The following is a 121,896-nucleotide window of genomic DNA, read 5'->3' on the forward strand; positions in this document are numbered from 1 at the left end:
CGGTAACAATTTTGGCAAAACTAGTCTAGGAATCTGTGCCCATGGCAGGTCAACAGGTCAACCCCTTTGCTGAGTCCCCCAGCAGCTGCCAGAGCTCATTTTGCTCTGGGGATCTCGGAGGCGCTGGCCCCAGAGGCACCGGCAGCCCCACAGCATGAGGCTTCGTGGAGCTGCGGTCCACATTCGGTCTACATTCAGAGTCGCTTAGGGGTAAGGAGCTCTAGCTTCAGCAGATGGAGAATTCTCTCCACTCCATTTGGGCTCATCCCCTTGTGGGAAGTGAGCCACTCTGGGTCTGTTCTCCTTCGAGAGCTGGGCCACTCTATTTGGAGTTCTCCATCTGGGAGTGGAAGTGGAGTTTTTAGACTACACCTCCTCGGATTTTCTGTCTGTGCAATCATAGCTTATTTGTTGTTTGTATGTGTGTTTGTATCAGTACTTGCATCGGCCAGTTGAGATGTCTTTGGCAAATAATGGGGCTCGCGTGTGACCACACCAGGGTATCCTTCCCTGTTGCATTGGGGTTTGCCTGTGAAGGAGCATTGGTTGGGATTTTCCCTTTTGGACTAGCCTTGGTCATTTATTCAGCTTCATCTCTGATGGGGCATTGGTTGGGGTTCTCCCCTTTTGGACTGACAGGACATTGGTTTGGAATCTCCCTTCTGGAGCCAGGGAACTGTGACTCTGAGAGACTGATGTAAGTTGTTGTTTGCTTGATATTTGATAACACTGGTCATGAATAATTAAGTGTGGATAATCGGAGTTCTATTCCATCCTATAGTCCCCCTAGGGTGTATTTTGCAAAACTGGGAGATCTTCATCTCTGCTTCCATAAATGAAAGAAAATGATATTTTTACTGTAACACTGTGTGACCTCAGTACTCCCTGAGATCTGGAAAACAATAGCCCCCAATGCTCTGTTATTATATCAAAGTGGGCCTTTTGCACTTGCTTTCGATTTTATCTTGGAGGGCTGTGCGCGTGTCTCAGTACCTGAGTCCAAATCCTATTCTCTCTTCCTGGTTTTGCTGAAAGTGAGGCATGTGAATGTGAACGAATTACACATATATATATATATGTGTGTGTGTATATATATATATATATATATACACACACACACACACACACACACACACATATATGTAATTGTCTATTGCTGTTATTTCTTTAGACTGAAGTGGATATTTGGGAACTGAAAAAAATAAGGAAGTTTCTTTAAAAAAAACTCAGGTGGAGAAACTGTGGGAACTCTGGTTCTGTCTGTCTTTACGTGGGAATTGACTTGTACTCCTAGGTATAGGGGAAGTTGGACAGAGCAGATTTCAGGTTCACATGACGTGGGAAATATTCAATACTGAATCATCTGCTGCTAAAGCTAGCTTAAGCTTGTTGGTTTGATTAATATAGACATTTGTCAGCAAAGAAAATAACTTAATATGATGAAACTTTAAGTAAATGCAAATGAGATAAGAGCTTTTAGGTAAATTCTATAGGAATAATTATGTTTTGAAAATGTCAATCTAAAATAGTCTCTCCAGATTTTGGTAACTTGAAACTGAACTAGGTTGAATGGTGAGAATTCATTGACCATCTGGGTCATTTCAAATAGGATAAAATATTGGAACATTAGTTGCTGGGGAGATGTAAGTTTACCTACCTTTGCCTTCTTAGGAGAGTAAAACTAAAGCATAAGTTTACAATCAGGAAATGCTGGTATGACAAACAGTTCACAATTACTTGCCTCTTGGTTTTCACTAGAAATTAAGGTCTTTGAGAGGTGAGGATTCTAATTTAAATATGTAATTAAAGCTACTAAAATAATAAAGGAAACATTTCAGGATACAGCAGGAGAGTAGGATATATGTTTTGAGTAAAAAAAGAAGTTTTGTGTAAGGTCAGTCTGAGATTAGATTAAACTTAATTAGGTAAATGGATTTTGTTATTAAAAGTAGGCTGCTGCAGGACTAGATTTGGTTCTTCTCTGCTAAGAGAACAAGTTTACTTGAAATGCTGCTTTTGATAACAGATTGTGTGAACTTCCTTGCCTTTAAGTGATCTGTATTTGTTTTTAAATATTCACAGTGACCTATGATTCTATCTGACCAGATGTCTTTAAAGCTTTTGGATATTTTTGACAAACTTTCTATCAAATTCTAATTAAAGTTCTTTTGACTTCAGCTCAATTTGGGTTGCTTCAGAGGGTCCCTGAGGCATCTCAGAGAAATATTAAACTAACTAGAATTTTTTGGTATGTTGAATGACACAGGAAGCATTGTCAAATGAGTGATAAGCCTCCTCAGAATATACTACATGGATAAATGTTATTATAATAGACAGTCTAGAAAGTTTCCAAAATTTGCATATGTCTTAGTGTCATGTCATAATTCCAGCTGTTACCTTAAAATACTGTATGTCACAGCAACTCGATTGAGCTTCTTTGTCAAAACACTGTAATCGGATCCTTAACCTTGCCTTTTTAAGTCTTGTATAGACAGCTAAACTGATGCTTTGCAAAACTGCTGCATCTTCAAGAAGACTCATAAAAAGGACTTTTTTTTTGATAAGTACAATTTTCATTTAAATCGTAATGCTGAACTGGGTAAGATGTTTAAAAAGTCTAATGGCAACTCTGATTTCATGAAATTGTTGATAAAAAGGATTAATTACATAGGATTCACTAAACTGATGAGTATGGTTATAACTTTTTGGTTTCATCTGAAATATTGTTGGCTTTTCATCTATGTATTCTGAGTTAACTGTTTACCAAATGTTTGTCTATCAGTATTGAAAGTTATTGTTTTACTTCTAACCACACTGTTGCCCTTAATGTTTAGGATAGGGAGAAAATTCTCTAATGCGGTTGCCACAGAGCATAACTACTCATGATGTATAACACCACCTGCTTTAAGTCTGTTGCTAAAAGCACATGGACATCTGCTTTGGCCATTGAGGAGGGAAATACATTTGAAAATCAAAATGGAGTAGCTGTGGTTCAGACATCCAAGGTGAGACTAGGTGGCCATCGTGGACCTGATTTCAGACAAGTTTCTGTATCGCCGAGAACTTTAGTTTTCTGAGCTGCGTCATACTCAGGATGCCACCAGCCACTCTCAAAGCAGTGTCTGCTGGCAGCTGGTAGCTATAACGTTATGACTTCACAGTCTCCTCTTGTAAATATTAAATTTTTAGACAATAAAATTGCTTTAGATCAGATGTTAGCAGAAAAAAAAAAAGGAGACATGTAGTGGCCGACAGCTCCTGTTATGTATATGTTAATACCACATCAGAAGTTAAAACCTACTTTTGTAGACAACTGGCTACAAGTCTCCCCAAAATGCCAGGTCCAGACTGTTTTTCAGGTTTATTCTCCTGAATACCTCAGGGAATGAGGTCTTAATCTTACAAGACTTGAATCCAGGACTTGGAACTTGGGAATACTTCCAACTCAGTGTCCATTCTGCAAATCAAGGTAGGGCTATGCCCCATTTCAGCAAGAAGTAGCCAGAGCAGTTGTTGCCCAATTCCCTAAATGATTTGGGGAAGGATGAGATGGGATTGGAGATTGAAATTGAGTTCCCCCAAAACTGAATTCCTCTGTCAAGTTTATGATTAACCTCTCTATACCAAACAGTATTCCCCTTCTTGTCCAACAGCTGTTCTCCTTGAAATTGAGTAGTATCAAAGAAAAGGGGGGAAATGTATTAGGCAAGAACAAATCTGACTCCATATTAGATTTGTTCCTTTATACTTTAACCTTTGGTGCTCTGCTGCTGGCTCTGCACCTTTTGTAAAAGAATGTTGCCTCTAGCCTGAAATATACAGGATAGCCTCATCTCAGGGCTCCAACCTTTAAGGGTCCACTCATATAGAGATAAAAAGGTACAGAACAGAGAGTAACATTTGTCTTATTGGAGGTTTACAGGAACATTGTGACCTGACCTACGTGGACAGCTGTAAGCACAAAGGATTCAGACACCAAGAAGTTTTCTTTTTTTTTTTTCTTAATGCATGTTCAACTTAAATTTTTTACTGTGAAATAAAGCATACTCACAAAATAATGCAAGAAAACATTTACATGCACCTTAGAAGCAATAATAAAACAAGCACTTGGAGCCACCAGCCTGGTGGACGCAGCACTGACCCAGGGCCCCTGTGGTCCCCCCTTAGCAAGGAGAGTATCACGTGATAACTTTTCTCCTTCTTTTTTCTTCTATCTAAACACACTGGGTAATCCTTCAATAAACAGATAAACTACAGGGTTTAGTGGTAGGAGAGAGACACTCCAGTAGCTCCAAGCACACCAAGCACTCAGTCCGTGGTTCCTAAACACCATTCTCCACTAAAAGGAACCGGGGGGAAATGGCCGATTCCAAGGCTGGGGCAGAGAAAGTACAAGGTGAGTCTGAGTCTAGTTAATGGCAGATAGAGAATGCTAAAACAACAAAAATGACGGGACTCTGTCAAAGAGCCAGCCAGATTTGGGACAAGGAGTAAGTAATGACCATAAGGGATAACACCTTGAATTTTAAAGAAAAAAAAAAGGGGGGGGGGCTTCCCTGGTGGCGCAGTGGTTGAGAGTCTGCCTGCCGATGCAGGGGACACGGGTTCGTGCCCCGGTCCGGGAGGATCCCACATGCCGCGGAGCGGCTGGGCCCGTGAGCCATGGCCGCTGAGCCTGCACGTCCAGAGCCTGTGCTCCGCAACGGGAGAGGCCACAGCAGTGAGAGACCGCATACCGCAAAAAAAAAAAAAAAAAAAAAAAAAAAAAAAAAAAGAATCCATGAAACCACTGACTCTAAAAATAAGTCTTCCAAATGTAAATAAGGAGAGGGAAGAGGGGAGAAAAGAGGGCTCTTCCCAAGAAGAGCGCCAGCAGATAAACGTGGAAGGGATGCATGCACTACGGAGACCACCGTTTCAGACCCCACGTAGTAAATCCTCAGTGCGCAGACACCAAGAAGTTTGCAACAACTAACCATGCCCCTCCCTCACCTTGCCTATAAAAGTGCTTTGCTGAAACCCTTCGAGGAGGCGCGAGCCCACATCTCCTTGCATGGTCCTGCAATAAACCTTTCTCTGCTCCAAACTCCGACGTCTTGGTATTATTTGGCCTCACTGTGCGTTGGGTACATGAACTCGCGTTCAGTAACTGTTTTTGCACACAGGACATAAATCATCTCTTTTCTGATCTCTTAGCACCTCATTCCAAAGATCTACCTGTTGTCCATTCACTGATTTACACCTTTCATTTTTTTTGTTATATTGTATTTGCCACCTGATTCAGAATGAAGATCTGGCTATTTCAGTTGCATGATGCAATGATTAAAATGTTTAGTTTCATTTTCCTTGTACACAAGAGTCCTTCTGTGTCTTTCTGAGACTTCTGAATTACTTAGGTTTGTCCTTCTGGTAAGTTCTGAACTCCAGGCTGCTGCTTCCTCCTCCATGCTCCTCTCCAGGCTTGTATTTCTTCTTCAGTGGAAAGCAGGACTTTAAACTTTACCTTCTCTTCATTGCCTCTACTTCATTGGGGATATTTATATATACATATATATATATTTTTTTAATTATTTTATTTTTTTATTTTTGGCTGTGTTGGGTCTTTGTTGCTCCATGCGGGCTTTCTCTAGCTGCAGTGAGCAGGGGCTACTCTTCCTTTCGGTGCGCGGGCTTCTCATTGTCGTGGCTTCTCTTGTTGGGGAGCATGGGCTCTAGGTGTGCAGGCTTCAGTAGTTGTGGCACGTGGGCTCAGCAGTTGTGGCTCATGGGCTCTAGAGCTCAGGCTCAGTAGTTGTGGCGCACGGGCTTAGTTGCTCCACAGCATGTGGGATCTTCCCGGGTCAGGGCTCGAACCTGTTTCCCTTGCATTGGCAGGCAGATTCTTAACCACTGTCCCACCAGGGAAGCCCTATTTTTTGAAAAAATTTTTTTGAAATTATTTTTTGAAAAAATTTTTGAAAAAAATTTTAGAGTTCCTTTTAGAGTTTGGGTTGAGTTCCATGGAAGTTTGTCACTTACCTGTGTTCCTGAACTATGAAACTATGAACTAGTAATATCTGGGCTAAGGAATAGTTTCTCTTGATAAATAAATTTTATAAATACTTATAACATCTGTATAGATTTCTATCTTTTCAATATTTTATCCCACTTCCTTACATAATATTCTTTTGTTTTCTCTGTCCTCTTCAAGCCCAAGGATTATACCTTTAATGCCAATCCCTCCATTAGAGATATTTGTATTTTTGTATATTAGTTTCTCCAAATATTTGTTTACTCTTAACAGTTCATCTTTTTAAAATTTGTCTCCAGAATTTTAATCAAACCCCTAGATCTTGCCTTTCAAATATTCTGGAGTTTCAAATTTTTTTCACTACATCCAGTACGTTTGTCTTTAAAGAACTGAAGTTCTTGTCCAGGTTATTTCCCACATTGTTGGCTAGAATTTCTCCCTGGACAAAATGTAACCTTGGTCCTATGGTGTGTAGCATGACTTGATCAGAAGGAATGTTGAGAATCAGTGTATTTCTTGACCTGACTTACAGTCAATTTGTCAACATGAGATGTCTTTATTATAAGCAATGGTTTCATGGGACTACTTTTTCTTTACCCCTGTAGAGGCAGAATAATCAGGTTACTAATTATTCTGAGTTGACTGATTTTCTCTATCTATGAATTTCTTCACGTCCTCATGACATGCATAGTAGAATTCTATGTTAGGCTCATCAGTAAGGCTGAATATTTTTTGTTTTCCATGGAGTCCTCATTTTTTACTGCATAGAAACTCTTATTTAAGTAATGAATATCTCTCTGTCTCTGTCTTTCTCTTCCAGACAGAAGAAAAAGTGAAGGGAATCCCAGGCAGAAGAAAGAATGTAACCAAAGACACAGGCATGAGGGAACTGCACTTATCTGTGGAAGAACTCATATGGGTAAAATGGGAGAGGTGGCAGGAGCTGGGGCTGGAAAAGCGGGGCGGAGCCAGTGTATGGAGGGTCCAATATGGTCCCCCAGGAGTCTGACTTATCATGCTGAATGGGGAAGCATCTAAGTTTGTTTGTTTCAACACAGGAGCAGGGGCTTCCCTGGTGGTCCAGTGGTAAAGAATCCGCCTTCTGATGCAGGGGACGTGGGTTTTATCCCTTGTCAGGGAACTAAGATCCCACATGCCATTGGCAACTAAGCCCACGCGCCACAACTAGTGAGCCTGCGTGTCGCAAACTACAGAGCCCATGTGCCCTGGAGCCCACGCGCCACACCTAGAGAAGAGAAAACCCGCACGCCACAACTAGAGAGAAGCCTGTGCACCACAACGAAGATCCCACGTACCGCATCGAAAGATCCTGCATGCCTCAACGAAGATCCTGCGTGCTGCAACTGAGACCCGATGCAGCCAAAAATAAATAAAATCAATCAATCCATCTTCAAACAAACAAACAAATAAACGAAACCCTCCACAGGAGCAGCACGCGGTTTCCATGTTGAGAAAGATAATTCTGAACTAGTGGTTTTGGAAGGTGGATTGATAGCTGGGATAGGTACTGGCAGCAGGGAGACCAGTCAGGAGATGGCTACAATAATCTAGGGAGAGCTGGGGAAGGTGAGTTGTGTCTCAGCTCACGGCATCCTTGAAACACTGAAGGGAAAGCTCCAGTGATCCGCAGGAGTGACCCAACCTGGCATGCCAGTGAGGACGGCTGGCACGGGAAAGAACTGGATACGGATGGAACTCTTGGTAGCCTGACGACTAGTTCTTCAAGACACGATCCTGACTGGATTCAATCTTTCTGGCCTTCCTGCCTGAGCCAGAGTGCATTTTGATTTCGTGACTACCCTGCACTGTTTCTTAAATCAGTATTACATTCATGTTCCCCTTGTGGATTAAGTGGGGCTGACTATGAATGCCTTCCCAGTTTCTGCCTGTGCAGTCCCGACACTGCACCCAGTACAAGTGGTGATGGGGACACTCAGGAAGCTGCCCTGAGGACCTTTCATGACTATTCATGACTGGGAGGGCCTACTTGACAACTAAACAGATGTGGAGAGAAATAAGAAATAAGAAAAAGAAGCCGGGGAGACTCTGATGTGTCCATCTCAGACAACTGCATGATTAGCAGAGCCTTGAAATGCAAGAGTAGGCTGGGGTGAAAGCTGATTTAAACTTTTGGAGTTCAAAGTGCCGGCAGGACATGAAGGTAGCTCCCCGGCAGACAGCTGGAAGCACTGATAGTGTCTTCTCCATTTGGAATTCTGCACCTTCAGCCAAATGCCCACAGGTCATGTCAGACACTATGTAAAAGCCTAGCCAGGAGCTCCCTCCCACTGGTGCAGGTCCCTTCCCTAGCCTTTTGTCTCTGTTTATTATTTTTTCTTTTGCCTACCCAGAATTCAGCAGTTGATGGAGATGATAACAGCAGAAAAAGGTGAGCAGTGACTTCATATGGTGTGAAAGCCTCACAGCCGTGTGGATGAAAAGCTTTTGGTGCTCCAGCCAGGAGGCAGGGCTCTGCCTCTGAGGTAGGAGAGCCAACTTCAGGACACTGATCAACAAGAGACCTCCCAGCTCCACATAATATCAAACGGCGAAAATCTCCCAGAGACCTCCATCTTAACACCAGCACCCAGCGTCACTCAACGACCAGCAAGCCACAGTGCTGGAAAACCTATGCCAAACAACTAGCAAAACAGGAACACAACCTCACCCATTAGCAGAGAGGCTGCCTAAAATCATAATAAGGCCACAGACACCCCCAAACACACCACCAGACGTGAACCTGCCCACTAGAGAGACAGCCTCATCCACCACAACACAGGCACTAGTCCCCTCCACCAGGAAGCCTACACAACCCACTGAACCAACCTTAGCCACTGGAGACAGACATCAAAAACAGGAGGAACTACGAACCTGCAGCCTGCAAAAAGGAGACCCCAAACACAGTAAGATAAGCAAAATGAGAAGACAGAAAAACTCACAGCAGATAAAGGAGCAAGATAAAAACCCACCAGACCTAACAAATGAAGAGGAAATAGGCAGCTTACCTGAAAAAGAATTCAGAATAATGATAGTAAGGATGATCCAAAATCTTGGAGATAGAATGGACAATAGAATGGACAAAATGCAAGAATCAGTTAACAAGGACCTAGAAGAACTAAAGATGAAACAAGCAACGATGAACAACACAATAAATGAAATTAAAAGTACTCTAGATGGGATCAATAGCAGAATAACTGAGGCAGAAGAACGGATAAGTGACCTGGAAGATAAAATAGTGGAAATAACTACTGCAGAGCAGAATAAAGAAAAAAGAATGAAAAGAACTGAGGACAGTCTCAGAGACCTCTGGGACAACATTAAACGCACCAACATTCGAATTATAGGGGTTCCAGAAGAAGAAGAGAAAAAGAAAGGGACTGAGAAAATATTTGAAGAGATTATAGTTGAAAACTTCCCTAACATGGGAAAGGAAATAGTTAATCAAGTCCAGGAAGCACAGAGAGTCCCATACAAGATAAATACAAGGAGAAATACGCCAAGACACATATTAATCAAACTGTCAAAAATTAAATACAAAGAAAGCATATTAAAAGCAGCAAGGGAAAAACAACAAATAACACACAAGGGAATCCCCATAAGGTTAACAGCTGATCTTTCAGCAGAAACCCTACAAGCCAGAAGGGAGTGGCAGGACATACTGAAAGTGATGAAGGAGAAAAACATGCAGCCAAGACTACTCTACCCAGCAAGGATCTCATTCAGATTTGATGGAGAAATTAAATCCTTTACAGACAAGCAAAAGCTGAGAGAGTTCAGCACCACCAAACCAGCTTTACAACAAATGCTAAAGGATCTTTTTTAGGCAAGAAACACAAGAGAAGGAAAAGACCTACAATAACGAACCCAAAACAATTTAGAAAATGGGAATAGGAACATACATATCGATAATTACCTTAAATGTAAATGGACTAAATGCTCCCACCAAAAGACACAGATTAGCTGAATGGACACAAAAACAAGACCCTTATATATGCTGTCTACAAGAGACCCACTTCAGACCTAGAGACACATACAGACTGAAAGTAAGGGGATGGAAAAAGATATTCCATGCAAATGGAAACAAAAAGAAAGCTGGAGTAGCAATTCTCATATCAGACAAAATAGACTTTAAAGTAAGGACTATTAAAAGAGACAAAGAAGGACACTACATAATGATCAAGGGATCGATCCAAGAAGAAGATATAACAATTGTAAATATTTATGCACCCAACATAGGAGCACCTCAATACATAAGGCAAATACTAACAGCCATAAAAGGGGAAATCGACAGTAACACATTCATAGTAGGGGACTTAAACACCCCACTTTCACCCATGGACAGATCATCCAAAATGAAAATAAATAAGGAAACACAAGCTTTAAATGAGACATTAAACAAGATGGACTTAATTGATATTTATAGGACACTCCATCCAAAAACAACAGAATACACATTTTTCTCAAGTGCTCATGGAACATTCTCCAGGATAGATCATATCTTAGGTCACAAATCAAGCCTTGGTAAATTTAAGAAAATTGAAATCATATCAAGTATCTTTTCTGACCACAACGCCATGAGACTAGATATCAATTACAGGAAAAGATCTGTAAAAAATACAAACACATGGAGGCTAAACAATACACTACTTAATAATGAAGATATCACTGAAGAAATCAAAGAGGAAATCAAAAAATACCTAGAAACAAATGACAATGGAGACACAACGACCCAAAACCTGTGGGATGCAGCAAAAGCAGTTCTAAGGGGGAAGTTTATAGCAATACAAGCCCACCTTAAGAAGCAGGAAACATCTCGAATAAACAACCTAACCTTGCACCTCAAGCAATTAGAGAAAGAAGAACAAAAAAACCCCAAAGCTAGCAGAAGGAAAGAAATCATAAAAATCAGATCAGAAATAAATGAAAAAGAAATGAAGGAAACAATAGCAAAGATCAATAAAACTAAAAGCTGGTTCTTTGAGAAGATAAACAAAATAGATAAACCACTAGCCAGACTCATCAAGAAAAAAAGGGAGAAGACTCAAATCAATAGAATTAGAAATGAAAAAGGAGAGGTAACAACTGACACTGCAGAGATAAAAGAGATCATGAGAGATTACTACAAGCAACTCTATGCCAATAAAATGGACAATCTGGAAGAAATGGACAAATTCTTAGAAATGCACAACCTGCCAAGACTGAATCAGGAAGAAATAGAAAATATGAACAGACCAATCACAAGCACTGAAATTGAAACTGTAATTAAAAATCTTCCAACAAAGAAAAGCCCAGGACCAGATGGCTTCACAGGCGAATTCTATCAAACATTTAGAGAAGAGCTAACACCTATCTTTCTCAAACTCTTCCAAAATATAGCAGAGGGAGGAACACTCCCAAACTCCTTCTACGAGGCCACCATCACCTTGATACCAAAACCAGACAAGGATGTCACAAAGAAAGAAAACTACAGGCCAATATCACTGATGAACATAGATGCAAAAATCCTCAACAAAATACTAGCAAACAGAATCCAACAGCACATTAAAAGGATCATACACCATGATCAAGTGGGGTTTATTCCAGGAATGCAAGGATTCTTCAATATACGCAAATCTATCAATGTGATAAACCATATTAACAAACTGAAGGAGAAAAACCATATGATCATCTCAATAGATGCAGAGAAAGCTTTTGACAAAATTCAACACCCATTTATGATAAAAACCCTGCAGAAAGTAGGCATAGAGGGAACTTTCCTCAACATAATAAAGGCCATATATGACAAGCCCACAGCAAACATCATCCTCAATGGTGAAAAACTGAAAGCATTTCCACTAAGATCAGGAACAAGACAAGGTTGCCCACACTCACCACTATTATTCAACATTGTTTTGGAAGTTTTAGCCACAGCAATCAGAGAAGAAAAGGAAATAAAAGGAATCCAAATCGGAAAAGAAGAAGTAAAGCTGTCACTGTTTGCAGATGACATGATCCTATACATAGAGAACCCTAAAGATGCTACCAGAAAACTACTAGAGCTAATCAATGAATTTGGTAAAGTGGCAGGATACAAAATTAATGCACAGAAATCTCTGGCATTCCTATATACTAATGATGAAAAATCTGAAAGTGAAATCAAGAAAACACTCCCATTTACCATTGCAACAAAAAGAATAAAATATCTAGGAATAAACCTACCTAAGGAGACAAAAGACCTGTATGCAGAGAATTATAAGACACTGATGAAAGAAATTAAAGATGATACAAATAGATGGAGAGATATACCATGTTCTTGGATTGGAAGAATCAACATTGTGAAAATGACTCTACTACCCAAAGCAATCTATAGATTCAATGCAATCCCTATCAAACTACCACTGGCATTTTTCACAGAACTAGAAAAAAAAATTTCACAATTTGTATGGAAACACAAAAGACCCCGAATAGCCAAAGCAATCTTGAGAAAGAAAGAAGGAACTGGAGGAATCAGGCTCCCTGACTTCAGACTATACTACAAAGCTACAGTTATCAAGACGGTATGGTACTGGCACAAAAACAGAAAGATAGATCAATGGAACAGGATAGAAAGCCCAGAGATAAACCCATGCACATATGGACACCTTATCTTTGATAAAGGTGGCAGTAATGTACAATGGAGAAAGGACAGCCTCTTCAATAAGTGGTGCTGGGAAAACTGGACAGGTACATGTAAAAGTATGAGATTAGATCACTCCCTAACACCATACACAAAAATAAGCTCAAAATGGATTAAAGACCTAAATGTAAGGCCAGAAACTATCAAACTCTTAGAGGAAAACATAGGCAGAACACTCTATGACATAAATCACAGCAAGATCCTTTCTGACCCACCTCCTAGAGTAATGGAAATAAAAACAAAAATAAACAAATGGGACTTAATGAAACTTCAAAGCTTTTGCACAGCAAAGGAAACCATAAACAGGACCAAAAGACAACCCTCAGAATGGGAGAAAATATTTGCAAATGAAGCAACCGACAAAGGATTAATCTCCAAAATTTACAAGCAGCTCATGCAGCTCAATAACAAGAAAACAAACAACCCAATCCAAAAATGGGCAGAAGACCTAAATAGACATTTCTCCAAGGAAGATATACAGACTGCCAACAAACACATGAAAGAATGCTCAACATCATTAATCATTAGAGAAATGCAAATCAAAACTACAATGAGATATCATCTCACACCAGTCAGAATGGCCATCATCAAAAAATCTAGAAACAATAAATGCTGGAGAGGGTGTGGAGAAAAGGGAACACTCTTGCACTGCTGGTGGGAATGTGAATTGGTTCAGCCACTATGGAGAACAGTATGGAGGTTCCTTAAAAAACTACAAATAGAACTACCATATGACCCAGCAATCCCACTACTGGGCATATACCCTGAGAAAACCAAAATTCAAAAAGAGTCATGTACCAAAATGTTCATTGCAGCTCTATTTACAATAGCCCGGAGATGGAAACAACCTAAGTGCCCGTCATCGGATGAATGGATAAAGAAGATGTGGCACATATATACAATGGAATATTACTCAGCCATAAAAAGAAACGAAATTGAGCTATTTGTAATGAGGTGGATAGACCTAGAGTCTGTCATACAGAGTGAAGTAAGTCAGAAAGAAAAAGACAAATACCGTATGCTAACACATATATATGGAATTTAAGAAAAAAAAATGTCATGAAGAACCTAGGGGTAAAGCAGGAATAAAGACGCAGACCTCCTAGAGAACGGACTTGAGGTTATGGGGAGGGGGAAGGGTGAGCTGTGACAGGGCGAGAGAGAGTCATGGGCATATACACACTAACAAACGTAGTAAGGTAGATAGCTAGTGGGAAGCGGCCGCATGGCACAGGGATATTGGCTTGGTGCTTTGTGACAGCCTGGAGGGGTGGGATAGGGAGGGTGGGAGGGAGGGAGACGCAACAGGGAAGACATATGGGAACATATGTTTATGTATGACTGATTCACTTTGTTGTAAGGCAGAAACTAACACACCATTGTAAGGCAATTGTACCCCAATAAAGATGTTAAAAAAAAAAAAAAACACAACACAAATGAACATATCTACGAAACAGAAACAGACTCACAGACATAGAGAACAGACTTGTGGTTGCCAAGAGGGAGGAGGATGGGAAAGGGATGGAGTGGAAATTTGGGGTTAGCAGATGCAAACTATTATCTATAGAATGGATAAACAACAAGGTCCTACTGTAGAGCACAGGGAACTATATTCAATATCCTGGGATAAACCATAATGGAAAGGAATATTTTTTTAAAAGAATGTATATATATATATACATATATATATATGAATCATTTTGCTGTGCAGCAGAAATTAACACAACATTGTAAATCAACTATATTTCAATTTTAAATTTTTTTTTAAATGCAACCCAGGTGTTTCTTATGTGTAGGTAGAACGCAAAAAAAAAAAAAAAAAAGACCTAAATGTAAGGCCAGAAACTATCAAACTCTTAGAGGAAAACATAGGCAGAACACTCTATGACATAAATCACAGCAAGATCCTTTCTGACCCACCTCCTAGAGTAATGGAAATAAAAACAAAAATAAACAAATGGGACTTAATGAAACTTCAAAGCTTTTGCACAGCAAAGGAAACCATAAACAGGACCAAAAGACAACCCTCAGAATGGGAGAAAATATTTGCAAATGAAGCAACCGACAAAGGATTAATCTCCAAAATTTACAAGCAGCTCATGCAGCTCAATAACAAGAAAACAAACAACCCAATCCAAAAATGGGCAGAAGACCTAAATAGACATTTCTCCAAAGAAGATATACAGACTGCCAACAAACACATGAAAGAATGCTCAACATCATTAATCATTAGAGAAATGCAAATCAAAACTACAATGAGATATCATCTCACACCAGTCAGAATGGCCATCATCAAAAAATCTAGAAACAATAAATGCTGGAGAGGGTGTGGAGAAAAGGGAACACTCTTGCACTGCTGGTGGGAATGTGAATTGGTTCAGCCACTATGGAGAACAGTATGGAGGTTCCTTAAAAAACTACAAATAGAACTACCATATGACCCAGCAATCCCACTACTGGGCATATACCCTGAGAAAACCAAAATTCAAAAAGAGTCATGTACCAAAATGTTCATTGCAGCTCTATTTACAATAGCCCGGAGATGGAAACAACCTAAGTGCCCGTCATCGGATGAATGGATAAAGAAGATGTGGCACATATATACAATGGAATATTACTCAGCCATAAAAAGAAACGAAATTGAGCTATTTGTAATGAGGTGGATAGACCTAGAGTCTGTCATTCAGAGTGAAGTAAGTCAGAAAGAAAAAGACAAATACCGTATGCTAACACATATATATGGAATTTAAGAAAAAAAATGTCATGAAGAACCTAGGGGTAAAGCAGGAATAAAGATGCAGACCTCCTAGAGAACGGACTTGAGGTTATGGGGAGGGGGAAGGGTGAGCTGTGACAGGGCGAGAGAGAGTCATGGGCATATACACACTAACAAACGTAGTAAGGTAGATAGCTAGTGGGAAGCAGCCGCATGGCACAGGGATATTGGCTCGGTACTTTGTGACAGCCTGGAGGGGTGGGATAGGGAGGGTGGGAGGGAGGGAGACGCAACAGGGAAGACATATGGGAACATATGTTTATGTATGACTGATTCACTTTGTTATAAAGCAGAAACTAACACACCATTGTAAAGCAATTATACCCCAATAAAGATGTTAAAAAAAAAAAAAAAAAAGCCTAGCCAGAAGCTTCCTGTCTAAAAATACTTAAAAAGAGTGTGTTGCACCCTGTTTTTCTGTTATGGTCTTTCCAGCACTTCAACCCTTAATTTATACTCCAACTTTCCCTGGTATCTCCTTGGTTTTCTTGCTTGGCATTATCAGATTCTAACGTGCCAGAATTATATTTACCTTTTTCATTCTTCCTCACTGTGTGCTACATACAAGTGAGGATTATTTTTCTGTTTTATTCACTGTTGTACCCCTAGTGACTAGAACAGCATCTCACATATGCTAGGCACACAAGAAATACCTGTTGAATAAATGAAAGAAAAAGTAAATAACTTTTTAAAAAACATTTCACGTATATTCAAACCTTATATCCATTAGCAGTAGGCCTACATGAGGGGAATTATAAAAAAGTATTATATTTGTAAATATGTTTCTCAAAATGACTATCCACTCTACTGATTCCAGATCTAATTACACTGGAATAATTAATTGCTTTATGTCCTACTTAGAGATTTCTCAAAATTATAGCATTAGGATGTTAATATTATCTCCTAAACTATAAAATGATGTTTAATTTGCTTCTTCATGTAAGTTAAACATAATTAGAATGCTTAGTGGACCAGAAGGCAATTTTATTTGATGAAGCTGGTCTTCCTCTTTTAGTATTAGGTTCACTTAATATAAGATGACATTATCTTTATAGATCATTTAAATTTTATATGGATTACCTTTACAAAATATTTCTAAAATACAGTCATTTCATTGTTACAGTGTTACTCATGGATTAGTTAAGATCCCCTTGAGGAAGTCTATTATTTCTACTTCCCTCTGAAATAGTTAAAGTGTTCATAAAACTTAACTCATCAGAGAGCATGGGAGATGTCATACAGATCTTGATGGCATAAACGTTCCTGAAGAGTTCTGAAGTATTTTGATCATTTTGAAAATAAATTTAAAATTCAATTAATAAAGAAGTGATTTTCTAAAATGTATTCAACATAAGTAGCAAAGGAAATTCTTTAGAAATTTCATTTTAAACACTTTGTTCAAGAAGTAAGTCTTCTCTGCAGCAATAATTTCTCACCATCTTCACTTGTTTATTATATTCAGGTGATTGGTATTAATTTGTCTCTTGTTTCTGTTTGCATCTTCATTTTGAAGTCCGATTGGAATTCGTTCCGTACAGAAAACAATTTAATTTTCATTGAGGCCTTTTCAGACTATGTACATCTGCAAAAAATATCAAAGGAATGATCCAGAGCAGCAGCTACTACAAGGGAAGGATCTTTGTTGGAAACGTGAGTAAGAAAGTAACCAAAGTTATTAATCATTTTCTCAATCCTTTCCACATCCCTGCCAGTGATTCCTAGGATACAATACTAATAATATTTCCTCTGACATAGGCATCACTATAACGAAAGCTCCCTTTACATAGTAACATTGACTCAATCGGGAGTCAAATGCTGAGAAATATTTTTAGAGGCCATTGTTTGCAAAAGATGCCTTCTTACATTTTTTTGGAATTGCCATGCATAAGCAAAATTTGATCAACAGAAAAGAAACTGTGATGGACGTTCTGCAAGGTCCCAATGGTTCTGACAGCAAAAGAAAAGAAAGGGTCTAGTGAAAAAGCAATTTGCAGATGGATACATAAGAGTATAATGTCATTTCTGTGAAAAAAATTCCAATACACAAAACTATACCCTTCTATTACGTACACAGAATGGTGACTGTAGAAAGTATGTGGGTAGCAGTTTCCAGAAGGGTGCTGGATTTAACTTGGTATTCTTTAAATGTATGGCCCTGAGATTATATATAATTACTCATGGAATAAAACGATGTGGAGAAAGACTTCACATGAATATAGAAGAAAAGACAAAATGGGTCAAAAACTCAACTCAAAACAAATTTTTGAAGGTGGCTCTAAGGAATTAGTTTGGAAAGGTAGTGGAGTGTAAACGTGCTCTACAGAGCTCTTTCAATTAGCTGTGTAAATTGTGTCTTTTAACTTTTACAACAAGATTGAGGCAGGTAGTATTATTTGCTCTTTACAGATGGGCAAACTGAGACTCAGGAAGGTGTCTCACCTTCAAATCTCACATACATATTAAGGGAGTCTGAATCTGAATTAGGTTCTTTCTCCAAAATCCATCCTTCTGCCAGTACACCAGACTGCTTCCAGTGTGCTTCAATTTCATTCTGTGTACAGTACACCAGACTGCTTCCAGTAACTTTGTCAATTTCATTCTGTGACCACCTACTAACATCGTTTGTTTTTAAGTCCTTTCATCCTTTTATTATTTGAACACTGTTATTCTATTACAAACAAATGAGTATATTATTGATTGGTTCTTTTAGATCAAAACAAATGTATTTAACAAATGTTTTACACAGTTATTGTAGAATCACTGCAGAATAAGAAAAGATTAAAGAAGGAAAAAAACTCTACATGTCATACCATTTAAAGGTAGTCACTGTTAACATTTTGGTAAACATCCCATTGCAGTACTGTTTTACAGTCAGCTTTTACGAATTACTCATTCGGGGGACTTCCCTGGTGGTACAGTGGTTAAGCATCCGCTTGACAATGCAGGGGACATGGGTTCAAGCCTTGGTCCGGGAAGATTCCACATGCCACGGAGCAACTAAGCCCGTGTGCCACAGTTACTCAGTCTGTGCTCTAGAGCCCGCAAGCCACAACTACTGAGCCCACGTGCTACAACTACTGAAGCCCACACGCCTAGAGCCCATGCTCCGCAGCAAGAGAAGCCACCACAATGAGAAGCCCGTGCACCGCAAGGAAGAGTAAGCCCTGCTTGCCGCAACTAGAGAAAGCCTGAGTGCAGTAACGAAGACCCGACGCAGGCAAAAATAAATAATTTTTTTTAAAAAAAGAATTACTCATTCAGGACTTCCCTGGTGGCACAGTGGTTAAGAGTTGCCTGCCAATGCAGGGGAGATGGGTTTGAGCCCTGGTCTGGGAAGATCTCACATGCTGTGGAGCAACTACGCCTGTGCACCACAACTACTGAGCCTGTGCTCTAGAGCCTGCGAGCCACAACTACTGAGCCTGCGAGCCACAACTACTGAAGCCCGTGCGCCTAGAGCTCGTGCTCCGCAACGAGAGAAGCCACCACAATGAGAAGCCCACGCACTGCAACGAAGAGTAGTCCCTGCTCGCCGCAACTAGAAAAAGCCCGCACGCAGCAACCAAACCCAATGAAGCCAAAAATAAATAAATTTATTTAAAAAAAAAAGAATTACTCATTCAACAAGTATTAATTGAATGTTGAAATATGTCATTATATAACAATGTGTTGTAAACATTTTCCCATCATTAAATATCTTCCATGGTCACACTTGTTGCACTGTAAAATTTTTAAGATCAATCTCTACCCTTTTGCTTATTTAATGGAGGATACAAGCTAATATTTTTGTATTTAATGAGAAACTCCAGAGAAATTAAATTATTATTTTAGTAATAGAGGCTCTAAGTTCTCTACAGAACCTAGTGTCATAACATTTGTAATTTGTTTTACCTGCTTTGAAGCCATTTCGTTTGGGTTGCTATATGCTGGAGGTTGGCAAATTATGGCCTGAGGGTCAAACCTGACCCACTGTCGGTTTTTGTGATACAGTTTATAGGAACACAACCACATTCATTTAGTTACTTGTCTTTTGCTGTTTTGTGCTACAACAGCAGAGTTGGTGGCCCACAGAAAGAGTATGGCCCCCCAAAGCCTAAAATATTTAATATGTGGGCCTTTACAGAAAAGGTTTGCTGACCCCTGATACATACTACAATGTTGATTCCTGCTCAAAGCTTCTCTGGCCCATATGCTCACAAATCACCATATTCTGGTACTAGAGACGCGATTCCAAATAGAGCATCCAGGTCTAGAACATAATGTCAGATGCCCAGATCAGAATCTGTCTACACAGCTTCCCCCAAATTCATGAAATCAACAAAATGCAAATAAAACCAAACATTACCCAGCCTGCAGCATTAGTAGGAGACAGGGAACAACTCAAACATCAAATTACCTGTAAGAAGAGAAATAAACACCAAATTCCAGTAGAATTCCTGCTCCTACAAGCCTATGGAGGCTAAGAGTAGGGGGACAGTGGCTTAAGCAACTCCATTTAAAAGAAAAGAGGGGAGCAAAGGACTTAAAGCATTGACCAAAATCACCCCAGGAAGAAAACGTTCCACATTGAGTGTTAGCACTCAGGGCTGGGAGGTGATCATTCACAGTCCTGGATACATGGAAGACGCTTGAAGGTGATGGGGCTGGAAGCAGCTGCCTCCAATCGGGACTTGTCCTGCAGGGTGTCAGTCAACAGAGAGGGGGTGGGGCACCCCGGAGACACCACAGCAAGGGGAAGAGAGAAAGTTAAATCAAGGCTCCTAAACAATAGGACACACCAACACTTTCACTCTCCAACACTACCATAAACTCATTTATTTAAAAGAAACTGTATGTCCGTATCCTGGCTGAATTGGGCATTCATATTATGTGTTAAATGCCCAGGAATAGCAAAAAATTAAACCAACTCCATACAAAGCAACTATAAGAACACAAAAACAAAACAAACAAACCAAGAATCATACTTTTAGCTGATGAAAACTCTCTCCCCCAAACCAGCCACCAAGTAGTATACTGTGACACAAAATTCTATGAATCATATATTCTCAAATAAGCATGTAAAGATAATTTTGTGAAACACCACTTAGAATCATAAATTCAAACACTAAGAAGAAATATGGACCTCCCACCACAAAAAAACAAAACAAAGCAAAAAACAGTAAGAAATGCAACAAGAATTGATCAAAGTCAGTAAAGTAATTGAAGAAAAAAGCATAAGGTCTAAAAAATGAAGGACTACAAAGTGCCCAAGGAAGAAGGAATTCAAATAAAGACCTAATGATAAACAATAAAGAAAGTGAGTAAAACAACAAGGGGATGAAACTGAGATAAAGATATTTTAAAAGGGATTAGAGAGAATATGATGGGAATGGAAAACAGACACACACAAAATCAACATACATATAACTGGAATCTCTGAAGAAAAGAAATGAAACAAGGGAATAAAACTAGTGTTGTTTTAAAAAAAAAACTTTCCCAAAGTGAGAAAACATTAATATAGATATTGAAAGGGCTCACCACATACATGGGAAAAATGACCTGTTATGATGAACTCTGAGGTATAACTTAGAAAAATCAACAATGAAATATTCCCAGTGTTTAAAATGCAATTAAAAATTACTGTACACTAGAAACTAACACAACACTGTAAACAAACTATACTTCAATAAATTGTTTTTTAAATTACTAAACCTGCAAAGAAGCAGAGAAATGTAATCCATAAACAAAGAAAAATTAATCTAGTTGCAACAGACCCAGAAACAGTGTGGAATAAGCAGAGAAATCCTTTATTTATTTATTTATTTTATTGAAGTATAGTTGATTTACAATGTTGTGTTAGTTCCAGACGTACAGCAGAATATATATATTCTTTTTCAGAGTCTTTTCCCTTATAGGTTATTACAAAATATTGAGTAGGTCAATATTTATTTATACAGTAGGTCCTTGTTGGTTAACTATTTAATATATAGTAGTGTGTATATGTAATCCCAAACTCCTTATTTATCCCCCCTCCCCTTTCCCCTTTGGTAACCATAAGTTTGTTTTCTATGAGCAGACAAATCCTTTAAAACACCTTTTATGAAAACACTCAAGGATGTAAAGAAAAATACAGATGTACTGAGGGGAGAAATAGAAGATATAGAAAGAAAAGGCCAAATGGAAATTCCAGACCTGAAAAAGATGATGTAACCAAAATGAAAAAAATCACTGGATGGGATTATCAGAAGACTAGACACTGAAAAAAAAAAAAAAGATCATGTGCCTGAAGATACAGCAAAAGAAATGCTTTCAAGTGAAAGCACAGAGGGGACAAAAAGACTGAGGGGAAAAAACAAAAGAACTTCACTTCAGTGATCTATGGAACAATATTAAGTTGTCTAATATATGTATTATTTGAATCTCAGGAGAGTGGGAGCAGAAAACTATTTGAAGAAACAATAGCTAGAATGTTTTCTGACTTGATGAAAACTATAAACATACATATCCAGGAAGCTCAACGAAGTTAATCAGAATTACAACAAAGAAGACAACACCAAGTCATGTTACTGTCCAATCACTGAAAACTAGTGACAAAGAGAAACGTTTAAAAGCATTCAGAAAATAAAACACGTTAGCAGTGGACCAAAGGTAATAAATACCAAAGACAATTTTCAGAAACAATAGAGCCAGAACACAATGGAAGGACAACTATGTTTGGCTAGAAGAAAACCCCTCAACTTACAGTTCTATATCCAGCAAACATATTTTTCTTTTTTTTTTAATATTTATTTTTTTATTTGGCTGCATCAGGTCTTAGTTGCGGTATGTGGGATCTAGTTCCCTGACCAGGGATCGAACCCGGGTCCCCTGCATTGGGAGCATGGAGTCTTAACCACTGGACCACCAGGAAAGTCCAAAAATATTTCTCAAAATAAAGGCAAAATAAAGAGTTTTCAGGCAAACAAATGGTGGGAGAATTATTTTTTTTTTTTTTGGCCAGCCAGACTTGTACTAAAGAAGTATATGGAAGTTCATTGTGCTTAAGGAAAATTATGGCAGAAAAACACCACTCTACCAAAGTAGAACAGGAGAGAGAAAGTGAAGGGGCAGAAGAGGGTAAGGAAGAGAAGGAGAAAGAAGGTAGAGGAGGAGGGGAAGCAGAAGCAAGAGCAGGAAACCAAGAAGAGAAACAGAACAAGCAGAAGCAGAAGAAGCCTCCTGTAAATAAGAGGGCCATGTGCATATGTTTATGTATTTTCTATACCTGCTTTCACATTACAATAGCAGATGTGAGTAGCTGTGACAGAGACCAGTTTACTATCTGGTTGTTTACGGAAAATGTTTGCTGACCCGTAGTCTATATATTTCAGTTAAATGGTAGAGACTATCAGATTGAATATAAAAGCAAGAGCCAACTATATACTATCTCCAAGAAATGTGCTTAAAACATAGAGGCATAAGTAAAAGAATGAAAATAATATACCATACAAACACTAATTGTAAGATAAAGTGCTTATTAATATCAAAGTAAGCTTTGGGAAAGGTATAAGTAGCAGGAATAAAGGGGGACATTTCCTAATGATAAAAAGATCAGTTCAGTAAGAAGGCATACAATTTCAATGGAGTATTTAACAGAGCATTAAAACATAAAAAAGCAAAACCTCACAGAACAGAGCAAACAAGAAAAAACCATAACTATAGTAGATTTCAACATCCTTTCTCAACAACTGATAGTACACAGAAAATAAGTAAGAATACAGAAGATTTGAACATTATCAACCAACTTGACCTAACTGACATCTGTAGAACACTTGACTCAGCAACAGCAGAAAATACATTCTTTTTAAGCATACAAAGACCATTCACCAGAATAAGCCATAGACTGGGTCATAAAATAAGCCTCCAAAATTGACAGAGGATTGAAATCATAGAGAATATGTTCTCTGATCAAAATGGACTAAATTAGAATTCAATGGAAGAAAGACATCTGGAAATCCCATATATCTGAAAATTAAATAACACATTTCTAAATAAGCCATAGGTCAAAGAAGAAATAACAAGAGATATTACTGCAAAACATATTTTACTGAATGAAAATAAAAACACAACATATTAACACATATGGATTGCAGCTAATGTAATGTTTAGAGAGGAATTTATACCTTTAAGTGTATAAAGTGTAGTATATCTAAGGCTATCTAGCAATTGCATATATTTTCTTGGTTGACATGTTACTAGAGACTGCTTTACCTGGAAACAACTAAAACCAGTATTTTCTCAATAACTCCATGTCAGTATTACATATGCAGCTCATTTTGAATAATTTGTAAATCCTGTTCCTGTTTTTTAAAAGTCAGATGTCCAAAGTGCTTAGAAAAGAAGAAAGGTCTAACATCATTGACTCAAGTTTCTACCTTAACAAACAGAAAAAGACAGCAAATTAAATCCAGAGTGAATTAAAAAAGGAAATTATTCACATAGTAGCCAAAATCAATAGAACAGACAACAATAAAGAAAATCAATGAAAACAAAATTGCTTTTCTAAGAGAAACAAAACTGACAAGTCCTGAAACTTATATACTATTGTATATCAATTATACCTCAAAAAAAAACAACCACAAAACTGACAAATTTTTAGCTAGATGGATTAGAGGGGAAAAAGAGAGAAAATACAAATGATCAATATTAGGAAATTAGCTAAATGTTCAAACATAGGAGTCTGGTTAAATAAACTATGATATATTCACATGATGGAGACCCATGAAGTTGTAATAAAAATGAGGAAGAACTCTAGGACAAGATATGTGGTGGTTTCCAGGATATATTAAGTAAAATAAGTAAAATGCAGAACAGTACATGCAATATGCTATTTTGTGTATAAGAGAAGAGGAAATAAGAAAACATACACAAATCTGCTTATAAAAAGAAATACAGGAGACATTACAACTGATACTACAGAAATACAAATAATTATGAAAGACTACTATGAATAAACATATGCCAACAATCTCGATAACTTAGAAGAAATGGATGAATTTCTAGAACCAGAAAACCTACCAAGACCAAATCTAAAGAAATAGAAAACCTGAACAGACAACTAAGGGGCATGGAGATTGAATCAATAATCAAAAACCTCCCAAGAAAGAAAAGCTCAGGACCAGATGGTTTCACAGGTGAATTCCACCAAACAGTTAAAGAAGAATTAACACCAGTCTTTCTCAAACTTTTCCAAAAAATTGAAGAGGAGGGAACACTTCCAAATTTATCTTATGTGGCCAGCAATACCCTGACACCAAAGCCAGACAAAAAACACTACAAGAAAAGAAAATTACAAACCTGTATTCCTGATGAAGATAGATGTAAAAATGCCCAACAAAATACTAGCAAATCAAACTTAATAGCACATTAAAAGGATCACTCACCATGAGCAAGTGGGATTTATCCCTGAGATGCAAGGATGGTTCAACATATGAAAACCAATAAATGTGATACACCACATTAATAGTATGAATGAAATGAAATATTAAAATCATATAATCATCCCAATAGATGAGAAAGCATTTGACAAAATACAACATCCTTTCATAATAAAAACACTCAGCATAATAAAGGCCAATATGGCAAGACCACAGCTAACATCATACGCAATGGTGAGAATTTTAAATCCTTTCTTCTAAGGTCAGGAACAAGACAGGAATGCCCACTCTCACCTTTTCTATTTGACACAGTACTGGAAGTCCTAGCCAGAGCAATTAGGCAAGGAAAAAAAACAATAAAGGGCATCCATAGCAGAAAGGAAAAATTAAATTATCTGTGTTCACAGATGATGTGATCTAATACATAGAAAATCCTAAAGATCCAACAAAAAATAGTTGGAACTGATAAATTAATTCAGTAAAGTTGCAGGATGCAAAATCAACACACATAAATCAGTTGCATTTCTATACACTAACAACAGACTATCTGAAAGAGAAGTTAAGAAAGCAATCCCATTTACAATAGCATTGAAAACAATAAAATACTTAGGAATAAATTTAACCAAGGAGGTGTAAGACCTTTACACTGAAAACTATAAGACATTGAAGAAAGAGGTTGAAGGAGATACAAACAAATAGAAAGATATTCCATGTTCCTGGAAGAATTAATGTGGTGAAAATGTCCATATTACCAAAAATGACCCACAGATTCAGTGTAATCCCAATCAAAACTCCAATGGCATATTTTCACAAAAATAGAAAAAACAATTCTAATATTTGCATGGAACCACAAAAGACTCCGAATAGCTGAAGCAACCTAGAGAAAGACAAACAACACTGGAGCCATCACAATACCTGATTTCAAGCTATATTACAAAGCTAAAGTAATCAAAACCATATGGTCCTGGCATAAAAACAGACACACAGAACAGTGGAACAGAATATAGTTTAGAAATAAACCTGTAAATATATGGTCAACTAATTTTTGAGAAGGGTGTCAAGAACACACGATGGGACAAGGGCAGTCTCTTTAATAAATGATGGTGGGAACACTGGATACTGTCATGCAGAAGAATGAAACTGGACACCTATATTTCACCACTCACAAAAATCAACCTGAAATCAAATGTAAGACCTGAAACCGTAAAACTTTTAGAAGAAAACATAGGGGAAAAGATCCTTGACATGGGTCTAGGCAATGATTTCTTGGATAAGTCACCAAAAGCACAAGCAACACAAACTAAAATAAACAAGTGGGACTACACTAAACTAAAGAGCTTCTGCACGGCAAACAGTCAGTAAATTGAAAAGGCAATCTACAGATTGGGAGAAAATATTCAAAAACCACATATATGATACAAAACTAATAGCCAAAATATGTAAAGAATTCACATAACTCAATAGCAAAAAAAGTGAACAATCCAATTATATATTGAGCAAAGGACCTGAATAGGTTTTTCAAAGTAGACATACAAATGGCCAATAGGTATATGAAAAGTTGCTCAATATCATTAATCATCAGGGAAATGAAAATCAAAACCACAGTGAGATATTACCTCACACCTGTTAGGATGGCATTTATCAAAAAGACATGAGATAACAAATGTTGGCGAGGATGTGCAGAAAGGGGAACCCTTACACACTATTGGTGGAAATGTAAATTGGTACAGCCATTATGGAAAACAGTATGGCAGTTCCTCAAAAAATTTAAATTGAACTACCATAGGATCCAACAATCCCACTTCTGAGTATATATTTGAAGGAATTGAAATCAGTATCTCAAAGATATCTGCATACCCATGTTCATTGCAGCATTATTCCCAGCAGCCAAGATATGAGAACAACCTGTTTGTCAACCGATGAATAGATAAAGAAGTTGTGGGTTATATATATATATAGAAAATTCAGACATGAGAAAGGAAAAAATCCTGTCATTTGCAACAACATGGATGGACCTTAAGGGCATTATGCTAAGTGAGATAAGTCAGACAGAGAAAGACAAATACTGTATGATCTCACTTATATGTGGAATCTAAAAAAGCTGAACTCGTAAAAACAGTGAGTAGAATGGTGGTTTCCAGGGGCTGGGGCTGGGGAAATTGGAGAAATGTTTATGGGTACAAACTTTCAACTAGCAAATAAATAAGTTCTGTAGCTCTAATGCACAACAGATTGATTATAGTCAACAATACTGTATTATAAACTTCAAAGTTAAGACTGCATCTTAGTTGTCCTCAACATAAACAAGAAAGTTCTGTGACATGATAAAGGTACCAGGGGGGCTTCCCTGGTGGCGAAAGTGGTTGAAGGTCTGCCTGCCGATGCAGGGGACACGGGTTCGTGCCCCGGTCTGGGAAGATCCCACATGCCGCAGAGCGGCTGGGCCCGAGAGCCATGGCCGCTGAGCCTGCGCGTCCGGAGCCTGTGCTCCGCAACGGGAGAGGCCACAACAGTGAGAGGCCCGCATACCACAAAAAAAAAAAAAAAAAAAGGTACCAGGAACACTAATCATATTGTAATATATAAATGTATCAAATTAACAAGCTGCATGCCTCAAACTTACATGATATGTCAATTATATTTCAATAAAGAAAGATACAGGATGGATAAACCAGAAAATAAGAAGAAGACTGGTTACTCACAGAGGCAAGGAGGTGAAGTGGATGGATGGAAGGAATAGGGATAGATACTTCTCTGAATGTAACTTTTTTAATAGTTTCCCTTTGAAATCATGTTAATGTTTTACATATGTAAAAAATTAAATCAATGAGGAAGGGTGAATGCCCTAACACTGAATGCAAACACAACTAAACAACACTAGCTGGACTGCAAATTCATAACACTACAGCACTGAAGGGAATAAAAATGAAAACTAAATCAATTACTTTTGAACACAGTACTTTGACTACATATTCTCAATCTAGGAGAAAAAAAGAACTTCAGACCAATCTTGAACTCAATAGTTGTTTTTGTTTTGTAGCAGTGGTAGCAGTATGTGTGTGGTAATTATGAAACTACTTTACTTGTAGCAAATTGTGTTAATGTCTGTAGCCATAGTTCACACTACAGATGAAGGGAGATACAAATAAAGAACAGGGGAAGGCAATGAAGAACCTTGTGGTATTGGATTGGAATTGGAGGTATCAGTATGAACTCAAGATTACTTAGCTCTGTAGGCTGAAAGGGTCTAGAAGCAATGATATCCTAGTTGCAATAAGCACACTTATAATCTAGATCTTGGTTTCCAGATACCATTACTCACTAAAAGGATGCAGTGGTCACTGAATAAATGACTGATCCCAGGGTTGAGGCAGGGAAGGTATAATTTGAGCCTGGAGCATCTTGTTGAACCAGAAGTGCTCAAACAAACAAACAAACAAAATATATGTAACATGGAAAAAAGGCACAGAAGTCTTGAAGGAACTCCTACTATCCATGTCTGGGACACTTCAAGCACAAAAATAAATAAGGATGCAACGGATTATAATCCACTGAATTAAACAGGATCCGTGAGTCTATATTGATGATTAAATAAAGAAAGGAAGGCTCTTCCTTTCAGTAAAATGCTCACTAGTGTGAAGGGAGTAGTGGAGTTGGATAAACACTATGTTGGTTCAGGCAAGAATTGCTAAGGAATGTTATATCTAGTTTGATGAGGTCTTAAAAAGTGTCTCCCCACAGATTACTTATTAATTCCACAGAGAAGAACAGTAACTATATAGCGGAGACACAAGACAATACCTTGACCAGATGATCAAAATTAATATAACCAGTTAAGGACAGATGGGCACCATGTACCTCCAAATGTGATACCCAGAAAAGGACACGACATTACTTCCTTAGTATTTCAGCCAGAGAGTGTATAATCTGAATCTAGCTCTAATCACGAGGAAGACAAATCCAAACTGAAGAACATTCTGTAAAACAACTGACATATATTCTTCAAAAATGTCAATGTCATAAAAGAAAAAAAAAAACGTTGAGAATGGAATAAAAATGGCTTTTAAATTTAACAACTAGAACATCACTGCCAATTTGGTAGTGATGGAGATAGAAATCAGACCACAGTGGGCTCAAAAAGTGAATGGGAACTAAAAACACAGCATCCAGGTAACTCCTGTGAGGAAAGGAGACAGGGTGAACAAGGTATGCCAATTCATAAATGGTTAATAATATACTTTTGTGGGGGACATATTAGGTTGAGCGACATGAATATGCTATCTTTATGGGGCAAATGGTGTTAGAAAAACTGTATATTTACATTCAAAAGAATGAAATTGGATGGACCCTTATCTATACCATACACAAAAATCAACTCGAAATGTATTAAAAATTTAAACGTAAGACCTGAAACTGTAAAGCTCCTAGAAGGAAACATAGTGGGAAAGTCATAATATTCGTTTAGGCAATGATTTCTTGGACATGACACATAAAGGATAAGCATCAAAGGCAAAAATAGACAGGTGGCACTACATCTCACTAAAAAGCTTCTGCACAGCAGAGGAAACGTAAACAGTGAAAAGGCAGCCTATGGAATGGAAGAAAATATTTGCAGACTCTATATCTAAGGTGCTAATATCCTTACATAAAGGACCTACTGCAACTACAATTCAACAGCAAAATAAACAAATAACCCAAAAAATGGACAAAGGACGTGAAAGGACATTTCTCCAATGAAGACATACAAATGACCAAAAGGTACATGAAAAGGTGCTCACATCACTAATCATCAGGGATATGCAAATCAAAACCACAATGAGATATCAACTCAAACCTGTTAGGATGGATATTATAAAAAAACAAAACAAAGCAAAAACAAAAAATAACAAGTGTTGTCAAGGATGTGAAGAAATTACAACCCTTGTACAGTGTTGGTGGGAATCAAAAATGGTGCTACCACTATGGAAAACATTATGGAGGTCCGTCAAAAAAATTAAAATAGATCCAGCAATCCCACTTCTGGGTATATATCCAAAAGAATTGAAATCAGAATCTTGAAGAGATATCGGGACTCCCATGTCCATTGCAGCTTTAGTCACGATAGCTGAGATATGAAAATAAATATGCATGGATGGATGAATGGATAAAGAAAATGTGACATAAGCATACAATGAATATTATTCAGCCTTAAGGAAAGAAGGAAATCCTGCCTTTTGCAACAACATGGATGAACCTGGAGGACATTATGCCAGCTGAAATAAGCCAGACACAGAAGGACAAATACTACATGATATCCCTTATATGAAGTATCTAAAATAGTTAAACTCATAGAAGCAGAGAGTAGAATGGTGGTTGCCAGGGGTTAAGGGGAGGGGGAAACAGGGAGGTATTAGTCAAAGGGTACAAAGTTTCAGTTATACAAAATGAATAAGACCTAGAGATCTACTGTATAGCATAGTGACTGTAGTCAACAATGCTGTATTGTATAATTAAAAATTTGCTAAGAGGGTAGATCTTCAGTGCTATTATCACAAAATATAACAGTAATAAATAATTAGGGCAGGAGGAAACTTCTGGAGATGGATTTTTTATGGCATAGACTGTGGTGATGTATTCATGGATGTATACTTATATTCAAAGATACCTTTTGTAAACATTAAACACGTACAGCTTTTTATGAATTAATAATAGTCAATAAAATGGCTTCTTAAAAACCAAATTATAGAATAAACATCTATGTTATTTTTGAAATAAAAAAAGGAAGCTTGAGGGCTTCCCTGGTGGCGCAGTGGTTAAGAATCCGCCTGCCAATGCAGTAGTTCGAGCCCTGGTCCGGGAAGATCCCACATGCCGCGGAGCAACTAAGCCCGTGCGCCACAACTACTGAGCCTGTGCCCTAGAGCCTTCGAGCCGCAGCTACTGAAGCCCGCGCGCCTACAGCCCGTGCTCCGCAACAACAGAAGCCACCGCAATGAGAACCCGCGCACAGCAACGAAGACCCAACGCAGCCATAAATAAATAAATTAATTAAAAAAAAGTAAGCTTGAAACAAAATGTTTGAACATGTTGAAAAAAAAGAAAGAGTGCGATGCAGAGATCAAGACGGCAGAGTAGAAGGACGCTGGGCTCCCCTCCCCTCATGAAAACATCAAAACTACAATTACACATAGACTGACCCTCACAGAAATTGACCCGGGGCCTACCGGAACAGCTCTTCTACAACCAACGCTGTAAAGAGAGAGCCACCCGTGTGGTAGGAATGGAGAAGTGATCTGGTTGGGACCCACACCCCTAGAAGAGGAGGACATCACAGGCTCAGGGATCCCTGCCCTGGGGAGCAAGGCGTTTGAGCCACACCCCAGCCCTGAGGTCTGACACCAGGAAGACAAGCCCGCTAAGCGGAAGACAGTGGCGCTTACCGGAGTGCTGTAAGAAACCAGGCCTCCTGAACACACCCACAGCACCGAGTCAGCAGATTGGAAACTGCCTGGGGCTCTGGCCTGCCTGCCAGGACCCCCCCAGTGCACGCCGCACAGCTCACACCAGGCTCCTGCCCCAGCCCCTCTCGCTCTGACATTGCTCCCCACGAAGGCGGAAGTCGCTGTTTCCAATGAGAATGGGTATTATTGGAGGGAGCAGAGGCAGCTCAGACCCCGCCCATGCCTCTGGCCAGGGCTGAGGCAGCCATTGCTAGCATGCGTTTTGGTGCACACACTTGGGAGTGAAACTAGCTCCCAGGCAGAGACCACGTTCTCCAAAGCTCCCTTCCCTGTGCACACTTGGGAGAGGATGGGGCCAGCCCAGTGGTGAGGCAGCAACTCCTCAGGCCCCAACCCAGCCTCCAACCAAGGCTTGCACACCAGGGAAAAAGGGAAACCAGCACAGAAGTGCAGCCCTAAGCCCTCAGGCCTCAGCCGCATCCCAAATCAAGGTGGAGACCACCATTGACCCCCCAGGAAAAACCTAACTCCCTCAGGGCACCTGCTCCTGGCCTCACATCTGAGAGGGCTGTGATGACCACTGAGCACAGCAGAAGCCCTGGCTTGCACGTAGTTCTGGCTTTAGCCCCCCCAACCCCAGCCTTACCTCCTACGTGGCAAACACTGCCAGCACACCACCGCGACATATGCAGCCCTGCTCACTTCAAATCCAGCTCTTCCACCAAAGCCACTGGACACGTGCAAACCGCACAGGGACACTCACACACAGGGCACACCTTCAAGACCAGATAGGTAACTGTTTCACCTAATTTCATACAGACAAAGTTAAACAGAATGAGAAGACAAAGAAAAGAAAAAGAAATAAAAACCCCCTGAAAAAACCTTAATGAAGCAGAGATAAATAATTTATCTGATAAAGAGTTCAAAGCAAAAGTAATGAGAATGCTATTGAACTGGGGAAAAGTAAAAAAGACACATAGATCAAGGGAACAGAATAGACAGCCTAGAAATAAATCCACACATATATGGTCAATTAATTTATGACAAAGGAGCCAAGAATATAATGGGAAGAGGATAGTCTCTTCAATACATGGTGTTGGGAAAACTAGACAGTCACATACAAAAGAATGAAACTGGACCACTATGTTACACCACACCAAAACTCAGCTCAAAATGGATTGAAAACTTGAACGTAAGACCTGAAACCATAAAACTCTTGGAAGAAAACATAGGGGTGAAGCTCTTTGACATCTGTCTTGGCAATGATTTTTTGGATTTGACACCAAAAGCAAAGGCAACAGAAGCAAAATAACACGTGGGACGACATCAAACTAAAACGATCTGTACAGCAAAAGAAGCCATCAGCAAAATAAAAAGCATTCTAGAGAAAGGGAGAAAATATTTGCAAATCATATATCTGGTATACTATATGTATTACAGAAAAAGAACAAACAATTCAATGAAAAAGTGGGCAGAGGATCTGAATAGACGTTTTCCCAAAGAAGACATACAGATGGTCAACAGGTACATGAATAGGTGCTCAACATCACTAACCATCAGGGAAATGTAAATCAAAACCACCATATCACCTCACACCTGTTAGAATGGCTATTATCAAAAAGACAAGAAATAAGTGTTGGTGAGGATATGGTCAAAAGAGAACCCTTTGTGCAATGTTGATGGGAGTATAAATTGGTGCAGCCACTGTGAAAAACGGTATGGAGGTTCCTCAAAAAATTAAAAATAGGGCTTCCCTGGTGGCGCAGTGGTTGAGAGTCCGCCTGCTAATGCAGGGGACAAGGGTTCGTGCCCCGGCCCGGGAGGATCCCACATGCCGCGGAGTGGCTGGGCCCGTGAGCCACGGCCGCTGAGCCTGCATGTCCGGAGGCTATGCTCCACAATGGGAGAGGCCACAACAGCGAGAGGCCCGCGTACCGCAAAAAAAAAAAAAAAAAAAAAAAAAAAAAATTAAAAATAGAACTACCATATGATCCAGCAATTCCACTTCTGGGCATTTACCTGAAGAAAATGAGAACACTAAGTGGAAAAGATATCTGCACCACCACGTTCATTGCAACATTACTTAAAATTACCAAGTTATGGAAGCAGCCTAAATGACCATTGATAGATAAATGGATAAAGAAAATGTGGTGTATACATATATATGTATAGATATGTGAATATTATTCATCCACAAAAATGAAGTACATCTTGCCTTTTGCGACAACATGGATGAACCTCAAGGGCATTATGCTGAGTGAAATAAGTCAGACAGAGAAAGACAAATGCTGTATGATCACACCTACACGTGGTTTCTAAAGGACGAAAATAAAAAAACTGACTCATAGATACCAAGAATAGATTAGTGGTTGCCAGAGGCAGTGGGTAGAGGGGGTGGTGAAACGGTCCAAAGGTGCGAACTTTCAGTTATACGTAAGTCTGGGAGACCTAATGTACAGAAGAGTGACTATAGTTAACAATACTGTATTGCAGGTTTAAAAGTTGCTAAGAGAGGGGCTTCCCTGGTGGAGCAGTGGTTAAGAATCCGCCTGTCAGTGCAAGGGACACGGGTTCAATCCCTGGTCCGGGAAGATCCCACATGCCGCGGAGCAACTAAGCCCATGCGCCACAGCTACCGAACCTGCGCTCTAGAGCCCACGAGCCACAACTACTGAGCACACATGCCACAACTACTGAAGCCTGCGCGCCTAGAAGCCACCGCAATGAAAAGCCTGCCTGCCGCAACGAAGAACAGACCCCGCTCACCACAACTAGAGAAAGCCCACGCGCAGCAACGAAGACCCAACGGAGCCAAAAATAAATAAATAAATAAATTAATTAATTTTAAAAAAAGTTGCTAAGAGAGAAGATCTTAAAAGTTCTCATCACAAGGAAAAAAGACTGTGTGAGGTGATGAATGTTAACTAAACTTCCTATGGTAATTGTTTCATAAAATATACATATATCAAATCATTATGTTGTACACCTAAAATGAATAAAATGTTATATGTCAATTATAACTCAATAAAAAATAAATTTAAAAAAAGGCAAAAAAAAAAAAAAAGGCAAAACGGAGGGAATTCCCTGGCGGTCCAGTGGTTAGGACTCCGCACTTTCACTGCCATGGGCCCGGGTTCAATCCCCTGGTCGGGAAACCAAGATCCTGCAGCAAAAAAAAAAAAAAAAGGAAAATAAAAAGAAAAGGCAAAATGGGGGGGCACAAGAACATAAAAATGTTGATAATTGTTGAAGTTGATAATTATTGACCTAATCAGGGCTGAGGTTGATTATACTACCATCTCTATCTTTGTGTATGCTTACCTTTCCCCACAAAAAAGAGTTACAGAAAAAATTGAGCTGTCTTTAACCTGGGTTGGTATAAGTTACTAATTGGGACTACATTAAAAGTGGGTTCAACATTAAGGTAATGTTTGTTAACAATGACAACAAAAAACAACTCATAGTGTAATTATATTAACCCATTATATTTATATACATTATGTAAATAAATAATCATTATAATGAGGAATGATTCTAAAGTTTCATGTTATATTTCTTGAGATGATCAATTTTTAACTGGATTAGTGGGTAACTTTTAAATCATAAGCTGATAAAGTGGGTGATAGATAAATTTTCCTGAATATATACAAAGTCTATTTAAATATTTTATTTTCATAAGGAAACCACCTTGGTAGACAGTAAACCTGGTTCGACGTATGTGGGGAAGCACAGCGCATGTGTGCATCTGGCAGAACACCCAGTACAGAAGAGAGCAGGTGCTGTTTTCCAAGACACCTACTTGTGCGTGTCCCGATACTATAGTTAGAAAATGGCTCAAATTTTTAGTTGCTTTTCCCAGAACTTGAAGATTGTCTTCCTGTTTATCTTGGTGGGATGCCTATGTTGTACTTGTGATTTTTCTGTTCTCTGTAATGTATTAAAACAAGATTGTCACAGATGGGGAAACAAGAGGTCATTAGTTAACAATCAGATGTGTGATTTCATGAGCAGAAAAGACACTCTCTTGTGCATTTTAAACATTTTTAAAGGAGAAATAGGGTTAGTCTCTTGAAGGCAAAGCCTGTTCACTGGGCTTTCCTCAAGACTCGACACATTCATTTCTAAATTCATTTCCTCATTTAATTCTGTCCTTTGCATTTAATCTCAATTTTGCCTCATTTTTTTGTAAGTCTCTCATCAGTTCATAGTGGTTACTGCTTTATAGTTTAAGTAAACATTGCCAGAAGAACAAAGGAAAGTGAAAGAGGTGGACAATTAGCTTTCCTCCAAGTTGGTGTGATATGGAGATGACAGCACCTTTCCTTGAATTCATCCTTCAGGTTTTAGAACAGTTGATCTTCATTAGGTTCGGGGCAGAGAAAAAGTTGTACTAATTACTGGCTTTGGGAGACACAAGCCTTTGTTCTCCCCAAAGTATTAGGTAACACTCCTACTGCTACTCATCTCATTGCTTTACTCTTGTTTCATTTTCTATAAATGGACATAATAATGGTACCCACCTCATGGTGATTGTAAAGATTAAATGAGATAATATTTGTAAAATGCTTAGAACAGAGATTGGTACATAATAGTAAGTACCCTGTGTTTATAAGATAAATTCCTGCATGACAGTGTGGATCTTCTCTATAACATTTGAATAAATGACAACAGTTACATGCCGGTGGAGTTCTAGAATCTCCCTGGTGAACTTGTCATTCACTGGCTATTGCATGGTCAGCAGATGGTTTGGTGAAACCTCACTAATTTGGAATGAGTTCACAGGTTATTAAACCTGAATAAGTGAAAATTCTGAAATCATAGATCTTTGGAAGTATTTGAAACAACATTTTATATTTGTTCTATTCATGAAAAATTTGAAAGTGTCACATTTGACTAAGTATTTTCAAGATACACATGTTAAGTTTGTGATTTTGTATACTTAATTGGAACAAAATGAAAGCTAATAAAGGTTTTGATACGGACATCTAATCTTTTAGGTAGATATCAATGAAAATACATGAAAAAAGCATAGAGAGATGTAAATACACTTCTTTGCATGCCGCAGACCTAAATAGTAATTCTTAAAGATATTGCTGGACTACTTTTAATATCTACAAATGACTAAATTTAGAAGAATCAAGTGTTTGTAGAATGAGTGTTCCCTAGCAAACTTGAGAATACTTAAGAATCAGTTATCATTACTACAGCAAAAGGAGGCCAAGGAAGTCAGATTTCACTTGTATTGAAATTATATTTTACTTTTATAATTTACATATGTCAAAACGTTTTAAAAGCTAACTTTTTAAGCCATTTTTAAGACTTTCTAAATTAATCGATTTGAAATCTTGATTAGTGCAATGCGCAGGGCTAGCAATTCCTTTTTCTTTTTTCCCATCCCATCCTATCCACCCTCTCTTAGGGCATTTACTCTGAGCTCTAGGTTGTCATTATTTGTTTACACGTCCGCCCCCTGCACGGAACTTATCTGTCTTCCAAAGGCCAAGCTAATTGGAATTACTGTCCTCTTTCACCAGATTGGATCCCCAGGGTACTGTTTATTTATATGGCAGAATTTAATGACAGTTTTAAGTGCTGTGTAGTTGATGAAGAGTTTTTGGATTCAGGCTAGTTTTTTAAAAAATATTTTACAAAGTGGTTTATAAGTACCTATATTATTCTGCTTTTAACCTTACACATTTCAGCTCTTGTGCTGTTAGTCTGGAAGGCTAACATCTCAAGGACTGCTGAAGTTACCTGCAGTCTATTCAGATGGTACACAAGCCCAGCACAGCATTTCCCACATTAGCAGGTGCTCAATAAAGATGGTGAACATCGCAGTCACAGCCCTTTTTATTCCAAAAATAAATAGCAGGGCGGAAAGAAACACCCTTGGCCTATTTCTGGTAAGGTTTTTATGTACTATAAAAGAAAGAATTGTACTCATCAGCATAGCACAAATTCTAATAATAAGAGATACTTCTGTTTAAACTTAAAAGTCGTTAATGCAGTAATGCCCATTTGCCCTCCCTTCGCCCCGCGCCCCGGCCAGATCCACTTCTCAGGAGCAGTTCCAGCAGTTTGAGCTCAAGTGCCTGAATGTGGACCCTGAAATGAGCCTTGATTAACTTAGTCGACTAGGTAGCCAAACATTTTTTCACGAGGGTTTAAACTCCGCAAGATTTCACAGGATTTAAAAATGGTAAAAAAAAAAAAAAAAAATGCATCGAATTTCAGTACCTTTAAATTTGGCTCAAACGGGGCACAGGGGCTTGGACTGACCGCAGGAATACTTAGTTTTGTTTTTAACCATTTCGGGCCTTCCTGAAATACAGGCTGAATTGGCGTAATGGAAAAAGGAGCCTTGGAATCCTAGAGTCTGGTTTCTGGGTTCCGTCCCAGTTCTGCGTGACCTTGGGCAAGTTACTTTACTTCTCTGAATTTCCGTTTCCTCCGATGCAACACGACGGTGGCAGCAGCCACCTTGCAACGTAGTCTGGAGCGCGCCTGGAACACACCCAGTCGGCCGCGCACAAACAGCAGCCATATTAAGGCCGCCCAGCTCCGCGGCGACCTCGCGGCCGCGCTCTGCCCAGCAGGTGTCGGTACCGCCCGGGGCGCGGGCCCGGCGGCGACGGCGCGGCCCCCTCCCTTCCGCCGCTCTCGGGTCTGCCCCTCGGCGTCCCCGGGCGGACCGCGGCAGCGTCCCGGGCCTGCCCCGGACGCAGTTGGCGTGGGCGCCGAGGGCGCCAGACCGAGCTCCGAGGCCCAGCCGGCCGAGTGCGGGAGAGCGGAGGCGGCCCGGGCGCCGCCCGCGCCCGAGCGCGAGCGCGCGGCCACCGCCCCCCTCGGCCCACCCCTCGTCCTGCCCCGCCCCCCGCCCTCGCGCGCCGCCCGCCCGGGTCGCCGCGGGGCCGTGGTGTACGTGCAGAGCGCGCAGAGCGAGTGGCGCCCGCACGCCCTGCGCTGCTCCGCGGGCCGAGCCGGCCCGCCTGGGACGCTGAGGCGGCGGCGGCCGAGGCGGCGGGTCTCGCGCGCCGGGCCTGCGTGCCCGAGCGGAGGTCGCCGTCCGCCGCGCAGGCCGCGCTCCCTCAGCCCTCCGCGGCGATGAGGCGTTGAGGCGGCGGCCGGCGCCGCGCGGCGGGACCGGAGGACGAGGAAGCGGCCCGGCCGAGGGCGCGGGGCGCTGGCCTCCCGAGGCGAGGGGCGGCGGGTGCATGGCGCAGTGACGGCCCTTGCCGCTCCTCCCGCTCCCCGGCCCCAGGCGAGGCCGTCCGGCCGCCACCCCTCCTGCTCGGCCGCCGCCTCCACCGCCGCCGCTGCCGCCGCCGCCGCCATGGCCAATGACAGCGGCGGGCCCGGCGGGCCGAGCCCGAGCGAGCGAGACCGGCAGTACTGCGAGCTGTGCGGGAAGATGGAGAACCTGCTGCGCTGCAGCCGCTGCCGCAGCTCCTTCTACTGCAGCAAGGAGCACCAGCGCCAGGACTGGAAGAAGCACAAGCTCGTGTGCCAGGGCGGCGAGGGCGCCCTCGCCCCCGGAGCGGGCCAGCCCCAGCATCCCGGCCCCGCGCCGCCGCCCAGGGCCGCCGGGGCCGGGGCCAGGGAGGCCAGGAAGGCGGCGCCGCGCCGGGACAGAGCCGCCGCCGCCGCCGTCGCCGAGGCCGCGGGCCCGCGGGCCGCCGGAGACGCGGCGATGGCGAAGGCGAAGGCCAAGCCGGCGGCCGACCCCGTGGTGGCCGCGTCCCCGCCTCGCGCGGCGCCCGGCGGCCAGGGCTCGGCGGCGGCGGCGGCGGCGGCCGCCGCCGCCGAGGCGGAGCCCGCGAAGGAGGAGCCGCTGGCCCGCTCGTCGCTGTACCAGGAGAAGGCGAACCTGTACCCGCCGAGCAGCGCGCCGGGCGAGGCGCTGAGCCACGGCGGGGGCCTGCGGCCCAACGGGCAGACGAAGCCGCTGCCGGCGCTGAAGCTGGCGCTGGAGTACATCGTGCCCTGCATGAACAAGCACGGCATCTGCGTGGTGGACGACTTCCTGGGCAAGGAGACCGGGCAGCAGATCGGCGACGAGGTGCGCGCCCTGCACGACACCGGCAAGTTCACGGACGGGCAGCTGGTCAGCCAGAAGAGCGACTCGTCCAAGGACATCCGAGGCGATAAGATCACCTGGATCGAGGGCAAGGAGCCCGGCTGCGAAACCATCGGGCTGCTCATGAGCAGCATGGACGACCTGATCCGCCACTGTAACGGGAAGCTGGGCAACTACAAGATCAATGGCCGGACGAAAGTAAGTGTGTGCCGGGAGTGGGCGCGGGGCGAGGGAACGCGGTGTCTGTGTGTAAAAGGGATTTCCTTCTTGTGCAGCACCCGGTGGAGCAAACGGATAGCATCCACCTCCTGCCGGCTCACACACTTCTGCGTCTGATTGCAAGGTCTTCTGGCTAAACTTAGGCTCTTCCTTGAACTTTGCAGTTTTCTTTTTTCCCTTGCACAGTGAGTCGGGTCAAACCTCGCTGGAGCTCTAGGCGCCCGACGGGGATTATTAGAGTGCTACCCGAAGCAAGTGCTGGTTCTGCATCAGCCTTGTGTTTGCAGCGGCTCTTAAATTCCCCGAGGGCTTTGAACCTCTCATCAGCTTCCGACTTCCACAGTCGAATGTTGTGTTCAGTGAGGAACCTGCCAGCTGACCACAGAAAGGTACATGTAAAATAAGCATTTAGGCCGAAGGCTCCTTTCCTTACGTTCAGGAAGAGCCTGCCTGTTCCCCTCCCCCTCTTACAGCTCTCATCCCTCTCCCTTGTCCCTGCTGTTTTGAAACCCACTGCTAAACGGGGGAAGAAGTATTTCCGTTTTCAGACCGCTCAGTGTAGGTAGGTTACATTTTTAGCATAGGTTTCCTTTATTTGCTTTTGTTAGTATAATCCCGCTGTTGAAAAAGAACTGTTTTGTAGCTTCCTGGAAAAAAAACAAAAACCCCATGGAATTGGCTCACTCTTAAGTCTCGGTTTGGTGAAATCTTTGTTTTCTCTTGACTATTGTAGTCGTTCCCCAACAGATTCTTCCGTTCCTACCTAGTCTGATCGCTCTTCCCTCCTCAGTATGGTAGATGATAGACTCTCCTTCTCTGTACTCTCTTGTGGTTCTTTTCCATTTCACTCCCCAGATCTTAATCTTTTCTTTGTATCCAGCTCCACTCCAGGCCACCCTACTCCACCCTCCTCCATCATCAATCTCTGTCTGATTTTGTGAGTTTGAGGAGATTGTTGAGGAGATTATCACACGTGGGTGTTTGTACACAGACACTGACTCTTCCCAGTAGTTCTTTTGTGTGTGTCAGACCATCTGTTTTGACAGTCATTATGTGTGACTCTCAGACTGCCCAAAAGGCTAGGCGTACGCAATGAGGAAAGTTCTAAACGGGAAATTTGGTGGGAGAAGACAATGTAAAGTCTAATTTATGCATTGCTGCTTCGTTGCTGGATGAAGGCGCGTGTCTTAATATCATATGGTCGCCAAAAAAGGTGAACACTTGCTTAACACTAAGCTGGAAGAAAAAAAGAGCCTGATTAAACGCCAGCTTCGGTCTTTAATGCAATTCTCATTTATATACATATATATTTTTAAAATTTGTTATAGGTCAAATCTGAATATAGCCATAAACCGTAGAGGAAGGAAGGCTTGAAAAAGCTTGAAGGCACATTAATGTAACTGTACAAGACTGACCGAAGTATGTATATAGTTGGGGCACAAGCTTCAGGTGAAGAAGATAATGTCCTGAATCTTCCTTGCTCTGCTTTCCTTAATTTAGCTTTCCAAGTTAAGCTAAATCCTCTTCTCTCCTATCTTCCCGTTTTTAACTGCCCTTCTCGGGGAAGGGACAGCAGTCAGCCTAGCTCTTACCAAAGGGCCTCCTAATGGGGAGGCTGTTAGAGAATAGCCACCTCTTTCCTCAGGAGTGCCAGTGGTTGAAGGGCCGTTGAGGTTCTAGATCACCTGACTACACAGATCATGTGAAGGAAGGATGGATTTTAAACTCTTTAGCGTTTGATCTTATGCTTACGTTAATTTTAGGGACACAATTTCAGGATCTGTGAATGGTTTTAGGGAATCCCTTTCATTGTACTTCTTGGTTGAGAGAGGTTTTGGTAATCTTGTTTGATTGTGTAGTTTAAGCATTCCTAAAAGAAACTAAAGATGATTGCTTTGGGGGAATGGAAAGGCAGTCAGATTACCAGCCACCATATACTGAGCAACCTCAGTGTGCTAGGCACCAGGTTAGGCTCAATACAGACATGGTCACAGTAATTTTAATCCTATGAAATCGGTAGCATTATTCTTACTGTACATGTGGGGATATTTTAGCTCCGACTTGGCTAAGGCCTACCACTTACGATACCCTAGCTGGGATTCAAACTTAGGGTCATTCAGCTATCAAGCCCTGTGCTTTTTCTACTACACTGGATGTGGGTAGGATATTAAGTGAGAAGATGTAGATTACTTAGCACGCTACTGGGACTAAGATTTGATACACATACTTTGTTGACAGTGAGAGCATTAGCCTTGTATGTGAATAATTGTAGTTTATCTTTGGACTGTAGAAACTTCTTTTATTACAATGTTTGTTTCAGATAGTGACTGAAAAGCCAGTTAAATTTATCTGCCTGGATCATGCTTATACTCCTAAGAGAGGCAGAATATGGGTACTATATGTGATGGCAGAGAGGGTCTTCAGTTGAGGGTTTTATTATCCTTTACGACATTGTAGTGATTTTAAAAGGTACTTGCCTCAAACGTGTGGTATTTTTCTCACATAGATTTTCACAGCAACTCTGTAAAATATTTAGGTTGTTGGTGTATTATCCCTGTTTACAGATGAGGAAAGTGAGCCTCAGGAAAGGTCGCTTGTTGGAAATCCTGCAGCGTGCCAGGACTTAAATTCAGGCTTTCAGACCGAGATTTGATGTTCTTCATTTACACTGTCTATTCTGTTTGGTCTTTGTGCATGTCAGGGCCTGATAATCAGATGATATATAATTTATAATTGGCTGTGGCTCGTTCAGTATATTCTTGGATTTCTCCCAAATTTCTGCTGCCAGCACGCTTATCTGGCCACTGTTTGTCCAGCTACTTTAAAAGAGGAACTACAAGGGAAAGATGAAGAAATACAGGAAAAAAACAGGAACATGATCGTGGCCACTGAGCTCCAGTTTCCACTTTCTCTGGTCCTTTTTTGGGATTTTCCCCCTTTTTGCCCTTAAACTGCTCTTTGATCCTTTATCCTTTCTCACACCCTTTCTTCCATCAAGAAGACTTGCAGCGATGTCCAAGAGGAAGGAGTCACGGCCTGCTGATTTGTGAGGAGTAGCTTTGTGTGGGCTGTAAGAAATCATAGGTGCCTTTACTTGGGGTAGAGGAAGAAGAATGCAGAGGAGTGCAGATCCTGGGAAAATGTGCAGCTGTTCAGTTGGAGTTTCTTTTTTTTTAATTTATTTGTTTTATTTATTTATTTTTGGCTGTGTTGGTTCTTCGTTGCTGCGTGCAGGGGAGCGGGGGCTACTCTTGTTGCAGAGCACAGGCTCTAGGCGCACGGGCTTCAGTAGTTGTGGCACGTGGGCTCAGTAGTTGTGACTCGCGGGCTCTAGAGCGTAGGCTCAGTAGTTGTGGTGCACGGGCTTGGTTGCTCTGGCATGTGGGATCTTCCCGGACCGGGGCTCAAACGCGTGTCCCCTGCGTTGGCAGGCGGATTCTTAACCACCGCGCCACCAGGGAAGCCCTCAGTTGGAGTTTCTTAACCACTCTGAAGGAAAACGTTTGCCTGTTACAATAAAACTAGTAGAATCATATACATGTTTTTGGAATTTTGTCTAAAACTTACTCTGTTCAGTTAAAATGTACATAAAGAGAAGGAGCGATAAAATAAGACCAATAAGCAGCAGATTCTATTCCTGAGATTTTTCACCAGTCCCGCAGTTAATTGGGCAGCTCTAGCTGATTATGGCTTTTAGAGCAAAGGGTAGGATAAGGAAAGAACTGATCCTTTATTATCACTACCATAGAGATGTGGTGTCAGTCCTCTTAGATGTTACAAACAAAACCAAACGAAACTGCCTTCTCAATCTACTTCTGCCACTTTCTCTATACTCTTGGCTCCCAGGATGTCCTAATTGAAGCAGCTTGTTTAATGTTTTAATAGCTACGTCAGAGTTCGAGATCAAAGTCAATTATTCTGTATTCAGAAAGGCTGAAAATATTACAACTTCCATAGTAGCAGTTTTGTATAGCGCTTTACTGTTTTAAAAGAGAAGCAAGTGGACTGAAAGAGTAGTCTTAATAGGTTGTGACAACCAAGTTCAACTTTGTAGGAAAACATTTTGTACGGTGAATTAGTGTACGTGTAGTTTACATATGTGGTAACTTCTTTAATTCTAAAGGAATTTTAGTTTAAATTAACAGGTTGTTGGTTTTTCAGAAATGTTTATAGCTCTTCCCTTATCTACCGCCTAATAAGCCACAAAAATTTCCTGCAAAACCTTAGTCACGCAGGAGGAGAGCATCTGAACGTAGAAAGATAGTGGACTTTGTCCTGCTGTGAAACCTGGCTTGGATTCTGGATCTGCCACTGTTTCCGTGTCCTTGAGCCAGTTGCTTAAGCTTTCTGAGCCTCAGTTATTCCATTTGGAAAATGGTGTTAAATGATGCCTGCCTTTTCTGTCTCTCAGGCTTGCTGTGACGAATGTATATAACCTTGCATGTAAAGGCACTTTTTAAATTGTAAAGCACTATGCAAAAGTGTCCTTAACTTACTCTTCTCATTTAGAAAATTTTCTACTTTTCTGATTTCTTTCTTTAAAAGAGTCCTGTGCTTTTCCTCTTTAATAAGCTAGAGGAAAAAAGACTTTAGAATGATCACCCATTTTTGACTACACACACACACACACACACACACACACTCTCACACACACACTCTCACACACACACACACACACTCACACACTTTTTTTTTTTAACAGAGGAAATAAGTCCCAGAGAGGTTAAGTGCCTTGTTCAAGGTCAGAGAGCTGGTTAGTGATTTACTTCATTCTTATATCTGCACCTTAATGCTGCAGCGCGTGTAAAAATCACGTGTTCCCACTTAACTAATTTTGGTGTCTTTTATGCCATTTTTGAGGCTACACTTGAACATTTATGAATTCCTTTTCTTCTCCCTTTTACTCCTGTCACTCTACAGTTTGGCTTATCTGACATTCTAGTTTAAATTTTCCTCCTTTCGATAATTCCTCCCTAATTTCCCTAGATGTTCTTTATTTACCTCCTTTTTTCCTCTGTTGTTGAAGCCATTTTCCCTGAAGCAGGCCCACTCTCTCTTATTTCCTTAGTTGGAACTGTCTTTCTGCTCTGTGTTTCTGATTTAAATGTTTATTCTCTGTTTTCCTTTCCCCCCTTTCCCCCATCAGGCATGAAGTCTGTCTTTGTTCATCTTCTAGCATGTTCTCTGAAGCCTGTGCCTTCCCATTATGCTTTTGGATTGATGTTATCAGCTTAGTTGTTTTTATTTAATTTTTCTCTTTAGGCTTTTAAAGCAACACCAAATGTTTCAGTCTCCCTTTCATTTGCACACATTCTTGATCAGTGTTTCATAGATGCATTTTAGTGCTGCATTTGCATTCTACCTCCTTTTCCACTATGCGCTTGTTTCTGCACCTGAAACATTGTTTGTGACCACAGGATGGCATTCAGATGATTATTTGAACCATATTCATGGCTTGTCTTTGACTGTTTCTGTTCCAGCTCAAAACTTTCTATTCTAAAGAACAAAACAGAGAAACAACCAAAAAAACTGACAGATGATTAACCAAAGTCTTCCCTTAAAATGGTTTATTTCACACCTGTATTTCTTAGCCCAGACTCTGAATTGTTCTGCCATCTTTATTGGAATGTTTTGTGCTTCATTATCACATTTTTCCAGAACCAAGCCACAGTTTTATTTCTGAAGAGCTTGGATAGTATCTGTACCCTCTGTTTGCTCGCTGAAATCACCGGAAAGTTTTCTTGGGTTTGGATTTCTCGTTTTCTTTATTCAGTGCCCCAAACCCCGTTTCTTCATCAAAGCAAAATGCATGCACTCTTGGCTTCTCCTTACCGTGTTCTCTGAGTCTTGTTTTGTTAGTCTTTTCATTCGTTCGTTGATTCAACAAATGACATGAAGTGAGTACTTTGCATGCACAGGTACTGTCCTAGGAGCTAGGAATACCTGAACAACGAGAACAAAAATGCCCCCATTCTCAGGGAGCTTAAATTCCACTTGAGGCAGGTGAGGGGCGGGGAGAGACAGTTAATAAAGAGATGTATGAGTAAGTGCATGACACATTAGGTGGTAAATATTAAGACAAAAAAATAAACAAGGTAAGAACAGAGTGACCGGGGGGTTTTCTTTTACACAGGCTTGGTAAAGTAGTACGATTTTCATGTAGAGGCTTGAATGAAGTGAGGGCCTGGGTTATAGAGGTACGTGGGGGAAGAACAGTCCAAGTAGAGGTATTAAATAGCACACACAGCGGCCCTGACGTGGGATGTGCTTGGTGTGTTCAGAACACAGCAAGGAGGAGGCCACTGCGTCTCTAGCGGAGCAGAGGGGAGGGACCGAGCGAGAGTGGTAGGCGATGGGGTCAGTAAAGCAGGGGTGGGGATGTGAGGTCAGTTCATGTCGGATTTCGCCTGTGAGCCGCGGCAGGAGCCCTGGGTTGTATCCTAGGTGACACAGGAGGCCCCTGGAGAGCTTGTTCTAGGAGATCTCTGTGGCTGCTGTGCGGGAGTAGGGTGGAAGCAGGGGCACCAGGTAGGAAATTCTTCCAGCAGCCTTGGCCCTGGGAGGTGGTGGCTCACATTAGAGCAGTAGCTGCAGACCTGTGGAGAACTAGTTGGATTCTGGATATATTTTGAAAGTAGAGTCAGTGAGATTTGCTGATGGATTAGTCGGAGGAATGCGAGAAAGGAAGGAGTTGAGAATGTCTCTTGGTTTTTGGCTTGAGCAACTGGAAGGAGATAATTCTTATTTCATCTTGCTCCAACCCTCCTGCTTTTCTCCTCTGGCCCCGCTCTTTCAGTTTCCATTTAGAGCAGATTGTTGACACTTACTTCGCAGCTCAGTCCAGAGGAGAAAAGTTCCATGCTCTGCTTGTCCACATTCCTTCAAATTGGCCGTGTTTGCTGCTCCTGCTGTTGACCTCGCAGCGCCATCCTTTCTTCTCCAGAGGCTTTATGGCTTCTTTGCACAGTATGCTCTCATCAGCTCTGCCCCTGGGGCTGCCTGCGGGAAGTACTGCAGGACATCTTGCTGAACTTCTGGTGCTGTCAACAAGTAGGTCTGTGCTCTCTTACATGAACTGCTCACTTAAGATGGCTTGTAGATACAAATCCATGTAAAAAGAATTACACAGATTCTGAAATTTAGGGAAACACTGGAGAAAATTGAATGGCTCAACATGAGAGACAAGCATAGATTTAGATTAAATTTCAAAATAAAATTAGAAATAGAACATCTTTGTTTAAACATGCTGTTGGAAGTTAAAGCTATTGTAGAAAATTGAGAAGAGGTAGAATGACCATAAAATATCAAAAATAATTCCTGACATATAGATGCAAACAACTCTGTGATAGCTTAGTAGGAAAAGAAGGGGGAAGTGTATGATACTTTAGGGATCCGAAAAGATAGCAGAGAAATACAACTCTCATCCACTTGATGCGGAGCCTGACCCTGGAATTAGAAATAAAAGTACCACCTATCAGATGGGAAGTGATAGGGTTAGAATTATAATATAGTGCCCAGGCCTTTTAAGCATAGGAAACCTTGCTTTTGACTTTAGGGTAAGGGAGGGTCACAGAAGTATGGGTAAACATTAAAATACTCTATATGAAATGATTAAAAAAAATTAAAACCTGAAAGGTCAGACTTGAGCTATAGAATTGAGGAACCTTATAATCTCAACTTAATGCAAACAACATCAGTTTCAGCCTGATTTTTGTATACATGGGAAATGTCAGATCTGGCCAGTTAATTGAAAGAGTCTAATCAGGAGTTTGGGGTATGAAAAGATTGACCGCATCTGAATTTTTTCTCATTAATATTGGTACTCTCACCTGTAGATGGTAACTAGAGGTTCTGAGTCCATAGTTTTGTCAGTAATTATCCTTTATTCTATCTCTAGGCATTTTTTACCTTCTATTATGTCTTCCACTGACTTCTGTTAGCATTACTTCTCTGAAATACAGCCTTGAAAGTTACTTTTTAATTAGAAAATTGTGTGATTTCCCCCCGTAGGCCAGGTCTTCGTGCTGCTTCAGTAGCACTATTGACCACCCCACCTCTAGAATCTTTGATCACTCATTTACTAGCCTGGATCTGAGCCTTTCAAGTGTTGTTTGCTCAGTATATTTGTCAGAATTTTCCTTATTTTCTCAGCTTCTAACTGTGGTTTTTTCTTGAAGCTCAGTTCTTAGCTTTCTGCTCAGCACTGTGAGAAGACACATGTGGGGGAACTTGAAGCATCTATATTTCTAGACTTTTCTTCTCAGCTTATATTAGTTATCTGTTGCTATGTAGCAATGTAACAAGTTGTACCAAAACGTAGTGACTTAAAATAACACCCATTTATTATTTCAGTTTCTGTAGATCGGGAACCTGGACACAGCCTAGCGGCATCTTCTGCTTCGCTGCCTCTCACAAGGCTGCAGTCAAGGCGTCAGCCAGGGGCGGTGGTCTCCTCCAGAGGCTCAAATGGGGAAGGATCTGCTTCTAGGCTCACTCAGTGGCTATCAGCAGCATTCAGTTTCTCGTGGGCTGTTGGACTGAGGACCTCAGTTCCTTGCCACGTGGGCCTCTCCAGCACAGCAGCTTGCTTCATCAAAGTATGCGAATCAGAAAGGCAGTAAAGAATCCTCTGTCGAGACTGAAGTCCCAGACTTTTGTAACTTAACCACAGATGTGACATCCCATCACCTGTGCTGTATTTTTTTGGTTAGATAAAGTCACTAGGTTCATTTCACACTCAAGGGGAAGTAATTACACAGGGGTGTGAATACCATTTCTTAAATTGCTTCTTCCTTTATAGTGTTTGCCCCTGAAGTGATACTGGTGTTTTTTTTAATTTATTTTTATTTTATTTATTTTTGGCTGCATTGTGTCTTCGTTGCTGCACGCCAGCTTTCTCTAGTTGTGGCGAGCGGGGGCAGCTCTTCGTTGTGGTGCGCTGGCTTCTCGTTGCAGCAGCTTCTCTTGTTGCGGAGCACGGGCTCTAGGCGCGGAGGCTTCAGGAGTTGTGGCGCGCGGGCTCTAGGCGCGCAGGCTCAGTAGCTGTGGCTCGCGGGCCCTAGTTGCTCCGCGGCATGTGGGATCTTCCTGGACCGGGGCTCGAACCCGTGTGCCCTGCATTGGCAGGCGGATTCTCAACCACTGCGCCACCAGGGAAGCCCTGAAGTGATAGTTTTAATGATCTGTGGTTTGTTTTCTCCTTTTGCTCTGGTCTATATCTTTTTCTCCCTGGGTGATCTTATGTGCTGGAGGAAGCACAAGTTCTTGAGCTAGGTTGCCGGTGTTCAAGCTCTTGTTCTGCTACTTAATTGCTCTCTGATTTTAGGCAAATTTCCTAACAATTAAAGTATCGCTTTCTCATCAGTATATTAGGAGTTAATAATGGCACCTAATTCAATAAGGTTTGTTCAGAGATAGGTGAGATACATCAGAAATGCCCAGCAGATTATCAGTGTTCATTTAGTTTTAGCTGTAACTGTAATAGCAGGAGGAGGAGAAGGGGAGCAGCCGTGGCTTCAGCTGTTGGGCTTTGTTCAAGACGCCTTGACCGTCTCTGACCCCGGCATCTGCAAAGGACTGATGGACGGCTCCGCTTGGATGTTCTACAAGTACTGCAAACCCAGCGTGGTTAAGACTGAAGTCTCCTCTTGGAGGGGATCAGGGTTGGTGGGGCTCTCTGATGGGAGAACAGGTTTAAAACTGAACCTGTTTGCAAAACCCATTTATTTTTTCAACAACTATTTGTGGTGTCTAATATATGCCCGGATCAATGCTAGGCATTGAGAGTACCACGATGCCCAGGTCAAGGTAATTCTCTCTGCCCTTCCCAAGTTTTATTGTCTGAGGGGAAGATAACACTGAACCTGCAGTTCCATGTGTGATGGATGTTCATGAGATGTACTGGAGACCATGGGAGCATGTTAGAGGAGACCTAGGTTGGTCTGCAAGCCAGGAAAGGTGTCCTTTTTTTTTTTTTTTTTGCGGTACACGGGCCTGTCACTGTTGTGGCCTCTCCCGTTGCGGAGCACAGGCTCCGGACGCGCAGGCTCAGTGGCCATGGCTCACGGGCCCAGCCGCTCCACGGCATGTGGGATCTTCCCGGACCGGAGCACGAACCTGCGTCCCCTGCATCGGCAGGCGGACTCTCAACCACTGCACCACCAGGGAAGCCCGGAAAGGTGTCCTTGAAGAAGCAGTTATTTAGACAGACTTCCGATGGGTGAGTTCATTTCAGTGGAATAAGTCCAGTGAAAGTCTTCAAGTCTGAAAAAGCATGATGTTTTAGAGTAACATTCTTTCCTTTATCCGTATGTAAATTTTACTCACTTAAAAATTATTTCCTGTGTCTTGTTCCTCATTGCCATTTACACTTTCCTAAGAAACTCATCTTTCTCTCTGTCCTAGATCATTAGAAAAGCCTACTTTTTTTCTTTTTGTATCTTTCCTTTCCAATCCAGTCTATCCATTGCCTCTCGTGTTATCTTTCTAAAACACAGATCATATCATTCTGCTGCTTGAAAAATATGTTTCCCCTTCAAGTCTTGGTATGCCATACAGATTTTTTTTTAAGGAATGTTTCATTTCCCATCGTGTACTTTCTGCTGCAGCCACTGGAGCCTACTTGCAGGTTCCTTGAACTGCATTCATCTTCTCTCTCTCTGCATTTCTACCTCTGCATTTCTGTGTAGAAAGGTAGTAGGGAGGTTTCCCCAGCCTACTTCTTGCCCCAGTTCTTCTAGGCAGAATTATACCTCTGTCCTGTCAGTTGCTGTGGCCCTTCTTATCACTGATGGAACACTTTCGACAGTGGTGGGTTTCCTTCACTAATTGTGAGCCACATTAGGATAAGACCCCTGTCTTACTCATGCTGATATACTCAGCTTCTTGCATTGGGCACTCAGTATTATATTTGGATTTTCACGGTACCACCCTAATTGAGATTTTTTTTTTGCGGTACGCGGGCCTCTCACTTGTTGTGGCCCCTCCCGTTGCGGAGCACAGGCTCCGGACGCGCAGGCTCAGTGGCCATGGCTCACGGGCCCAGCTGCTCCGCGGCATGTGGGATCCTCCCGGACCGGGGCACGAACCCGTGTCCCCTGCATCGGCAGGTGGACTCTCGACCACTGCGCCACCAGGGAAGCCCCCTAATTGAGATTTTTAATCACTTTATACCTGGACTGTTATACAATATTATTATTTAATTCATTCTCCATGTACCACCTACATCTATCTAATATAAATTTACTAACACTTATAAAAATCTTACTCAAAAGTCTTCTGAGGTTTATTTAAAGGATACAATTTGATTCCTAGGCACTTAATGCTCCCCAGCTACTTAGGCCCACCCCACCTATCCACCCTTATTTGCTACCCCTCTTTGAAATACAGCCACTATTTCAGCCAGACTATTTTCTGCCTTTTTGCTTCGCTTCTCACTCCTCCCAACACGTCTGTGAGTTCTTTGACTGGTTTATGCTCCCAGGATTCAGATGTTATGCGTCCCTTAGCATCTAGCTTTTAAGTCCCATCCCCCGTATCTCCCTGAACTCTGAACCTCCATTGATCTCTCTTTTCTCAAAAATTTTGTATATCTTTTATTCCTGAAGTATCTTCTCCAGAAAGTTATAAGAGCAGGGGGAGCTGTATTATATACTCTTTGGTCTTACACAAAGCACCTTTTGTTGTTCTGGTTATTTATTATTCATATGCTAACACTTAGTGAATTGCCCTCAACCAACCTGCCGTGTACCTCACCTCTGCTTCCCCTCTTTCTATCCATTTTCTAAAACTACAGTAAGACTTTTTGAAAGTCTGTGAGCATTTTCATCCTATTGTGGTCAACTCTCCTTTCTATGCTTACTATGCTATTTCCAGTCCCTATTTTCCAGATAAAAATAACCCAGGCCAACATGGCCTAAACTATTTTTAACTCCCAAGTACTGGGAGAAAGGTCTGAAAGTGAAATGAAGTTTTAGCCATGGCCTTGGCCCACGGTCGGTTGGTAGGTTATGCATTGTGGTAGAAGCCTGCACATCCATGAATCTCGCGGGCAGAGTGCATGTATGTCTTACCTCCCTCATCCCCACCAGTGAGAATCCCCAGGGAACATGTGTCACTTCAAAACAAAGGTGCATAATAGACACGATGTTGAAAGTGACCTCTTACATACTCTTCTCTGTGACCCAGGAGAGAAGCTTGTGCCTAGCAAGCTGACACAAAGCTCAGCGTTTTCTATACCATGGGATTGACGTGCAAAGTTAAAATTTTTCAAGAGCAAAATTATCATAGTTTTGATTTGGTTTTAGTATTTGGTAATTTAGTCAAAATTTTAGATCACATTGAAGGAGTTGTATTTACATTTATATTTTTATGTTTAAAAAGAATTTCACGTTCCAGCTTTGCTTGATTTTGGTATTTAAAATGTGTTTTCATTCTCTGAGAACAGTTTTTTAGTTGGAGGAAAGTAGCTTGAGATTTAATATTTACCACAGATAATTTATGTGCAAAGAATGGGCGCAGTTTTGGGTTGTTACAGTCCAGAGTATTTGGAATCAAATTTCTTCAACGAAGAAAATTTTGGCTAAAAATCACATATGATAATAAAATAGCACCCCTCTCCCATAGCTTACACTTTTTGTTTCAAGGTAGTTATATACACTTGTGGTTCATAACTTTGTTTTGCATCTGGACCCCTTTAGGAATCTAATTGTAGCCATGCACCTTCTCGCCCTAAAAATGAACATACATGCATGTTTTGCTTATACTAAAGCCCATCCATAGACCGTACAGTAAGAACCCCTGTTATGAGAAGAGTTCTAAGGAACAGAACAAAACTAAAACATTTTAAGCTTTTCGTGTCTCCCCCTTTCCTTTTCGTGTCTGGTTATGGTTGAGTGAGGTTTCTACATTTATTCAGTTGCTGTTCTTGCCCCATGTCCACAGAACTCTGCTTTGAATTTTTTCCCCCCATGACAGTAGTCAATTTAAGTTATGGAGACCCAGATAAAGGATATATATTATAACTTAAATCTAGTGGTGTAGGTGTGCAGACTTTTGAAAGATGTCTGCCTTGTACAAGCTGGCTATGTAACAAAACAAAGTTAACTGTTGTGTACCAGGATGGAAACCATGACCTTAGGGAGAATGCCTTCCCAGAGGGCACACCTCTGCAAGTACGTCTGCTAGGTTATCCTTGCTTTAGAATTCTAGATGTGCAGTTTTGCCATAAAAGACGGAGATCCTTTATCACCAATAGATAACGCTGGACGCTGATTCTTTCTCTTCTCCCCTTTCCCATTGCACCGTCTTGTTTCCTGCTGCCACTGTACACGCTCATGCGTGCGTGTGTATTTTGCTTTTTTTTTGTTTTTAACTTGTAACTGACATTTCAGTAAGATTCATCTGAATTTTTTTAAAAATGAAAACCTTGGTAATAAGAGAGCATCAGGGCTGGGGGGGAGCGGGGGGAGTGCCTTTAAAACAAAAATGAAACTAGAATTCATATTGGTTGGTTTTGTTTTTATTAAAAATAGTTGCTGTAACTGTTAGACATGAAGGATCTCTTGGTAGTTTTGGTAGAAAACATTTTTAATACGTGTAAGAATAATTTGTCCATCTTGCGCATCTCAGGATCTGTGCTTTGGTGTCGCGTATAACTGTGACGTTGTTCTTTGATGTAAAGATTCTTGCAGGTGTTTCTTTATCTCAGGAGTGTCTGGAGTCAGGGGCCATTGTTGACAGAGCCAGGGGTGGGAGTAGGACCTGCTGGCAGTACTTCGGATGCGTGCCGTCGGCCTCTCCGAGCTCTGAGCACAACGCTCAGCGCCCCTCCCACTCTCCTCGGCTCTGAGATGGGGGTGACGTTGGCCTGGTTAACAGACGATATGTTGAATAATTGATTATTGTAAGAAGCTTTTCAAAAAGGTGATTCTGGCTCTCCTCAGTGCCCTTTCAAATCACTAGGCCTCGGCCCTGGCAGTCCTTAACTCCCCACCTTTGCCCCCGTTTGTTGTGTTGGTTAAGTTCAGTTTTAGATGAAGAATTCTTAACTTGCTTTTAACGCAATACCAGAACCTTGTTTTTAATTAAGAGGAATCTGTTGTTGCTTAGGCGGTTGGTACATAGCCTTGGCACTGTGAAAAAAGAAACTGGTCAGTTGATAAGGGCACCTTGAACTGAATTTCAGAAGTTGTGTTACATCATGGGTAGTGAAATAACTCAGTCCGAGGGACACCCTGATCAAAGGCTCTTTCTCCCTCCATGTTCTCCCCTTTAGCGGAATCAAGTCAAATGGCAATAAATATTTTATTTATAATCATGAATTGAATTATTTAAGGTGCATTTAAAAAATTGAAACCTTTGGACGTTAATTACTTTTAAGAGCTAGTTGTGTATACAGATGAGCTAGTACCTATAAAATGATCAGATCAAATCTCACACAAATGAGTTTATACTTATTTTATAGTTTTTATTGATATAAACATAGATTAGATTGTTTGGTGATTTGTTGATATTAGTATTTACCTTATTTGCCATGTAGGCTATAAGTTAATAGGCTTTTAAAACAAAATCTGAGAGGTTAATTCTTCCTTCCCTAAAATAATGGGGGGATGTTTGGGGTTAGCTACTGTTCAGTCATGCTTTATGTCTTTTTTACTCTTAGTAGTATCATCTTGTGGCTGTTACCATTTCATAGCATTCCTTTGGTGTCTGCACTGTTGAATTCAATTCATAATAATAATAGTTGTGATTCTAGTGAAAAATGCATTTTAAGAAGCTCACGTTGTCCTTGATATAAGAAATTGCTTGTAGCTTCCACATTTTTCCTAAAATTGGTCATTTTTAACAATTGGAACCAGTAAGATGTGAACTACTCTACTTACATATTATAGGAAGTAGCTTTTTTATGTTGACACGGGACAAAATTATTTTAGTTGTTTACAAAGAAAATAAAGCTTATTTGAAAATAAAGAATTGAGAGGAAAGCGAAGTTAAACTACATGTATCCATATCTGTATTTTTCTTACAGAAATATATGCTATCGAGATATGGAAGAGTAATTTCTTTGAATTATACAATACTTTTAATAATATAGATTATATACGTGGTAATTTTCGTGCTTGCTATCTTTTCAGCTTGGGAATTGCATGTATATGTTAACTGTAAAGATCTTACATATGGGAAGAGAGATTGCTCCTTTGTTTGTGACTTTATATGTTTTCTGATAATAAAAATAATCCAATGCTTCAAAATCCATGAAGCCAAAACTGACAGAATAGGAAGGGGCAATAGACAAATTAAAAATTACAGGTAGAGATTTCAGTACTTCGTTCCAGTAATTGTTAGAACGAAGCAGGCAGAAAATCAACAAGGGTGTATGAAAGATTTGAACACTGTCAACCAACTTGACCTAATTGACATCTGTTGAACGCTCCTCGAAATAACAGAATAAAATACACTTTTTGGAAGCACACATGGGGAATAGACCCTATGCTGAGCCATAAAACAGGTCTCAATGGACTTAAAGGACTGAAATCATTTAGAGGCCGTTCTCAGACCACAGTGGAATTAAATTAGAAGTAAATAATAGGAAGAAATCTTGCAAATCCCATATATGCAGAAATTGAAAAACACATTCCTAAATAATGTCAAGGAAGTAATAGAGGGCTTCCCTGATGGCGCAGTGGTTGAAGAGTTCGCCTGCTGATGCAGGGGACACGGGTTCGTGCCCCGGTCCGGGAGGATCCCACATGCCGCGGAGCGGCTGGGCCCGTGAGCCATGGCCGCTGAGCCTGCGCATCCGGAGCCTGTGCTCCGCAACGGGAGAGGCCGCAACAGTGAGAGGCCTGTGTACTGCAAAAAAAAAAAAAAAAAAAAAGATATAGACGTAGAGGTCAATGGGCAGGAATAAGAATCCAGAAATAGACCCACGTTCAAAACATCAATTGAGTTTTTATTTTTGTTTGTTTGTTTACAGAGACTAAGCTAATTCATTGCAGGATAGTTTTTTATTTTATTTTTAAATAAATGGTTTTGGAATAGGTGGATATCTATATGGAAAAAGTAAACATGACCCTTACCTCACTTCATACAGAAGAAATTAATTCAGAGTGGATCACTGACCTAAATATAAGGCCTAAAACCATAAACATTTTTTAAAAAAAAGAAGAGATTTTTATGATCTTAAGATAGGCAAAGATTTCTTAGGACCAAAGAAAAAAGGATGAACGATGAAGGAAAAAAAAAAAAGACAAATTGGACTTTAAACATTAAAGCATTTTGCTTACTGAAAAACACCATTAAAAAAAAGACCCTTTTAGGAGAAAATATTTGCAAAACATATCTGACAAAAGACTTTTATCTGGAATATAGAAAGCTTTCTTCTAACTCAATAATAAGAAGGGAAACAACCCAACAGAAAAAAGGGCAAAAGATTTGAACAGATATTTCACAAAAGAAGATATGTGAATGACCATGTACGTGAAAAGATTCTCAACATCATTGGTTATTAGGGAAATGAAAATTAAAAGCACAATGAAAAACCACCGTATATACGCTAAAATGGCTAAAATTTAGCATACTGACAATACCACCTTTTGGGCAAGGATGTGGAACAACTGGAATCCTTACACGCTGATACATTCCTTCATCACTTGTGGGGATGCAGAGTCGTACGGTTACTTTGGGAAACAGGTCAGCCACTGCCCAGAAAGTTAAATACATATAGACTCATCATATGCCCCTAAGTATCTTAAGTATTCTACTCCTAAGTATCTACTAAGAGAAATAAAAACATGTCCCGATAAAGACTTGAGTATTACTCATTTCCTCAAAAATAGGAAACAACCCAAATGTCCATCATCCGGTGACTAGATAAATAAAATATGGTACATCATACAGTGGGATACTCTTCAGCAATAAAATGAACTACTCTTTTATTCAACAATGTGAATGAATCTCAGAAGCACTGTGCTCAGTGAAAGAGCGTACCATAAATTATTCAGCTCCTTGTGTTGGAAGTTTGGGTTATTTCTACTTTTTTGCTCTGACAAATAATTCTGCATCGGATATTCTTGAAGGTGAATCTTGTGCATTTTAGTAAGGTTTTTTTTTTTTAAAAAAAATTATTTATTTATTTATTTTTGGCTGCGTTGGGTCTTCGCTGCTGCATGCAGGCCCTCTCTAGTTGCAGCGAGTGGGGACCACTCTTTGCTGCAGTGCGTAGGCTTCTCATTGCGGTGGCTTCTCTTGTTGCGGAGCACAGGCTCTAGGCACTTGGGCTTCAGCTGTGGCTCACGGGCTCTAGAGCGCAGGCTCGGCAGTTGTGGCGCACAGGCTTAGCCGCTCCGCGGCATGTGGGATCCTCCCGGACCAGGGCTCGAACCCGTGTCCTCTGCACTGGCAGGCGGACTGCCAACCACTGCGCCACCAGGGAAGCCCTTTAGTAAGGTTTTTATGAGAAAAATTTCTTGAAGTAGAATTGCTGGGTTGAAGAATTTTATATACTTATATTGCTAACATTTACTCAATGCTTATTATGTACCAACCACTATTATAAGTATTCCTTCTACCCAGATTATCTTGTTTAGTTCTCACAACAACCATATGAGGGGTAGATACTATTATCTTCCTCATTTTACAGTTGAGGAAACTGAGGCACAGATTTTTTTAAAAAAAACTTGTTCCAGATCACACAATTAGGGACTTACGGAGCCGGGGCACAACCAGGATAGGCTGACTCCAGAGCTTGACCTCCTAGGTAAGACATGTGAAGTATGTTTCTATTTATGCATGTTTTAGGGGAGTTTATTTACTTTTATGTTTCCTACTTGATCTTGTTCAATGCATTATAGAAATTTCTTAATTTTAAAACATTGGGGATAAGCCAAATATTTATAAAGAGAGTCTTTCTCTTTCCTTACTGAAATAATTTCAGAAATGCACTATTGGAATGTTGTTTAACGTCAACATAGACAAAGTCATACTCAAGAAAAATACAAACTGTTCACTTAAAGGAACAATCTTTTGATAGCATACAAATATAGTGTACAATTCTTTGAACAGGTTAGTTTTTTCACATAGATCATAAAAGGTATTGGTCAAGTAGTAAAGTTCATATTAACCTGTAACGATTTTCAAATAGGCTGTATATGCACAGCGTGTTGTAGTTCCTTTAAGTGTGTAAGCTTTGCATTAGAGTCACGTTAATGTCAGGGGCCCACTGTAGATCTTCTGAATCAGATTTTGAATCCCAGGAGAAGGCCAGACAACTTCTTAAAACTTAATAGAGATCCTAGTTCATATTTGGGTCTGAGAAAACTGGTATAAGGTGTATTCTTAATCGATAGGGATATAAAAAATGTGACATCTGATATCTCAGATACCCAAAGGACATTTATTAACTATTGTAAATACCTCTTAACAACCAATAAGTTGGCAAGGAAGAAATCGTTTATTAATGAAAACAGCTGGTTACATTTTCTTGATTATATGGATCCCATAAATTAATGCTCTCTCATCTTTCTTCCCCAAGGCTTCTATACAAGTAGGCGATACCATCTGCCTTCACTTGGTCATCACTTATTTATTCCTTAACCTACTTACAACATGATGTGTGCGTTCAAGTGCTGTTTTGAAGCTAATCTTTTGAAAGGTATTATTCCCCTGTTATAAGAGGACCTGTCCTTTTCTTTCTGCTGCCTTTTTTCTCCTGTCACTCTGTAGCACTTGATTGGAGGTAGTATGTTATATTGGTGAAGAGTGTAGGATTCAGAGTCAGAATGCCTGGATCCTAAGCCTGGCTCTGCCATTGGCTAGTTGTGTGGTGCTAGCAAGTTACCTGCCTTGTGTTCACATTTATTTCACGGGATAAAAAGAGTACTTATGTCATGATTGTGGAGAGGACTAAAGTGGCTAATGTATGACAAGCATTGTAGCTGGCATGTAGTAAGCTAGCAGAATTCCCACTTGTTGTTATTCACCCCTCCCTTTTCCTTTCTCCTTCCTCAGCTAACGTGATACTGCACTGCCCTGGCTTTCTGTAATCTCTCAAACCATTCCTTCTCTGTTGGCTTCCTTTCTTCTAAGTGTAGGTATTTCCCTCCCTTTGGCATCAGCATTCTTCTCTTTACCCGTAATATGGAGATGGGCCACTGACTTTGAGATCAAGCAGACCTGGTTTCAGTTCTAGCCCTGCTGCATGTTAGCTGAATGACCTCAGATTTTAACCTGAATCCTTTCCAAGCTCAGGTGTCTGATCTGTAAAATAGAGGCAGTTCCTTTTTTCCGGATTATTGGGAGGGTTAGAGAGAACAGAATGCCCAGTATAGGGTCTGGCACACTAGTTGCTGAGTGAATGGGATCCTCTGCTCCTGCTGTCATTTCTAGCTTGTGTCATCCACTTGATATCATCCAGTTCTGTATCTTCAGATACCATCACTGAACTGTTGATTCTTTTTTTTTAATGTGTATTTTATTTATTTATGTATTTATTTATGTATTTATTTTAGGCTGCGTTGGGTCTTTGTTGCTGCGCGCGCGCTTTCTTTAGTTGCAGCGAGCAAGGGCTACTCTTCGTTGCAGTGCACGGGCTTCTCATTGCAGTGTCTTCTCTTGTTGCAGAGCACGGGCTCTAGGCGCACGGACTTCAGTAATTGTGGCACGCGAGCTCACTAGTTGTGGCTTGCGGGCTCTAGCGTGCAGGCTCAGTAGTTGTGGCGCACGGGCTTAGTTGCTCTGCGGCATGTGGGATCTTCCCAGACCAGGGATTGAACCCGTGTACCCTGCATCGGCAGGTGGATTCTTATCCACTGGGCCACCAGGGAAGTCCCGAACTGTTGATTCTTAGTTCTGTTTCCCAAGTTGCATTTTCTTCTCTCCCTGTTAAGGTGCGCTTTCTCTATTTCTTACTGGTATTTTAGAGTTTTCATATCTGATATCAAATTAATCCTCTATCATCTTCCCTCTGAAACTTGCTCTTTACTGTGTGTTCCATTTTTTAATCCATCCTCCCAGCCATGGTACCTTAGCATTGGGTTGATTCATGCTGTCTTTCAGTCTGTCTCTGCTTCCTCTCTCAGCAAGGGTTCCATTCTCACCAACACTGAGGCTCAAACACCCATCTTTGGCTTTCAGTTCCCACTATCTTTTTTTGTGTGCTTTCTCCTGATAGCCATGAATGTCATCTCCCTGCTTCCAGTATTCCTTGTTCTCCCTAGTCTATCCTTTACATTCAACTTTACATTCATCTTCCTAAAGTCGGGGGGGTGGTTAGTAGATTTTTCCCAAAGGGCTAAATGTTTTAGGCTTTGGAGATCCAACATTCTTTGTTGTAGTTACTGAACTCTGCTGTTGTAATGGGAAAGCAGCCATAGCAATATGTAAATGAATGAGCATGGCTGTGTTCCAATAAAACTTTATTTACAAAAACAGGAGGTGAGCTAGCTTTGGCCCACAGGTCAGGGTTTGCTGACTGCTGTCCTAAATGGCAGCTCAGATTATTGTCAATGCTTGCTTATGTGACTTCAGGCATTCTGTAGCTTGAAAAATGAGTCTGAATTCCTTAGCATAGTATTTGAGGTCTGCCTCGAGTTAGCTTTATTTCCCTTGTCATACGTTGTTTATTCTAGCAAATGAAACTACCTCCTGTTCTTCGGACACGCCATACTTTACTAGGGCATCTCATGGTTCTTTTGTTGGTTAAGGTTTTAGAGTAAGCACTCTGTGTATTCTTTTTAATTTTCCTCCCTCCCTCTCTTCCTTGTAAATTACCGCTTCTCATAGTATTTCTTGAACTAATTCCCTTTTTAAAATACTGACTGCCAGGTGGAACAGTTTTCCTAGCACCCCGCTTTCCTATTCTTATCTAAAGTATTTTGGTTTTAAGTGTTCTACTTCTCACCATTTGGAGGAGCAAAATATGATGCAATTCCAAGGTTCCAGAAATATTAACTCTCATACCAGTTGCTCTGAATGGTAGTTCCTAACACTTTCTTAGCCATTCTGGACGCATGTGTGAGTGATGCCGTGGTACATGGAAGTTCTTTGGGAAAATAGCTTTAGGTCTGATGGGCTTAGTGGCAGTTTCTTCAGAACCTGTTTTGACCTCTGTATAGTAGTATTCTATTTCTCCTATCTCATCTCAGCCTTTCCGATCTCACTGAGTGATGAAGGAACATCTCTTTTATTTTTTTCTTAAAAATTTTTTTTTAAATTTACAACTTCCAGAGAAGTTGCAGTATTATTACAAAGAATTCCTGAATGCTCTGCATCCAGATTTCCCAAATGTTAACATTTTAGTGCATTTGCTTCATTTTTTTCCTGTCTCTCAATATGTATTCTGAAATATTTGAAAATAAATTACAAGCATGACACCCGTTACCACTAGCTGCCTTAGTACATTGTTTTATATAATCACACAACAATAATCAAAATCAGAAAATTAACACTGATAATTCTGTTATCTAATACACAGATCTTATCCTGATATGGCAAGTTATTCCAATAATGTCTTTTATAACAAATGAAAATCTTGGATCATACATTGCATTCAGTTATCATGTCTCTGAAGTTTCCATTAATCTGAACCAGTTCCTCAGATCGCCTGTGTTTTATGACACCTACATTTTTGAAGCGTACAGGCCAATTATTTTGTAGAATGTCCTTGAGTTTGGGTTTGTCTGACATTGTTTAACCATTAGATTAGGGTTATTTGACTTTGTCAGGAATATCGCTCAAGTGTTGCTGTGTCCTTCTCAGTGCCTCTTACCAGGAAGCACATGATGTTGATTTGTCCCTTTACTAAAGAAAATCTCTGTTGGATGCTGTGTATCTTCCTTAGGGCTTGGGGGCATTCTGTATCAACCTGGTGGACACGTGAGCCCCTTGGAGCTCCCTTATGAGCCCTTGGAGCTCTTCCTAGCAGCATTCTAATTCCTTAAGTTAATATTTTTTAGTACTTTCTCTAGGCATGTGCTGGGGACGTAAAGACAAGTAGAACACAATCCTAGCCTTAACACTACTCATGGTGTAATGCAGGAGTCAGCAGACTTTTTCCCAAAGGGCCAGATAGTGGTTATTTTAGGCTTTGTGGGCTACATGATCTCTGTTGCAACTACTCGAATCTGCCATAACATCAGTGGCTAACCATGGAATAGAATGTAAAATTGAAATGACTATTTAAGATAAAACTGAGCATTGCAAGAAATGTCATGTTTATAGTGAGCTTCTTAGATGTGTATCTGCAGACCCTTCTACTGTTTGCTGGAAAACTTTGAAAAGCACTGCTAGGCGTTTGGAGCCATTGAAGGATTAGAGGAAGGCAGGGACATCAGATTTTGATTTTAGAAAGTTAACTTGCATGGAGTACAGAGAATGGTTTGGAGCAGGGCATGGCAGTCCTGGAGGCGGGGAGAGGGGTCAGGAGACTGTTACTAGGAATCCAAGGAAAAGATAAGGACCTCTTTTAAGATAGAAGTACTAGCGCTGTAGAGATCCAGGCATACATAGCAAGGGATATTTGATCTGATTGATTGTATAGGGCAAGGGAAGTGGAGAAGGGTAAGTCGAGGATGATTTCTAAGCTTCTCTAGGGAAATTGACCAAGGTTGCCACTTGGTAAAGGAAAGAATATATGAAGAACAGCAACTTGAAGACCAGGGATGACAGGCAAATAAGTTGTCGTGGAATCGTTGAGTTTAATATGCCTGTGTATGTACAAGTGGAAATAGGTTTTATAGGTCTAAGGCTGCAGAGAGCCATCTGGACTATGGTGGTCAGCCTGTAGGTCATAGTTGAAGCCACAGGATTGAGTGCCGTCGCCTGGAGAAGGAATTTTGCATAGCAACGGTAGTGCTAATTACAGAAGCCCTGTGGGAAGGAAAACTTCATTGGTGGAGAAAGGGCATGGGAGGAAAGCATATTGAAAGAAAAAGAAGGAAACCAAAGGACAGTGGTGTTTTAACCAAGGAGAATAGAGGTGCAAGAAGATCAATAGTATCAGCCACAGCAGAGAGGGTTGATTAGGATTAGAACTTGAGACATATATTGCTTTTATTAAAAAGGTGGGGCGGGGCTTCCCTGGTGGCGCAGTGGTTGAGAGTCCGCCTGCCGATGCAGGGGACGCCTGCCGATGCAGGGGACGCGGGTTCGTGCCCCAGTCCGGGAGGATCCCACATGCCGCGGTGCAGCTGGGCCCGTGAGCCATGGCCGCTGAGCCTGCGCGTCCGGAGCCTGTGCTCCGCAGTGGGGGAGGCCACAGCAGTGAGAGGCCTGCGTACCGCAAAAAAAAAAAAAAAAAAAAAAGTGGGGCGGGCATAGTTTGGGACTTTGCCCAAACTTTAATGGTATCTAGGAGTCATTTGAAGATCTTGTTAAAGTAGAGATTCTGAATCAGTAAGCCTAGGGTGAATTCCAAGATTCTGCATTTCCAACAACCTTCCGAGCAGCGAACGCTGCTATTCTGAGAACTACGGAGACCACCCACGGTTATCAAATTGTGCGTTAAGGCAGCCCAGGGCACTGTAGCAAACTCACAGGGGTGCCATGAATATTTTTAAAATTTCAAGGGAAATACAGCAACATCTCTTGGACACCACACCATTAGGTCACTGTATTCCTTTTGGTGATGTCATACCTTTGTGAAGCTGGGTTTTCAGTGCTTACTCTGATTTTTTTAGAAAAGCAAGTACTGGGCTTCCCTGGTGGTGCAGTTGTTGAGAGTCCGCCTGCCGATGCAGGGGACACGGGTTCGTGCCCCGGTCTGGGAAGATCCCACATGCCGCGGAGCGGCTGAGCCCGTGAGCCATGGCCGCTGAGCCTGCGCATCCAGAGCCTGTGCTCCGCAACGGGAGAGGCCACAACAGTGAGAGGCCCGCGTACCGCCAAAAAAAAAAAAAAAAAAAAAAGCAAGTACTTCCTAAAAATCAGTGTGAAACAGAAATGAGGCTGATTCCAAGGTTTGAAAAGTTATGCAGTGCCCAACAGACGCTAAATTATTAGGATTTAAATACTTGCCAAGTGGTTTGGCCCATACGACTTAATAAAGTGAACAATCAGGTATTTCTTTTGGCCTAGGAGTGCCATGAAAAAATTACTGTGACACTAATTACTGTGTGAACCAAGAAAGTCTGGGAACCATTGGCATAACTGTCCTTCATAGAAACTTACCTGTGGAGCAAAGCGGCCGAGAAGATTGGATGGTAACTGAGAAAGGGCTTATTTTAAAGTAGAAAAGACAGGTATGTTACATGCTGGGGGAGGGAACAGCTGAGAGAGAAACAGATGTGAAGATATGGCAGATAAAGGTGTTGACTTAGAGTGAAAGGTCTCTGAGGAGATGAGACAGGATGGAATCTAGACCCTGCTTTTCCAAACCTTGCTGCAAACCCGCAGCATTGGTTTGCTGGAAGGAAGTGCAGAATCTCACATCCCACTGCAGACCTCCTGAATCAGAATATGGATTTTCAGTAAGATTCCCAGGTGATTATAAATGTGTGTTAAAATTTCAGAAGCACTGTATAGGCAGGATTATCCTTCCATAGGAGAAAGAATGCCCCTTTTGTTTATTCCATCACTGTGTTGTGTAATCTTGTACACGCCAGCCGTTCCGATTGAGGGAAATGAGGTGATGAGGCCTATAGGTTAGATACATTAAGAGTTCTGAGAGTAAGAAGTTGAAGAAGTTTCTACCTGATTGCCTTAATTACCTCAGAGAAGTAGGAAACATCTCCATCTATTGAATTAAAGAGTTGGAGCTGAAATAATGGCTGGAAGAGGTGAGTGATGGAGGTTTGGAATAATCGTTTTGAGGAGTACAAATAAATTGACTAGGATGAAATTGCCAAGCAAATCTGAAGTTCCGGCTGAGGTCAGAGACCACTTTCAGTTGTTTAGGTGTTAGTCTGCATGGTAATAACTTTTTCCAGCAGTGCTGAGTAGCTTGGGTGTAAATTTGTTAGTTTGCAGGGTGAGGTTAAGGGAAAAATGAGAGGGCTAACAAAAACTCTATCCTGGATAAAGAAAGAAATGAAGCCACAAGGAGGAATATGAGAAGGAGGGGTAGAAGGATTGGAGGTCTTCTTGAAAGCCTATGAGGTCACACATCCTGGATTTGGAGGAGTTCTGCCCTTGTTCTTATCTACCAGGAAGAGGAAAATTCTTTTTTGTCAGGCTGTAGAAATTTATCAGGACTTAGTGATTGACTGGCTAACAGGGAAGAAGGCTCAGTCTAGAATGACTCCTAGAATTCTGGTTTTAGAGACTGCTTAGAGTACATTATTAATCAGTGAGGAACTGATCTCCTGTGGGGGTTTTGTTTTGTTGTAGATGGGAAGTGTGGAGGCAGGATAAGATCTGATTTGGAAATGTCAAATTTGAGGCTGGATAGGGGACTAGCTAGGTGGAGATGGCTAGCCCACTGGTAATATAGACATGCTACTCAAGAGAGGTCAAGTCTGAAGGTCAATTTGGGAGTCAGTGGTATAATAATAGCTTCTACTATTTGAGTGTTTGCTCACTGTTAGGCAGAAGACTGAGCAGTTTATATGCATTATCACATTCACCCTCTCATCAAGTAGGCTTACACAAATGTCCATGGTCACACAGCTAGTAAGTGGTAGAACCAAATCCACGCCCTTCTACTACATTCTGGGAGGTGATTGATACCAGGTGTATTAGGTCTTCTCAGGTGTAAATGACAAAAGAAAATGAAAACTTCCTCAAATGGGCTTAAGCAAGCCAAAAGAGAAATGAATTGCTTCCCAGAACTATAGGTCTAGTAATTGACCTTCTGGCACACAGTTGGAACCAAGGGCGCAAGCAGTATCATCAAAACTTGATCTCTCAGCCCTTGTTTTCTATATTAGTTATTCTCTTGTAAGCTCTCTTCATCCTCTTCTCTCGCCAGTAGTTTCAGCCTTACATCCTGGAGATACACAGTTGACCCTTGAACAGCAGGGGTTTGAACCACAGGGGGGTCCACTTATAGGATTTTTTTCAAAGTAAATACAGCATGATCTGCCTTTGGTTGAATCCCCAGATGCTGAACCACAGACATGAAGGAACTGTGGATACAAAGACAGACTATAATTTATACTTGGATTTTTGATTGCTCGGAGGGGTGTTGTCCCTAACCCCGGCATTGTTCAAGGCTCAGCTGTACATAGAAAGAGAGCTTCTGTTTACCAGGGGCTCCGACAGAAATTGGCTTGGGCTGTGTGCTTATTTGTGAACCAGTCTCTGGCCAGGCTTGAACCATGTGCTGAACCTGGAGGGTAAAGAGTGAGCCTCACCCAGACATAGGCACTGAGGATGACAGATCAGCATTGCCCTAGGAAATGAGGCTGCTGGAACGAGAAGAGGGGGAATGGATGCTGCGCAAACCAAAGCAGATGTCCACACACGGGCAGGGATGCAGTGCCCCTGTGACTGTGTGAGGAGTGTACCAGGAATGATGATAATAGCTAACATTAATTGGATGCTTACTGGGTACCACGTGCAATGCTAGCCCTTTATATGCATTCTCTTTTTAATCCTCACAGTAGCCCTTTGAGATACATACAGTCCACCCTCTTTATCCGTGGATTCCGCATACATGGATTCAACCAACTGTGGATCAGAAATATGGGAAAAATATTCAGGAAGTTCCAAAAAGCAAAACTTAAATTTGCTGCAATGCTGGCAGCTACAGTTGACCCCCAAACAACACAAGTTGAACAACACAGGTCCACTTATATGCACATTTTTTTCATTAGCAAATACTGCAGTACTGTACTATCGGCAGTTGCTTGAATCTGTGGATGCGGAACTACAGATCTGAAGGAACCTCAGATACAGAGGGCCAACTATAAGTTATACTCAGGTGTTTGGCTGCGTGGCAGGTCAGTACCCCAACCCCTGTTCAAGGGTCAGCTATATTCACATAGCATTTACATTGTATTAGGTATTATAAGTAATCTAGAGATGATTTTAAGTATATGGAGAATGTGTGCAGGTTATTAGCACATACTGTGCTATTTTATATAAGGAACTTGAGCATCCATGGATTTTGGTATCCAAGGAACAAATCCCCGTGGATACTGAGGGACAGCTGTACTGTAGTATCCCCACACGTAGCTAGTAAGTAGCAGAGCTGAAATTATAATCCAGGCTGGCCAGCTGCAAATCTTTATATACTTACTTAACCATTGTACTATAAGTTGCTTTATCTCCTCTGTACCACCATAACATTTCTATACCACCATAACATTTTTTAAGGGCCTTTTATTTATTTATTTTTATTTTATTTATCTTATTTTTGGCTGCTTTGGGTCTTCGTTGCTGTGCACAGGCTTTCTCTAGTTGTGGCGAGCGGGGGCTACTCTTCGCTGCGGTGCGCGGGCTTCTCATTGCGGCAGCCTCTCCCATTGCGGAGCGTGGGCTCCAGGCGCGCGGGCTCAGCAGTGTGGCTTGCAGGTTCCAGAGCACAGGCTCAGCGGCCATGGCTCACGGGCCCAGCTGCTCCGCGGCATGTGGGGTCTTCCCAGACCAGGGACCGAACCCGTGTCCCCTGCATTGGCAGGCAGATTCTTAACCACTGCACCAGCAGGGAAGTACCCGCCATAACATTTTATTTGTGTTTTTTTCATTGTATTTTTCACAGTTTGTCTATTATAGTTGGGGAGTTACAGCGGTTTAGAGCATAGTGAATCAGACCTAGGTTACCATTTGTTCTATATAATATGCTTTTAATAAACATTTGTTAATGTGACTTAAATAACATTTACCTTAAATGTTATAGTGGAAATTCTTTGTTATTTTAAAAATTAAATTCTCATTTTTCTCCTTTTAAATGTTTTGTGCCATTTATTTATTTGGGCTATGCTGCGCAGCTTGTGGAATCTTAGTTCCCCAACCAAGGATTGAACCCAGGCCCTCGGCAGTGAAAGCGCAGAGTCCTAACCACTGGACCGCCAGGGAATTCCCTGTGCTTTATATTTTAATCTCACAAGTGGCTTTTTATATTTAGCCACAGAACACTTTCTTTTTTTCTAAGACTTTTTATATACTTGATATATACTTTATATATCAAGTTTATATACTTTATATACTTTATATACTTTTTATATACTTTTTATATACTTTATATACTTTTTTTATACTTGAATATGTAAAATTCTAGTTGAATTATTGCATTTTACTGTGTCTCTAGAGATTATGAAAATTTTTTTGTTAATCTTGGTTGAGCCTTTATAACAGTAGTTTCAGAATCTTACCCAGTATTTCTGTAAATTTTTTTTTCAAGAAAACAAAACAAAATAAAGCTAATAGTGCTTCTGCAAGGCTTTTGTCATCAGAGTAATTTATTGAGGTCACCCCGTTTATTTATTAGAATTGGATATTCACAAAACTGAGCCAATATCTTAATGTGTCCTCATTTGAGATGTTTATTTTAAGCAGTGAGTGTTCTGGGCTGACTAATAAAGTTTGAGTTTTTAGACCAATAAAAGTTACCAAGTACTGTTTAATTTTGGCGTCCGTTATTACATGCGTTGTGACGCCAGTTATATTTCTGCTAATCCTGTCGGTTTGAAATGTCTGCTCTGTGTCATTATAAAGGAAGCAGTGTAGGATTAGAAATTGGGAGACCCAGATTTTTGTCCTTTGGATCTCTAGTTGGAGGGGTCTCTTAACTGAAGAGTTTGGGCCAGACCTTTATGGTCTCTTCCAGTTTTAAAATTCTAGAGTTTCTACTTTCAATTTCTGCTATATCTGAAGTACTGCCAGATGGAACGTATAGTCTTCGAGCTAGATTGGAAGGTTATGTAGTCCAGGTTCCTCGTTTCAGAGCCAGAGAAAGCTGGCTAGACAACGTGGTCCATGAGCTCCGCCACTCAGCGGCAGATGCAGCAGGGAAGGGGGGTTTCTGCCTCTGCTGCTCTGCACTCCTCTTTCCTCAGAACAGTTGTGCCAAGGGGAGCACAGCTAGCATGCGTTTATTTGATTAAAGAAACATTTTATTAGGCATGTTGCTAGCTGCCAAGATGCATAAACGAGGGAATGTGCATGAAAAGCCACATAGTGTGGAGTCTCAAAACTGGGCTGTGGAGTCCAGCAAACCTGGGTTCACAGTCTAGCTGGCTGCTTAGTTCTGTGGCCTCAGGTAAGCTAGCCATTCCAGATCTCAGTGGCCTTGTCTGTAAAATGAGGACATTAGCATTCTATACAACTGTTGTAAGGATTAAATGAGATAATAAAGATTATATCAATACTTCTCAGGGTGCCTGGTGCATAGTAGGCTCTTGTAGAGATTATAATGAAGGCGTTCATGAAGGAAGAAAGGAATTAAGATGTACAGAACTCTTTCCTTTGTTGTCTTGTTTAGCTCACATCCTCGTGTGAAATAGTGCTAATTCTAATTTCTCAAATGAGGAGACAGCTCTGAAGGTTTGGGACTTCTCCCACGCCCCGTAGCTGTCGGCAGTAGCTAACACGGCTAACACTCTCTGTTTCCCAGGCTGTGTTTTAAGCACTTTTTGTGTCCTATCTTATTTGCCATGCAGGTCAGGTATACCGTTGTTATTTTCACTTTACAGACAAGAGAAATCAGGCACAGCAAAGTTAAATAACCTCCCCAGTGACCCAGCACATACAGTGCAGGCAGTGTCTGTGTCCTTCCTTTATTTCATGTGGCCTTTTGGGGATGTAAAAGCCATGTTGCAAACTGGAAAGCACTACGTAAGATGGGGTGCTATTTTATCTGACTTGGGCCCTGCACTCTGGAGATGACAGTCCACTGGGGATGTGTCTTCTCCATGCTAAACCTGCTCACTTCTACCATTGTTGTTCACTGGACGTTGTTTGGCCATTTTTTTTTTTTTCTTAATAAATACTCCAGCTTGTCAGTATTCTTCCTGTAATGTGTCCCCAGAAATGGATACAGGCTTCAGGTATGGCCTGAGTAGTACAGAATCTAGGAACTGTTTAATGTTGCTTAATGTCGCGGTAGCTTTTTAGTAACACAGTGGCTCGTTTAAGTTTATGGTCAACCCAAACTCCTAGATTTGGGGAGTTTTTTGTTTTTTAAGATATCTGTTCTCTAAACTGTCTTATCCCCGTTTTATAGTTTACTCTGCCCCCCAGGAGTTGTGAGAATTAAATGAAAGAATGAGTATAAAGTTCTTGCCACAGTGACTGGCACGTAGTAATACCTCAATAAATGGTGGTTGTTTTCCTGTTATATTTATTTATCTAAACTCTTCCCCTTCAGAAAAGTTACACTGATAGATTCTTCTATTTTTGTGATTCAAGGTCATTGGTAGTGATCAAAATTTGTGGTCAGGATGCTGAGTGGCTACATTTGGGTAGAAATAAATGTAATTGAAGTTAAGTTTAGGGAAGGGTTGTAGAGTGGGAAGTAACATTTGAGAATCATATAAACTATTCTCACGCTTCTGCTGTTTGTTTTAAATTCTGTTAGGTAATTTTAACCGTTGTGGTTTGGTTTGCATGTTAAGTGTTTGGGAGAAGAAAAGTTTGTATTGTTGCAATACTATGCTCTGCAAAGCCTTTTAAGATATGAGATGTTTACACCAAAAAAAAAAAAATTGATGAAAAGGTAGATTAGGTAGAGGCTAAAGACAGAATAGAATCTCCAGGCAGACAGGGGCCAGATGTGGGATTTATAGAGAAGCAACCTGTTAGTTTGTCCAGCTCATGTTTCACCATCTTATCAATCAAATATATGAGAATGTTTTCAAGGTGTATCTGGTTGGTTCTTCATAATTAATTTACTTAAAATTCTCTCAAATTGTATACAAAAGTGGAGCCTCACCTTAAGACTTCTTGCAACATTCTCTGCACATGAATCACATCCTTATAGCAGTGGCCCACCTCATAGCCCATCAGTCACTTTGGTTAGAGTCACTGGGCCCCATCACCCTCCAGAACCAAAACAAAACTTCCTCTTTCATCAGCAGCGTATGTAGAGATAATATTGAATAACAGTTGGTAAAATTCTGCCTACAGTAGATTTACACATAATGATGTTGATCAGATGAGCTGGATGGATCTGTTATTAACAGGATTCAGTAAACATTGTGACATAAAGATTAACCTGGGCCGGCAGAAAACTGTAGCTCAAAGAAATAGGTGGCTCTGAGGAATAGGGGAGAAGCAGCAGAGTGGCACAGATGCTTGTTCTGGAGGGCAGTGGGAACAAGGGTTGGAAATTCTGGATGTCAGTACTTAGTTACTGGCAATATGCCTGGAAGTCACTAGGCGTAAGGGTTTAGAGAACTTGAGTTCTTAATAGTTGTTATGGAAATCTTGTATTCCTTTTAGACCGTTTTTCTAAACCACTCGCTAGGTACACTTGAACATTCTTAAAAATAAGCTACGCCTAGGGCCAAAATAAAGTCACATGGTACTGAATGAAAACCAGTCTGTAGGCTTAATTTAGTAACCCTGCCTCTGTGTGTGTGTGTGTGTGTGTGTGTGTGTGTGTGTGTGTGTGTGTGTGGTGTGTGTATGTTATTTTTGTCATCCCTTGCAAGTAGAAAGCTGTTGAACTTCAAATTTATTTCTTATGACCTAATAATACTTCTGTCAACCTTTAGTAAAACTCAGCTTCTATTTTAAATGTATTAAAGTTGTTTACATTATTCCCAGCCTCCCCCCTTAGTCATTAATTGATTCATTCAGCACATAGTTGAGCACTTGTGTTTGGCACAGATTAGTAAAGCCTGGTTTGTGCCCTGTAGGAGTCCAAAATCTGATCGGAAAACCCATAAAATAAGTATTATAAAGGTGTCTAGATACGGCAATTTATAAATAGTTAAGCAAGTGCCTTAAGGATGATGTGAAAAGCAAAGAACGTTAAAAGCGCATTAAACTCACTCAAAGTGATAAAAGTAGAGGAGAGGTTAACTTTATTTGAACCGGGCCATAATTATTTTCTAAGACCAGATCTGGCTCTTATAAGATTGATTACATTCCCGTGCAGTGGTATGGAGAGGCATATTAAACCCTTCAGCACTTAAAACAAGGCCCAGATAGGTTTATTTGTAAAATGTAGATAGCCGCTTTCCTGCATGACTCATGGAGCCGTTGCAGGACTGAAATGAGATGCACTGTATGCAAGTCCTGTAAACTGGAGTTCTCTCCCAGTAAACTCGTCCTCTCACAAATGCTGCGACTTGAATCTCTGTCAGTCACGCCACAAAAGCTTTTCAGAAGTGCTTGGTTCTCTGCCTACAAAGAGAGTTGTGCTATTATTATTGGGAAAAAAAAGAATCAGCTCATTATTGGAATTATTGATTTCTTAAGAGTCTTGAGTTATATGACCATGAGTTATATGTTCTTATGAACTAAGAAAGAGTGCTGACTTTGTCTATTAAATCTTAATGAAAAAAGCATTTTAGTGACTACTGAATTTCTCTCCAAGCATTGAGGCTAGGCCTAAGTTTAAACTTTTAAGTAATGCATTTGAACCCATTCATTTTGGGAATATTTTTAAAAATATGACTTTTGTTGTTACTGTTGCATTGATTCTACATCAAGAAAATTAAAAATAAAAAACAAGCATTTTGATAAACCATTATGGAAAAGAATATAAAAAAAGAATGTCTATACGTGTATAACTGAGTCACTTTGCTGTACAGCAGAGAGTGGCACAACATTGTAAATCAACTACACTTCAATTAAAAAAAAACACAGGATTTGGAATCGCAAAACAAAACAGAAAAAACAACCCAGGGACTCCCCTGGTGGCGCGGTGGTTAAGAATCCGCCTGCCAATGCAGGGGACACAGGTTCAAGCCCTGGTCCGGGAAGATCCCACATGCCGTGGAGCAACTAAGCCCGTGCACCACAACTACTGAGCCTGCGCTCTAGAGCCCACAAGCCACAACTACTGAGCCCGCGAGCCACAACTACTGAAGCCCGCGCGCCTAGAGCCCGTGCTCCACAATGAGAAAAGCCACCGCAATGAGAAGCCCGCGCACCACAATGAAGAGTAGCCCCTGCTCGCCGCAACTAGAGAAAGCCCGCGCGCAGCAACGAAGACCCAACGCAGCCAAAGGAAAAAAAAAAAACACCCAACATTTTTTCCTCTATAAAGTGACCCAAAAGAGGAAACAGCTAGCTGTTTGCCAGCTCCAGTAAGAAAAGCAGACTCATTACTTTGCAGCTATGCTTTGGTGCTACTCTATCACCTACTCAAGTGAATGAAAACTCAGAGCTGATTGTATCACTTCCTAGCTCAGAGCTCTTCGGTGGCTCCCTATTACCCACCAGATAAAATCAAGTTCATTATCAAGGAGCACTCACCTTCCAGGAAGGGGCTTTGCACGTGTCCAGCCTCGTGCTCACACTTTGGCTCCCCCGCTTGCAGTTTACACACAGCACACGCCTGAGCCTGTAACACCGTGCTGTTCCTTGTCTTTGTTTGTGACTTTTTCTTTTCCTGGAACGTTCTCCCTCTCCTCTTTGCCTAGCTAATTTGTATTCTTCTTTCAAGACACATTTATCAAGAAGCTTTCCCTGATCCCAGCTTCCCCCCAGTGGGATAATGCTTAGTGCCTAGTCTGGTCATTTTAATTGTTGGTTGTGTTGAAATGATTAGTTTTCCTTTCGATTACTCTGGACTGCAAGTTCTTCAGGAGCAGGGACTGTCTTCCTACCAGCGTCTCGTGAACCCTAAGTCTCAGCGTGTCCAAAATTGGCCTCCTCATCTCCCGCAGCCCCTGCCCTAAGCCCGTGCCACCTGTTGTCTCCGTTCATTTAGGGTAGTTACAGTTTTCCAGCTTCTCAAGCCAGAACCTTAGAGTCATGTTCTACCCCGTACCAGTCCCTCTGGGGATTCTGCTTGTGCTGCCTTCAGAACAGAAGGAGAGTCCAGCCACTTCTTAGCGCCGTGATCCAGGCCGTCAGCGCACTTCACCTGTTACTGCAGTAGCCTTCGAACTCACCTCCTGCCCTCCACTCTTGCCAGCCTTCAGTCTATTTTCCACATCAGGGGTTGCAGACTTTCTGCAAAGGGCCAGATGGTAAACGTTTTAGGCTTTGTGGACCAAACAGTCTTTGTCGCAGCGACTCAGTCCTGTCGTGGCATGAAAACAGCCATGCCACAGATGGTAATACGTAAACAAATGAGTGTTCCAATAAAACTTGAGTAACAGAAACGGGCAGTGGGCGGTAGTTTTCCAGCCATTGCTCCACATGGCAGCCAGATTGCTCAAAGCCCTCCAGCGACCTCTCTCTTAGTTAGTCCTTTCAGTGATGTCTACAGCCCCCAGCTCTTCACCTCTGACCTCATCTCCCACTGTCGCCTGCTTTGCTCTTTCCTCTCCAGGCACACTGACGCTCCTTTCCCTCCGACAGGCCAGGCACACTGTGCCTGGAACATTCAGTTCTTCATCTCTTTCAGATTTGCTCAGACGTCAGCTTCTCAGAGAGGTCTGCCTGACCACCCCATTAATAATTATAAGCCCAGCGTTGTATTCCCCATTCCTGTTTTTTTTTTCCCACGGTGCTTATCTTCTCACGTACTATTTATTGTGCTCTGTGTTGACTTAATTATTTTGTTTGTCCTTTCTCCTCCTAACAGAATATGTTCCCTGAAGGCAGTCACTTTTTTAATCTGTCTGTCCATTATTGTACCCCCAAGATCTAGAACAGTGTCTGACATACAGTAAATGCTCAGAAAATAGTTGTTGAATGAATGAACAAACAGTGGATATTTTTAAGGTGGTTGTTGTTGTTTTAACGCGTTCTTCCTTCTCTGTCACTGCACCAAATCCTGTCTGTTTCACAGTCTTAATTTTGCCTTAGTTTTCCTGTCCTCTCCAGTCCTGTGGCCCTTCATCCGGGCTCGCATGTCTCACGTGCATGTCAGTAACCTCTAATCCCAGGTCCTCCACTCCATCCCCTATGAGTAGCCTGAGTGATGCTTGGAAAGTTGAAATATGATTCTTCTGCTACTATGCTTTGACATCTGGCCCTTGATAATCAGAATCCTGTTGAGCGCTTGTTTAGAATTCTGAGGTCGTAGGCCTCATCCCACGTTACTAAATCAAGATTTCAGGTATGGGGTTTGGAACCATATTTTAAGAAGTAGACCAAATGATTCTTACTGAACACATTTGGCTTCACTGGCCTGTAAAACAAACTCCTGAGCAAGTCGTTGAGAGCCTTTCTGCCGGCCCCTGCCCCGTCTATCCTGCCTCATCTCCCCCCGCCCCGCCCCGCCCCTTCATGTTCCCGCGGTGCTTGCCTGTTTGTGGCCCTCTCAGGGTGCCGCCTTTTCCAAATATTGTGTTTCCTCTACTCAGAATCTCCCCCTGCTCTGGAAAAGTTCTGTTTTTATCCTTCAAAATTCTGCTCATTTGTCACTTTCTCCATACAGTATTTTCTGCCGCCCCATTCCCATGAGCGCGTTGATCATCTTTGCTGTCTGGATGCCTTGTATAAGGCTCTGTTTTGTTCAGTACGCCGTCCCGGATGCCTTTGTGTGACTGTCTCCCTGTTATGACCCACCTGAGCCAATTCAGTTGTTTAGGTATTAGGCTCTTTCTGAGAGACACTGCTTACGTTTGCAGCTACAGATAAGTGAGTACTGTTGATCTGCTCCCCCCAAACTGAGCTTCCAGATGGCATGTTACTATGAAAACAAAACTCAGCCTGATCTCTGCCACACACACACAAATAGTCTTAGAGACTGTTTTCTAAACTGGGTGGAATCTCTAACTCTCCATTCATTTAGAAACTCTGACAAGCACCTTTTATGAAAGGTTTATTCCAGGCAGAAGTGCTAATATGGTTTTAGTATTCATTTTAACCTAGATGAGCTCAGACAACAGAATTCCCTTAGAGGGGACTAATCGCAGAACCAGCGGGAACCTTAAGGCCTAGGGTACCATCCCAAAGAGTATAGACCACTGGGTTCACTAGACTTCTATGTACGTGCTCATGTAAGAGCAGTGGTCCCTGTTTGACATCTAGCCAAACCACATAGCTTACTCACCACTCTTTTCTAATACTGTAGTCATTTCTAATATCTATTATGCTAATCACCAAACTCTGGATTTGAAGAGAGAGAAAGATCCTGGGCTTACCTGAGGTTTCTGATTAGAAGCTTTCAGCATTAACCAATGACTGTCTCTATCTGGGAGTGGCTTTGCAAATGTTAACTGACAATCCAGGATGAATATCAGGACCCTCTGATCCAAGCCCTCCAGTCCGTTAAAACAAATAAGCACTTTCTATGCTGAAATAATTTAAATAGTTTAAATCACACCTCTCTTCCAGACTCTGGAATTTCAGGAAGCAGGTGTTGAACTTCCGTCTCTGTATCCCCAGGCCTAGCGAGGTGCCGAAGTGCATGTTTGTAATGTTAAGCAGCTGGGGGTTTTGTTTGTTTGTTTGAATGCTAAATTGCAAACTCTGCCAGAGAGTTATATCAATAATAAAACAGGTTTGCCATAGCTGTCAGAGACTGTGTCTTACCTGTGCACCTCCTTGCATGGGCTGGAATGCAGTGCAGTCGTGTCGCTCCTGGAGATCCAGCTGAGGCCTGCCCAGGATCCCCACCTCCTTGTGCAGAGAGGCTGCTCTGTCCTCCTCAGGTTTCATCTTGGGGTGCTGCAGGTGACTGCCATAAACAGAGCCCAGCTTAGGAACCTGAGGAAGGGTTGTGCAGAGCTGGTGAGATTGCAGCCGAGGCTAACAAATTATAGGTCTCCTCTGACAGCAGAGCCAGGCAGCTCAAATATAAACTGCCTCCCCAGACCGATTCGTGATTTGTACAGTAGGACTTTATCAATTCCTTGCTGAAAGGGAAAAGGAGTGCAGTAAGGCATCATTATGTGTCTCTAGATTACACTGCCTGTTGGGACATTGCTCTTAAGCAGGTTGATTTTTAAATGTATATTGAAGTTTTTTTTCTTTGGGGCTAGAATTAGGGCCCAATAAGGAAAGTAGTGTGTCTGGTGTTGGATTAAACAGTCCATCATTGTTGGGCCATTTGAGGAGTAATTTGGAACAATACTATTTATTATGTTTCCTTTTTTTTTTCCCTGCATTTTTCATTCCTGTGAGTATGGAGAGAAGAGTCTCTTGGACTTTTTAAAACTTTAACTTATATTAGTAATTATTATGGTTATACTCTGCCTTACTACACAAATTATAACTAGCTGGTATTAAAATATTCTATAGGAGCATAGTAAAAATGTTGAAATTGTTCTTGTATTATATGATAGAAGATTAATAAACAACTCTCAAAAATCAGTAGAGAAATGATGAATAACCCAATAGGAAAGTGAATAAAGGATGTGAGTAAGCAGTCAACAAAAGAATTAAATAGCAAGTAAAAATGTGAAAAATGTTTACTCATAAATTGAGATGTGATTACAACATTAATAATATAAGTTTTTACCTATTTTAAAAGAATGAAACTTAACAGCTGGGGTTGGCAAATGGGTGGGAATATATATGTACTCATACAAAGTATAGGATTCTGAAGGATATTTTGGCAATAAAAGTTTTTAAAGATTTATATTTTCACTTCCAGGAATTTGATTTTAGGGAGTTATTGAGGATGTTTACAGTGATTAGAGCTCCAAAACTGCTCTCAATCACAGTATTGTTTATAATAACAAAAAGTTTTTAAAAACGTTTTAAGGAAACAACGTAAATGCCCTTATATGTCCTGTTTTATAATATATCTTTAATCATTTACAATTAGTCAAAAAAGAATAAGTGAAATAATTAGTCAAAATTCATTTACAATTGGTCAACCTTTGGCTAGTTATTTAACCATTTTCCTGTGATGAGGACAGCGACAAAGCTTAATGAGTTCTTACTCTAAATGAGTTTATTCCATAAGAACGTGTCCTCTGTTTCTTCTCTTCTCCTCACACGCTCTTCCTTCCGTGGCACTCAGTGGCAGCCGCGTCGCTTCCCCTGTCCCCTGTGAAGATGGCGCCTAACCCGCATCTCCAGCCATGACCTCTTTTTGGCGTTCCAGACTCGCATTCCCAACTGCCTTTTGAACATCTCCACCGAGATGGCCTAGCAGCATGGCAAACTCAGTATGTCCACAAAAAGGAACTCATCTTTCCCAAACCCATATTTCCTACTTCCAGTAGTGGTCTGTTCATCTCAACCAGACACAAACCCTCTTAAACCGTCTTTGATTCCAGCCTGTCCCTTGCTCTATCGGTGAGAGCACATACTAAGGCCTCTCACTTTCCTCAGTCTCTACCCCTCCCCGTGCTGTTGATCCTTTGTCCTGCTCCCTCTTTCCCCACCCTTCACCAGCTCCCTCCTCTCTGTCAGGCTCTCTCCTTGCTTTTCTTTGTCTGTTGCAGTTGTGATATGACTGGTCTCCTCAGTGTCGTTTTTCTTCCTGCCCCCTTTCCCAAATCCACCCTGTATTCTACTTGTCATGTTTCTGAAGCACAGTCCTCTCATCATGTTGCTCCCTTGCCCCAAAATGATGGCTTCCCTCTACCTGTAGTATAAAGGTCCCTTATTCCTGAGTCTGGCCCATCTTACCTTTTCCGTTTTCTTCCCTCTTCTCATGAACCCTGGACTTCAGCACATCTGAGTAATGTTCTTTATTTTCTCATTTAAACTTTCCCTTAGTTAATTCACTCTGTGAATTGAAGTGCCCTCCTCTTCCCTAAAGTCTGCCATGATCTGTCCTAATACTGTCTTGGTACCTCCTTTCACAATCTTCTTTTTCTACCTGGAATTAGTTGAGTAAGTTTTATCCAGTACTGATCTTCTGAATGGTCTTTATTGCCCTGTGTGGACTAGAGGCTTGTACCAAGAGAGACTGCCCTGGTTCTTATTGCTATTATCCTTTTTCTCTGTGCTAGTTTTATTTTTTCCATGATATAGATTTGAAAAATTCATCTCCCCAAACACAAAGTCTAAGTTTATTTATGGTGAGATATGTTATTTATAACATTAAAGTTTAGCAAATAAGTCAAGAGCCTTAAAATTTTAAATGCCTGTGGATTGCCCTTCCTCATTACCCCTATTTTTAACATGCTAATTAATGCAGTGAACCAAATTCATAACTTTATGAAGTTTTTAATTGTCTCTTTTAGGAAATGAGATTAACTAAGCAGGTGTAATTGAAATCTGCAGTTTTAAAAACTAGATTATTCTTATAGTAAACACCAACTTGCTGTTAGTCTAGTTCTCTTGATGACCTGTTTTCCCCGTATTTGAGCTAGATTTTGTGGACCCCAGAGGTAGTGAATAGTGGTGGGTGCGTGTGCTTTGGGAATGAAGGAGGAAGAGACTTAAAAGCTGTAACTGCAGGGCTGGAGGAAACCTTCTGCAGCACATCTGGACGTGGGAAGACCGAGCCTTACGCACGTGCGTATCGCTGTGTCAGGTAGGCGGTCAGGCCAAACAGGACCCCACTGGAGCCAGGAACTGGGGAGGCTGCAGAGCCGCCGGTTTTCCCTCTGGGCCCCTCAAGGTCTCTGGGGCCTTTGGCAGGCTTTCTGTTCTCGTTATAGTTCAGTTTTCTGATCTCCAAAATGGATACATTAATTGTACCTAACCTCATAAACTTGTGAAGACACGGTGAGACGGTAATCCTTGCCTGGCTCAAGGTAAGTGCTTACTGAATGTTAACTGTCAACATCTACAAAGGGCAGAGGGCTGGCGACCCTGGGGCAATATAGTTTAATAGAATACATTTTCAGATAGTAAAGCTTCTCCCCCCATTCAGGGTAAATATAGTACTTTGATAGCCTGTAAAATTTTACTTTTCTTGCCTTTGAATCAATGTTTTAAAACAATTTAGTTCAAAAAGGAAAAAGGAAAAAAGTTTCCTGGTTCAACTTCATATTGAATACAAGCCTTCCAGTGCCAGAAATAAATGTCTTCAGATTCCAAAGAGGTATCGCAAACCTCTTCCTTCCTTTTATTCTTAGAGTAAAAAACAAATTTATGGTGTTTCTTATCTTAAGAACGTCCTCAATCATGTATAGTTTCATATCAAAAAGGAAAAAAATAGTATTTAATTGTTTTGCTTATGTTTAAATAGACTTTTCCTAATGGGAAACTGAAATATTTCAACTTGGTGTCTCAAAGAGATGTCAGATTAGGAGTGTACCTCAGAATGATATAGTAGGCAATTGCATTGTTTCTTTTTCAGGCTAATGTCTAGACTCTTCCACTGTCTTCCAGCCCAACCCTTATAGGAGTGTGAGGTCGTGTCTGCTGCTCCTCAGAAAGGACAGAAGGATGACCAGGGAGTACTGCTCCAATCCCCAACAACTCTCTAGGGATAGAGATACTTCAGTTTTTCTTCGTCGACTTTAATGCCTTTCCTTATCCTTAGGACCAGTACATACAGTGTAAATCTCTTGGAACAGTTTTACCCTTCATAGGTGTGTCTTACTCCCTGTGGGCTGCTATAACAAAATACCACAGACTGGGTAGCTTATTAACACAGAAATGTATTGCTCACAGCCCTAGGGGCTGGAAAGTCCGAAATCAAGGCGACCATGCGGGTCACTGTCTGGTGAGGGCCCTTTACTGGTTCGTAGCCAGCGACTTCTGGTTGTGTCCTCACATGGTGGAAGGGGCAGGGTTACCTCCAGAGCCCCTTTGTAAGAGCACTGTTGCATTCATGAGGGCTTCCCCTTTGTGACCTCAGTGCCTCCCAAAGGTCCCACCTCCTAAGTCTTTGGGGGTTAGAATTTCAACATGTGAATTTAGGAAGGGACACAAACATTCAGACCGTAGCAGTGTGCATTATCTTACAATAATCTTTCATATAAATCCCAGAATACGGAAGCTGCCTTCTTAAAAGCTTTTGCTGTGGCCATCCCCACCCAAGGACCACAGTGGCTCACTGCTGCTGACCTTTCCTGTCCTTCTTCCTTTGCTGAATTTTCAAAATTTCATCCTATTTTTACCAAATTAACTTTACTACTTAAGTAATTAAGTGACAGAGCAGACCGTTATAAAAATACCCCACTGTCCCCTCAGCTGTTTCCTATATTTGTCATGCTTATACTGTTTGCTTTTTATCCCTTCACCTTTCCAAATCACATCTGTCCTTTAAAGATAAGCTGGGGTCATGTGTAGCTCAGAGCCTTGTCCCTTTATTTTATCCCACATGAATAATTCCTTTTTTTCAGAATTATTTTCCTGTTTATTATTTGTACTACTCAGTTTTATCAGTTGATTTGTAAGTGCCCGGTGTTTTCTTTCTTTCCAGTTGCCTGGTGTTTTCTTTCTTTCCAGTTAAGTCCTTTCAGACAGATATCACACTGACCCTTTTTGTAGTGTGATATGGTAGGTATTCCATAAATATTTTTTAATAGTGCTAATGACTTCTAGACTAATAACATGCTCAAGCAGGTGAAATCAGGTGTCGAATGAGTTGTTATTAGTTGCTTTATCAAGAGATTAAGAGAAAATAAATTGAATTTATTAAAAGTATTGTGAATAAGAATCTGCATATTAAAAACAAACAAAACAAGAACAGCACTATCAAGAGTCTTGTTTACACAAATACATGTAAAATATACCAGGAAGGGGCTTCCCTGGTGGCGCAGTGGTTAAGAATCTGCCTGCCAGTGCAGGGGACACAGGTTCGATCCCTGGTCCGGGAAGATCCCACATGCTGTGGAGCAACTAACCCCGAGTGCCACAACTGCTGAGCCTGCACTCTAGAGCCCACGAGCCACAGCTACTGAAGCCCGCGCGCCTAGAGCCTGTGCTCCGCAACAAGAGAAGCCACCACAGTGAGAAGCCCAGGCATCACAGCGAAGACCCAACGCAGCCAAAAATGAATAAATAAATTTTTAAAAAAATTAAAAAATATATATATATACCAGGAAAACAAAATTACCAGTTAAGACGTAAAGTGTAAATATTATTTCAAACCTGGAAGCACTATGTTACATTTAAGGAACTTTAAATTTTGATAATCCAAACCATAGCTAAGGATAACTATTTAAATATGAATACTTATTTTAAATATAACAGCTTCCAGATTTCATGAGACGTTATAGAAATACCTTTTTATGTTTTCTAGAATCCACGTGGGGAGGAGTCTCAGGACACACATGAATTGCTAAGTGCAGTTTCACTGTGTCATTTTTAGGCCACACAGATACTTGAATGAATTTATGACCCTTCCAAATCTTTGCATGTTTCCTACAAAATTTATCTTTCCCCAGAACCTCTAGGAGTGTGGCTCTTTCGGGTCTCAGGTTTTCCGTGACGATCTGCTCTTTCTGGGTATGCTTGGCTCTCCCTTTTCCTCTTAGAGTCTCTAGTTATAGGCACGGAAGGGCTCGTCTGCTCTGGGGTCAGGGTCGCCTTGCTTCCTTCTCCTTTACACATCACTCTTGTTTTACAGCCACCCGCAGTTAGCTGTAATTATTGATAGGCCGTCTAGTTCGCTGGGTTACGCTGGTGTTTTGCATTTTATCCTTTTACAGTTGTCCTAATGTACTGCTGCCTTTCCTGCCGCTGGTATTGACAGGTCAAGCTGGCAGATAAAATGCAGGCCCTGTGTATCACTGATCCCCTTCTCCTTCCTTCCTTTCTCTACATTTGGTAGCGTCCCTGCCACCAGAGCAGAGCTAAAGGGATCTAGGGGACAGCAGGCCAGGCTAAAGTGGTAATGGCACCTCAGATAATACACTTAGGTGGGCGTGAGTGAGCTATATCAGGGATTACAGAATTTAATTAATACAATTGTTTAAAGCTTTTATTGCATCTTTTATTTTTTCCAAAAGTCTCACTTGGAATTCAAAGGGCACAGATAAATGCTGCCCCTAGTTGAAGGCTGGGGCAAGACCAAACAAATGTTTGGCCTCTTCTCATTTCACTGGACCCCCCGCCACAGGTGGCCACCCTCAGGTACCTCCAGTAACCCTAAGGAAAGCAGAGTAGAAGTGACTGACACAAACAGGTCCCATCTTGAGGCATAATCCTGGTGTCTTCAATCCTGTTCTACTCTGGGATGTCTGGCTCATCGTGACTGTTGCTGAGAAACTCCTTTCCTACCCTGTGCATGTTACTAAAACCACTCTTTCACCTAGTGTTTCCATCTTGGTAAATAGTTAGCTCCATTCATTCAGTTACACAGGCTGAAACGAAACCTGCAGTCATCCTTGTCTCTTCCCTACTCTCCGCTTCCAGTCCCTGAGCACACCATGTTGCTTTTCTGCCTTCAGAATACATCCCACCTTGCCACCCTGGTCAGCCTCTTTTCTGTTTTTCTCCTAGAAACAAACTGCAGTAGCCAATTAGCAGTCTTCTTTTTTCACTCTCCACCCCCAGTCCCCCAACACACACACCACAGTCTAGTACAGTGGTCAGTTACACGGGTTCTTAAACCAGACTGCCTGCATTCATACCTGGGTCAGCTGTCGTATGTCATTAAGAACATGAATTAACCTTTCTGGGCCTCAGTTTCCTTAACAGGTAAATGACGAGGAGGAGGAAGGTACTAGTTACCTCATACAGTTGTGTCAGATAAGTTATTATATGGAAATTACTTAGAGTAGCGCTTGGCAAATAGTAAACGTCCAGTGAATGTTAGGTAGTGGGTGACACTGAGGGCATTGCAGTTGTTATTTTTTATTCATACAGAGTCTAAACTGACCACCTTCAGACATTAATCAGATGTGTCCTCCATCGGCCTCCTGTCACTTTTAGAGCAGTATCCAGAGTCCTCACCATGGCCTGCAGGACCCCCTCCGACCATCCTCTGCCCTCGCTCCTTTTCCTGCAGCTGTCCTGCTGCTGCCCTCCGCCTGCCACGCGACTGCTGCCTCCGTGCCCGTGGGTCCTCTGCCGGACGTGCTCACCCCGCACACGGACACGCGACTTGCCACTCCCTTCCTTTCATCTCTGCTCAGTGTTAGATCCTCAGAGCGGTCAGAGTATCGTTCTGTCATTTTCTGTATCCTTCAACTTAACACATTATTGACCGGAGGTGTATTAACGCCACAGACGTTAGTTTCTGCAAAAATCCCCCAGTCAATAATGTGTTATCTTTTCATAAGATATGAAGAAAATCATCGCTACCTAACATCACGTTATATATCTGTTTGTTGATTATTTACCCCACTATGCTGAGTTCCATAATAAATGAAAGCAAGAGACTTTGTTCATCATTTAGCCCCAGGCCCTTTCATGTACATAGTAGGTGGTCAAGAGGTGTTTGTTAAATGGAGGGATGGGGTGGGGTGGGGTGGGGTGGACGATCGAAGAAAGATTTTCCCATTTGTTCTTACACGAGAAATGCTGAGGTTACAAACCAGATAGTTGGAGGGAGGCCTGAGTAAACTTTCTCGAGATGAGAACTCCTTAGGGAAGAGTTCAGGTTGATTTTTCTTTTCTTTTCTTTTCTTTTTCCTTTTTTGTTGATAAGAATGTATCAAGTAATTTACCATAATTGTCTCAATTAATCACGTATGGATTAGTTGCATTATTAAATTAGTACCTTTTTATAGTTAATGTTCAAGGTCTGCTACATATGCCTTTCCTTTGCAGCTAATGACAAGGAAATTGGGTTTATCTTTTATTGAGCATTATTAAATGCAAGAAACATGTCATTCTCCCTCTTATTACAACCTCAGGTCACAAGAAGAGGGATTTAAAGTCTGTCTAGAATTACGAAAAATAGAAACATAAGTAATCTTCACCAAAAATTCTTCTTCCGATAAAGAGCAGTAGGTCCAGGTGTCTATGAAAATGTGATTTTTTTTTTTAAGCATTCATGTGTAAAATGCTTTCTAGTCCCTCAGAGATAGAACAGAGTTATTTGTTCACTTAGGAATTTTAAAAATTAGCACTTGCCATTTATCTTAAATAATGATGTAATTTAATTACTGTTTGATGACTGTACTAATTCATTGACATTAATACTTATCCATTAACTTCAACACGTGGAGAAATTAGAGAAATAAAGAATTTCAAGAATAACTGGTAATCTTGAGCATCTTTGTTTTCTTCGTAATTCCTGAGATTTAAAGAAAGTACCCTTACTAATTTCACTTCACTATAATGTACCACATTTCTAGGACATGCAGGCTATTCGGTGCTTTTTACTTTGGGCCTCTCCTACGCCTGCATACTTAAACCCAACAGGCTTCTGAACTACATCTTGTTATAATCTGAGTGAAAAAATGACTTTCTGATTTGAAGAGGGGTTCATCACATGCTAATTTGTCATTTAGCCTGTTTTAAAAAATCACTGACATTAAATGAGTTAGTGTTTGGAGTTGATCTTCTAAATTGTGTCTATCCAAATTGGTACCACTCAGAGATGGTATCAGAGGATGTGTGTGACTGTCGGACGGTAACGCAGGTGCTCTGTGGCGAGCTTGGGGAGGGTGGCCATCTCCCATGGAGCAGGACAAAGCCCACCTGATCTTTACTATCGGCATGAGTGACGATCACGAAAGAGGTCCTGCAGGCTTTCCGATCCTTCCACAGCAGCTTTTCCCATCGCTGTGAGGCAGAATTCACCACACTTTGCATTGTTCACCAGCCTACCCTGTGTTTTTTCTTAATGTCAACATAGAAGATTTTTACCTCTTCTATTTACAAACGTGATTTTTATTAGAGAAAGAATTTAACCGTAAGTCAGAGTAGCCAAAAATCAGAGGTCTTTGCTGTAAGCTGTTTTCTCTTTTTATTCATACGTGGACTTAAAATTTTATTATTATTATTATTACAGGCCATGGTTGCTTGTTATCCAGGCAACGGAACGGGTTATGTACGTCATGTCGATAATCCAAATGGAGATGGAAGATGTGTGACATGTATATATTATCTTAATAAAGACTGGGATGCCAAGGTATGCCACCTCATTGAGCATTTTTTTTTCTTACAGGTATTTTTTCCTCACAAGTAGTGTTAAGATTCATACTCCTCATAGGTGAGACTGTCTTTAAAACGTGGCACAGTTAAACATTCTTCCTTAGGTATGTTTCACTCAGGTATCGGGAGTGGGTCTTTGTTAACATGAAACAGATCCTAATAGAGCTCAAAAAGTAGATTCCCTTATTTCGGATGTTGAACCATTCATATCCAAAATTTAACATTAACAAAAGTATCTTTTATTAAAATAATATCCCTTCTAATAGTTTTTATAAAAACACTTCTGAGAGTGTTTGTTTTGTCATGACTTTTATGGGAGATTATGTATTATGATTATGAAGTTATTTGCTCTTTAGCGCCTGCATTTCGTGCTTTGCATTGTTGCAGAGGTGTTGTCTGGCACTGGGCTATGGGATATAGGAGGCAGGATTTCTTTGTCCCCGGATTATGAAAAGCTAGTTTATCGGTACTGAAAAATCCTGTAAAACCAGTTAGAATGTGCAGCGTATCCAATTTCTTGTGTTGCAAATATTTATTCCCTTAACATCAGCCTGAGTTTCACTTAAGTTTAAATGATTTAAACTTTAGAAGTGTGTCATGTATTATTGCACTGGAGGTTGTATAAACTAATTTTTGGTTGATTTTTGTAAAAAATCTCTTTTTACTTACATGTAATGAAGCAAAATATTTAAATAGAAAAGTGAACATAATGTATAGCCCAGTGGATTTTCAGAGAGTGAACACACTTGTGTAGCCAAGGTAATTTTTAAAAAATCAAATAACCTTTAAAACACCTTCTTCCACCACATGCATACACACATAAATGGAAATCACGAGGTCTTAAATGTACAAAAACTTAGTCCTGTTCTAAAAGCAAATCCTAAAGCTTAGAGTATGCTCACGGTGATCCAGTCATCTTTCCATATCATATACTGATTTAAAGAATTTCCTCTGTCCTTGATACTCTATGTAGAAAACCCTAAAGATTCCACACAGAAACTGTTAGAACTGATAAATGAATTCAGCAAGGTAGCAGGATACAAGATTAATATACAGAAATCTGTTGCATTTCTTTACACTAACAATGAAATACCAGAAAGAGAAAGTAAAAAAAATTCTGTTTAAAATCATATCATAAAAAGAATATATCTAGGAATAAATCTAACCAAGGAGGTGAAGGACTTATATGCTGAGAACTATAAGACACTGATAAAGGAAATCAAAGGTGATGCAAGGAAAAGGGAAGATATTCCATGCTTTTGGATTGGAAGAATTAATATAGTTAAAATATGGCCATATAACCCAAAGCAGTCTACAGATTTAATGAAATCCCCATCAGATTAGCCATGACATTTTTCACATAACTAGAACAGATCATCCTAAAATTCATATAGAATCACAAAAAAAACAGAATTGCCAAAGTGATCCTGAGGAAAAAGAACAAAGCTGGAGGCACAGCCCTCCCGGACTTCAGACTATACTCCAAAGCTACAGTACTCAAAAGAGTGTGGTGTTGGCACAGAAACAGACATATGGATTGGTGAGACAGAATAGAGAGCCCAGAAACAAACCCACACACCTACGGTCAGTTAATCTTTGACAGAGCAGGCAAGAATATACAGTGGAGAAAAGACAGTCTCTTCAGCACGTGGTGCTGGGAAAGTTGGACAGCCGCATGTAAATCAGTGAAGTTAGAACACACCTTCACACCGTGCACAAAAATAGACTCAAAATGGCTTAAAGACTTAAATATAAGACATGACAGCATAAAACTCCAAGAAGAGAACACAGGCAAAACATCCTCCGACATAAATCGTACCAATGTTTTTCTTAGGTCAGTCTCCCAAGGCAATAGAAACAAAAGCAAAAATAAACAAATGGAACCTAATCAAACTTATAAGCTTTTGCACAGCAAGGGAAACCATAAACAAAAAGAAAAGACAGCCTATGCGCTGGGAGAAAATATTTGCAAACAGTGCGACCGACAGAGGCTTAATTTCCAGAATATACAAACAGCTCATACAATTCAATAACAAAACAAACAAACAACCCAATCAGAAAATGGCAGAAGAACTAAGTAGACATTTCTCCAAAGAAGACATGCAGATGGCCAACAGACACAGGAAAAGATGCTCAACATTACTAATTATCAGAGAAATGCAAATCAAAAGTACAATGAGGTAACACCTCACAGAACGGTCAGAATGGCCATCATCAAAAAGTCTACAAATAATAAATGCTGGAGAGGGTGTGGAGAAAAGGGAACCCTCTTGCACTGTTGGTGGGAATGTAAATTGGTGCAGCCACTATGGAGAACAGTATGGAGGTCCTTAAAAAATTAAAAAGAGTTACCATATGATCCAGCAATCCCACTCCTGGGCATGTATCTGGAAAAGACGAAAGCTCTAATTCAAAAAGATACATGCACCCCAGTGTTCATAGCGGCACTACTTACAATAGCCAAGGCATGGAAGCAACCTAAGGGTCTATCAACAGAGGAATGGATAAAGAAGATGCAGTACATATATACAATGGAATACTACTCAGGTACAAAAAAGAACAAAATAATGCCATTTGCAGCAACATGGATGGACTTAGAGTTTATCATGCTAAGTGAAGTAAGTCAGACAGAGAAAGACAAATATTATATGATATCACTTATATGTAGAATCTGAAAAATATTACAAATGAACTTATTTACAAAATAGAAACAGACTCAGACATAGAAAACAAACTTATGGTTACCAGAGGGGAAAGTGGGGAGGGATAAATTGGGAGTATGGGATTAACAGATGCACACTGCTATATCTAGAATAGGGAAACAAGGATTTACTATATAGCACAGGGAACCGTATCTGATATCTTGTAATAAACTATAATCGACAAGAATTTTTAAGAAAGAGTAATATAGATATGCACACATATGTGTGTAACCGAATCACTCTGCTGTACATCTAAAGCTAACACAATATTGTAAATCAACTATACCTCAGTAAAATGAATAAAGTTTAGAATTAAAAAAAAAGAGCAAGTAACAAAAAAAATGCAAGAATAGAAAGTATTATAGAAGTGTGACAAGTAGTTAAAAGTAAAAAATGTTACTTTTCTGGGAAAAAAAAAGAATTTCCTCTGTCCTACTCCAAGTTCAAAGTAGAGGTAAGTTTTACTGCTAGGTATATTTTGAGGCATTATGTCAACAAACATGGTTTTTTGTTATAGCTTTTAAAGTTTGAAATAGAGACATAAAATTGGTAATTCACCTTGAGCCCAACACACAAAACAAATTGCTATAAATTTGGTTAGAATTAAAACTTTTTTTCCGATTTTGTGAATATCTAGAAAACTATGAATATGTTTGATCAACTCTTAAATTTTACATTTTGTTAGAATCTAGGTTCTTTCTAGGCTGATCTTTTAATTTTTATATGACCTGTCCGAGGTCATTAATACGTTGTTTTTAAATTAGCATATAAGCAGAAAAAAATCTTCAGTATTTTTATATGTAAAACTGAAAACTTTCACTGCAAGATTGCACTGAATATGTACACTGTGGCAGAAGTTGTTCTGGGTGCTGGAAACAGCAGAAATAGAACTATCCCTCCTAGAGCTTGGGCTGGAGTGGAGGGTACAGATCAGTAGACGGACGATTACACTTGGCACTGCCAAGTGCAGGACAGATTGCTGTGGGAACACGTGGGAGCCCGCCTAATTCAGGGGTCAGGGAACGTTTCCCAGAGGAAGAATGGTAGCTTCAACTACGTGTTTCTGAACATTTTCAGCAGATGGCCTGTGCTATTCCCGGCGACTCCAGTGAAAGGGCGGAGGGCAGGGGGAGAGAAAAGAGGCATGTTCTCGGTCACAGTCTAGAGCTCCTTTAAAAGATGTCTGCACGAGTGCTTTGGCAGTCGCTCGGAACAACGCTGGAACCTGAGGAAGGAAGGCAAGGGAACCGGGTAGCTTGAATCTGCCTTACTTGACAGTGAGCCTGTAAACAGCTTCTCTGGCTGTAGTGGAACCGAGGAACAGGCTCAGCCTCCATGGTGTCTTGATCAAGTATCAATGTGCCTTTCAGTTGAAGAGTCTACCTGTTAGGAGTTGAGTTTTCCAAGGGTGAAGAGCTACTCACTTGGGTCGGGTTTACCTCGCTTTACTCCCCCCCACCCAGATTATAATTACCACAAGGACCACATCTGTCTGAATTATTTCCTACTCTGCACCCAGGGCCCAGAACAGGGCCCAGAACAATAGACATCCAGTCAGTATTGGAATGAATAGGTAAGTCCATCTGGTCCAAACAGAGAAGGATATTTGCTGGGGTAAATAGTAATGATCCTTTGTGAGGGGAGTCCAGTTGTATAGGCAGGGAGTCATCCCTTTGTCAGGCCCAGTCTGGGGAGGGAGAGCTACAGTTTCTAATAATGGCTGCAGCGCTGATGATAAATGACACTTTCTACTGATGTAGTGAGTTCCTTAAATAAGAGGCATTAGATTTGGCAAGGGCAAAGAGCTAGTTCTTTGACATACTTAAACCATTTGTAGTAATTTAGTCAACATGACTAGATATGGCTACATTTTTAAGAGTAGGTTAAGCAGATCATCACCATACATAAATAAATGCTTACTACTTTTTCAGGCTTTCACGTGTCATTTTAAGACTTTTGAGTTCAGATCATATACATCTGTCTCATCAAGCATTTACAAAATTCTCTAGAAGAAGGAACGAATGTTTCCTTGTATTGATTGGTGCATGTACTTGAAATCTCAGCTCACCTTCCCACCTCGTTAGCCGAGATATGTTTGTGAATAATTGATTTAAGACTTCGGATATCCTGAATTGGTCTTTTCCCCCCTAAATTTAATTTTGTAGCATTCTTGGTCACTCACGCTTACATATTTGGCCCTTTTCCTAGGTAAGTGGAGGTATACTTCGAATTTTCCCGGAAGGCAAGGCCCAGTTTGCCGACATTGAACCCAGGTTTGATAGACTGCTGTTTTTCTGGTCCGACCGTCGCAACCCTCATGAAGTGCAGCCAGCATACGCTACAAGGTAGTACTCCTCCCCTTCAGGAAGAAGTGGTCAAGAGCATGGAGGGTAGGAGGGGGTGGCTGGGGTGAACATGGACATTTTCTAATGCGTACTTTCCTGCTCTTCACCTGCCTTTATCAGAGGGCCTCGGTCGTAACTGTTTAATTTGAATAATTCTATGAGATTGATTCACAGTTGGTACCAGATGCTTGTGAGTCTCTTTGCACAGCCACTCCGTGTCTGGGGTCAGTCGGGAGCACGGGGCTCCCGTCTTCCCTGAACTATGATCCATTCTCGGATCTGGTGAGAGTATTCACTTGGGGAATAAAGATTAGATAGAGAAGGGAAAGGGCAACCTGGTTAAAGGTGGTCCGGCAGGGGTGGGGGGCAGAGGGATGACGTAGAAAAATGATACCGAAGAGAAAAACACATAACCAGAGAGTAGAAATACAGAGGAAGAAGAGTAGAGCAAAGACAAGTGGAGAAGAGGTATTTGGGAGTTAATGTTAGAAAAATCACCCTTCAGCTTTAAAGTGAGCGTCTGTCGGGCTTGCCACGCGCTCCTCTGCATTATTTTCTACGGTGCACTCTACTCCTACAAAGTTTAGTTTTCTAAACCCATTATGTTTAATGTATTCTTAAAAACATTTCTTTTACCATTTACCATGACCCAATTAAAATGTTTAGGCTATTAAAATGGAAGATGTTACAGACATTGTTATCAAAATGAATATTTGGGGAAAAAAGTGCTACTTTTTAAATACCTATTTTTCATTGTAGAAGGGACTTTGAACCTTACAGTAGTGAATCACTGGCATGCATTTGCCTAGGTCCCTTAGACACACTGGGAGAAGAGCTGCCTCTTGATAATGATGTTAGGGACGGGCCAGCTTTTGATGAGTTTCAAGCTCTGAAGACTTTGTCACCTGTCCCTCCTTCTGGCTTCTCTCCGAGCCATGTTGCCTCAGCCGTAATTCATCGTAGTGAGTGCCAGCTGAGTGGTGTGGCTAGCGGCCAAAAGAATCCCTGGGTGGAGGCCGGGGGTCCCGTCACGTCACACGGCGCGCCGTCCTGAATCCCCGCCTCGCCTCCCGTGCCCCCGGTGCCCGTCTCTGCCCTAGAGACCGCTTCACAGACATTGCTTTTTATGGAATCTCGAATACGGTGTGGTTGTAGCCTTTCTAGATGAAGACAGAACCGACATTTTAGGTGGTAAATAGATGCCAGACGATTAGGGAGTGCTCCAGGGGTTTGGAGGAGGGAGACAGGCCTGTTGAATTGGAATCGACGGGTCCAGTGTCACCACTGGGCCTGGAGTGTGGGGAGCGGGGAGTAGGACAGCGTCGGCCTCTGCCAGGAGCGGGGGCGGCTGTGGAAGTCCCAGCAGAGGGGGACGAGGGGACGAGGGGCCTCTAAACAGATGGCTGGAGAGAGAGGCAGGGGAAGCAGAGCCACGCCTGCTGCTCTACAGCTGTCTTCTGGGAAGGCCTTGGGGCAGGTGTTAGAACTCTGATGACTAAGTAACTGAAAGTGTAGGGCGGGTGCGGAAGACATGCCAAAGTGTTTGTGCACCTTCCCTATTGCCACGGCCGCCTGACAGGACAGAAGAGGCTGCGTGGTAGGGGAGGGGCTGGAGTTCTGGCAGCCGGGAGGCCAGACCTCGAGCTCAGCTCTGCCCCTTTGCAGCTGAGTGGCCTGGGGCTTTGGCCTCCCCCGCTGCCCAGACTCCCAGCCTCCACTCTACTCTGCCTTTGACTCGTTGCTTCCGACGTGTTACAGGATTTAGTTCTGCCACGTTTGCTGGCTCTTCATTTGATCAGTCAGTGTTGCTTTGCCCCCAGTGAACACTGGCCAGAAGCCGCAGGACACTCTGACCGATGGCTGCGTTCTACTCAGGCGCTGGTCATGTGCAGCGGGCTTCCCCTTCCTGTGGTGTGTGCACGTTTCCCACGTTATTGGTACCAAAAGCTGTAACTAAGTGGTATTTAATAGACCAGAGATTCTTCAGTATTTGTGAAATGAGATATTCCAAGTGAGTGATGAAATTTTCAGAAAAATGAAACAAAACATAGTATAATTGCTTTGATAAAAATCCTAAAACATTCTTAGCATAATGTAACTTTCTTGATGACTCCAGGTTGTAAAATTGTAAACCCCCATCACGATTCTTTGCCGGTATGTGTGTAGTGGTGTCCTTAGAAGTGGTGGAGACTTAGCCCTCCCTTGCTCTACAGGGCCCCTGGCCTTGAGTCTTTCTCTGTTTTTCTTTTAGAACTTGTGCTATTGATAGCGTGCTTTTTCTGTAACAGCCACTCTTACCTTCTTACTGTCTGTTTCTGATCTGCTGTGGGCTTGCAAAACAGATAATCAAGTAGGTTAAGTAGGTGTTAAGAAAGTCATAAAAACTCATCAACTCTGCAACATAAATTTTAGCTACTCCTGGCTCTCTGCCATGCTCCTGAGCACCGGGACTACTGGTTAAGTGAGTGGGTTGGTGCTCCGCTCCCTTATCATCTGATGTCACCCCAAGTTAGGCATTATTTTGGCGTTACAAGTTTTAGTAGACCTTTGCAACAGAATACCCTTTGTTTTCCCCAGTGTGATCATTCTTACCTATTCTGAATTTTCTTTTAGGTACGCAATAACTGTTTGGTATTTTGATGCAGATGAGAGAGCACGAGCTAAAGTAAAATATCTAACAGGTAAACATCTGGGGCCAGGGCGCACCGGAAGGAAGAGACCCCGCAGCCAGGCAGGGCTTTCCGTGAGCCAGAAGACTGGCTCCTTGTTTCCGTCTGATTCTTAATTCCCCTATTCAAGAGGGCTGCTCTTAAGTCATCTTCATTGTTATCTTGAACCGTCACAATTGCCCAAAGATGAGGAAAGTTTGAGACAAAGAAGTCTGGGAAAATCATTTGAGTCCAAGCTGAGTTTTTCTGTGATAATCCTTTTCAGTCACAGGCTGGCTTCCTCTCATTCTCCCCGCGGAGGAAAGGTGATAATATCCTTTCCGTGTTAGATGTACGTGCTCTGAAGAGTACTCCAGGTCTGCCATGTAAAATGTGGACATGAAGAAAATTAATACAAAGGGGATGAATTGACATGCTGAAATCAGTAAAGCAGACAGGCATGTGGAGTCCACGTCTGCCAGTGGCGTCCATAGGTCACCCCCAGTTACGGGTTATCTCCTGGAGCGGTTGGGTCTGAGGTTTCCATCGGATGGACCACTGACCTGTCTTGTCTTTAACCCTACCTTGTATCTCCACAAACCTGCTCAAGTTCGTTCATATTACTGATTTAACTAGCTGTGTATTCATGAGCCCGTTGATAATCCCACATCAGCCTTTTATAAAACTATAAAAATTGAATGTTCACGTATTTTCTGTGTATTTTTAAAGTTTATTTGTGACAGAAGCCTAGTAGTGTGCTTTCAGTGATGCTGAACACACTGTGCTCTTACAGCAGTTTGCTTTGCTTTTCAGATAAAAGGAGACAAAAATCAGTATCTCTGTGTAGAGAATGATTTTTCCCTTTGAGGGTTTACTAGTTCAGCGTCTGTGCATGCCTCGTAATACAGTCCTGAGGGTAACTTTTGGAAGTGCAAGCATGATCGTTTTCAGATGATGTGTGTTTGCAAAGCTGAAACGCTGTGCATACTGTTAGGAACTTAGTGGGAAGCAGTACTCTGGTGCTTACTGAATGAATGAATTTTTTTTTTTTTTACCTTGCAGGTGAAAAAGGTGTGAGGGTTGAACTCAATAAACCTTCTGATTCAATCAGTAAAGACGTCTTATAGAGCCTTTGATCCAGCAATACCCCACTCATCTACAGTAATTATTGACGCTGTTTGTTAACTTGTGAATACGAATAAATGGGACAAAGAAAATAGACCACCAGTTGGCAATTTAAGGAAACAAACAACTTTTTTGTGTTGCATCAAAACGAAGATTTTGACTGTGTGGCTTTGTACTGCATGATTGACTCCAAACCTGTGATGGGAGGAATATAAGTTATCAGCTGAAAGTGGTATTTACATCTGGACATGAAATAAGTGCCCTAGGTAGAACTTTTCCATTCTTATATTTGCCAGATCTGTCATCTAGCTGACTTCATTTCATCTCTCCCTTTTTTATATAGTCAAGTTTGAATTTGAAGTAATTTTTATATGATCAGGTACAATTTATCAAAACTGAATTGAGAAAAAAATTACAGTATTATTCCCCCAAATAGCATCAATCTATTTTTGTAAACCTCTTCGTACTATTAAATTTTGCCCTAAGAGGCCTCTTATAATGATTGTTGCCAGTGACTAATGATTACTTTAATTTTCTTTTTACTTAAAATAAGAAAAGGAGCACTTTAATCACCAGCTGAAAAATCCGATTGTTTTGTGTCCTGTCTTACACTAATTTGGACTCTTAGAAATTGCTGCTGTTGTTTTCCTGACATTGTTAGTAGTGAAACATAACAGTAAAGCCATCACCGTTTACTACCAATAACTTCTAGTTCATGCATTGTAAGAAAACATACACAAGTAAAAAGGTTTTATCTTTTAAGTTACATTTAAAAAAAACTAAAGTGACTGGCACTAAATGAACTTGAGGTTATCCTCAGCATCAAGTTCCCAAGATAAAGGGCTTTCTTATGCTTTCAGGTATATATATCCTATAGATGTAGAAGATACTGTCCCCTTTCCTAAGACTTTTCCTTTTGCTTCCCGTCAAGTTGATTGTACTTTCAATTTTGCTGTTGACGTTTTCTTCCTACTCGCGTGCCCACCTGGTCAGCAGATCAGCACCTCGTTCCTGTTGGGTAGCGTCCAGGGGAGGCTGTGCACATTCAGACTGAACGGTGTTGGTAGAGACTTAACGTTAGTGACGCCTCAGACCACTGCTGACACACTCCCCAGACATGACGCTCTCCGTCAGTACCGAAAGATGGATGTTTAGCTTACAAACACAAAACACAAAGCAGAAAAACAGATACTTTTATGTTTCATGAGTTTGCTTTTTCACTTTTCAGGAAAAAAAGAGGGAATACTACAAAATCACACAAGGCCTCCCAGACTTCTGTCATTTAACACCTGAATTAGGATGGGTGTCTTAGACTTCAGTTTCCTAGGCTCTTCAGCAAAGCCCTAAGGGTGGTATCTGTATTTTGCGTGAATTATGGGTGTAAGACCTTTGCCCACTTCAGTTTTCTATCTCTATCCTTAATCTTCTTTGCCAAAATAATGTGAGTGTACAGAAATATTTCTGTATATTTCAACCTATGACAGTTTTAGCATCTGTATAGTTTGTACTCAATTAGAGACCTTTTCTATGGAAAGCTCAGTAATTTTTATTAAAAGATTGCTATTGTTCATGTAAAACATGAAAAAAAAATTGTTTAGTGAACTGACAGTGTGGACTTAGGGTGGGATTGAATATTCAGTATTGTGATCTCACTTCCGGAGAACTTGCAGGAGACAATTACAGTTGACTGTTGTTTTTCCTCGCCCGCGTGCAGTTTCGTTCCGCTTCCTCTCCTAGTTCCATAGAATACAGCGGAGCGTCTCGACAGTAAGTGCCTCTGCCCCCTGCCCTCCACACTCCCCGAGCGCAAGTTGTCTTTGCCACCCGGCCTGCGGTGCAGTGCGCTGCCTGAGGCCACAACTCAAAAAGCGCTGTTATTTTTAGGTCTAGTAGAAATCGTATGATGTGGATGGGAGGCTTGTCTGTGAAGGTGTACAGCAACAGCCTTTTAATCTGGGAGCGCCTGTGTCATTCAGATGTGTTTCTCTGCAGTTGTGCAAAGTGTCAGATTCTACTACCTGTGGGTTTTGCTCACCAGACAGGTTTTAAGTTTTGGTTTTTTGTGTTTTTTTGTTTTTTGTTTTTGGAAAAGTTGATATAAGTTCTTGGAGATTGTTGTGAAAGGATTGAGAGATCGGGATAGCCATTCCTTTAATATCCATTTAAAATCTGTTCATTTCATGTTAGTGGGACCGTTAACTTGTCACCAAGCAGGACTCTATATAAAACAAAATTTAAAACTTTTTGTGGCCTATATGTGTTTAATCCTGGTTAAAGATAAAGCTTCTAATGCTGTTTTCATTCACCATATTAACCAGCCGTAAAACACAGAGCTTTATCCACAGCAGGCAAAGAATTTGAGGATTCATCTACGGATAGACTATAAAGTCATGTAATTTGAGAAGCGGCGTTTCATTATGAAAAAGCTCTCCAGATGCTTGTAAAGCTAATCTAATTAAAAAGATGTATAAATGTTCTTGAAAAAGTTATGCTGCTTTCCGCCTGTCTTGTTTTTTTTTTAATCCTTTATCATACGCTGACTTTCTTAATGGGCCCTTCCGTCAGATAATGTGCTTTTCTATCACACATCTCTGGTTCAGTCCAGAGCGTTTGGTATTGCTTTTTATAAATGATAACGGGGAAGAGAGAGAACAGTAAACATGGGAGTCCGACAATTTCAGCAACATCCTGGGAGTAGCTGAACTGGGTCCACGGGCTCCATGACCTCTGGCTGGATTCTCAGCATTTGGATTCTTGCCCTTTTACTAGGATTTTTATGCTGTCGAGCATATCTGTGTCGCCCCGCTGCTGCAAAAAGGAAGGGCCACTAGGTTCTATCGCTGGCCGTCACAGGTGTCCTATGTGTGTATGCAAGAAACTGAAGAGCTCTCACAATATGAGGTCAATATACAAGTTCATTTCTCTCTTATTTAAAATATTTTTCGGTATGGTGTTTTTGTTATATCCCAACCTATGCTGGGGCATTTGCACAGTTGTGCTGAAACATAGCTGCGTGGGTTAAAGGAGAGGGCAGATGAGCTAGGGATGGAGACTTCGTTAAATTCGGTAGCGTGGCAAAAGAGCACGGCCAGGATTGGCCAGTCGGTTCAGTTCTGGCTCAGCCACTTAGTTGCGTGACCTTCGGAGCCCTTTTCATCTGAAAACAAGCACAGTAGCTCCAATCTTAAGAGTCGTGCGCGACCTAAATGAAACACACGTTATTCCCAAGACACACAGGGTTCAAGGATGAGAGTGTATCTCGGCCGTGGGTGGCAGTTATATGTATTTATACCATATATTTGATCATATAATTGTACATGGACTTGCGGAAGTACCCAGTCTCCACTGCTTCAAGAATAGGTTTTTAGACATCTTAATGCCCAGGAATGCGTTCTCCAGATTCTGCCGTTGATTTTAAGGCAGAGTCTTCTCATGATGTTGACCAGCAAGTAAATTTCACCTGAAACATGGCAGTGCTCAAGGACGGACCATTGGACCAATGATACGTATAAAGGGCGTGGCCTCATGAGCCGGGAAGAGCTTTACAAGTAGGAAACACTTAAATATAAACCAGTTCATAAGACAGGGAGAGCCTACGCAGCTGCAGGCGGCTAAAGCTCTGCTTATCGAATGGATAATTTCTGCGCTCTGAACAGGTGTTGTAGAGGTTACTGGATAGGGAGTAGTTACTGGATGAGACGTCTCTTTCATTGAGATTAGGCCTTTTTCTGCCAAAATTGTTATATTTCTATGCTTTTCTATAAAATGCCTTTACAGTTTTCTAAGTCAAAGGTATAAATGCACACGTAGCTAAGTCAGCTTGTTTTGTAGGGGTTGTTAAGGAAAACAGCCCCTTGTGTCCTTCCCCTGAGAAAAGATTTCACCTCTTCTAAGTGATTCTTTGGGTGTGTGCCCGGTTCTTAATACAGTTGCGTCACGCGGGCCTCTCACTGTCGTGGCCTCTCCCGTTGCGGAGCACAGGCTCCGGACGCGCAGGCTCAGCGGCCACGGCCCACGGGCCCAGCCGGTCCACGGCATGTGGGATCTTCCCGGACCGGGGCACGAACCCGCGTCCCCTGCATCGGCAGGCGGACTCTCAACCACTGCGCCACCAGGGAAGCCCGCGTGCTACATTCTTGATTCTTCATTGTCCGACATTTATCTCCTAACTTCCCCACGTGGAAGGTAAGAATACAGGTGTCTCTCCAGCCCTCCTCCACTGCCCCTGCGACACCTCCCCGATCTCCTTACACAATTACATTGTAACTTAGGTCACATTAATGTTAGACTATCTGGGACTTCCCTGGCGGTCCTTCCCTGGTGATCCAGTGGTTAGGACTCTGCGCTTCCACTGCAGGGGGCACGGGTTCGATGCCTGGTTGGGGAACTAGGATCCTGCATGCCGCGCGGCGCAGCCGGGGGTGGGGGGGGGGGGGAAGGCTATTTGTTCTAATTCAAAGGTGAGACGCAGAATAAACCATGATGACTTTCCCAGTTTACTTTTTTCTTTACGTCTTGCTTGATCTTTTGTTTTCCCCTGTGGCGTCTAACCTGCAGGAACCTGGAGTGGTTGCCCTTTGCGCCTGGCGCACAGCTGCCTTCCCTAGACCTCCTTCCACATTGTTCTGGAGATCTATCACCACTCCCCGTTGGGTCTCCCATTTCCTGGGTCCCGTGTCTTCCTCGGTCTTGGTTTACTTCCTCAATCTGGTGGGCCTGGCCTTCAACGCGTTCTGTGAAAGAGTATGTGAGAGCTCAGTTTCCTGGGACCAATGTCTTTTTTTTTTTTTTGACCCTCACATTTAATTGGTAACTTGCCTGAGTTTAGAAATCTAGCTTGGAAATGATTATCCTTCAGACTTTTGAAGGCACTGTCCAGGCTCTAAGTCGCAGTGTGGATGCTGAGAAATCTGAAGCCGTTCCTGTCTCTAATTCTTCACATGTCATCTGCTTTTCCTCTGTGGAAGCTCACGGAATAATTCTTTGTCCGCAGGGCTCCACCGTTTTACAGTCACCCGTTCTCCGCCAGTACGCTAGGTATGCAAGCTGTAAATTCGTGCCGTACATTCGGGGACATTTTCTTAAATTGTTTCTCCCCTCCACCCTCTCTGCTCTTTCTGAACCCGTGTCATTCAGACAGTGCACCTCAGGTTTGAGCCAGCTGCTGTCGTCTGCTTCCTCTGCGTCTTTGTCCTTTACCGAGGAGACGTGTCTTTTTCAGTTCTGCCCGCAAGGGTTTCACGTCTGCTCTCACGTTTTTAATTTTCAAGAGCTCTCTTTTATGTTCTCTAAATTTTTAAAATATAGAAAAACCTATTCTGTTGAATAGACACAGTATTGAACGTTATTTTCTGTTTGATTTCATTTTTGTCTGTCAGGTTAGAAGCTTTCCTCCCAGGTCTGATAGTTCTTGCTGTGTGTTCATATTTAAGGGGGGAGTACTTGAGCTTCTGGTTTTCCAAGGAATAGTAGTTGCTGCCTAAATCTGAATCTCTTTCACTGTCTTCCCAACAAAGTCACCTATAACCTGTACCTGCAGCATAACTGTGAGACACAGAAAAAAGTTCATCTTATGGGAAACTAGAGCCGGCATCAGAATTCCTATGAAGGCAGAGTCAGGTGGAAACTATATGGTAAAGGGACAAGGGCAGGGGCCTAGCTGTGGCAGTACACAGGGCAAGAACACAGGGCCCCCAGCACGAGTGATGGGGATGCTGACGCCTCACACCAGTGCATCACAGCGCTGCCCACGGGATCATCAAGGGGAAGTCTGAATGAGATTGAAGGGGGCTGTGTGAGGAATGTACTGTGTCTGGGACAGGGGGAGATGTCTCCTGGAGGCTTGATGATAAAATGAAAGGAGGAAGTAAGGGTCTTAGAAAAGTAAAATTACAGAATCAGGTGAGACTCCAAGCCCCAACACACCTCACAAAGAAAAGTGTTTTCTCTTGAGAAATACCGTATTTCACTGTTCCAACAGAAGAAAACACTCTTGAATCAGAAACCCCTCATCCTTGCCTACATCGAACCAACTGTTCCTGCAAGTCAAGGAAAAGAATACCTTTCAAAATGAGCCGAAAGGGGAAGAAAATATCTACAAACACTACTATCTATAAGAAGAAAAAAAAACGAGAAGTATAGCTGCTGAAAATTCTCCCCTCAACCATAAGGCAGAAAACTGCAACAATATTCGGTGTGAATTAAATATCCTCCAACAGAACTTGGCAGGAAATAAAAACTAACACCTGAAATTCGAAATTCAAAACCTCAGAACAAAAATGGTCCAAAAGACTCCTCAGGAAGCTGTGAAACAAGAGCTGATGTAACTCAGTAGAGAAATTGAAAACGACAAAATTAAAAATTTAAATTGTGAGGTACCCCAGGAAGAATAGATTTAACTGAATATATAATGAAGGCCATTTAAAAAAAAAAAGAGTAGGAAAGCAGCCCAGAGTACAAAATAAAATAGGCACAAAGAGTTGGAAAGCAGGATGGACACATACACGCCTGCTATACCAATGAGAATGAACAGTCTACAAATAACAACCACGGTGGCTCTCACAGACATGCCAAGAAGCTAGACTCCATCCTCCCCTCGGGGATCCTATGGAGGTGGCTATTTGAGTATCTGATGTTAAGAATGCAACTGAACAGGTGTCTGGGTGCATCTTACCTTCCCTATGGAATTATTTTAAATGTATACAAATACATAAAGGAACCCTGTGAGGAATCTTTTGTTAAAAAAATCCAGTTTTCTTTCATGTAGATGCAGATTTTCATGTATTTAGTTTGCAAAGCATGCTTATAACCTGGAATGATTTGGGTCTTAAGAATATCCTATCTTGAAAATACAAACTTTGATTCTTCAGGGAAGTATGGGAACGAGTCAGTGTTACATTAAGATGTTTTTGCAAAAGCAGGTAACAATGGAAGTTGAGAAACGCCAAGAATTTAACAGGCCCCTCTTCTTTCTTCTAGACCTCTGACACAGGGGAAAAAGGACATTATGTCCTAGGAAGCTTTCAGACTAACCTAGATGATACACCACAAAATAAGAAGTACCAGACATTCAAAGGAAGAGTGCTGTGATTTTGAAAGCAGTAGAAAGTATAGGTCCCACCGCGTCTGGAAGACATTGTTGGGGAGTACCATGTTTTGCCATATGTTTGTTAAGTGTTCAGAGTGGAAGGTGAAATGAAAACAAGTCTGGGGAGATTACGGTGCCCTGTAGATCAGTCCTCGTTTGTCTGAACAAGCACACACTCTTGGCCATGCTGTGTCCCCTCCTCTCTCAGGACTTGAGATCCTAACCTACCGTTTCCCTTTATGGGTCAAAATTAGCAATTACTATGCCCGTTGAAGTTTCTCCCTTACATCCTTTTGGCTTTGCTTTTTGCCTTCGGTTTTTCAGAGAAATTTAATTTACTAAGAGCGCCATCTGGTGTTCAGTTAAGCCAGAGGGTATAAATCTTTTGGTAGGTTTATTAGCACCAGAGCTGAAGAAAGCAAACAGCGGCTTGTTTCTGTATTACAGTCTACAACGGTGTAAATTTTAATATTGAGATGATTCCTGAGTCACTTAAGAAGATCAAGTCTTTCACTTTTCATATCAAAAGGTGTGTGATGATGTGTATGGAATTATATAACTTCTAACATTCTAGTGGAATGTTAGAAAAATAAAGGAAAACCAGAGCTGATCTCCACGTTGCATCCTTTTCTGTTAATTTCAACTCCCCAGGCAATTTAATCTGTAATAATAATTGTCCAATAGTTTCACTTCATTTGGTGGATATGCTACTTAGTCAACAACAAACACAACAAATTGCTAAGGCACCAATAGCCTCAAGGACAAAAAATTGAGACAAAGAACAACAGGAACCCACTGCCCCTCAATAAGGACTAACTGCAAAAAGACTTCCGCTTTTTCACCAAGCAGCCCAGTGAGAGGAGATACCGCGTGTGCCCCAGGCACGGGATCCCAGCTGGGTACTAAATCTGCAGGAAGATGCAGCGCCTCTTTCACTTTGACATTCTAATTTACTTAAAACTCCTCTAAGCTTTGGGGGGGGGGGGGGAACCACAAGCTCAGAGCTTTAGGACAACGGGATACTCTGTGAGATTTTTGTCCCATTTTCCCACCCACCTTAGAATTTCCAGTTAGGATACGCATTTATAGTCTACTGTGAAAGTCTACTATACTTTCTAAGTCTAAAGTTGCTTTGCTAGATATTGTATAATCTTGACTTTAAAAAACACCGAATTTTTACAGAAGTCAAGTCTGCTCCCCTTCTCCCACCCCATCTCTCCAACATGAAGGGCAACAACATTTAAAGGTTGACCCCAAATGACTGTTATCAGGATAGGAAACTTGCTTTAAAAGGGAAAAACAAACCAACAGAACAGAAAACTATTTTTCTAATATAAATGACAGATTGGGGAGTATCAGAATTCTGAGCGATTGACGCGAAGGCTTATTTAATCCCAAATTTAAAATTAACTTGTTTTCTTGCCAACTAACATTCCCATCATCCCTTAAAACTGACCAGCTCTTGATTTTACAACCTGAGTATTTCTCGAACCCATCCTCTCTCTTTCCCTGCCACTGCCCCCCTTTCTTCCTCCTGTCTCTGTTGCCCCCGGAGAACTGGTCAAAACACTTCTCGAATGTTCTTGGCTGGCATACAAGCCTTCCCAACCCTCACTGCACCAGCCCCACCTGAATCAGCAGATGTGTTATGAACAGGGGCCATACAAACTGGATGTAAAGTGCAGAACGAGACGGACGGATGGGTCTTTCTGCCCTCAGGCTCTGCGTACACCTGTCCTGTCTGCAGCCCTTCTCCTGCCATCTTACCCCTCACATCTTACATACACTCTGTCCACTTGGAACAGCTTAGTTCTCCCAGTCGAACGTGCCGGTCTGTTTCCAAGCCTTCGTGTTCCTTCTCTGCAAGGCCCTTTCTATCCCCCACCCCGACCCCAGGCGACCCTGACTGGCCCTAGGAGACTCAGCCGGATGTAGAGCTTGTCCCTCCGTCCCCTGAAGCCCTGGGCTATTCTGCTGATCGTCTTTAAGTTCCCGCAACGCCGGCAGAAGCCCATCAGAGCACTTACTAGGCTGAAACCACCTCTGCTTGTCTCACTCCCCGACTAGGCTGTAAAGCTCCTTGAGGACTCGGGCTCTTACTTACGTCACAGCCCCAGAACCTTGTACGGTTTTGCACCCCTCCGCCCCCAAAAAGTGTTAAACTGCACAAAATTTGTTAAATTGAAGTAGAGAAAATGATCCTCTATGAAAGTGTAACGGTATTCAACATAATACACATTTTAAGTCATTTATCTATAAATATTTATTAAATACTATTAACTTCATGCTTAAGAAATATCAAAACTCGTAAACACTCAACCAGACAGGCTAAAATGAAAAGGACTGACAACAGCGTTAAGACTGCTGAGTGACAAGCTCTCATACACTGCGGGCAGGACTGTAAACTGGCAGCATTTACTAAAGCTAAACATAAATGCACCTGGTGACCCTGCATTCCAGACTGGGGATATGCTCAGCAGAAATGAGTAAGAACGTTCTTAGCAGCGTTATTCAGAATGGCCAGCCCCAAACTGGAGATAATTGCAATGTCCATTAATATCAGAATGATAGATAAACTCGGGCATATTCATACAAATACTACAGAGCAATGAAAAGACTGAACTTCTGCTACCCATAGCAACAAAGGTACTACTTCATAGTGTTTAAAAACAAGCTAAACTAACCGTGGTGACAGACGAAAACATTGGTTACTCTGGGGTGGTGGGTGTTGGCTGGCAAGAGTTGCCCATAAGGACACTTCATGGCAACTGAAATGCTCTCTAACTGCACCTGCGTAGTGGTCACTCAGCGGGGAACCCAGCTGCACCTTACGGATGTAAAGTCGTGTTGCAACAAAGTTAAGAAAAAGAAAAGCTGTGAACTAAGGCCCTGAAAATATGCCAACACACTGGCGGCAGAGCCATGAGACAAAGTAAACTAACCAAACTATCTCTGTCCCTTTGCTGGGACGTGGAAAAGAATGTTTTTTAAAAGAAATATAATTTTTTACATACACAAATGGTATTCCTAAATGGTTTCAACTTTGGCTTAAGGTTCATAATACTGTTTCCAGATGATGGTCCACTTGTACATAAACTAGGCAACTTGGATATGTTATATACGCCAGTTACTTAGTACTGAGTTTTAACCAGTCCTTTTGCTAAAGCGCTGAGAGAACAGCTCAACCCCGGCCCACAGAATTACAGTGGCTATTTGTTACCAGCAATATTCCAAAAGGAATTTCTTTTACTCTGCTTATCTACTTTAACCTCAAACCTGCTGCCACCTTTTAGTGAAACAGAGAAATAAAAATCTTCATAATATTGGAAATGTATTTCCTGTTAAAATTTTGAAGAAAAAAAAAAGAAAAACCAAAAGCCTTGAGTACCGGGAAACAACTAGGTTGTATTTTTGGTCAATATGTCCGATACTATGAATATTACCAGTTCTGGGAATGAGTTTTAATATTATTAAAGGAATTTAACCAAACACCTGACAGGATTCCTCACTGACTATTTTAAGGAAAATATGCAAATTAAAAAGATTAACAGATTTAAATACTTTTAAAAGAAAGAATATAAGTACCTAAAAATTATACGTGTATGCACCCAGAAGCAACTCTGGGCTACAGTACACCTACGAGTGAGTATAGCACCCTCAGACATAAAATAGTTTAAGTTACAATCTCATATGTATATATAAAATAGAACATTTAATATGGGTGAACTAGGTTATAATCTGCAAATCTTAGCACTAACCGGGAATTCCTGAGCAGCTGACACTGTGCTATGAGGTAATACGGGTGGGACATGTGAGACCCATTCATTTTTCAGAGATTGTTTTCAGCTTTTGACTTAGAGGCTATCACCTGCAAGGCACCAGTCCAGGTGCTCATTAATCTGAGACTCCAAAACTTCACTCTGACAAACAGGACAGTGAACCATTTTGCTCTGACTAGATGAACTGCTGGCATTCTGCGTTGCAGCTATAGGACGTGAACCACACTTTGGATCGTTACCACCACTCTGTGTTTGCTCTTTCGCGATAAAAAAGTTGTCGAAAACAGTCCTGTCTTCGAGCCTGGGGCGTTTACTTGGGAATTGATCTTCAGGCCCACCTGCAACCTGGGGTGCAGTCACAGATGTCGATCGCACTGCTTTTAGAGGATTTCTTAGGGATATCTTAGAAGATGTCACCCTCCTTTGAGAACTAGAAGAGACCGAGTTTTTAGTGATGTCACCAACCGTGAGGCTTTTCATCGGAGACTCACTCACACTTCTGAAAGCCTTGTGCTTGGAGACCGATACTCTAGAGAAGTAGTTGCTTAAAACACTTTGGTGACTGGAACTGAGAGCAGCGGAGACTAAGGAAGTTTTCCCACTTGAGCCGTTCTGTTCAAATGTCACCTCAGGTTTCGAATTGGGTCTTAAGGCATTTGCTGAATGGTCCTGATTTAAAAGATCCTGGGTTTTAACAGCATGTGAAGTGAGACATTTCCCAGATGAAGGCGAACTGCTGGTTCCCCCTAGAACATACCCTTTCCCACTGAAAGGGATTAACAACTGTGTCTCCCCTCTGTTCGGTTTACCTGCAAAAGAAGCAAATAAGATTCTTCCTTGGCTCAAAATCAATACCATAACAAATATTAAGCTAATGGATAGCTTTTCCAAATGAAGAAATACTACTTCTGTTCTGCATTAGAACTATGTTGTAATTATCTACTGACGGGAGACGGACAATCCTTAGCAGTCCGAAAGCTGTGGTACTGAGAAAACATAAAGGACAAAAACACCCTCTCATATTTAGATAAGCAGTTCTATCACACAAACATCAACAGCGAAGTAACTTTTACCTTGAAAATTGCTGTTAGTATTCTTAAGTGTCATTCCAGAAGCGAAAAATCTGCTACCACGTTCTTATCTTCCCAACTCACAAAACTGAGGGCATAAAATCTCTCCACATAAATTCTTCTATAGCTTCTCAACTTACTAATGAACACTTCAGACATGAGAAATATAGCTTATGTCTGTGAGTCCTTATCACATCAAATCCACAACTTCCCAAGGGAAGAAGCATTAACTTTAGTAACCTTGTTACCCCTTCAAAAGGCAGTTACTCTAGGGGCTTCCCTGGCGGTCCAGTGGTTAAGACTTCGCCTTCCAATGCAAGAGGTGCAGGTTCGATCCCTGGTCAAGGAGCTAATATCCCACATGCCTCCAGGTCAAAAAACCAAAACAAAACAGAAACAATATTGTAACAAATTCAATAAAGACTTAAAAAAAAAAAGTGAGATTACAGAGCTAAAAAAAGTTAAAAAAAAAAAAGGCAGTAACTCTGAACTGCACAGGAAAGGGATAAATCCTGAAGATGAAGTACTAGCGTAATACATGTCATATCCTTTTCCCATTCTCCCAATGAAAATACATACATCAACAGAAGTCACCTGGATAGACTCCAACTGATAGGAAGGAGTGTAGCTAGGACTTCCATTCCGGGCTTTGTTATCTGAATTACTGTTTTCATTCGGACAGTCTTTGCCTTCTGTTTCTATCCTAATGACCCAGTGAGTCAGGACAGGGAAAGGGACTTCACCCTCAAATTTCAGCGGTGGAAACTACTTCTACTTTTACTCACATGTGTATACAGCAGAGGATAGTTTTCTACCACCATTTCATGGACAACGGGATTTTTTTTTTTCCCTTGAGTTCACACTTGAAAACGTCTACACTAGAAACAATCCTTAAGCTTACCTAATGCCAGTTCCCCGATGGACAGTACTGTCTGCGTCACAGCCACAGCCGTGGAAAAGCTGGGAGAATATAAGCAGAGTTACCTTTATTTTCTGCTTCTGATACTGGCTGCTTTCCTGGTTTTGTCTTTCCTTTGCCTTTTTTTGAGTAGCTCTCTGGTTCCTTGATTTTTATGTAGGTGCCTCCACAGGTTTTCTGGTGCTCAGCCCACCAGTAGTCATGGGCAGAGGGTGCCCTGTTGGTGGCGCGTTTCACGTAGCCGTAATATGGCTTCTTGTGCTGACACGGCCCATTGCAGCGCCACCAGTGTCGCCGGTACTCATCCACCTCGTCGTGGAAAGTATGGTACACCTGGGTCGAGATGAAGTTGTCAGCGTTAAGCAGGCAGGTTAACAAGTGTAAGAGAATATACAAGCAATATATAAGCAGCCCCCCGCCCCCTTTTTCAACTTTCCAGTTTCCCAGAGCTTTCTGAAGTTGTGTTTTGGGAAAGACAGTAACGATATTTAGCTTCTCTTCAAAAGTTCATTTTAATGGGAAACAGCAGCACTTAATTTAGTGCTTCATAAACTGTGTAAAGATAGAAAAAGGTGAGACTAGAAGAAAATTAAAAAAAAAACCAAAAAGCTTCTATAAATGCTAAAAGTTTTAGAACCCCTATTTCTAAATGATGAAAAACTAGGATAAAGACAAGATTTTATATAATGCTGTAGTAAATAAGAATTGTTCCCACTGCCAAGCTGAAATCTTCCCCTGTAAGTAAACAAAGGGTCCTGAGGACTGTTTCCTGTAAACGCTGGACCCAAACCTCGGGCAGCGTCTGTCAAACCCGCCCCGCACATGCGCCCGGCTCCGCCCATTTCTTCATAATAAGGCTTCGGGCTATCATTTTATCTGATTATGGGTCAAAAGCTCTCCAGGACTTGAAAGGCCTCAGCCTGTGCCCCTAGTGCCTATTACCCGCCTGGCACAGGGAACGTGCTCAGTGTTTGCTGAGTGAAAAGCTTCGAGTCAAGTAAAATTCTCCGTAAATGCGCTTTTCAGCCCTTCAACAGGATCCGTCTGTTCCACCCTCTAGATGAAATCTTACTTAGAACCTAAGCAGGAGACAGACAGGACGGCTATAGCCCCCCCACCTCGGGAGTACTGAGGACAGCAGGGCACCGTCTGAAACGGATACTCCTGAAGGACTGAGCACCTTTTCCTCCTGTCCTCTCAGTGAAACGTTACTGTTTATATAAGGAGCACAGCATATGAGTTTTGTTTTGTTTGTTTAAACCAAGGCATTTAACTCTTTAGTAAAGTCCCCTTGTGGGAAAGAATGCTAAGCTTTCTATCACTCTACAGATAAATAGTTTCATAATCACCATCTCTCCATCATAAGCAAACAAACTCTATTATTTGGCAAGCACGCCAACAACGCAAATCATGGTAGGTGCAGAAGAGACTGGAGGACAGAGGGTCTGGGAGCGAGGAGGCCTGTAAGACCCTGCCCGCTCTCTCGTGTTGAGAACACTCCGCTTAACAATTCAGCGGCAAAGACCACAGCGAACTGGATCTGTTTTGCTTCCAGCTTCCGTAATTCCTATAGCCTGGGGATGTAACTTTTTAACAATGTAGTCACTAAAATAAAATTGTTCTCAATGTGGATGCCCTGTGGAGTGTGCTGTAACGTGATGTAACCCGTGAAAGCAAGGGGTGTCCACCTGATAAAACCTCCTAGATGAAAACACACAGACATCCAAGATAAAAGGGCATATCCTCTTCCAACTGAACAACAGGAAGTATACTAGGATTTTGCTTAAAGTGTGAATTCTGATGAAGAAACTAAGTCTTTTACACTAGCAACTCCGTAATTCTTGTGCTAATCTGGATTTTATGTGACTGTGTTAATGCAAGCCACTTCCCTGATGTTGAAGGAACTCTGTCCGTGTCTCTAGAAAATTAAACTGACGGCTAGAGAATACTACACGGAGGGTCAGCACTTCTCGCTTTCCATCACACTGGCCTTTGTTGCCTTTTAAAGGAAGGAAATATCTAAACACACCAAGGCATTTAATCTTTGTAGGAATTAATATTTCTGTTTGGTTCCATTCAATTCCATATTTGCTAAGCGCCTGTAGAGACACTGCACTACACATCTCATGCAGAGCTATGTAAGGATAGGCAAGAGCCGCCCCGTGAGAGGTATGAAAGCGGAATAAAGTAGCGTAAAAGGTTAAACATCTGCCGAGCAGGTTCCAAGGAGGGAGAAGCTGCATCTCACTGCAAAGATGGAGATCATTTTGACAGAAAATGGGAGAAGTGGCATCTTTTAGGAAGAGGGTATATGAGGACAGGCACAGAGGTGCAAAGTCCAGTTAGAAGCATTAAGACATAAGCAGGGGGGCTGCAGAAGGTAAGAGAAAGGGAAGAGCAAGGTTATCTGAAAAAATGAATCAGTAATAACAAAAACAACTAATATTTAATGAGTACTCAAACTGTGCTAAAATGTTTTGCACGTACTTCCTCTAAGCCTCACAGGACCCAACAGGTAGGTGCTGTCACTACCCTCCTTTCACGCGAGTAAACTGAAGCGCAGAAGAAATCAGCGGGTCCCACAGTGAATCAGTGGCACCAGCGTCTGGACGCAAGCAACCTGACTCTTCCTGCTTTTTTGACCCCAGGCTCTGCCATCTCCTACAATATCATGCAGAAACACGAATCAAGACTTCTGAAGAAGGGAATGACATATGAAATGGTGGCAGAATATGGGACAGTCTGGAGGACACGACAAGGCAACAAAATTAGGAGCGGACTGTAGTGGTCCAGAAGAGAGGTGCGCAGGCCTGCAGCAACCCTGTGCAACGGGCTGCCCTCGCTGTGGCTGGAGGCACCAGGGTACCGCTGGTGCGGCCGCCCTTCGCCTACGTGGTCCTCGACAGGCCAGGCAGCTTCTCTGGGCCTCTCACTTGCTGTGGAAAATCCTCAAACATAGTATTCGTTTCTACCCAGTTCTCTGTTTTCAGGAAGTGCTGAATAAACAACTGCTGAATGTCGTAAATGTGTGTGGCTTCATATACCGTTATATTGGCTCCCGTCAGGCGATTGATGCGATGCATATGCTTACAAAACTCTGGGCCGTGCCCTTCCCGATCTTTATCGTTATTCGTGACAAATAAATAGGCATGTATCATTTCATGCAAGAGGGTCTGAAACAGAGAACAGTCAAATTAATTTGTTATGGTGCTTTTGAAAATAAAAATGCATTTTCTTACTCTACCTGGGGTCTTAACCTTCTTTGGATCACAGGCTCCGTTCAGATACTGAACAAAGTCATGAACGATCTTTCTAGAAAACTTACATAAGCACACATTCACAAAACTTTGTCTCTATAATATCCAAAGCTCTGTAGGTCCCAGGCTAAGAACTCTTGTTCCAAGAAAGCCTTTTTAATTATTAATAAAAATCCAGTAGAAAAGACTGACAAATCCAACTACATGAAAATTTTAAAATTCTGTATGGGGAAAAAATTTTATAAGTAAAGCGAAAAAAGAAACTCAGAAAAATGTATGTGCAACCGTCTCACAGCCTATTAATTCCTAAAATATAAAGAACTCCTAAAAGTCCACAGGGAAATGACCAACAATATAATTTTAAAATAGGCAAATGTCACGGACAGGTCAGAGAAAATGAAACATATATGATCCATAAACATGTGAAAAACGTTCAACGTCATTTATAAAAACAGAAATGCAAATTAATACATTAGTATACCACTTCTTGCTTATCAAGACTAGTAAAACTCCTAAAGTTTGACACCATTAGTAAAGCTAAGGGAAAATAAGCACTCCCATATATCACTGGTAGGAGTGAAAATGGTACAAATTCTCCTCTCCCTGGGGAGGAGAATTTGATAACATCTAACAAAATTACAAATCCATTTATCGCTGAACTCAGCAACACCCAGACTAAAATGAAAGGCCGCACATATGAGGTATTTTCTCGGTGGCACTGCTTACAAAAGCAAAAGAGTGAGAACAGTGTTTAGCAACAGGGGCCTTGTTGAAAGAAGAGCCACATAATGGAATTCCATGCGGCCATAAAAAAGAAAGAAAAATTTCTCTATGAAATGATCTGGAGGAGGCTACAGACTGTATCATTTTAATGAAAAAAGGCAAAGTACAGAAGAGTATACACAGAATTTTGTATAAGAAGTATGCTATGTGGTGGGGAGGGCATAAGAGTGGATATAAATATTGGCAAAACAGAACAACGATAGAAAAAAGAAATAACAGTATCCTTTAGGAGGTAGAGAGTTCAGAATAGAGGGATGGGGGAGATCAAGATTTCTTTGTGTACAGCTTTCTATAGTTTTGGGATTCTGAATCATGTAAAAATTTAAAACCAACAGTAAAACCTGCTCATTCCACACCAAGGATGCAGCAGTTTAGGTGCAAAGTTAACAAAAGCACTTAAGCCTGCTATTTCATACTTTATTCTAAAAAAAAGTGAATACAAAAAGTGAAAATCATAAAGGTCTTCAAAAGCATACCTTTTCCATAATCCTCCATAGTTTTGTGAAAAAAAGAATTTCCATCAGAAGAACTAGACTGGCATTAATGAATTTTAGTCTTACAAAATTATGCTGAACAGCAAAATGGGAGAATCAAACATTTTAACTTGGTCATTATGAAACCATCCCTTTTAAAATTATCAACTCTATCTTTTCAAGAAAATGCCACTCTACTGAGACTTAGAGTCAAAGGCCATTCTACATTTCAGATGTCTCTCAACATTCTAAAATAATGATAACCATTCTCAGAAAGGAGAAACTACTTAGTTCCTGATTTTTGGTCCAATTTAAACACATCTCGAAAATGGGACATGGCATTGTACTGAACACTTCTATTTTTATATATCTACCATTTTCCACATTTAGGCTCTACACAGCATGGTCCCCAAATACCTCTGTTTCCCACCACTGTTCTATATCTGGCCCAAAACAAGTACTTCTGCTCCTAAACATGCCGTAAGTTTAGTGGCCTCGCTTCTGTTCACAGCACTCCCGTTCCTTCTGTCAAGGTAGTCTCCTCTACTATGTGTACATGTGAGAATCCAACCTGTCCTGTCAGGCTCACCCCATGTTTTAGTTTGCAGTGGTAACAGTTCTAAGGGGACAGGACAAGAGCTTTAGGGCCAGGGAATCCAGAGCCTAAAGCGAGGATCTGGTATTCGTGATCCACGTGACCCCGGACGAGTTACACTTGCCCCTCACCCTTAAGATGGAGATACCCTAATACTGCAGGGCTGCGGTAAAGGCGAACGCTACAATAACCAGGGTAGTCTGGCACGCAGTAGGCGTGGTGATGTTACTAGTAATAAAATCCACATCTCTGAAGCTTTTCTTGACCTCCTCAAGCAGTTTAAGTCTTTTCCTTTTCTGAATCCTACTGATTATAATTTAGGCAGCTACTTTCAATACGGGCCAGAGTCCCCCTATTCCTCCTCTGTCCACCTTCCTGATCTGATGTTAGAACTTTCTGCCAACAGCAAATGCTCACTTGAAGCATTAGCACCTATTTCCCATTTTCTTCTTGCCCATTACCTTAAAAAGACAAAAACTGTTCACGTGTTAATTTAATCATTTATGCAACAAATATTCATGAAGCAGTTTTCAGTTAGGGCTGTTCCAATTAGGGCTCCTGGTAAGGTTGATCTGGTTAATCATATTGTTCAGCTTTTGTTTTTTCATTTTTACTATTTTTGTTCTGCTTATTCATTTAATTACCAACGGAGTTGTGTTAACATCTGCAACTATGTGGATTGATTATTTCTCTTTTTGTTTCTGCTTATTGATGCTTCATGTCGTTTAAAGCTATGTTATTACTTTTAGGGTCATTATGTGTTTTTATTTAATAGATTATTCTATCATTATAAAATGTCTCCCTTTTTTCTAGTAAAACTCCCTCTCTTAAATTCTTTAAACTAATACTAATAAAGCCATAACAGCTTTCTGTTGTCTAGTATTTAGATGATATGCTTTTTCTCATCCTTTTATATTTAACATGTGTGTCTTTATCTTAAGCATGTCTCTGTTAATCTAGGACGTCGTTTCATGTTTTTAACTGGAGTGTTTAGTCCATTTACATTTAACATAATAACTGCTGTTTTTATGTCCACCTTTCTCTTTATTTGATCTGGGCTTTGTTCCTTTATTCCTTTCTTTCTTATTAATTGGGTTATTTCTGTTATACCATTTTACATTTAGTGGCTATTTACCTTTTTAAAACTGTGGTAAAAAAAAAGTAACATAAAATTTACCACCTTAACCATTTTAAGTGTACGGTTCAGTAGTGCTAAGTACATTCACATTGTTGTGAAACCCATTACCTTTTATTACCCTTAAAAACATATTTCCAAGCATGTTTTAACTTATTCCCCATCCACCTATACCACAGGTGGTATTTCTCTACCACCTATGCCCTCTAGTGCATATGCTGCAGATGATATAACTGGGGCAAGACCACTCACACTGGCTGTATCTTGGGGATCTTCAGGCAACTATTCGACTCCACTAAACATACTCTGACAGCTCCCACGGCTCCGTTTTGCTAGCAGGAGTGACCACTAGCTCTAGATACGCAGTGTGCCCTCACGCTGCTTTGTTCTACCAGTCAGCTACACGTCCTGGGAGGACACCATGGTGGCTGAACACAGGAGAATCTGTGTGTCTCAATACAAAGATCTGGATCCTAAGTTTTTCTCTGCTTCTAAACCAACCACTTTGCCTCTCTGAACCTTGATTATCTCATTTATAAAAATGAGAACACACCGTGAACATAAACAGGATTACCGTAAAGATCACATTGGGTGACTTACCTGAAAGCCTCTATTTTCGAAACACGATAAGAATATAAGGTAATCACTATTATGTGCCCCACGATAAAAGTTCGCAGTGAGGGAAAACGGGTTTTTTCTTGTTCACGTGCACAAATTAATTTACAGCAGTCTAAACCAGTAACAAGCGTTTCTAAATTACTGAGCTAAGCATCGGGTTCACGCAAAGAATACCTCCACCAGATCCTTTCTTGGTCTCAACTTTAAGAGGGGTTCACTGAGGCGGATGGAACACATTCCGCCCCTGCCTTCGTAGCTGCATATCCCAGCGCACCTGGAAAACAACCACCACAAAACGGTCGCTTAGCAAAGATACGCGAAAGGGAAGCGGACGGGAAAGGGCAACCGCCGGTCCCTTCTCCAACGGTCCAGACTGAGAGGGCTCTCGGGCGGGGGGGAGGGGCTCGCTCTCGAGAGCGCACGCGCAGCCGCTCGGAGGGGCGGCCCCTGCCTTTCGCGCCAGTTAGGGAGGCACGTGAGCAGCAGGGACTCCCCGAACCCCAGCCGGGCCGTAAGAGCTCGAAGAAGGCCGTCCAGTTCTGCCGCTCCCTGCCTCCTCCCTACGCGCCACCGTCGGTCAGTCGTCGGTGGCGGTAACGGCCAGGTCTCCAGCAGCCTGTGTCCAGAAGTGTCGAGGAAACCCACATACGCAGCAGCATGGCACTAGAAACACACTTCCGTGTCGTACCTTCATCTCTTACTTCAGGGCGCTTCGCCTCCACCCAAGAGCAAGCGCGGTGGCCTCGAACCGCACTGTCAACTTCTCAACTCCGTTCGTACGCAGCAGCAGGTTACCTGGAGCCGGCATTTCCCGGACTCGGCGTGCCGGAAAGGGCTGCTTTGAGACGCACCCCGCCGCCCCCCCCCGAAGATCCCCTGGACCCAGAAGTAGGGAAACGCCGCCCCTTCCCCACCCTGACCCGCGAGCTCGCGGCCCAGCGGCGGTACCCGCCGAGCCCCGCAGAGACTGCACGCGGCCCGGGGAAGAAAGCAAGCCGCGGCCCCGGCCTCCTTTCTCGGGGTCAGCTTCCGGCTGCTTCTCCCGCCTGGGTCCTAAAGCGCTCCCGTAAGCCCCATGAGAAAACGGTCAGCTCATCGTTCTAACGCCAAGGAACGTCCCCTTACCAGCCAAACCGCCGCGGGGTGGGCCACAGGGCTCCCCTGACGCTGTCTGGGCGGGACAGAGAAGGGCAGGGAAGGGACACCCGACCGAGGCGCCCCCCGCCCGCGGCGCGGGACTCACAGCGTCATTCGCATGCTCCACTTCACCTCGACCGCCTCCAGATGGCCCCAGAAGAAACGGTCGTTGAACAGCATAAACAGGGCCTGAATATCGGGGGTGGGGTCCACCAGCTCCCAGGACGCGTCCACCAGAGACAGAGGCTCCTGGGCCGGATCGCGCTCCAAGGCCTGCAAGTTCCACTCCTCCTGAAGCTGCAGCGCCAAAACCATGTCCTCATCCATGGCTGCCGGGGGACTCCACGTACCGGAGCCTCGGACGGCCGGGTCGAGCTCCTCCTGGGAGATACCGGCCCACGGGTCAGCCCGCCGATCTCGCGAGACTCAGACAAACTGCCTCGACAACGAGAACGGAACTTGTCCCAGACGCCGAAGTAAAGCTTCTGGGGCTCAAAAAAAAAGAACTCACCATGACAGCACCTCCCAGTGGGCTCAAAACTTGGGTTCCCAGGGCTTGAGCCGGAGGCAGGTTTCAGAAACCTGGTTACCGCCTTCTCGGTTCGCGAGTAACGTCAAACACCAACGTCACGCTCGGTTCTGGCGCAGCACCTACGTCTCTCTGCCCCGCCTTCCACTCGCTTCCGCAATAGCTTCTCCGGCGCATGCGCCCTAGGCCGCTGGCGCTGCTGCGCAGGCGCAACGCCTGCGCCCGGCCTCTTGCGTAGGCGCCGTGCCTGAAGTTCATACGCGGGCGCAGGCGTACTCGTCTCTCTTCCAGCCTGCTTCCGCAGCCCTGGAGTTGGACCCGGCTTGGGTGGGCCTCGACAGCGGCGGCACGGGCGACGGCGATAGTGACAGGGACTGCGTGAGTCCGGACGGAAATGGCGATGGCGATGTCAGACAGCGGGGCGAGCCGCCTGCGGCGGCAGCTGGAGTCGGGCGGCTTCGAGGCGCGGCTGTACGTGAAGCAGCTCTCGCAGCAGTCGGACGGAGACCGAGACCTGCAGGAGCACCGGCAGCGCATCCAGGCGCTGGCGGAGGAGACGGCGCAGAACCTGAAGCGCAACGTCTACCAGAACTACCGGCAGTTCATAGAGACGGCCCGCGAGATCTCCTACCTGGAGAGCGAGATGTATCAGCTCAGTCACCTGCTGACCGAGCAGAAGAGCAGCCTGGAGAGCATCCCGCTTACCCTGCTGCCCGCTGCCGGCGCCGCGGGGGCCGCCGCCGCCTCCGGAGGGGAGGAGGGGGGAGGCGGCGCGGGGGTCCGCGACCACCTCCGGGGCCAGGCTGGCTTTTTCCCCAGCCCCGGGGGCGCCTCCCGCGACAGTTCTGGGCCAGGCGAGGAAGGAAAGCAGCGCACTCTCACCACCCTGCTTGAGAAGGTGGAAGGCTGCAGGCACCTGCTGGAGACGCCGGGACAGTACCTGGTGTACAACGGGGACCTGGTGGAATACGAGGCGGACCACATGGCCCAGCTGCAGCGGGTGCACGGCTTTCTCATGAACGACTGTTTGCTGGTGGCCACCTGGCTGCCACAGCGGCGGGGGATGTATCGGTACAACGCCCTCTATCCCCTGGATGGTTTGGCCGTGGTCAATGTCAAGGACAACCCGCCCATGAAGGACATGTTCAAGCTGCTCATGTTTCCTGAGAGCCGTATTTTTCAAGCGGAAAACGCAAAAATCAAACGAGAGTGGCTGGAAGTGCTGGAGGAAACCAAGAGGGCCCTCAGTGAAAAAAGACGCAGGGGGCAGGAGGAGGCAGCTGCCCCTCGAGGGCCACCCCAGGTGACTTCCAAGGCTGGCAACCCATTTGAGGACGAAGACGACGGCGAACCAGCTGTTCCCGAGGCAGAAGAAGAGAAGGTGGACCTCTCAGTGGAATGGATCCAGGAATTGCCTGAAGACCTGGATGTCTGTATTGCCCAGAGGGACTTTGAAGGGGCCGTCGACCTGCTGGATAAATTGAACCGTTACCTGGAAGATAAGCCCAGCCCACCTCCTGTGAAAGAACTAAGGGCCAGAGTGGATGAGCGTGTCCGCCAGCTCACTGAGGTGCTAGTGTTTGAACTCTCCCCGGATCGGTCCCTGAGAGGTGGTCCCAAGGCTACCCGCCGGGCGGTTTCTCAGCTAATCCGGCTTGGCCAGTGCACGAAGGCTTGTGAGCTGTTTTTGAGAAACAGGGCAGCAGCTGTGCATACTGCAATACGCCAGCTTCGCATCGAAGGTGCCACTTTACTCTACATTCATAAGCTCTGCCACGTCTTCTTTACCAGCCTTCTGGAGACCGCCAGGGAATTTGAGACGGACTTTGCGGGCACCGACAGCGGCTGCTACTCTGCCTTTGTGGTCTGGGCGAGGTCAGCCATGGGCATGTTTGTGGATGCTTTTAGCAAGCAGGTGTTTGATAGTAAGGAGAGCCTCTCCACGGCGGCTGAGTGTGTAAAAGTGGCAAAGGAGCATTGTCAGCAGCTGGGCGACATCGGACTAGACCTCACCTTCATCATCCACGCCCTCCTGGTGAAAGACATCCAAGGGGCCCTACACAGTTACAAAGAAATCATCATCGAAGCCACGAAGCATCGCAACTCCGAGGAGATGTGGAGGAGGATGAACTTGATGACTCCAGAGGCCCTGGGGAAACTCAAAGAGGAGATGAAGAGCTGTGGAGTGGGTAACTTCGAGCAGTACACGGGGGATGACTGCTGGGTGAACCTCAGTTACACGGTGGTTGCTTTCACCAAACAGACCATGGGCTTCTTGGAAGAGGCACTGAAGCTGTATTTCCCGGAGCTGCACATGGTGCTTTTGGAGAGCCTGGTGGAAATCATTTTGGTTGCTGTTCAGCACGTGGATTACAGTCTTCGATGTGAGCAGGATCCAGAGAAGAAGGCTTTTATCAGGCAGAATGCATCCTTTCTGTATGAAACTGTCCTCCCCGTGGTGGAGAAAAGGTTTGAGGAGGGTGTGGGGAAACCCGCCAAGCAACTCCAGGACCTGAGAAATGCATCGAGACTGATGCGTGTGAATCCCGAAAGTACAACGTCAGTGGTCTGATGCCTGGACCTGTTTCTGTGTATCCGTGTATATTGCTTATGGATTATTTATATTAAGTTGCAGTAGCGTATTCTTTATAGTCTCAAACATGTCTTAAAAATAAAAGATGCCCTCTCGGATAGAAGTGCAAAATCACAGGAGAAAGAAAAAAAAATGTTAAGTTAAGGCCATATGACAAAAACATTGGAATTATTAAAATATATAATATGCTTTCCTTTTAAATTATGCAGCTCTCTAATGCATATATCGTCACACTATAGCATTTCAGCTTATCCTTTGACTCACGACACACGTTCTCACAGTGCAGATTATGCAGCGCCAATAAACAGTTTCTGTAAATACAGAGTTTAAGTATGTTGTGAATGTCTCCCCGTTCACAAAAATGTTAGGTTTCTTAAAGGGTACTGTGCCGTATAAAACACCCTGTGCCCTATACTTACACACCTTAAAATGTGTTTGAACAATTTGGGGGAAAGAAAGGAGTTGAGGAAATTGGTTTTAGGGTAAACTTTGGTCAAAAGAATTCCTTCATGAAGGTAGCTAGTGTGTGGACTTGAGTACTCCAATCCTTATAGAGCACAGGAGGAAGCTGTCATAAACACAGTTCCAACGTAATTTAAATGATTCAGCATTTTTAGCTGCCAATTAGCAGGTGATAACACTTGATTTGGGAGCATTTACTTGAAAATCTTAAGAACTATCATCAAATTTTTTTTTAACATATTTCTGAGTTGTCTGACGTTCCCTTTTATCATATTAAAAAAAATAAAAAACAAGACACATTGAAGAACCTGACAGCGCTTTTGGGGTGGGTTACACATAGTGGCTCAGACTTCATGCAAGTGGAAGAAAAGTTTTCAGATTTCAGGGTCTGGGTGGGTGGGAAATTAGGGAAAATCCTATGCAGACCCCACGGTGTTCTTAAGTATGACTGCTTTGAGCAGAGATTTGTTTTTGCTTTTTCGTGGCTAAGTGGATAGCTTTTCGTGGCTAAGGGTAAGTGTTTTTTCGTCTCACAGAAAAGTGAGACAGTGTGCCCAAAGGAAGGAGGGGAAAAACCTTTGGTGACTCCTAAAATGCTCCAGGCTGCATTTTTCTTGTTTTATTTTTAAATTTTGTTTTTCAAACTGAATATAATGCTTACTTCAGATTGTTTAGTAAACAAAAATAAAGAAATTTGAACTTCCCTAGGTTTCTAAACTTGCATCCATTGTATCTTGATTATCTGGCCTTCCTCATACTTGGAGAGAAACTGCTAAGACCCATTTTTCCCCTAACTCTGGTTGTGATTCTTGTCCCTAAGTGTCATTTCTGATGCCGATGACTTCAAAAGGTCGTTTCTTTTATCTGAAGGAAAATAGTGGTATTAAGACTGTGGGAATTATGTAAAACCTAAAATAGCTTCTAATAGCAGGCTAGGGTTGTAAAGCTCCTTGACTTAATTACTCATATGCCAGACGAGCCTCTCATTTTATATTTAGCTGTGCATATCTAAAAGGTTGAAAATTATCAAAGTTAAAGATTTTCTTTGACCTTTTTTTCACATAACTTTAGCATTTGCTAGATAATAACCATAACTGGATATCTCAGTTGAACAAAAACAGCTATAATCTGCCTTTTTGTTTTTTAAGATCACTGGAAACTTGAATTTGATAAAAATTTTATGATTATTTTGTGCCACTTAAAGTTTCCAAAATTATATTGTATGAAACATGTATTCTGTCAATATTTGATGCTGGGTCCATGAAATGATACTTCTGAAATGAAAACTTCTCTTACGGCATGAAGTGTTAAAAACCTCAGTGCGTATGCTCTCAGATGCTATTTAAATGGTAGCCTTTTCACAGAACTGTCTGCTTTTTAAAACTGGAAGTACAGAACTTTCTTCTGTTAAAAGTTGTGTGTTCCTTAATCAAAGTTGTAGCGGGAGGAATTAAGCTGTTGGTGAATCAGTTCGTGTGGGAAGTTGATTAAAGACCATCGATGTTGCAACGTGCCTTTGTGCCAGGACAGAGCATTTCGCTGCATTTCCTCCAAGTGGGGTCAGAGCTCTTCTCTCTAGTTCTCTTTAGTTAGACACCAAAACAAGGTCTGAAAATGGAATGCGGTTAGAGATTGCCCAAAAATATCGTACATACGGTATTATACCACTTAAGTGTTGATTGCCTTGTCTCGGTTGCTTTGAAGATAACACTGTCACTTGAGCTTGAAATCAGACTTGATTGAATTAATTAGTGTTGAAGAAAGATGCCCTGTGGAATTAAGTCTGTTTTTGATAAAAGCCTCATTTAAGTGCTGAAAACTCACTTATTTTTGTTTAAAACACTACCTATCATTGTCATCAGCACTTGTACTTTGCAACTTGCTTTCCTGGGATTGGGAATTCGGGACTTGACGTGTACTATAAAATCAGTATGTGTACATTTTGCTTATTGGTATGCTGTGATCTGAGGGAATCTGAGATGTTTTACCAAAATAAAGCTGAACATTTTTCTTATACTGGATAAAATCGATTGATATTACAATGTTATATTTATTTATTTTCTTTAATGAGGATTTAATATTGTTATGTTCATGTTACTGCAATGTTTTAAAAGTCTAGGTTGTTTTCTAGTTTTTGTTTTTCTATATGAGGAGTAATAGGTACAAAACTGTTAGCTTATTTAAGTAAGTGTTCTGCTACTATCAGAATTAAGTGAATTAAGTCAGATGGCAACTTTTTAGGATTCCCTTGAGTGGGAGATTTCAGATGTACAAAATGTGAATTTACTCTAAAAACTGGGTGTTAGGGACTTCCCTGGCGGTCCAGTGGTTAAGACTCCACGCTTCCAATGCGGGGGGCGTAGGTTTGATCCCTGGTCAAGGAACTGAGATCCCGCATGCCACGGGGCGCAGCCAAAAATAAATAAGTAAAAATAAAAATATAAAAAGTGGGTTTCATACCATCTGCACATCTTTAAGTGAAGAAAATATAATGTGGGCTATATGACCTAGGAACTAGGATCATAAATGACAAGGATCTTCTTTTTTTTTTTTTTTTAAATAATACGTGGATATTGCGGGAACTATCACGTATAATTGATTTAACAGTATTTAACGAACGCGATGCCTCACGTTGACTAAAATGCGGGTGGGGAGGACAAAAGAAAGTTAAGCATGCTTTCACTTAATATGCTTAAAAATTGGTGAAAATAGAGAATAAAACTTGGAAAAAAATAAATTAGCAAATTAAAGGCAAAACTGTTGCAAATTAAATTCAGCAAAATTAATTCGTTTATCAATAAATAATTGAATAATTGCAAACCGTGTTGGGAGAAAAAAAAACGACCAAAAAACCTGCGTGTCGCAGTTTAAGTCCCATGGGAATGCTGAGAAGGATGAGAGCAGTGTTATTCTGAGGAGTTTGGAAAGGCCTCGTGGAATTGTTGGCCTTGGAGCAGGTCCTGGAAGAGGGGAAGAGATTTAGGTGTGCAAGGAAGATGGGCGTGCAAGTGTGAGCAAAGACATGCAGCAGGAGCGCGTGCGTGCCTGGGACAGTCTTGTGGAGTAATGTCACTGTCACAGCGCCGTTGCAGATGTGCTAGAGATTTGAGGAGAGGAACGCTGTGTCTGTGACTCATCCCTACTAAGGAAGCTTCCATCATGCAGAGGGTAGGAGGTAAAAAGTCCACGTCATC

At 41.9% G+C, this 121,896-nt stretch overlaps 3 protein-coding genes across 4 annotated transcripts; 2 read left to right on the plus strand and 1 right to left on the minus strand.

Annotated features, from left to right (window-relative positions):
- The first annotated feature begins 38,420 nt into the window (after positions 1-38,420).
- EGLN1 (egl-9 family hypoxia inducible factor 1) lies at positions 38,421-94,764 on the plus strand. 2 transcript variants are annotated; one of them, XM_082854252.1, is made up of 6 exons: positions 38,522-38,945; positions 39,111-39,572; positions 85,303-85,422; positions 90,356-90,492; positions 93,106-93,173; positions 94,203-94,764. In XM_082854252.1, the coding sequence occupies exons 1-6, from the start codon at positions 38,631-38,633 to the stop codon at positions 94,265-94,267; spliced, it is 1,167 nt and encodes a 388-aa protein (XP_082710378.1). In that variant the 5' UTR covers positions 38,522-38,630; the 3' UTR covers positions 94,268-94,764. The 2 variants fall into 2 exon arrangements, with proteins under 2 accessions (XP_082710379.1, XP_082710378.1); XM_082854253.1 differs by having other exon boundaries at positions 38,421-39,572.
- Positions 94,765-103,606: 8,842 nt separating this feature from the next.
- Positions 103,607-115,765, minus strand: SPRTN (SprT-like N-terminal domain). The gene is made up of 6 exons (XM_082854556.1): positions 115,630-115,765; positions 115,225-115,499; positions 114,156-114,255; positions 110,165-110,293; positions 107,186-107,453; positions 103,607-105,940 (listed from the first exon to the last, which is right to left on the minus strand). Exons 1-6 carry the CDS (start codon positions 115,630-115,632, stop codon positions 105,207-105,209), a joined length of 1,509 nt encoding a protein of 502 aa, XP_082710682.1. The 5' UTR covers positions 115,633-115,765; the 3' UTR covers positions 103,607-105,206.
- Positions 115,766-115,985: 220 nt separating this feature from the next.
- EXOC8 (exocyst complex component 8) lies at positions 115,986-120,700 on the plus strand. The gene has a single exon (XM_082854605.1). It carries the CDS (start codon positions 116,042-116,044, stop codon positions 118,217-118,219), a length of 2,178 nt encoding a protein of 725 aa, XP_082710731.1. The 5' UTR covers positions 115,986-116,041; the 3' UTR covers positions 118,220-120,700.
- The last annotated feature ends 1,196 nt before the right edge of the window (positions 120,701-121,896 follow it).

Source organism: Leucopleurus acutus, assembly GCF_964270905.1.
Source record: "Leucopleurus acutus genome assembly, chromosome: 14".
Classification (NCBI taxonomy): Eukaryota; Metazoa; Chordata; class Mammalia; order Artiodactyla; family Delphinidae; genus Leucopleurus; species Leucopleurus acutus.

Coding starts and splice junctions, on each gene's coding strand:
- EXOC8 (XM_082854605.1), top strand. CDS start 116,042: ATGGCGATGGCGATGTCAGACAGCGGGGCGAGCCGCCTGCGGCGGCAG.
- EGLN1 (XM_082854253.1), top strand. CDS start 38,631: ATGGCCAATGACAGCGGCGGGCCCGGCGGGCCGAGCCCGAGCGAGCGA. Junction 90,493..93,105: donor CAGCCAGCATACGCTACAAG/GTAGTACTCCTC, acceptor ATTTTCTTTTAG/GTACGCAATAACTGTTTGGT. Junction 93,174..94,202: donor TAAAGTAAAATATCTAACAG/GTAAACATCTGG, acceptor TTTACCTTGCAG/GTGAAAAAGGTGTGAGGGTT.
- SPRTN (XM_082854556.1), bottom strand. Junction 110,294..114,155: donor CAAGAAAGGATCTGGTGGAG/GTATTCTTTGCG, acceptor TCTCTGTTTCAG/ACCCTCTTGCATGAAATGAT. Junction 105,941..107,185: donor ATCAGAAGCAGAAAATAAAG/GTAACTCTGCTT, acceptor CTTCTTTTGCAG/GTAAACCGAACAGAGGGGAG.